The sequence below is a fragment of the Lutzomyia longipalpis genome, chromosome 1, assembly GCF_024334085.1.
Source record: "Lutzomyia longipalpis isolate SR_M1_2022 chromosome 1, ASM2433408v1".
Lineage (NCBI taxonomy): Eukaryota > Metazoa > Arthropoda > Insecta > Diptera > Psychodidae > Lutzomyia > Lutzomyia longipalpis.
The window spans coordinates 44,777,319-44,914,560 of NC_074707.1; the positions used below are offsets into that span (position 1 = coordinate 44,777,319).

The 137,242-nt window shown below is 37.7% G+C and overlaps 4 protein-coding genes and 2 long non-coding RNA genes across 7 annotated transcripts; 5 read left to right on the forward strand and 1 right to left on the reverse strand.

Annotated features, from left to right (window-relative positions):
* The first annotated feature begins 265 nt into the window (after positions 1 to 265).
* LOC129787685 (cadherin-related family member 5-like) lies at positions 266 to 2,065 on the forward strand. Its single transcript, XM_055823414.1, has 4 exons — positions 266 to 500; positions 564 to 754; positions 814 to 918; positions 998 to 2,065. The coding sequence occupies exons 1-4, from the start codon at positions 303 to 305 to the stop codon at positions 1,707 to 1,709; spliced, it is 1,206 nt and encodes a 401-aa protein (XP_055679389.1). The 5' UTR covers positions 266 to 302; the 3' UTR covers positions 1,710 to 2,065.
* A 23,127-nt stretch (positions 2,066 to 25,192) lies between these two features.
* On the reverse strand, positions 25,193 to 74,138 carry LOC129787686 (uncharacterized). The gene is made up of 7 exons (XM_055823415.1): positions 73,266 to 74,138; positions 55,432 to 55,981; positions 32,005 to 32,096; positions 31,814 to 31,924; positions 26,822 to 27,118; positions 26,370 to 26,521; positions 25,193 to 26,259 (listed from the first exon to the last, which is right to left on the reverse strand). Exons 2-7 carry the CDS (start codon positions 55,520 to 55,522, stop codon positions 26,034 to 26,036), a joined length of 969 nt encoding a protein of 322 aa, XP_055679390.1. The 5' UTR covers positions 55,523 to 55,981; positions 73,266 to 74,138; the 3' UTR covers positions 25,193 to 26,033.
* On the forward strand, positions 40,210 to 42,005 carry LOC129787687 (uncharacterized). Its single transcript, XM_055823416.1, has 2 exons — positions 40,210 to 40,511; positions 41,434 to 42,005. The coding sequence occupies exons 1-2, from the start codon at positions 40,491 to 40,493 to the stop codon at positions 41,833 to 41,835; spliced, it is 423 nt and encodes a 140-aa protein (XP_055679391.1). The 5' UTR covers positions 40,210 to 40,490; the 3' UTR covers positions 41,836 to 42,005.
* Positions 74,139 to 77,680: 3,542 nt separating the features above from the next.
* Positions 77,681 to 79,964, forward strand: LOC129787688 (tenascin-like). Of its 2 annotated transcripts, XM_055823419.1 has the most exons (6): positions 77,681 to 77,849; positions 77,904 to 78,052; positions 78,120 to 78,255; positions 78,323 to 78,742; positions 79,432 to 79,563; positions 79,662 to 79,964. In XM_055823419.1, the coding sequence occupies exons 1-6, from the start codon at positions 77,774 to 77,776 to the stop codon at positions 79,736 to 79,738; spliced, it is 990 nt and encodes a 329-aa protein (XP_055679394.1). In that variant the 5' UTR covers positions 77,681 to 77,773; the 3' UTR covers positions 79,739 to 79,964. The 2 variants fall into 2 exon arrangements, with proteins under 2 accessions (XP_055679394.1, XP_055679393.1); XM_055823418.1 differs by having other exon boundaries at positions 77,687 to 77,849; positions 79,432 to 79,964.
* Positions 79,965 to 96,849: 16,885 nt separating this feature from the next.
* On the forward strand, positions 96,850 to 98,628 carry LOC129787689 (uncharacterized). Its single transcript, XR_008750249.1, has 2 exons — positions 96,850 to 97,301; positions 97,393 to 98,628. It is a non-coding gene; the product is annotated as an uncharacterized LOC129787689 (long non-coding RNA).
* Positions 98,629 to 100,404: 1,776 nt separating this feature from the next.
* Positions 100,405 to 106,623, forward strand: LOC129787690 (uncharacterized). Its single transcript, XR_008750250.1, has 2 exons — positions 100,405 to 101,473; positions 106,446 to 106,623. It is a non-coding gene; the product is annotated as an uncharacterized LOC129787690 (long non-coding RNA).
* The last annotated feature ends 30,619 nt before the right edge of the window (positions 106,624 to 137,242 follow it).

The following is a 137,242-nucleotide window of genomic DNA, read 5'->3' on the forward strand; positions in this document are numbered from 1 at the left end:
AATGGAGAAAATATTAAGAAGAAAATCTACTATCATAGACTAGAGGAATTCCCCTTTTAACACAGCAATCTCATCCCATTTCTCCGTAAATATGTCTGTCTTAAAATTTAAGATTAAATAATGCAAATATTAACAACATTGACCTTATCAGTTTTATCGTGTTAATTATAAGAAAGTATCATAATGCAATAAAAGATTACATGATTGCATTTCCTGCTAATGACTGTGATAAGATTAGAAATTTATTATTTCTTTCGGTATAAAAGACACTTCGGGAGCTTGAAAATGCAGTTCTAACCGAGATGTCAGCCATGAAAGTTCTTATTGTTTGCTCCATCGTCGTTACTTTTGCGACTTTTGTCGTGAATTGTGAAGAAATTCTGCCAGGAATTCCCATCAATGGGCGTCTGAGAAAATCACGAGCTTCATGGTTGGGAAGAGCTGATCAAACCTGTGGGGGTACCTTTGGAACAAAATGCAAGGATTGTCGCACCCTTATGGTAAGTTTGATGATTGTGTGTATCAAGAAGTCAGTTATTATTTTCATTTAATTTATTTCCTAGAATTGCGTGGGAACTGATCCTCCAATCAGCACCTTAAGCTGTGCTGAGAAAGATCCCAAAAAACCCTATTGTGTGAACACCGCTTGTTCAGCTACGCCGAATGACAGGGATCCCACTTGCAAGGATTCAGCTCAATCGGATTTTCTATGCACTGGAATTGGGTACTTTCCTGATGCCAGCAAATGCAACAGGTATGATAAATCAAAGTCATAATTTCATAAAGTTAGTTAATAAAAATTCTCCGACGTAGGTTCTACATTTGTCCAGAAACTGGAGAAAATAAGGCAGTTACCTATGAATGCCCTAATAACTATGTTTACAAGTCCAAGGCTCGTGGCTGTGTAAAGAAACGCGCGTAAGTGTTTACAAAGATCTTTGAAAATATCCTTAAAATGTTAAATGAACATTTCCTAACTTACTTTTTTTTTCTTCAGTGCTGCTGATTGCTATGCTGTTGATTGTTCAAAGACTCCCAATGAGTTTGGAGTATACTTGAAGGATCCTGCTTACTACTACTTCTGCCAGAAGGATAAAACGACATCTAGGGCAATCGTTATGAAATGCCCCGATGAAGACAACATGCAGTTTGATCCTAAAGTTGGATACTGCACATTCCGCTGTCCCAAGGAGGGTTATTATGTGAATGTTCAGGATTGCACCAAGTACTACTACTGCTACATTGTTGGATCAGCTTTCGAAGTGGCTGATATCAAATGTCCTGATGGCTTTTCATTCGATCCTCGTACACTAAAGTGTATCAAAACACCTGTACCTTGCACACCGCAGGTAGCTCCTCCGACAACTACTACCCCAAGTCCTCCTTCTACTACTCCATCATCCAGTACTGCTCAACCTCCATCCAGTACTGCTCAACCTCCATCCAGTACTGCTCAACCTCCATCCAGTACTGCTCAACCTCCATCCAGTACTGCTCAACCTCCATCCAGTACTGCTCAACCTCCATCCAGTACTGCTCAACCTCCATCCAGTACTGCTCAACCTCCATCCAGTACTGCTCAACCTCCATCCAGTACTGCTCAACCTCCATCCAGTACTGCTCAACCTCCATCCAGTACTGCTCAACCTCCATCCAGTACTGCTCAATCTCCATCCAGTACTGCTCAACCTCCATCCAGTACTGCTTAACCTCCATCCAGTACTGCTCAACCTCCATCTAGCAGTGCTCAGCCTCCGTCTAGCAGTGCTCAGCCCCCGTGCAGTAGTGCTCCGCCATTTAGCAGTGCTCAACCACCGTCAAGCAGCGCTCCTGGAGGTTTCTAATTCTATACCAATAATTCAGTACGACGATCTTAGCAAGAGCTGGTTTATCTTTTCCTAACTTTCCTTCTAAGGACAGCATATAGTAGTTTGTGTATCAGGAGCGTGTTAAGAATGATAAAATCTGTGTATTGTTCTTAATAAATTTGTTCTTAATTTAGTAATTAGCAAAAATATATTGCATTAATCTATAAAAAAAGTTTTTTTTTTGATTATTATAAAACATTTTAAATGGCTTTCTCCTGATGCTCACCATTTCATCCAGAGCTTTCAATTTAAATTCTAGAGTATATAATAGCTAGCTGCTTCTGAAACATCCCTCTAAGCCCTAAAAAAATATCATTTGTTCGCCATCTGAAGGACCGTGAATAAAACCCACGAGGTGATGAACGCGTTTTCGGGGGTGCAAAAAAAAGCTCACCTGAAAGGGATAATTAAAAACGAAGATGAAAGTCGACTACCGTTTCTTTGTTATCTCTGTAACACTCTGGGTGAGGGAGTCAAATTCACATCCTCCCCAGAGTGCCGTTCAATCGGCACTCCGGCAGCCAGTTAATTCTCACAGGTGAATGCAGATAGATTATTTTATGCGGATGTTAGTCCGATTTTCTCTCTCTCACACAGTTCAACAAAGCCCACCCAGCGGGGGTGCTTTTCAGGCGTCCCCCATCGATAGGAGCAATTGAGAATTGGAAGTGGCGAGATACCGGGCACATTTGCAAGTTGGGAGCTTTATCGCACATTTCCAATAGTTAAATTTTATCTCTTTTGTCAATTTTTACCCACACCCCCCACACCTCTCTCTCCATGCACGGGGGAGGTTTTTTTATGTGTGTTTGTGCCTCTTTGCACCCCCGCTTTTCATAGTGTCCAAGCTATGAGCGATGCACGTTTAGTGGAGCAAACACCGTGGAATAACAAGAGAATATAAATTGAATTACTCATGTTGTCTTTTGGAGCAGAGAAAGATGCGGATAAAGTTTTCTCTTTTTCCGGGAATGAAGGATTTTGCAGGTTTCATTTGGAAATTTTCTCGGTCAATAGGACTTAACAAAACTATCGTGAAATTGTGTTTGAAAAGCTTTTAGAACTTTTATGCTGCAAAATGATATATATTGGATTGTGTGAGAAAAAAAATGTTCAATGCAATTCATATGAGAGTATTTTTTTGTCGTTTAGAATCCTTCAAAATATTTTTAAAATTATTAACAAAAATGTTTTTATATCACTTTTAAATAAATCTGACTAAAAATTGAAACACATTTTACCCTCATAATTATTCCCCATTTACTACTTTATCCTATATGTAGGTATATACGCAACACATACATAAATCCACTACTTTGCAATATATGTATGTTGAGTGAATTAACGTTTCAATTAATCCACCCCATAGTAAAATATTATTCATTCGATGCTTTATGAATGATTTATGGGAATGTGACATTTTTATGCAGAATTCGTTTCACAATTTCAATTTATTGTACCAGGTTGGGAATGCAAATTACCACCGTATTTCATCGCCCAAAAGAGCTTTTTCTCCCTGTCGATTGAGGAAATGCATCCCGCTCTATGAATCTATATGTATGTGAGGAGGAAAAGCTCTCCATTCACTTCTATGCGGGAAAGTTGAAAAGGTCGTGTTTTGTGACATAAAATAATGGATATTGAAAGGGACATTGAAGATTGAATGCACTTTTTTAAGGCTTTTTTTGCAGCTCTATCCACCTCGATCATGCAGTTTCCATTTTTTTTTCAGGTGCTTTGAGTTGGTTATTTGGGGGTTATTATCAAATAATAAATTGAATGCCATGAAATGTCAGTTGGTGGTTATATTGCTGGGAAAAATGTTCCAGGTATGCTACCTTTATACCTACAGTATGATATCCATCTTGCTGACTAAACCATTTTTATGCTATACCCTTTCCCCATCGCATATGGAGAGCATTTTATTCCTTCCTCTCTGTTCACTTCCTCCTATACCATGTATATGGCAACATTTTGATTATCTGTCCCTGAACATGAAAAGTGAAATGAATTTGGACAATTTGTCTCTCATGTGCCTGTCGGTTTTTTTTTCTGTGTATTCTTTTTGTGAAATGCCATCTCTGCGATGCTGCCTGGAAAATTGCTTTTTCTGCGAATGATGCAATCGTTTGAGGGCAGGGAAATTACATGCACACATATAAATTGTCCACCATCGCGCATATATACCTGTTGATTGAAATCTCATTCGCAGCAAACTTTCATGTATTTTTCAATTTCACCATTTTGCTTTTCAAATTTTTACCTTGATGCCACACAACACAAAGAAAATGGGAAAACCGCATCAAAGGACACAGAAGAGTCTCTACTCTAATGATGAGAACCATATACCTCCGCAAATGACGATAATTTTGTACAAAATGAAAATGCAAGAGCGTGCACGAGAAATTTAATTATTTTCACTTAATAGCGGAAACCCCGGCAATGCAACTCAATTAATGAGTAGCACAGGAAGGAATCAGTTTTTTTTCGAAAGAGAGGAGAAAACTTTCCCAAGTTGGAAAAATTAAAAGGTGGTAAATAGTTACCTAAAGAAAAAAAAGTTCTTTTTAAGTTGGTTTTTATTCTTGCCACAATTGTTTTTTGTAATTCTTCTTTTTGCTTTGTTAGCAACAATTAAAAAAGAACAAAAATAAATTTTTACAAAATCATTTTAATCTTTAACAAAAATATAAACTTTTCCTTAAATTTTCTTTGTAGATGATTTTAATTGAGAAAAAGCTCAAAAAGCTCCAGAGAAGAAAAAATCAATCGTCTCGTTAAGCTTGAGAAGAGGTGGCTGCAGTGTGGATAATTTAGTGCCATATTCTGCCGAAGAAGCTCTTCAAATCAGCGAATCATTCAATCACGTCTCACATGAATTATTCACACATCGATGGAGAATTCCTTTGAATTGAGGGTGCAATGAGGAATCATGCATCGCGCCTTCTGGAACACCTTCGCCATACATATGCGGGATGTGATTTCCCATGGAATAGTTCTGCCATCAACACATTCCGCAAGGTGAGTATGCAATTCTGCGTCATATAGTATATATTGAAAGCCACGTGAGACAAAGGAATTATTCTGACGAGGTGAAAATGCCTCCTTCTCCCAGGAGGATCACCGGTGGGACTTCATAAAGAAAAAGGAGGTGGTACCAAATTGAGAGCATCCACCTTGTGAATCACGTTCTAAGGCGGGTGCACGGGCGAAGGGGGGGGTTGAGATGGAGAACACAGAAAAAAGAGCCAACAGCAAATACGGGTGGAATTTGTATAAAAGACTTTTCTCTATTTGCTCAAGTAATTTGATGGCCTCCGGCATGATTTTGCCGGAGCGAAAGAAGTCTCTCGAGCGGCAAAACAATCACAGAGGCGGGGGCTTGCTTTTTTCCTCTCTTTTCTATGGTCCCTCTCCTTGTGAGGAACAATTCCTCGATTATTGGCATTCATTTCGCGAGCGACAAAAGACCGAGGCGCGGTGTAATTTCGCATTTTCACTGTGTGGCGACGACAAGAGGCGCGACGAAAAGAAAAGAAGATCACATTCGTCGGCAATCAATCTTGATGCTGCCATGGGTTTGGGGTAAAGTGGGAAGAACCCTCCGCCACGAGACAAGATGAGTGTGGTGCTGGGGGAAAAGGCTGTGAGATAAAAATCCTTTCATGGTGTCGCTCATGAGACATAAGAAATGCAAATTCCATGCACCATGAGCAAAAATGGTTTTTTTTTTCGGGGAGGATTTCCGCGATTCTCAAGCGTCGTATATCTATCATCCACTCCCTTGGCACGAAGCTTGCTGAAAATTTAATAAGGGACTCTATATTGTATTCATTGCAATTTATCCTCAAGCAGAGTTGAGAATTTTAGATGAAATGTAAGGTTTCTTTTAAATAAAATTGCTTTTTAATCTTATTTTTTTTTATTGCTTCTTTATAAATTTCGTTTTGCGGATTCCTAAAAGTTTGATGATTTTTTTTAAACGTTAGAATAAAGATCAAACATTTCATTAAATGCCAAATGTTAGAAAATAAAAATTAAGTGATAGAAAACATGCAAAACGTTAGAATAAACGTCAAATAAAAACGACAAACCTTGAAAAATAAATGTCAAACGTTAGAAAATAAATGTTAGAATGGCAGAAAAACGTTAAATCTAGGAAAAGAAATGAAAGAAATCTAGAAAACAAATTGCACCACTTTTATCAACTCTTATCGTGAAGATTACGCAAGAAGATAAATAAAATTTTTCATCGTCCCTCTTGGGACGCATAAAAAGCGCCCCAAAGAACATTTTGGGTTCAAAAAAGGGGTCTATTAGAGAATTTTCATTCTTGCTGCCAATAAATGAGGGCTTAAATTAATGCTTCGCCATTTCAAATAATCAAGCACCGCGTGAGACAAGGGGATCAACTCCACAGAGATTTAAGCCGCCCTCGGATTAGCAATTGAGTTCCTCTGCGTGCATTTTGCGGGAAATATTTTTTTTATCCTTTTTGCCTTCTTGGGATGATGAAAATATTTTTTTTACAGTTGCGACTGAAATGCCTTTCGGCATGGGGATTGTTTCATGAGGGGTGGTTGGGGTGGCTGGAAAACTTCCAATCCAATCACTGTGTAATAAAGTGGTGCGACAAAAAAGGAACAACACCACCAAAAGTTAGACGCCGGGAAATTGTGAATTTTTCGGAGGAGGATGGTACGCGGTACCACCACACACGAGCTCCATTGACTGCATTCTCATCGTGTCTGTGTGTTTTTCATTTTCCACCGGAGAGGGAAAAAGGGCTGCAAAATAGGGCGGTATTTTTGAATTTTTGAGGAGTACGAGGATTTGGGTGGGATTTCTCCAAGTCGACGATGCTCGAGGCGTTCATGTATGAAATATTTCGCAAAATCTCCTGCCGAGTACTGTGCCTGTGTCATGTTAGGAATCACCATGAAAAGTGGCATCCAAAATCGCATTTTCAGGAAGTTGATCCCATGCTCGAGCTTTCCTTTTTTTGCTTTCTCTCTCTCCACAAACATATCCTCCCCCAAAAAAAGGACTTTTATCTCCATTCGCTCTCTCACTCTCACACGGAGTTTTTTTTATCTCTCCTTTGGCTGTGCTTTCTTTTCATTTTGTGCGCTTCCGACGCCCGTTTTCGGTGGTTTATGATTTCACTAAACGATTTATGAAGCGAATTATGACTAATAAGTTCTACTTTGGTGCTCTATTCCCATTCATTTCTCTCGCTTATTGTCTCATGTAATTACGCAACTCACAATTTCAGTGTAATTTCCTCGACTATCGCCACCCCCTCAACGCGCCAACATACATACAATATATAGGGTGAGATGCAGCCATTGCTATGGGGGCTCTTTTAGGGTTGACGCCACACGATTCCCCCATAAAATGTGACAAAACCAATAAAGTTTGATTGAATGTGTTCTTTTCCCATTGAATATTTTTGCCTGCAGTCGTCCAATGGTGAGTGACTTATTGGGATCATGGCGTGTGTTTGTCCAATGCCTCTGCAACATACTAGCTTGGCTGTATTTCCACACAAACCATATATAGCGGAGAGACCCACAGAGACAATTTTACCATAAAAGAGTCACTCTTTATTGTACCTTATCAATTTTATGGAAACAACGTAGTTATAAAACATTGATATAACTTTAACAATAAAAAATAAATTAAGCCAATATTGCTCCCCCATGGGCAACCACCCCTCCTAAAGCATCAACCCACCCATAGCACCTCCACACCGCACAAAAACTAACATTGAGTATGGGTGCGGATAAAAGTGGCCAAAAATACATGTGAGCCGCTGAAACTCTTACTTAATGGTGAACTCGTTGTTTGTTCTGGCATTTTAATGTGTGAATTTCACCCAACTTTTCCGGAAGTGCCACACCATTTGCGAGTGGGTGGGAAATTATCGCGCAAATTGATCATTTTTACGGCAAAGAGATAAAATTGCGGGGTTTTGTGGTGAATCTCAAACTTACCCAAACCACCTGCATTTTGGCACTTTATCCCTTCAAGCGTACAAAACCACACCCCATCCAGCCACCCCTATAGTGCCAGCAGTCGTCCGATTTTATTGACTTTCCACACGAAATTCCTCTGGTGGAGAGATCAAATAAAATTTGATATTTTTGGAGAATGAGAAAACTGTGCGGAAATTCAGGAAATATTTTATCACAACACTCGGCGAGGGGGTGAATGCACAGACAGCTCTTGCAGGCTATTTTGCTTTAAAAAATTTTCTTAGTTATTGAAAAGTCGTCGGAAAAAACATCCAGCAGAATAATTCAATATAAATTAAAAGAAAAATCATTTTTAGGACAGAAAAAAATTCTTTTAGTTTAAAATTTTATTTGGTTGGCATTTTCTTGACGATATAAAAACATCTTTTAATACATTTTCTTAAAATTTAATTTTACAACCCCAAAAATGCGATGGTCATTCATTTTATTTGTCTTCATTTCAACAATAAACTAACAGCATAAGTTTTACGATCTTCCTCCCCGATTCTTAACCATCTTTCCCACACACACACACACAAACTTTCATTGTTCCCCTCAATAAGTAAAAGCATATATATTTCGATTTAAGTTCTTTTACATTTCATCAAATTGTTCATTTTTGCAAAAGGGGCGGGGGAAGGAAAATGCGAGAATAGCAATAAATGCAAGAAACAACGAAGAATGCAATTTATTCGAAGATTTATCACCTCAAGATGCGAATTGTGAGAAAGTTTATGGAGTTTAATGAAAAAGCTCCACACTGCTCCTCACGATGCTGAATAGCAAAAGTACGTCGATCACGTGAATCTTCCTTATTGAAACTGGGTGGTGGTGGTGGCGAAGATAAATATCAAGTTGAGAAACTTCAATACTCATTAACGTCTCGGTGGGTTTTGTTGGCATAAATAACCATTCGTGCGGGAGGAAGTAGAGATATAAAAATTTTTACAGCTCTCACGAATCGTAGCTTTTGCACCAAAAATGCAAAAAATCGAATATTCCGAAAGCACATAACAGTGGGTTGAGAATTTTCACTGCCAACTCCTGCGCGAGGGGAGAACAATACGATGGTGTGGAATCTTTCTGCAGAACAAGGATGTTCCCGTAAGTTTACTAATAAAAGTTTTCTGTGAAAAATATTGGATTTTAATTTGTTTTTACGACTCCACTGAGTGTCGGGAGGAATGTGCGCCCTTTTCGATGAAATATTTGTTTTTTCCCACACCCTGATGGGGATGAAAAAAGAGAGGGAGAGAGAGAGAGAGGAAAAAAATCATAGAAACAATTTCGATACATTTTTCATAAGTATGTGTTGTTTGCAGTTCTTGCGCAAATAAAGTTTCTCACACAGAAGAGGTTTGAAAATTGAAGAACTGTGTGGATTTAATTGGGGAAATCTGTTATCACATATACATTCCATCCACAACGGGCACGGTACATTTGCCTTCCGCAACTGAGCTTTCCATTTCTCTCTCTTGGGGTTGTGCAGAGAATAACCCACTTCTTGAGCGAAAGTTCAACAATGAGCCATCCACCACCCAACCAATCAAGCACATCATCTTTCAATTTCAATTGCAAACTCTTCACTCTCATTCCCCCTCTTATGTGCTATATACCCTGTATCCCATCCACCCCCAGATGATGGCATTCATTGAGTGAGCTCATCTCTCACGATTCACTCCCATTCATTGAAACATTCATGTATAAGGAAGGTAAAGGGGATCCAGGAACTCCATGTAAGGGGGTGAGCCCCGGTTTAATTTTAATTGGAGTAGTTCCATCCAATTCGCAACCCTTTTGTTTTCCATCTTCACCCTCCCCATTGGGGGGATGTTCCCCAAAGCCATAAGTTTGGATTTCGGCACAAGAATTTATCGACCCTTAAGTGCTGCCTAATCTTTCCTTTCGTCGGCGATACAGGCAGACATTTTCAAATAAATAGAGACTTTTAGATAAATGAGTTTCACCTCCAGCTTGTGGAAGCACATTAAGGGATAAATGTTTTCTTTTTCTCACCGTAATCTTTCAATAATGAAATTGTTTCTAAGGAATTTTGAGGAAATTCCTCGGAAAATTAATCAGAATAATAAAAAAGGCGTTCTGAAAATCGTTGGGTCTTTCTTTTTTTCAAGGGTAGGATCCGTAATTTTCAGGCCTTAAGATTTTGATCAATTTTTGATCCTAAAGTTTAATCTTTGATTTTTTACGTATCTTCATCAGGTAATAATAATGTTGAAATATACGTTTTAATGAATTACTTGAAAAATTCTGCAATGTTGATTTTATGATGATCATGGATAGTTTAAGGATAGTTTTAGTATTCTGAAATTATTCAATCGGCTAATCTTATGCAAACTTCTCCACTACGTCTTAAGCTTTTATATGTCTTATGGGAAGTATGGTATGTTTTTATATATAGGTACCTTACAGTCCTCTATAATCCCCATGAACTTTGATCTCTATTTTGGGGTTATTGGGGTGCAAAAACTAGGTCGAAAATTTCCCCAAAACTTCCTCAGCAATTTGCACATGTTTCATGGAAAAGTTCCCCGTGGTACGTGCCCTTAGGTGAGACACCACACACGGAACTTTCTGCAAATGAAGATGATGTTTCTGATGACGATAACACAGGGGATGCGACTCCACACATGGGACGTGAAAATTTGGAATGTCGATTGAGTCAACATTGCGGAAAATTCCACCATCTAAAGCTCTTTGGATTACTCTATATACGAATTTGGATTTCCTTTTTGTGTGTATTGAAATTGTCTCAATGAAAGCTCCTGTGGAAGCTCCTTTTTTTCATTGGTCGCCATGCGTTCTGTAGAGTTGTGAAAAATGAAAGGATTATCAGAGCTCTAGATTGCATTTTCAATAACTCTCCGTTCAACTCTATCTCTCTGCACTACGTCCACCCAACCAACTAACGACTAGAGAAGTTTCGTCATCAGTTTAAGAAAGAGATTAGCACAAGTGGAGAATTATGGTGAATTTGTGGGCAATCGATAAACTCAAGGGGGTGGTGTATGCATTGCTATATAGAATTGAGAGCAACATGGCAATTTTGTAGCAAATCTATAGCTATTCTAGGAAAGTTTAATTTAAATTTCCATTAAGAAAAGCTTTCAAAACAGCTCAAGGACTTTAACATTTGAGATTTTCTTCGGTGTTATGTCTGTTAGAAACAAACCACTTGGCAGATTTTTAATTATTTAAGGTGGATTTTGGAGCTTTTGCACAAGTTTTAGAATACTCTCAGTTCAAATGATTCTTTTGGTGTACTCTCATCAAATGATGTTTAATTAAAATAATATGTCGTATGTGAAAAATCTTTTATTTCAGTATCAAATTTCAAATTGGACTGAATGTCATTATTCTCTAAAAACTTATTATACAATTTTTTTGCGCGTATGCTTCAACCCTCTGGTGGTGCTCTGTGAATCACCTAATGTGAAATTACAGGTGAAAAATATATATAGAAATGAATGAATGCAGATGTACGTGTACACGGTATGTCGCACACGATGCACCCTCTCTAGGGCAAAAGCGCGCCAATTTATGTCATCTCATCGTGCCTCCCGCTCTATGGGCCCCCATTGTCTCTTCCCTCCCGGAACAAGCGCATATAGTATTACAGCTCCGCCCCATTCTGGAGCTCCTTTGATCCCAAAAGGCTTACGTAAGCCGCACACCGTGTATTACACGTACAATAATAATAATTCAAGTCGTATTCTTGGGGAAACTTTATGTATGGAGCCACCCATTCGGGCAGGGTGCATATGTGACATGCGGAGGATATCTTTCCATAACGATATTGCATTTAATTGCACACCACCTCTATTTCACCCACTGTGACAGATATAAACACATGGTTTGAGATAAATTCACATAATAACCGTATTTTCATATCTTACCCTGTCTCCTCCATATCTTCTCTCCTGTACACCCTGTACAGGAGTGAGATTGGAGTTAATTTCATTTTATGATTCGACAATAAGTTTTCTTTTTAACATATTTTATTTTATTTTAAATTTTGAATTGAGGCACATAATAAACTTTTATGCATAAATGAGAAAATCAAATATTAATGCAATTTATGGTATTTTAAAAACTATGAAAGAAAAAAAAATAAAATTTGATTAAAAATAATTGTAGAAGAGTTTATAAAAGTTCTGTTTGAATTAAGATAGATTTTAGTCACAAATTTACTGGCTTTTTTGAAAGGACCTCAAGCGCTTGATATGGGCGAAGTACCTAATTGAAGGAAACGCAGAAAACAATTTTAACCTACCCAGTCTCGTAGGGAATCAAAAAAGGATAAAGAATCGCCAAAAATATTCACCATTTTCCACTGGGGTCACAATGAAAAAAGACAATAAAGTTTTGTAAAAATTCAAAAAAATTGGCCGCCATTCGCCATTTTGTTCATTTCAATGCATGAAGCATATGTTTCAATGCTTCGTCAATATGAGCTTGTCGATGAGAGTTTGACATTTCATTTTTTTTGGGAGAAAATAAAAAAAATTGCGTATTTTTTAATTTAATTATCGTGGTAAATGTGTTTTACGTGTTGTTCAAGAGTGATTTTTATATCTTAATACCTGAAGGATGAATTCCCTCACAGCTTGTGACCGTCTCAGCGAGCACATCATTGGTCGTGGAAAAGGTCTTGGGAAAGGTGGTGCCAAGAAACATCGTAAGGTTTTGCGTTACAACATCCAGGGAATCACAAAACCATCAATCCATCGTCTTGTCCGTCGTGGTGGTGTGAAACGCAAAGGATTCCAGCGCAGAGGATCTCTCATTTCGTGAAAAAGTCATCTTCAAGACGATCCACGACCAATGTTTTTGGATTGCTTTGTTTTGTAACGAGAGATGTGCTCGCTGAGACGGTCACAAGCTGTGCGGGAATTCATCCTTCAGGTATTCAGATATAAAAATCACTCTCGAACAACACGTAAAACACATTTACCACGATAATTAAATTAAAAAATACGCAATTTTTTTTTATTTTCTCCAAAAAAAAAATGAAATGTCAAACTGTCATCGACAAGCTCATGGCGAAGCATTGAAACATATGATTCATGCATTGAAATGAACAAAATGGCGAATGGCGGCCAATTTTTTTGAATTTTTACAAAACTTTATTGTCTTTTTTCTCTGTGACCCCAGTGGAAAATGGTGAATATTTTTGGCGATTCTTTATTCTTTTTTGATTCCCTACAAGACTGGGTAGGTTAAAATTGTTTTCTGCGTTTCCTTCAATTAGGTACTTCGCCCATATCAAGCGCTTGAGGTCCTTTAAATAGAAGGTTTATTTTCTAAGTTTTAGTGATTTATTCACGGATTTAATTTATCGTGAAAACTTAGCAAATCCACATAAATCCAAAGTTTTAAAATAAATGGAAGTTTTTATTTGAAATTTAAGTGTGAATGTTTCTGGTTAGAGCATTAAAAGCTCTACTTTTTTCACACAAAAAAATTTAAACTTTTAAATGACTAGCCTTCAGCAGTAAGTGGAATACTTACTGAAACTTCATTCTTTTCACTGTAAATTCCATAAGTTTACTTTTTGACGCTCCTATCTGTTGGGAACCAACATAAAACATCTTCACTTCATCAATTTTAATAAACATATAACTAGACAACTTGGCAATGTATCATGGAAAATTATGCTAAGAAATATAATTCAATTCCATCAATATTCTTTAAAAACTTTCCATACACAACTTCTTCTTCTGCCACAGCACAATATTTCAAGTGAATTGTTGAATAAGTGCCGGTGACTATTTCTTCTTTCCTCCCAAAAAAGAAGAAGAAAGGAATCACTGGTGGAATTGCATTCTCATTCAATAACCACATCTTGGTAAAAGTTGGGGCACGCAAAGTTGGGAGCTTGAAGTGGAGTTATGAAAAATTTGGGATGTACAATGAACATGAAACTAACAAGCTTTCGCATAGAACATTGTTTGCATGGAAAACCGCACACTTTCGCGGAAACTTTTTGCATTTATATTCCAATTATAAGCGAAGAATGAGAAACTTTCACATGATGGGAAGGGGGGATGGGCAAGGAAAAACTTGTCGATGAAAAACTTTCAAGAAGTGAAAATACTTAAAATTCCCAACGCATATCGCTTCTTATTAAAAGACCTTCTGCCAGGGTAGATACTCAAACATAATGGGAAGTGCATTATATCAAAAGGAAGTTCTACAGATTAGATACTGTGTCGATCTTGCTCGTTTAATGTTTATTATTATTTTGCAAAATAGACTAGAGAATTTTTCTAGCACATGATCCGAAAAGTATCTCTAATAAGGAATTTTGAAGGACAGATTGGACGTGAATTGATTGAGCTTAAAGTGAGACGTTCACAGTTTTTTAAAATTTTAGTGAAATAAAATAAAAATATAAAACCTTTATAAGACATTGAAAGTTCTTTTGAAGCTTTTGCAGTCAGCATGTGGTAATTAACACACATATTTTGCACTATGTGCCATGAAAATTGCATTAAAATCATATTAAAAGTAGTAAAAAGAAGTGAAAGCAGAGGAATATAATCATTCACATCGCATTTAAATATAATCTAAAATGGGAGGGATTTTACTTGGAACTTTAGCACCTGTTTCTCTATTTAATTTCCCTACATCCTACAGGGTGAATGTTTTTAATTGCAAGCAATTTACCTAAAAGCTATTATCTTTGAGTAAAATTTCAATTTAGTATCGAAGGGTGGATGGTGATGTTTGAACGCTGTTGATTTGACACCCCCTGCCGCCATCCTTGAAAAACTTGTGCGGCAAAAAGGATTCCAAATGTGAAAACGGGAAAATAAATTAATGGTTCAGGAGAGTGCTGTAGTTAGTTGAAGCTATTAAATTAATTGTTTCGCATTGGCGGCGTATTTTATGGGACGTTTCACCTTCCTTGTGGAGTCAAAAGCGGACGTTCAATTTGTTCCCTCAAAAAAGGAGGGAAACCTGCAATTGATTTAGAAAGCAACATTATTTGGGTCTTTTTGGACAATTTAATGTTCTTTGTTAACGTCTTGTCGGGAATTATTTAGCATAAATTTTCATGGCATCTTGAGGAGAGCTTTCTTGAGAGCTTTTAAAACAAGCTTTATGTTTTCCTCTTTGGGAATTTTTTTTTAGTTATGATAGTTCCTTTTAAGTTTGTAAAAAATGTCTTCATTTAAATGGATTTTTTCTTGTTAAAGATTTCCAAGTTCTTTGCAATTTTTCAAAGGTCTTTTAGAGAAAATATCACATGTTGTTGGATTCTCATTCCTCCCATTTCTATTGTTCAATTGAGAAGAAGGAGAAGAACGAGGAGGGAGAAAAAAAGAAGAAGAGTCAATTGGAACAAAGTCCTTTTTTTGCTTATTCACGTTTTCGCTCTTGGTCCGTGTGACGGTTGAATGATGAAAATTCTTATGTAGTGCTCGCACCAAGGGAACTGTATGCAGCAGTGTTTGGCGTGGGTGCTTTATACTACATAGCAATGTAAGCAAAAAACAATTTCAATTAGAATGAAATGCCCTGGAGCAATTACCGGACATTTAAATGCAAACAATAGTACCATTTTCAATCGAAAGTCCTCATGGCGAAGCGTACGAGGTATATATGGAGAGCATGTCTGCGAATTTGTCCCTTTTACCATCAAATGTACCACCCCCCATCTCCCAATTCCGTCGCCTTTCTCCACACTCCCATTGAATGGGGAGGTGGGTGGAAAGAAGAACACGACTGTCTCGTACAAAATGAACATCCCGGACTTATATTTGTTTAAAGCTCCCTTTTGCCCGGTGGTGGCGTGCGAATTGGTTGGCGGAAGTCCGGGTGGTGTGCTTGCTCTGCAAGAAGCGGGAAATGGAGTTTTAATGGCATTTTCGAATAACAGTTTGTTAATTGGACTTCGTTTTTTAATTATTTGATGCCCTTCTCTGCGGTGTTTTATGCTTCCTCTTTTTTTTCCTTTGCTTTTATTGTTGGTTTTTTTCCCTGACTGAGTGATGCAATTTCCAAATTGGCACGGCATGGATTAAAAAACCTGCCTCAAGTTATTTTTATTTATATTAAAAAAAATTATTTACAATAATGAAGCTTTTATTATTTTTTTCAGAGAGATTGGGGAAAACTCCTGAGAAGAATAAATATAAAATTTATTTGGAAAATTTATTTTAAGGAATTCAAATTAGAATTTTGCTTTATTTATTGCCAATTTAACGTTATAAAGTTTTCTTATTAAAATTGATTATTTAGGATGTTTAAAATTGAGCAAAATTTAGGTCACTCGTGCAAATTAAAATCCATAAAATTATAAATTAGCTTAAGATAGTTTTATAAATTTGCTACAGTACTTAATCAAGAAAGAATTAATTCTCAAAAACAAATTTCAGCTGCACAATAACAGAGCTTTTCCTGTAAAACACAGAGTTGTAAGAAAATTAAAATGTAAAGATTTTTCTCAGGACTCTTTTTAATCATCTGTTTTAATTATGTTGGGCTTTGGGTGTCTTACTTGAAAAAAAAAAAAGATTCTTTTGAAATAATTTCCACGTTTATTTATGAAATTTATGTAAATCTCGTTCCAATTTCTTCGGCAGATAAAAAACCCTGAGAAGAGAAAGCTCCAATAAAATCTCAACCTCTATAGAAACATGTTTTCAGTTTATTTTTGCAAATAAATTGCAAATTAAAAAAAATCCTTTGGATCGCATAATTTCCTCTTCAATCAATCATTTAAAACTCAGACGGATGGACGAGAAAAAAATCCTGCATTTCCAATGCTTCTCCTGTCTATACTATAAAACTTCTCCCCAACTCCCTGTGAGACATTTTCTTGTGTACACATTTAAAATGCAATTTCGTGCAAAAGGGAACGATGATGTGGAATAAAAAGCTCTGCATGGGCAGGAAGAGTTGGGATAAAAAGCGATTCAGTACACAATTCCGGGGGAGCTTTGTGACTGGCACGAAAAAAGAAAACGAAGGATGGAGGCACCAATTTGAGGACTGGTGCGGTGCGACATTTCTAAGCCTCTGGCTTCGTTTGCATTAAAATTCGATTCAGGTCATTTAGCATAAAGTGCCCGTGGCGTACAGTTGCAATTCTTAAATTTCATTGGCATGTCTCCAAGGAGAAATTACTTACACTCAAAATATATGTATGTTACCCCCTTCCTCCAACCATTGCCATGTATGTGAGACTTTTCACAATATACTCCTCCCTCCTTCCCTTCCCAATCTACTACTGCGGCAAGAAATCTCTCCGTCTTTGCAATTTCACTCGTTTTTGGCTGCTTTGTGAAATTTCTTTTTCTTCCTTTCAACTGCAACGTGTGAAGTGATTTTTTTTCTTAATCCCAACAATGAATTATTTATTTATTTGTTTTTTTTTTCCTACAGATTCACCCACAAATCCTTTCGTCTTTAAGTTTTACAATCACCGAAGAAAACACAATCCTCACTTTACTTTTTTTTTCTCTTTTTTTCTCCACACTCCCACAATGAAATTCCCGACATTTAGAGATGCAGAGAAAATGAGTTGAATATTTATTTCAGGCAGAGTGAGTATTTTCTTGGTAAAAAGTATGTTGTGAGATGAAATGAATAGAGCCAGGAATGGAAAGTCTCAGCTCCGTGGATAAATAAGTGAAAGCTTCGTGAAGCTTTTAGCATAAACGAAAATGAGAAATTTCTCTCATTTTACATCCACACGTCAGGGGTGGGTTGAATAAAAAGTCCGTTGAAATGAAGGTCTGTGATGTGTTGTACCTGTCTGAGAAAATATTAAAGAGAGTTAAACTAAATCGCCTTTTTATGCCCTCGTCAGTATTCTGAAATGCAAGTTGCATTCGGTCGGGTAAATTGCACCGTGGAAGCGACAAACCACATATCGAGGGTTGGAAAATATTCAACGGTCATTTACTTCCCGCCTATGTACATTGCATATAAAGTACACCAATCGGAAGCCACATGAGCCATCATTTGAGTCTTTTACTGTAATCCATGTCCCTTGGGTTAAGTGAGTTCACTCTTCCGTTTAAAGGGTATGGAAAAGCTCATTTGAGTTGTGAATTTTTGAATTTAATTTTAAAGCAGATTATAATGAGGTAATTTAATGCATAAAGCAAACATAAAAATAATTTTAAAAGCTTTCACAATCGCAAAAATTTTTATAAACCAAAAAAAATGTATAAAAACTATTTTTTCATGAATCTATAGAATTTTCTTTTTAATTCCTATAATTCCTGAATCACAAGCGCGTGTGAAATTTTTTCCCAACACTATCCCTTTTAACTCAATAAACGCAAAGCTTGATGGTCGTCGTAGCAAAAATTTTTACATGCGTTTCATTTTTTCCCTATATACTTGCAAATTTCAATTGAAGGTTTGTGTACAGCCGTGAGGATGCAGTGAATTATTCCCGGCATTCATGTGGGAATAAAAGGAAAGAGCGGAAATACTCAATTTGACGGAGGGAAAAAAGTGTGTGTACCCACCCACTTTGCAAAAGGAGACAGCGACATGCACCCCTATTCATTGAGATTTATGTGGAATCGAAAGCGTGTGGGTGGGAACAATTTGCAGGAAGGGGAGATGCAATTTTTGGACACACGGAGGCATGCCAGCAATTCTCTCCAATGTCATTGTAAGCGGATTGTGTCTTTCGCTGCAGGCAAATGTAACCTGGAAAATATACGGGAGTTTTTGGGCGGGAAAAAAGGGACTGATGTGGAAAAGCTCCTCCAGGAATATATCTACATACACTCTGGAGGTTCAATAGTGGAAGCTCAGGGAGGGGTAGGGGGAGGCTGAAGCTCCGAAAAGTACCCCCAAACAAAGGAGAATACGGATGCAAGGGAAAATTTGCTGTATGTGCACCATTCAAAATAACATCCGAGAGAATCGAATTCATTGATGTGATTTGATGAGAATAGCGGAGTGATGTAAAAGCTCCCGCATAGAGGAAGCAATTTTGGGCATGAGAATTTTCCCACAAATTTTCCAACATGCAAAGATTTTTGCGGTATAGGACAAATTAAATTCAATAGAATTCCCCGCATGTATAGAGGAAAAAGAAATTTCAGGTAAAAGCAATTATATTGCGAAACAATATGCTGGCCCCATTGGAAGTTCCCATGTAAGCATATTTCGTCAATGATTTATATGGACAAAGAGCCCCCAACCCGGAAGTTGAGGGTTCTCCGGAAGGAGCATATTGTCCCTTTTCCCTTATACTGTTAATGTTGCCTATGTGGAAATGGAAATGGCAGAAGGAACGTGATTTTTTGAGTCGTTTTTTTTAATGGCGTCCCATGCTTTTATTATTGTTGGTTTTCTCGCGTGAATAAAATCTTTGGCCAAAGAGGGTTTTCGCATTTTATGTTTAATGTGGAGAGGGGATGATCGTTCACTTCTCTCAATGATTTTTATTCATATCGAGGGGCTGATCAGTTTGAAATAAAATTGTACTGTTGTCAATAATTAAAATTTGTTTGAGATGAGAAAATAATTAATTTCTAAAAATTAATTTATCAAAAAAAGTATTTTTATTGCTAATATTTATTGAAAATTAATTCCAAAAAAGACACACCTTTTAAAAAAAACCTAAATGTCTTTAAGATTGATTGAAGATGACTTACCTTTCAATTTTTCCCCTAAAATTGTTGAAGAAAAATGCAGAAGTTTTTCTTTGCTATTTTGATTGTCGAATATAATTTACTTTTCCTCTGAATTTCATTACATTTCGCATCCCTCTCTTTTTTGGCTATGAGGGGGTATAAAAATAAAATTTTAGCGCTTCGAATAAAGGCGGCAAAAAAGGGGGTTGTAGGGAAACTCATATTCTTAAGGGCGGGTGTCACACCACAATAGTCCTCCACCACTCTGGGTGCTGGGGGAATATCCCTAAGAAAAAATTCAATTTAATCCATTTCAGAAACAGAGAAAAAACCCTCCAAAAAAGGAAAGCAACATTCCGCAGGTGAATCTTTTCTATTGTCACCATCTCTTTGACACCATCTGAATGTGACATTCCTGCCCAACATGTGCAAAATGTGCCACTCTGTGAGTTTGAGGGAAAATAGGTGTAAATTTATGCGATTGTTTTACTAGAAAAGTGCCAAGAACTCCTGTGGCACTATGTGGAATTTCTTTTTTTCGTAATTTCATCTCATACACAATCTGTCACCCTGAGAATAAGAAAAGAAATCGTGGAAATTCTACAGGGTATTCACACGCAAAATGAATATTTCCTTCAAAAGCATTCAACAAAGGAGGGAGAGGGGAGGTGGTGGCTACACATAAGGTTAGATTGAAACTACATAGTACATGGCATATTGCTTGTGCGGTGTGTTTGTGTGAGTAAATGTGAATTATGTAATAATAGTATTTATATAGTTTAAGAATGGAAAGCTCTTTAGGAATTTCCATGAATCAATATAGGAATTATGCTTCAATCACTTCTCAATTTGATTCACAACAATTCCTCCTCCTAATTGGGATTAATGACAGAACACTGCAGACAAGAATAAGCACCACTTTTCAACCGATCAACTCCATGTCAATAATCTTAGAAACAATTCACAGCTAATTAATGCGATATTCAGAATGATAAATTGACGCAACTCCATGAGCCTTCAAGTCAATAATTAACTCAAAGAACATGCATTATAAGCTCCAAATCTACACCATAAATCCAAAATCTGTGTGTGGGCGGGGTGCTCTGTACAAATTTCATGCAGCACCCAGAAGATGACACTAATTATTGCAATTTGTATGTGATGAGATTGTAATGTTGTGCGGAGACTCCATTAGCATATAAAGAGTAATTTGCTAATTAAGATAAATCATAAAATCTGCGGCAATATGCCAATTGAGTGTGTCTCATGTCGTATTTCTATGTTGAGGGTTTTTTATGACTTGAAATGCACAAACAACTCCTTCTCTGTGCGATGTTTCGGATGAATTGTAAAGATGTGCGGTAGCTAAGCTACTAAAGAATTTTTCCTGCTATTGAGGAGGAGGAGGATCCATTTTACTTTTATGAGATAATAAACCTAAAGCATATAGACATGCATGAGGGTAAATATGTTGGAGGAGAGTTGCTTGTTGTGAGAAATGGTTTTGTGTTCATTCTGAATATTATGTATGTCTCTCATTCTCCGTATGAACTCTCATTACTTAACACTTTGTAATTACAAGGAAAAAATTTCTTGGTATGCCACATTTATGGCATACCAACTAATAGGTATGTAAGAAAAGCAATTAGTTTAAATTGATCTGTTCTTTAACAGTTTTAACAACAAATTCAAAAGCAGAAGTTGCATTTTTAGAATTAAAAAATCTCTTTTAAATTGTTATGATTCTTTAAAGAAGTCTTCTAATGATAAGTAAATTACTTATCTGCTAAAAATTCTACTGAAATTGTAGAAAAAGTAACCAGTAGCCAACGGATTCGCCTAAAGGAACCTATTTTAGAAAATAATGTTGTTCTTAAACTCTTTCTCATTTTCCTACAGAGCTTTTGTATATACATACATATATAGATCACGTTGGTTAAGTAGTTAAAAAAAAATCTAATGGGCTTGCGGCGTAAGACTGAAAAAAAATCCCACCAAAAAGTATAGTTCATCGGGGGTTTGAGTAAAATTATAATTAATTAAGCAATATTCTGTCCCATTGGTGGTTAAACTTTTTTTTTTCTTTCCCTCGCACTGCGTCCATACCCTTATCAAGATGCTAATTTCCCTTTGAATATTAATTTTTGCTAATTCCACATTTCTTCGACGCAACCTCCCCAAAAGCCACAGAGATACCAAGAAGAAGAAAAAAAAAAGTTTCGCGAGAATGGAATAATTTGCTCGAAGAACAACTGGAGATAATATTAGCGGATCCTAATTAAATTTGGGGGTTTGCTAATTTGTTAATGATTCGCTTGGAGAGAAAAGTTCCATGCCAGGGGGTGGTGGACGAGTGAAGACATTGAAATTCATTATAGAAGGGATAAACTTCTGGGCGCAGCTAAAATCATCGCATAGACCAAGCCACATTTTCTGCAAGTTAGTAAAAAAAAAAATTGTACAGAAGAAATGGATGTTCTGTGAGGGATTCTCCGATAAATTTATCTTTTGTGTAAGTGTGTGTGGGAGTAAAGGACATCATGGGTGTGGGGATTTTTTTTTCAGCACCGGCAGATGTAATCCCGAAAAACAGTTGGCAAATATTTGCAGCACATAAGAACATGATGTGGTTACTTCCCAAACCAACCAAGCTCAACATACAAATTTTCGATAAAATAAATTGTTTGTGGGGGGGGGGGCGCGGGGGTGGATATAATTCGCCAAGAGGAAGGTTGAAGCGAAGCAAATTTTTATGGACAAGCCCAAAGTTAGTCTGACATATATTTTATGCTATCATGTGGGTGGATGGGCAGGGTGAACACACACGCTCCCCAAATATCCTTCGATCTTCACTGAATAAACAAGAAATTCATATCACACGAATTTCGGCGTATTCACCCATCCTCCCAGCAAATCAAACCACCCTCAAATGTGCCTCAAAGTAAGGTCCCCCCCTTGACACAGGCGGTGCTGGAGAGATGCGGTGAAATTCGAGAACTTCAAGTGGATGCTGGAATACCGTTTGGTACCATTTGACAAAGATGTTTTGAGTGAAAATCAATGAGGAAAATTTATATAAAAGCATTTGATGCCACAACATTTTCACCACAAAGTGCACACAGGAGATTTTTCTTTCCACCCTCGTGGGATCATTTGACAGGGAAAATTTTGAAGTTTCACCTCAATCTCTGTGGAAATGGTAGACATACAAGGCATTTACTTTAGGATTTTCTTCAAATTCTTCCGCATTTATGTAGGTCATCATTTCCTGTGAAATTGTAGAGCTTTTGCGAGAGCTTTGAAATCTTCTGCCTCTACTTCTTGACTCTCTTCAGCATCTTAACGTATTTGAACAAGAAAAAATTCTTTTAAATAAATAACGACAAATTAAGAAATAATATTTCCTGTGTTTGATTCTTCGATTACCTCCAAATTGCCAATTTTGGTATAAATTCATTGTCTCTACTACACAATTGCCACTTGTCGCTGAGATATCTTTATGTGTGAGTAGAGCATAGATTCTTTCACATTTGGGGTGAACAAATCGTCTTTCACTGTGTCGGGTATGAGTGGGGGTGCGCTGAAAATGATACAAAGAGTTCCTGTTTCCCATCATGCAAGTAAGGATCCATTGTTGATGTGGAGAAACGGCACCAGAGGGGAAGTTGAACGAGTTGTTTGCTCTTCCTTCTGCCTCACTGTCACTTCCGGTTCCGTTTGTTCGTTCTGACGTTCAAATTACTGCGCAATCACCGCAACAACGGCATGGGGGTAAACAAAAGACGAGCAATTGGCAGCATTTTTGATCCTTCTTCACCCATCTTTTGGATTTCTCAATTTGCCTTTTTTCCCCTCCTCCCGATTCCCATCCTGGTGTGCATTACATTGCAATTGTATGCGAAAAGGATAACCTCCCTCTCAGTTATATTCTGCCCTCACACACTCTGAGGATGGATAACGCCGGGGAGGAAGTGATTTTGCAAAAAGACTCCAAAGCGGAAGCTCACTTTTCAAACAGTTTGATTCACCCACTTCTTCTTAGCCATGTACATATATATGGTTCCATTGACAATTGCACGAAGTCCCGTGTTCGCAATAATTCTTCAACTTTCTCAACTGCTGTGTGACTTCCAGTGCAAACCCAAGACGATTTTAGCGCAACAACGGCACCATGAATAACACGCTGTGTGCCAAAGATACTGCAGAGAGCTTTTGCCGACCGGGAGTGGGTGGGGTGGGTGAAGCTTTCGAGGAAAATTTATCGAAGGGGATTTGGCTCAGCATGTTAATTGAATATATCAGATGAAAAAGAATAACTCCTTCCATTGTTGCTTCATTTTGCAGCTTATGTGTTGGAAGATGGAAGGATTCTTCCAAGCGCGAAGCTTTTATAGTAATTAAAGCTTTTCCTTCCCTCTGGGTTTTCAATATGGATTCACCAAGTTTATCCATCTTTTCTTTATTTCATTCTTATAGCCAAGCGCTCTGTATTATGTATATCTAAAAATGTACAGAATTATTCATTTTCTCTTTATCACAATGAAAAAGTTCGCTAAAGCGGAAGTTCTGATTTTCTTTTTCCTCAAACTAATACATAGAAATATGTTGTATGTACGTATATAATTTAAGATTGCTGAATGCGTTACCGAAGTACGTTTCAGCAAAATTTCCACTCTGCAAAAAACACCTTATTTTTTTCCAAGAATTCTTAAAGCATCATTAATTTATGTTGGAAAATAGGGAGTGGATACGTTGAAAGAAATTTCAAAAACCCATACATGAGAAGGTTGAGAAGTTCAAGCAAGTTGAAATGAAACTTATTGTTGTGTAAAATTCCAGGTATCTTAAACCAGTGAATTTCTGAGTTTCTCTGAGTCATTTTAGAAGCAATGTTGTTCTTTTTTCTTGAGAAATGTTTGTTAGTTTAAGATTAATTACAATCCCAATAAAAGAAAATAGTCAGGTATGTGTACAAACAAGATAGAAAAAACTTCTCCTCACGAGGAATTCTTGAGAACTGTACGTCACCACGAAAAATTCTTTTAAAAATATTATGATTGTCACCAGTTTATCAAAAAGTATTTTTAACTTCTCCCTTCCACATAAAGTCATGAGAATTCATTGAGTCATGTTCTCGTGAAAGACACTCAATTGACGAAATGAGACACGTGGAGGTGAAGGAAAAAAAACTCCTCTAAATCATCGTGTGACGTTGAAAAAGCTCAATAATATTTACTCCATAAAGCTCTTCTGTGAGTGAGGCAACGCGAAGCTTAGCGCAAGATGATATGGCAGGTATGAGAGAGGGAAGTAATGAGCATTTTCACTCTGTTAACTCGCAATAATGCGGCCCTTTTGCACCACACCTGCACACATTGAGGGTGGATGGTGGGTGCGAATTGTGAGGATAAAAGGCTGCACGGTGGCACATTGAGAGTCTTGGCGGCAAAAGACGCAGAAAATACATGTTTTCTCCTTCTATTATGCTGCCGAGGATGAGGCCCCGAAGTGAATCATCAAATGAAGCACTCTCGTAAATGAGATGCATACATTTTTTTCATTCATTTATGCTACATCATTATAGGCAGAGCAGTGCGCTGTTGCATTGACACAGGATGAGCTTTTATGGAAATGTGTTTATTGCACAAAATAATCTATAAAGACCAAAACAGCTTCATTTAATTTTTCAAAATTTATTGTTTCACAATTTTTTTCATCTACATTTTTCCCTTCACATGTTTCCACCCAATATGTTTTCCCTATACACACTTAATAAGTCTTTTTTCATTAATTCTCTTATATATCTTACATCCTCTATTTACAGTAAAAGTGTTGTTTTTTTCAATGTCGGGGCTTTTATAGTTAATCTTACGTGAGTCACTACTGTACATTTTCTTTTAAATGGAATATTATTCACTAAATAATGCTTTAAAGCAGCTTAATTGTTTTACATATTTTTTCATTTACCTTTCACTGCATAACAAATTTTTCTATCTTTGAGAGCTTTTTCCCTATTAACCTTCTCGTTCCACAACATATTACCTGAGCCTCTATTAAATATCAGTACAGCGCTCTTCATTTACAGTACCTACAGAGAAAGTTTGCCACGCTAATGAATTTTAAAAGAAAGGAAAATATATTTTTTTAAATTAAATTAAATTTTTTTTGTTATTTTTAAAGCAAATAAAATTCATTTAATAATGAGATCGAAATAAAAAATATTTCCCACCTTCACTGCAACAATTTCTCTTTGTAGGAACTGTAACATTACTTTACTTTACTTTCTGTTCTTTCTGGTGTAAAAAAAAGCTCTCTGTCTATCTATAAAATTTAAAATAAATTTCCCTGGATTTTTTTTTGCAAGGAGTACCCCATCTGTGGGCACATTTCTCCTTTATATACCTATACAATAAATATGAGGTGAAAAATGAAATTTCCATGGAAAATGCTTCTATGGGGGGAGAATGATGTTGGATGAGAATGGAGGAATGACTAAGGGGATGGGATTGAAGTTAAATTTATGAAAGCATTAACACAACCACCAGAAAACAAACAACTGTCCGGAATATAAAACACTTGTAACATCCACCTAGGAGGATGGCACTTCCGGTGAGTGCTGAATTGTCCGGATCACCGCCCTTGCCACTTCCGCTCCGTTGATCCATCGTGGGGCTAACTTTTTCACCAAAAGACCACGGATTATCCTCCATCAAGTCCAACTCCACGGCAGCTGCACCGCGATATCTGCGGAAAAGCGGAAAAGGGGGTTGGTTTGGAAGTTTTGCATCGAGTAAAAGGGAATATTTGACGGATATGGATGTACTATTTTATGTACTATATAAATAAATCCTCACAGTGTGTAGATGTTGGTTTCGCAGCGTACGATGAGGCGGCGGGTATACGGCGATACGAGGTTGTAGTTTATTTGAATGACTAACTCAGACCATGCTTCGCGTGTCTCCCACGATTGACCACCATTGGTGTTGTGGAAACCCGTGTGAGTTGACTACAAAGATAAAAATAATAGTCTTAAAAACAATTTACAATTATAGAAATTAAATTAGGATTCAAAGGAACTTTTAAATTCTTTTCTTTCAGTTTTTTTTTGTAAAAGAATTCAATATCTTCTTAAGATTTCTTGTAGAATAATATTAATAAATTAATTAAATCTTTTTTTTTTCTATAATTGGAAGCATTAACAACTCTGTTTGTGCGAAACTTCTCTCTTTTTTTTGCCAACAATGATTGTCGACAGGAGTCAATCAATGGAAAGAATTGTGTATGGATGAAAAGAATGTTGTCTCACCGAATGGCCTATTCCATTGATGCTCCATGTGAAATTGACAGGCGGATATGATGGACTGGACGTGCAAATCATCTTCAGGCTTTCATCCATTCGCACAAGGATTTTGTTGTTGATCACACGCAAACCATTTACCGTCATTGAGGGTTGAACTTCCGGTAGTACGGCCACTAGCATCCTAGCTTGAGCTTCCTCCGTGTGAAAAGATGGTGCATCCGCAGACACTTCGCATTGGTACGTGCCCGTTTGGTTCCTCGTTACGGACCTCAGTGTCACGAGATTGGCATTTGATTTGTTAATCTGCGGACGAGGAATACATTTGGAGTGAAATTTGGAAAGCCGGAAAAGATTGGGGTTTTGCCTTTTGAGACGAATTTCAGATATATACGTTCGGAAACGTAGTCTGTGTGTGTGGGAGTAATTTGGGTTGCACAAGAGAAGGATAGCTTTTCTCCACATCCAGTGTTGGTTAGACAAATTTCTCTCATATACAATGAAAATTGTGAGCTCTTGTGATGGTATTCTATATAGTTTTGTGTCGACATCAACATCAAAGGCCACCTTTCAATCAATCACCATTTTGCAGGGAATTCATGCCAGGATTCCTGAGCATCCTCAGCAATATACACACTTAATTAATAAGATAAATTCTCAATTACCTGGAGATCAATACATAGGCTCTCTGTATGACTATTCTCTCAAAGGATACCATTCAAACTATTCTACACATTAAATCATAATTATATGAAGTGAAAGTGGAGAATGAGAAAAGATTACTATTGTATTGAACTTTGAAAGCTTTTGGTAAGTTATTTTGTCATGATTATATATGACATTTTATTCAGTTTTTTATGGTTTGAATGTTTACTTAACTAATGGAAAATACTTAAAAGTTAAATATGAAATCAAAAGAGAATAAAATCAATTTTTCCCTTTTGATTGTTTGGAAGAAATCAGCCCCCAGGGGTAGTTTTCAACCCTCAATTTCTTCCCCTATTTTCATCTAAACAACACACGTACATTATTTTCCCTTCCGGGCATTTTTTTATCCTAAACAAGTCAGAAAAAAACACCGCCCTCTTAGTAATAAATTGTGAGTAATTTTTGGAGCCTAATTTGCATAATTAAAATGGAATATTTGGAGTTTGGGGCGAAACAGCACTGTGTTCCGTGAAATAATCTCCAATGTGCTCCAGAAGAAATTGTCACATAAAAATTATTATTTTAATTTTGAATATGTATGACGCACACAATTGTAAGCGAAGTACTTTTTCACCCTGTCACAGTGGGGCAACTTTTCGCTGCAAGGGGTGAAAAACTGGTGCAATTGAGACATTTAGCAATTTCCCTCCAGCGGGGGGTGCTTTTGGCTATGCTTAAAAAAAAGGGGGAATGAAAAAGGAGCCAGAGAGATGGCTTGAGATAAAATTAATGGGGAGAATTACTGAGAAATGTTGTAGCAATGCTTTTTCTCTCAGTGAGTATTACATTTAAGCGGGATGATTTTGGTGTCAGTTTGGGTAATATTGTGCTATGTACATTTGATATCTACATAGTTGAGATTATAATTAACTCAAGAAATGTTCTTTGAATTTTTTATATACTTTAAATCAAGAAATTAAAAAGTTTTATTGATAAAAAATATCGATAACGTTTTGATAGCATTTTCCAGATTTTTAAAAATATATTTTTCCCTGCAATATTTTTGTGTATACAATGTAATGAAAATATGGGATATACGAAAAATTGAAATACCTAAATGGTGTTTTCATAAAAGCAATAAATTGAATTTTTGTTTGATTTTATTACACGTCATCTATGTTAACTTTTTTTCCCCTCAACACAACATAAACACAATTTGAAATTCAGTTCTCTCATACCCTGCGGTGTTTCAAGGCTTCATATTAAGTACAAAATATGCATTTTGATTGTATGTTATTGATAAAAAAAAATGTATCCAGGGATGGTGGTGTTTGTAATTCAATGTGGAACATGTGAATCCCCTCTTGACCCGCACCACCCACTCACTGAGTTGAATTTTTATGTTTTTTCTTATAATACTCTCATGTGAAGCAGAGGATTGCACATCGGGGACTTCTAAATATGAATATTCATTGAAATAGATTGCACACACAAGCTCCCAGTGAGCTTTCAGCATACCTCACTTTACTTCCACTCTCCTGCGAGTGACCAACACTGCGACCACTACCCATGCAAAGCTGCTAAAAACTTTTTCAACATCGCATCCACTCAAAGTTGAGTGTCTGGTATTCCCATTCAGCTACAACGTGCAGTGTTAGTGCTTTTGCTGGTCAGGATCTCCCTCCACCCCCTTGAACCCAGCCCCTTAATCCGCTGCTGGTGGTGGTTTGGACATTCCGGATGCAACAGCATTTTATTAATTTCTGCATTTTGCTATTCTTACCCACTTCTTTATAGCATTTTGTATGGTGTTGAGTATGATTATGGGTGAAGTGCAGAATTGTCATTTTGCCACAAAACGACAACTCTTGTGAACAATATGATGGAAGTAATGGGTTGAGGGGCATGTAATTTCTTCAATTTTCTTTTATAGATTTTCTTTGTAGAAAGATAAATAGCAAAAGAATTTAATTTATTCTTTAAATGGATATTATGCGAATTACGTTTCAAGGTAGTCTATAGAATCTCTGAGAATTCTCTTTCGCACTACGTCTGTCAAAATAAATTGTATTGTACAGAATTAATTTGAAGCTTTTCCTTTGCCAAAAATGCATCCAAGCACAAAAGCTCTGGTGTCCAAAATTGCATCACTTGTGCTCCTCTTGTTCTCGCACTGGGTGTGTGGTGCAAAATGGAAAATTCTGTTTGGTGTTCATTTACATTTTTATGGGTGAAAATTGTAGAGACATCCAAACTTGGATTTAGCTTTGGGTCTTCTTGCAAATTTACTCGCCAAGAAATTTAAAGTAAATTCCACGAGAGCATAGAAAAAAATGTACTGGTAAGCTGACCAAGCTTACGGGAGCTGTGTTTCTTTCAGTGTACCAATTTTGTGAGAGCAAACTAGAACGCGAATTAATTTAAATACGCGCAAAGTCGGGAAAAGTAGAAAATTCATACCATAAGAAATGTTTGGAAAGCCATATCTCGAGAACGGATCCATAGATTTTCATAAATTTTTTTTTGTTTGAAAGGTCTTGAAGTCAGCTATAACATATCGAAAAATGAAAAAAATTTATGTCGCCATTTTCGAAAAATTCGAGTTCGAAATTTTCGAAAACTTTGTTTTTGACTTTAGCGCCTCTTGCGGTCATTTCTCGAAGTTGCAATGTTCTAGACATTTGTAGGGTTTCTCGAAACCTTTCATTTGCGCTTGAGTTGATCAAGATCGGACTTGTAGAACCCGAGATATGACATGCCAACTTTGGAAGGCTATATCTCGAGAACGGATCCATAGATTTTCTTCATTTTTGGCATGAAGCTAGATAATATGGTCAGCTACAACATATCAAAAAATGAAAAAAATTTATGTCGTCGTTTTCGAGATATTTATCGAAAACTCATCGAAAATTTTGTTTTTGATTTTTGGCCCCCTAGCGGTCATTTTTGAAACTTCGGACGTTCTAGAGAGTTGTAGGGTTTGTTGAGATCTTTCATTTGACCCCGGGTTGATCAAAATCGGTCAAGCCGTTTTCGAGTTATGGTCGATTTTCGATGAAAAATTGTGGCGGCCATATTGACTAAACGGCTTGACCGATTTTCGAAAATGAGGTATCGTTGGAAAGCTCTTGATGGCCCCTACAACATATCAAAATTTCAGAGCTCTAGCTATAATAGGGGCTGAGATATAACGAAAACAAAATTTTGAGGTTATCCAAAATGGCGGACGGAGGGGTGGTGGGGTGGATTTGACTTCATAATCGGATTTCTTCAGGTCGATATTTAAACTTTGCCGTTTACCGCAAGTCTCTATCTATCACCGTTCTCTCGCAATTTAAGTTTATGATCCGGCCGGCCGGCCGGCCGGCCGGACGGACGGACGGCCGGCCGGAAAAAAAAATTTTTTGGCGCATACGTTTTTTGGAATGTGGGGACCCTAATTCGTGCTCATCCCAAGTTTGAGCCCGATCTGACGACTTTCGATTTTGCTCGGTACACAAAAGCTGTGTCTGAAAGAAACACAGCTAAAATAGCGGAGATTTAATCGAATGAATGGAATTATAGACACACAGTGCATGGTGAAAAGTCTCTGCCATAAACACTTTTATTTGTGCCCTCCCATACTTGTCCCTCTTTTCTTTTTTACTTCATCCAAATTTATGAAAATATAAAACGCACGAGCATCCTACCCAAAAAAGCAGACGTCTTGTGCTAAATTCAACTCTCACCACGTCTCGAGGAATTCCGTGATAAAATCCCGCCGAGAAAAAAAGCTCATAAATGAGAACCTCATCATAGAGCTGGGTGGATTTAGTCGGTCGTTCTCAAACCACAAAGATTGAGGTGTCAGCCAAAGTGGCGGCTTCTGGTTTGCACCCTCACGCAGCATTCCTCTTCTCAAATAAAATCTCAAGATTTTATGCTTTTTTTTTTCACTTTTTAACGCGCAAGATGAGAAGGAGGAACCCCTAAAAAATTATTCGGCTCCTAATCTCAAGTTTGCGTGCATTTTTACGAGCCCCTCGAGGGAGCATAATTTAGCTGAAGAGATCCACCACTGTTTTGTTTCTAAATTGCAAATACACCCTCCACATCTTGCCGCACCACCATCCCCGGGAATCCATTTAATCATCGTTCGGGTGCAGGGAAAAAGGAAAGTATACACATATAGTACCCTCAGTGGGGGCATGTTTTACTATATATGTATATATGAGAAAGCCATGAATATTCCAGCCATATGACAAGCGCCAAACACCGCGTGCCAGAGGGGGTGTGAACATTTTCCGCAGCTTGTGCGTGAATTTATGCTCATACATTCTACGTATACCCAAAAGCATATGGGGGCGTACTCACATTCACAGAGATGCCGGAAATCTCAAAGACACGCGCCGGGGGCTCCTCTTTTGGGACATACCGGTAGAATTCCTCCGAGTCGAGATACCATCGAATTAAGTAGAGTGCATCCTGCGGAGACAATTTAGCGGATTAGTTAAAGCTTACTGCGCCACTCTACTTTATATATGTTATGTACGTTGTATACTTACAGCCTCGAGGTCATAGTGACAGGATAGGGTCACGGTATCCCCCACTGCGACAGCTTCGGGTACGGTGATTTTCACATTTTTGAGGCAAACAGCTGCAAAAGAAAATGCCATCATCACTATGTCTTCACGTTTACCATTTATCTTGTGTTTTCCCAGGGATAACATGCGGGTGGACAATGAGCTTATAAGTTGTCTTGAGGATTTGCAAACTTCATCCCATGGAATGTTAAAGTAAATTAAACATTTTGACCTATATTTTAGTTTAAATAAGTGAAACCTTCCAACAAAAAAGATGTGGGTTGCATTTCCTTTTTGAAGGCTGGATAGTTTTTTAAGGAACATAAAGAAATGTCTTGAAGTCTTTCCCTGCATTCAAATAGTTTAAAAAAAAATGTAGGAATAAATTCAAAAAGAAAATGTTTAAGATTTATTCCTTAAGATAAGACAGACACGACATGATACTTTTAGATTTAACGTCATGAAAATAAAAGAGAAAATTATTTCGTATTTTCATCGCATTTATCCATCTCATTTAGTGACATCGTTAGGGTTCACAGAGTGAGAGGGGTCCTGTTGGAGAAAAAAAGGAAGGGTGGAAAATCCTCTCTATGTGGTTGGTAATTAGTGTAATGCTGGTTAATTGCTTTTGGCGCACATTGTTGCTCTCCCATGGTCTTCATCTTCTTCTTATACGACCCACATATACTTCTTGCAAAAACCTCAGCGGCCAATTCAATAAATCCTTCCGTTTCCCTCGGAAAATTTATCTGCAGGACATCATCTCGATTTTTCACCGCGCCAAGATCCCTTCGAAAGTGATTAAAGGGGATAACGCGCTGGTGGGATGGATGAGAAAATGGGGGTGACTGACGTGCTGTCAAAACTTTTGCACAAGACCACCCCGCACCTCCCACCCCAATAAATCTCTATATTATGTACATTGTTCGCAAAAGAGGAAGTGTTGAAAATTTCTCAAGAGATTAATGGTTTTCCTATTTTTGCGGCCACACCTCAACTTATTGTGGGCTAAAGTTGACGTCAGGAAGACGACGTGGATTTTTACCGTCTTCATCCCTCTCCTCTTAGACCTCGTTGCGACCTAATTCCCTTTTGCACCCTCTTCCCCATCCTAATTCGCATCTCTTCCCGGAAAAAATTCCTCATATCGCAATTTTCTCTGCACAAAAGCGACATATTTTCGCAGAAACTTCTCAGGCATGCAATTAAATCATGTACAAATGAAAGTGATACACGTGTTTCAGTGTTGAGACACAATTCCTGGGGTATATATCCTGCTGGTATGGACCAAAAAGTTTTCCCTCCTAGCTCCGGGGGAAAAGTGGTGGTGTGTATGGGGAACGAAGTGTGGGAAATTGTGGGCGGAAAGTGAATTTCCTCGTGTGCGATGGTGGCTGACATGAGTGGAATGTAATCTGAGACGGATTAGTTTAAAACCATCTCGCTAGATATACATGGATAATTTATTATATAATTTTACGAGCTGAATTTATGCCATCGCGATATGGGGGTTTGCTCGTGAATTTTATAATACCATCTCCAACCCCTAGAAATGTGGTGCTCAAAACTGCCACAAAGACACCAAATTCCCCGGGAATAGTGTTAAATGCTAATGAGGCTGGGGTACTAACTAAATATACGAAATAATCGAATGATCTACAATTTGGTCTTTTTAATATCATTTGTCACAATTTTCCCGCATAATGAGAGAAAGTTTACACATAAAATTTGTACCCCGTAATAGCACATGAAAATATTGCACAAATATTGAGGGGATGATTAAACACGAAAAACCTTGGCTCTATTAACTTTCCATATTCTGTGCTCATTTAGAGAAAATTTCATTTGGCAAAATGCAAAATTAATAAGGGATTTTGAGTGCAATGGTGCGTTGCAGAGTATACGCAAACATCGCATGGAGCTTATATTGTTTGAAATTTCAATTAGAAACATAAGGATCTTTGCGTAACCGGCAAAATTCCACGTTCTACGTGCAATTTAATTACTAGTTAAACATTTTAATCGTATTTAATTGAAATTTTGAATTTAAAGCCCTGTATTCTAGGTGAGATGATTAATTTTGCATGATGTTAGAAATAGAATTTAGTTATGAAGAAATTTAATTTATTTGGCGATAAAGAAATCCATAATTGAGCATTAATTTTTATTTTTTATAATAACTAAGAAGAGCTCTAGAAACTTAATAAAATTCTGAATTTTTCACATTGAATGGATACTTGTAAATTTCACGAAATATTGAAGCTTATGCAAAAAGACAAGAAGAAAATATATGGTTCTTATGATGTCACATCCATATTAATACGCAGAGAATTGTAGCATTGGGAGACGAAGAAAAAGAGTATAAGAAGGAGCCACATTGGGTGTGGGGATGTGAGTGAAAAACAAGAGGAATCTTTCTTTTATGTGTCAAAGGAAATTTTCATTATGGCATTAGGATGTATGAGGGGTGGTAGAATTGTATGTATGGGAATGGATGGCGCCTATCGCAATGAGACGTGTGTGGTACAAAACCACTAGGGGTGCCCCAACATGAGCAGAATGGAAAGTAATTACGCAAGAGCATCGTCCAAGGTACGAGGGAAAGAGGTCTTCTCTTACACACGGAATTGTAATCGCATAACCATTTCACCCGTCATCCCGGGGCCAGCCACCGCCCCACCACATGTGTGTGACTCACTCGAGGATCCTCCAAGAAATGTTTGTTTCGTTGAATTTTCCCGGAGAGCACACGGGTGAGGATTTATGTTCTCAAGAATGTGTCACGGGCACTTTGTTTGCCGGACAATGAGGCAATTATTAATGGATTTTGCACGGGTCAACGGTTCAGTGAATTGTGTGGGAAAGTATGGGGCAGAAAAGAAGATGAGATGAAGCCCAAAATATACTATACTACGCCAGCACACTTGAATACAAACGTCAGAATAAATTTGCTCCCCATCCGGATGAGAGGCACTTAATTCTCTTGTGTTTTATAATTAATTATAATTTCTATGTATATAAACAAGAAACTTATTCATTTTTCATCATGCGTTGTTTGTTAAATATATATTAAAATGTCTTATCTCAATAGGGAAGTATACTACCTCTAATGTTCTTTATACGAATGTAAATTAAAGAATTGGAGGAAGACCTTCAAAAATCATCCAGTTTTTTTTCGTAATATAATTACAATTTTAGCTAGACCAATTTAAACATTGTTTATGGGAAAAAGACATAAATTCTGCATGATATTTCAAATTTTTCTTCAAAATAAAAATCTTATGTTCCTTAAATTGAGCTTCATTAATAAATCATCAATAAATAAATTTTCCATCAACATTTTAATTAATTTTCTTTTTAATTTTTCACCGAAAAACTAATCATTAGGATTTGCATTCAATTATATGGGAAACTGTTTTTTTTTGCACCACACTGTTGATCAATTTTCCAGCATGTTTTCAACTCTGTTTTATTGCAACATTTTTTAAATAGACATATTCAAATAAAATGGGAAAAACACGGACTTTTGCATGGATGTAAATCATTCGCATGGGGCAATGTGGGAACACAAAATATCGGAATTTCAGCAAATACCCCCCGTGCGCGGTCTGATGAGATAATCAATACAAATTCAATTTGCATCAGGATTTGCATGCATGAAATTTATAATGCCAGATCAATTAATAAATTTTATATGCGAACATTATCAGATGTGGATAAATAATACCAACAGAATATATGTGCGTATAGCCGTGTTTGGCATATAGACGAAACATTTCACATGGAATGGGCATAATATCCTATACAAATTAATTTTGATATCCATATAAATTTCCATATAATAATAAAGTCAATTAAAGCAATGAAAATCAACATTTTGACGGGGAAAAGTGGGAAAATTCATGTTTGATTGCCAATTGGCAACCTCTTAATGCTTCAAAAAATAAATGGAATGCACGACGATTTTATGTCTTGGCTTTTTTTTCGTGTGCCATAGACAGAAATATCCGCTATTTAATGTATATCTCCCCGTAATTATCTCAAGTATAAAATTACGCATGAGTGAGGAGGTATATAGAAGCTTTTAGCGGCAATTCCAACCTCCAAGTTACGAGCTGGTATGCCTTTTTGGGCATTCACCGAGAGGAGCGGTTCCCCAAAAAGCACATTATCGATCATAGTCTTCGGCACCTCATCATTGACTGCGTCTTCCGGGAGCATCGTTGTGTGTAGCTAATATTTAATTTAGGTGTAATTAACTCCCTGACCCGAGCACAGCAGTAAATTCCGTATCTTTTACCCAATGTTTCCCTCCACCCATAGAATTCCACTCTCGATGCTCGAAAGAAGAAGAAGTAAAAAAAAAAAAACACTGCGCCTAAGTCGATCATAAAAACACGCAATCATTGGGTATAAAAACATTTAGCTCCTTCATCAAATATTCATGCAGACACTCTTGAGCTTTTTTTATGTTTTCACATCGATTTTGCAAGAAAATCCATCATAGGAACATTTGGAAAGGGAGCTTTTTTGTGCAGCAAATGCTGTAAAATTCAGTACTCTCTCCTCCACATTTCTTGGCTCGTTGGTTTTACCTTCTTGTCATCTTGTGATGTTCGTTGTTGAGGGAAAAATATGAATTCGGTTTGATATTTTGATGGATTCAAGAGCCAAAATTGAGAAGCTTTCAAGAAAGCTTTGGGAGCTTAAGTGGTGGGAAAATTAGGATTTACTGGGATTTTTTTAAAGGGACTATAATGTTACTTTAAGCCGGTGAATTCTTGAAAATTCTACGGAAGAACTTTGCCAAACGGTTTAATTAAAATCTATTAAATTATTTAAAAAAAATAAAGCATTTAACATGAATTACCTTTCATCGTATACTTTCTTGGAGAAGTTATATAGCAGTAAATTGAAAAATTATGCTTTTATGTAGGAAATTAATTCTGCTTTAATTTCCTTCATAAACATTTCTCGTGATTCTCAATTTTTTTTAAACCTCTATTCAAACGATATAAGCACAAAACATGTTGATAGAACCCCGCGAGTGCCACGCTTAAAAGTCCATGAAAGAAGAAGACACCATGAATTTTCAATACACACCACAGTGAAAGTAAACATGCTTTTTAAGTGGATTGAGGCTTTAGGTGGTACTTAAGTCCGCACCATGGCATAGTATAAATAGAATAATCATCATGCAAGGTATAAAAGAGCCAACATGCCGCTATTTGATGCTTTTGCACCTTTTAGCGGGATTTTTTGCTATGTGATTTTTTTTTATCTCGCGAGGCATGGGGAAGACCTCGCAATTATGTTGATTTTGTGAGCATCGCACACCGATAGACTGGTGAATTGAAGCAATTTCAAGCTGAGAGCTTTTTCTCTTCAATCTTCTTCCCGGGCGTTTCTTCGTGGATGGACAGAAAAAATTAATTGTTCGCTTTTGAAATTAATCTTATTTTCTTTTGTTGTAGCTCAGGCACTTTTGCCTTGACGATGGCTCTTCGACGTGGAGAATCTCAATGGCACGAGAGGCTGTAAAAAAGTATCAGTTTGCCATCGATTTTTTTGTGTGGTGGGCGCTCAATCACCTCCCGCAAAAATTGCAGAAAACGAGACGATCGTAAAAAAAAAGGCTTTGGGGTGTGTGGTGTCATGTCGAGGAATCTCCCAATAAATCAGGCGAGAAATGTGCATCGAGCGTGTCATGTGGAAGGAATGTCTCTTGTGCATTTCGGAGTGTCTGGCACGATGAGATAAACTCGAGATTGTGCGATGATGTCAACATTATTTATTCATATTTGCGAGTCTCCCGAACAGATAATCTCCTCCCTCTCATGCCCTCTTCGCACAGCATGTGATGCCGCGCGATTACTACATTATTTATTCATCACAATCGATACTTGTCGACAAATCTCTGCGCGCGCGAGAAGATATCAAGGGAAGCGTGTGAGTCACCCAGTATTCAGTGAGGCAAGTGGTTAGTTCATCGCCAGTGGCTGTGCGTCTCTTCGTAGAATCTCAGGTGTTGCTTATGACGTCCCGGGTCAAGAGATGCAAGGTCGAGGTGTTTATGTTTTGCTCGCTGAAGCACATTCCCTTGCACGCTCGTTAGGCAAAATCATCGATGAGTTAACATTCAACAGCTCACAATGTGATCTTCGTGTGAGTTTATTTTTCAAAGACGAGTGAAAATTTCATATCCAATTTGAAAATATTTATTGCTAATAAAATTAATATTTTAAAGAAAAATTTTAGAGAATCTTTAAAAAAAAATAATCCATTGAAAATTTTGGAATTTAGTATTTTAGATCTTTTATTAAATAGGGGCATACTCGGGTAAAATGGTGAATTTTTGGAAGATAATTTTTTCTGAGTTCTATGAAAATATTATTTGAGTTTTCCCATCAGAACTATCTTTTAGGAAATTTTCCGGGCTACAACTTTGTCTCAGACAATTTCTTTCTATCTCAACGGGAAAATGCATTTTCAGTCCATTTTCTAAACCTTTGTACTTTCACCTCTTTGCTCCAACCTTGAGGTAAAATGGTGAATTGCGTTTTTTGTTCACTAATCTTAATTTAATGAAATTATTTTAGCTAGGCACTATAATATCTATTTAGAATGAAAGATTTGTTTACCAGTTAAAACTTTTTTAATTAAAAAAATAAAAAGAAAACCTTTCCTTTTTTTTATTTTTTTACTTTAAAAAATTGGTAATAGTGAGTGGTCAAATATTTATAACAGTTATACTGATTAGGGAAATTTTTTTTTCAAAAATTTAAAAAGTTATTTAAACAAAACACCAAATTCACCATTTTGCCCCAAGGGGTACTTTTTACTATCAGTGTTCTACGGGAAAAATCGGAAATTTTTTTTGGAAAATTCAGATTAGATTCGTGTTTAGCAATAGTTAGGTATTCTATCAAAAAATGCATTTGAATCAAAAAAATTGCAGAGAATTTCGCCAAAACTTAATTTGTAGTTGAGAGGTCAGAGTAACTTCGATGTTCGAAAAATTTGTTTTTCAAATAAAAGCCAAAATATTGGATGAATTATCATAATACTTTTTAGGCTAAGGCAGGGGTATGAAGTGCAACTATACTGACAAAGTTAGATTAGTACACGGAAAAAAAAAAGTTGTACGGTACAGAAATTGACATATATCCAAGCCAGAAATTCTTATATGTCTCTGCCACGCATAATTTGTACTCGAGCCACTTATAGTTCCAGTCTCGGCTACAAAAAATTTTAACTGCCTCACAAATTTTGTCATTTTTTTCCCAATACACACATAAACATGGTCATTTTCATAAGTCACCGAGAAAACTGTGAGATTTTCCGACAAATCATGAGATGTTATTGTAAATGGGTCCACAGGAAAATTGCACTTCTTCAGAGAAAGTCAACAACACCATCACATAACCTAATTTTTGAATGTTTTGATTTTTCTCTAAAATTTCTGAGCTAGAAATTTCAAATGCCTGGGAGAGACATAATTCATTTCTACCCTGGACATTATTATATTCTAACGCCAAATAGCTGGGAGACATATTTTTTGTGTCTACCTTGGCTATTCATTTTTTTCCGTGTAGCCACTACATTTTGAGATATTAATTTTATTTATTTTTTTCACATTCACCATTTTACCCCAGTTACCCTTAGAGATTTATTTTAATTAAGCTCTCTAAATTCCTTTGCATTTGCTTGAAAAAACTATCATGAGGTTGTATTTTAAAATTAGGTGAAGATAAACTAAACACATTAAATGCTCATGACGAGACTTGCCGGTTAGTTGTGAACTTTAGAAAAGAATCTGTGGCACTTAAAATGCACCATATGTATGGCTGATAATTCTAAAAAAACAAAAACTTGCTTCTGAAAACTTGCAAAGCTTTTTTGTTGGAATCTTATGAAAAATTCCATTATGCCTGCAACCTTATAGAGCACTCAATCAACTCACTAAAACACAAACTCTTCTGCCAGAGTCTGTAAATGATGATTTTTTGCTATACAGGGGGACTCTTTTGATATTAACATCGCGGTGTGTTTACGAGCAATTCGCCGAGGTGATGTGATAAAAAAAGCCCGAGAATTTTTCATTGTGTTTATACCCAGAGTACGCCACAAATGGCATGAGGGAGGGAGAGATCGTGGAGCCATGTCTACGGATGGAGCTTGAGATGGTGAAAAAAAGCCGCCAATTGATTAAATTGATTCGTACTCCACACAAGTTGAGCAGTCTTGCTGTGAGTGCACACCTTGATGGACCTCCAAAGTATTAATTGCTAAAGAGATTCTGTAAAGAGTATTTAAAAAAAAAGTGAATGTCACCGAGAGTACCTGTGCTGAAGAGGAAATTCAACACGCGATATCTACCAAGCAGCTGCATTTGAGGAGTGTCCTGTGACTTGTGAGGTGTTCCGCCCTCGTGGAAAATTTATCACACTGTGGTGGCCCAGTGAAAAATGCAGACTATCGGAAAAGTGGTAAATTGCTGAGGGAGAACTTTTTCTCTCGGTGCTACAGAAAATAATTTATGGAAATTGAATTTCTCACCGCATTCCCATTTTTTTTGCCTGCTCTAACCCCCAAACTGGCACAAAAAAGTACAGAGAAAACTCTTTTACAGTCGCCGAGTGACCATGAAAGCTCTTCCCTCGAAAGTTTCTTCCCTATAAGGTTTTTTTTCTGTTGGTTTGAAAGTGGAATTGCTGAAAACTTAAAATGTTTTTAGCTGTGAAACGATTTGTGGCACAACTTTACCTCATGAAAAAACATGCATTTTAAATTGTGAAGAAATAAACAAATATTTGAGAATGAGATAATTGTGCATGAGATTTCAGAGAAGTCCTCAATTTTTCAATTGATTGCAAAGCTAATTGCTTAGATGGACTTTACCGCGTGTGTTTGTGAGATGCTCAAGAAAACTGGGTGAAGGTTTAAAAATTTTTGTGCTAATAAAATTAGCTCTAAAATGTGGAATAATTGCTTGTTTTTGTAATTGGTTTAACATTTGAAAACTCACCTGACATAACTGCTTATTTATTTATGGTTTATGTATGTTTTTACTAACGTTTTAACTATACATTCCTGAGTACATCGGAGCTTATGGAAAAATAATTTATAAAAAAAAAAACTTTTTTCTAATTAATTTGTATTCTAAATTAATGAGAAAAAGTTTTTAATCTACAACTCGCTAAATTGAAGTGTTTATTCAACAGTGAAAAGTTTTAATTAGCTTATACGTTTTTCAAGTAGGAGCTTTTGAAATATTTTTAACGATTCGACTTTTTTTTTAGTTTTTTTAATGTGGAATTTTAAGCATTAAAAGTATCAATTAAAATTTAATTATTTCAGAAAAATATTTCTTTCCTTTAATAACGAAAAAAAAAATTTAATATATTGCAGATAATCCCCCTGATTCTCTTTGTCTTCTCGCGGGAAGCATTCGCAGCCCCAGTTGCCGGTGTCGATGGAGATTCTCCACTTCAAGTCATCACAATTCTCTCCCCTGAAGGAGCCATAAATGTCAACCACCGGAATGATCGCAAATTTCGCGAAGAGGACCTCCCAGTTGAGAAGGATTCCTCAGAAATTGTCATAATTCAACCCCTTCACCCGCACTACCACCAAGATCGACATCTCCGAATGCTGGGAGTCTCTCAACGTCCACTGGGTCATGAAGTTGATGTGAATTTTGCCGCTGGAGCATATCCCGTCTATTACGCCATTGCCAGAGCCAATGGGAGCTTTGGCAGAAATATCCGAGCCTTGCCAAAGGATGAACTCGACAATCACCTCTCCTCGTAGAATGCTGCTGTTAAAAATGCCCCGCAACACTATTTATTTATTTCCGCCAAATTCTTGGACAAGAAAAAAATCCATTTCCGTGTGAATCTCAAAAGAGAAGCTGTGCAAGCCGTGAAAATAATTCACAAGTGAAACCAATGAAGCAATAAACGAGAATTTTGATTAGATAATTCGCAATATTTCTTTCAATCTCCCACATCCCCAATGGCTGAAAAGCAAGATGAAAGTAAGGGCAGAGGGGGTAAATTTCTCGCAACATAAATTGCTATATACCCGCACTAGTTGATTATATATTCAGCATCAACTGCTTTGTCCCATTTCCCTCGATTCCATTTATCTCAATTCATCCCCATCTTTTTCAACTACCGCGTCTTTGGTGTCCTGTATAAGGGATGGAAGATTCGTGAAAAATTAAAGAAATTTGAAAGTTTCATGAAGGGAAAAATTTCATCTTTGATTTATAGCTTGAAAACAGATTGAAGAGATAGAAAATATAAGGCTAGGAGAAATTCCTAGAAGAACCCATTGTTTCTCTGCAAATTATTGTCTTTTTTGTTTAAAAAAGTTTTTTCTATTCTTCTAAAGCCACTAACTCATAATTTATGGGATTTATTAAAGAAAAATATAGCACAACTCGTAATTTAAAAGTCAATCATAACGCGTCCAGTTATTAAAGTTGGTATACCACAACGCGGATGGGTCAGTCTATGCGTTGTAATTTAATTTGTGAGCAGAATTAGTAGGCAAAGTTGATTTTTTTTATTAAAATTCATCAATATGAAAGATAAAAATGCTCATATCTGAAGTTCTATAAGACCTACAGAAATTTCTTGACTAGTTATGGAAAGGTATTAAAATAAGCTATAATATGACATATATTTCGATACATTTCAAGGTCACCTCCAGAATACAAAATGGCGGATTTTTGTTCTACCAAAACAGTTTTTTGTACTTTTTGTCCTAAAGGAATGGTTCTAGAGGTTTCTGATGTTCTAGAAAGTTGTAGAGTTTTGTTTTTTTTTTTTTTTTTTTTTTTATTTCCCCCCCAAGCACCCATAGGTCTGCGGAAAATGATTCCATTCGTGACCAACAGTCCAAAATCTTACAAATAGAACATTTAAATACAATTATTTACAAAAAAAACATGGGGAAGTGCTTGATCAAAAGGCCCTCTATCCACGGAAGAAGAATCCCTTTGACGAAACTCATCATTCCTTCGCTGCACTCCATGGTGGCAAAAAATCCAAGAAACACGTCCTTCCATCCAAGACTACTGCTTCCCGCATTGCTATTCACAGGATCACTGCGACGAATCACAGGACGCTGCTGAGCTTGAGGTGCCTCTGGTGGGCTGATGGTCCTTGCGTTTTTCTGTGTCCTCTCATCGTGGTCTTTGGCCCAGCGAAAATACCTTTCTTCTAGTTCCTCTTGGCATTCTACATGTTTCCTCTTTTCTCTAAGACCCTTTAGCAAGGGCGATCCTCGAACTTTCTCGTCCATCACATCAACTTCCCCAGAGAGATCCGAAAAATTCTCAATTGTTGCCTCATCATCTCTCGATGCAAGAGCATCAAATCGATTTCTATTCAGTGTATCAGGAAATTCAGTGTCATAGTTTGTCCTTACTTGAACTTTCCTCCTGGCTCCTCCATGTCCCTGATTGCGCTCAGGATTCTGATTGTTACGTGTGTCTGCAGATTGCACATTAGGGGGCTCCACTCGAGCAGGTTGGGCTGGTCGAGCAGCTCTTCTGCGGGCCAAGGAACGATCCACAGCAAGGTCCTTAATTTCTCCCAACTTTGTACAAACGTGGTTTTTCTGTGGCAGCAAAAGTTTACAGTTAGGGCAATTGTATGCTCTATCTGTACACGGAAATGAGCCAGATTCTTCCGTATGAAAAAGTCCACACTGTAGAGTTTTGTAAAACCTTTAATTTGATACTAAGTTGAGCCAAATCGGACAAGGCGTTCAAGTGATATGGCTCTTAGAACTTTTCCAATTCAAGAATTTTTCAAATGGCCATATCTTCTAAACGGCGACATAGATTTTCTTCATTTTCGGGCTGGTGAAAGATATTAAGTCAGGCTACAACATATCAAAAATTCAAGGAAATCTAAGATGGGGATTCGGAGATATTGCCCCTTAAAGTTAGGCAATTTTTGTTTTTGATTTTAGCGCCTTTTGTGGCCATTTTTGGAACTTGGAATGTTCTAGACAGTTGTAGGGCTTCTTGAAACCTTTCATTTGATACCAAGATGGTCAAAATCGGTCAAGCCGTTCTTGAGTTATATCGAAAAAACACTTTTTGCTTTAGGCCGCCATATTTGCTAAACCGCTTGACCGATTTTCAAGTATGATTTGTTGATGAAAACATCTCATTGAGCTCTACAACATACTAAAATTTCAGACCTCTAGCTATAAGGGAACTGGTTGACGTTATTTCAAAATGGCCGACGGCGGCCATCTTGGATTTTGAAAATGCGAAAAAATGAAATTTTACACCCACATTTCTATAGAAAACTTCAAACCGGAAGTCTCTATCTGTTACCGTTTTCGAGATATAAGGCAAAGTTTGGACCACCGGCCGGAAGGCCGGCAGGCCGGCCGGATCAAAAATTTTCCACCACCATTTTCGTAATGTGGGATGTCTAAAACGTGCTCATACCAAGTTTGAGCCCGATGTGAGGTGGTCGGTTTTTCCGACGATTACAATACTTGGTATGCCACGATTGTGGTATACCAACTAATTGCCCTCCAATCATTCAATTTGAAAAGACAAATTTAATGAAAATTGTTGAAAAATATACCAATTTTTCACAAAATTCCAATGAAATCAATAAATGCCAAGGGGAAAAGAATCTCCCCATAGTAACAATGCAAGTTGTCTGGTTTTGTATAAGACGTACGGAAGAACGACGATGGATGTATTTTCATTTTGGGGTATTGTTAAAGTTTTTCTTTTTTCATGGTAAGAAATGCTGATGCTTTGTGGGTGAATGTCACTTGCGTACATTCTAGCTCTCTCCGCAAGAGAAATAGAGAAAGCAACTTGAGGAAGAAGGGAGGAAGGACCAAGAAACGTCCCATTATACAATTTCACTTTATGAAACAGTCTGTTGTGTCATTGGTGGTGGGAAGAGCATAAAAATAAAATGATTTATTTTATTAATGGGCATCACAGAAAAACTCCCCTATTATTTTTCCTCATCCATCCCATCTTCCATATGCTCTGCTATCGCTCGATGAATTTTTGTGCTATATACAAGACGGAATATTGAGGGAATTCTTTGATTCATCTTTGGTGGATCTTTGGTGATTTAATTGGAGAGATATTCCCATATACGGAATACTTTTCCTTTTGCTCCTAACTTCCACCATCTCTATGGGAGTGCTTGAAGATAGAAGCGGAGTCATCGTTGGCATTCAATGACATTAAATTATTTATTCATGGGAATGATTCTGGAAAGTATAAAGTTTCCCGGAAGGGTATCACATATCCCTCCGACGTCGCGTATGTTGTCGCCTCTTGCAGAATTTATTATTCATTCAATCTTCCATGTGACGAGTGGGAAAAGCTTCGTAGAGGCATGGGTTACAGACGACGGTGGTTGGATGGAGGAGAATGCACAGAAAAAGAGTTGTGGAAAACGATATTTTCAGCAAGGATGGCGTCTAATTGAAATATCGTCATTCAATGTATTCAATTGCAGAAGCAGCAACAGAGAGTTGAGATTTTGTATAATTGAGGGTTTTGCATTGAAGAGGAAAATACATCGATGGTTTACATAAAAGACATTTTATAATACGTGTCGGAGAGGAATATTCGATATTTTGAAATTTTTGCTGTAATTTGATGATTTTTTATCCGGCAAAGTTTATTTGGTATGTGAATCGTCATTGTGAGAATAATTTACTTAATCTAATCTAAAACAGAAGAAAACTTCCAACCAAAGGCAGAAAGAAGAAAAAGTTGAGTATATATCGAATACATTAAATCTAAGAGAGAAAAGTTTGTTGGAGGAGGAAAAAGTGGCCGTGAAAGTCTCCTCTCAATGTCTTGATATTTGATTTTGTGAATCGATTTTCCTTAAACGGAACATAAATCAACTCTTTTCCACCCAATATCCAGCATGAATTTTTCTTTACTCTCACTAAGCAAGTGGGTGAGGAAGAAAATAAGAATTTCATCCACATGAACTTTTTTTTTCGTACCACGATACCCATCCATTTTATTTCGGATGAGCTTCACGCTTGAGCCTCAAACCCTTTTGCTGTCAAAGAATCTTTTTTTCCTTCTTTTTTTTACGAAACACCCCCACTTGACTATTAGTGCGGAAAAGTGTGTGTGAGTGTGTGTGTGTGTGTGTGGTAAAGTTTCTTCACCCCAAAATTGTAAAGTTTATCGATATATTTCCTTCATGGACTCCCTCTTATATGGAATTGCGAGGGGCATCCTATATTCCGGTAGTGGAACAACCATGCAATTTGCTCCAGTGTGTACACACGTAAAATATGTGTTGGGCGGCAGTGAGAAATGGGGCACAAGGCGCCCCTCGAGCCCATGACAAATTCTACCTCATTGAGATGTGAAATGTGTGAAAGTGTATTACTCATTTGGAGGATAAATTGCCGTGTGATTGCCAAGGAGGGGATTTCTTTTCAGAGCCAATGATTTAGGCGACATGAAAGATTTCTTCGTCTTCCTCTCCCCATCCAAGGATTCCCCAAAAAGTTTCTCAGAAATTTTCTGAGTTGTATATCATAACGTTTTGGTAAGTAGAACTTTATGATTATTGGAAACTGGTTTTAGAATTGAGGCGCAATGGCTTTAAAGAAGTTACTTGACCTAGAAAAAAAAATTCAACTGTGCTCTTAAATAAAGAAAATTCACGAAAATTTAAAGCTCTACAAGCTCAATAGGAAGGAATATTTCTCAAATATTTAAGCAAAATTTTAAGCTTTCGAGACATTCAATATTGTAAAAGCTTTTCTCAAGTACTGTATCTGACTGTTTTTGATTTACATGCCCTTCAAAGGGACCCCACCGTAACACACGTGAAAGAAAAACGTGCAAAACGACTGACTTTCCACTCGACTTTATCGGTACTTTTGCAGGAGGATGAACCAAAAGCTATAAAATCTCAACCATCCTCCCATCTTCATATACAAATTCCCTTCCCATCCGTCCCCTTAGGACTTATTTGCTCCATGCAAATTTCAAATCAGTTAAACATAATACCTATGGTACGTTCAACCCCGAGAAATTTCCGTGCCACTTCCGCTGGGGCATGGAAAGGTAGTTTCTTTCGGTGGTTGGTGGTAAAATCGCATTGAGCCACAAAAAATACGACACTCATTATGGCACCTTTTCTTCCCCGCCCGGTGCCCCTCAACCGAAAAAGGGGGGATCCCAAAAACCCATATAAGCGATTTTCCCGGTGAAATGTCTCACCAGGAGGAAAAGCTCCGGCATTTGTGTTGTGAATGTCGCACACACTTTTCCATAAATATGTCAAAGAGATCCCCGTCACGGGTGGTGTTTTGGGTGGGTGGTGGGTAAAGGGGGATACCAACGAGAAAGCCCCATATTGTTCCATACATGCGAAGGGAGCTTTTCGTCTGCACAACAATGAGTGAAAAACTCAATTTGGTTTAACAAGCACCCCGAGGTTTTATAGGCGACCGAGAGTATTTGTTCGCTGATAGAGGTGTTTTTTTAATGAAATTTCAAATTGTGGCGAATTCAGAGGCCTCCCACAAAATGGGTGCGTGTGTGGTTTTCTTTAAAAAAAAAAAGCTCCCAAAGTCAACTCCACCACCACACATTTCCGAGACAATGCTTTTTAAGGAGGAGGGTTTGTTTGAATTCCATTCCGCCATATGGCAACTTCCACGCATTGTGGAATACCATGGGATCCACTGAGAAAAGCATTCTTGGAGTAGAAGGAAAATTGGTGATTTTCTGCCCGAAAAAACACTCATAATTCATAAAAGAGAAAGGTGAAGAATTAAGTTGTGAAAATTCCCACTTTTGGGTTTTAATGTTTTGTTGAAACTTGAAAGTTTTCGAAAGCTCCACCCCTCGCTATATATACATAAATAGCTCAAAAATTCATACACCTTTTGTGCCAAAAGGAAGTGAAAATACCGTGTTAAGTAGGAAAATGAGAAAACAATGCTTGTGCAAATGAGGATAATTTTGCAGCTCCATCTTTATTCCAGGAAATATTTAAGTATTTTAGAAGTATATTTGCTTAAAGTTCTCTTAAATATTTTTCTTTTACGTAGAGACAAAAAGTTTTAGAAAAGATTTTAAAAGTTTTGCAAAACGAATCATTCATTGTGATTTTTTTTCTTTAAGAGTCAGAACATTTTCCTTTCCCTCTTGATTTTTCTTTCAACCCCCATTCATAACTTTTCTTTTCCTTAAATTACATTATTGATAAACGTAAAAGTAATCAATTTTATGTGATTAAGGAATGAATATCATTGAAATGAATTTTTCTTATATGTTGGAAAAAAATCAAACCATTTTCAGCTTGTGGAGCAATAAATTGGGGCAATACTCATACCACAAATTTAATATCATATCAAAATTTATTATTTTATAGAGTGAATTTGGAAAAATCATAAATTCACGGATATATTTGCATATAAACCAAACCCTTCCCATTTTCTCACACACCGACGACACACCTCTTGCTATGGATTTTACTGATGTAGTGAAAAGGTGATTTTTATGAGGACAAAATGCAGACAATTCGGGATTTTCCCTCCTCTTTGATTTTTTTTATGACTACGAAAGATTTTCCCTCTTTTTTTTCATTTCGCACCTTTCGGGTGAGTTGCGATAAGGAAAGTCATGGAGCATGTGAGAGAAATGTTGTGGAATTTTCACACACAGAGACACTGATTCATCATAAATTTTATTGCATAAAAGTCGGTGAAGGTGTCTCTAAACTCGCTAGGAAAGCTCGGAAAAGTTCATGGGAAATATTCATAGAAATTCAAATAGAATATTGCATTTGAAAAGTGACCCAATTAAAGCTTCTCATTAGATGTGAATGCCACAGAGCGTTGATAGTCTCTTTAAATGGTGTGCAGAGGTCTCCAAAGCACCAGGTGTGTGCAGAATTTTCAATGTTTGTTTATTTATTGAACAAGTTCTCGCACTTTTACTATTCCCGCCTGTTCCCCACAGACGTGTAGAGACCACAAAATTCATTCCTCACAACATAAGTGTGTCTGCATTTGACTTTGGTGGCTCTGCTATATAGACATTTTGCAAATTCAAAATGTGTGTGTGGACAGAATTCGGCACAAAACGATAGAAAGTGTTAATTTTGGTGCTTTTGCACAAAGTTGTCATCATTGGAGTATGTTTGTGTTTCCTGAACTTTTGCCGCACTCTCTCTGTGAAAACTTTCTCCGGCGATGACGCATAAAGCTTCTATTAAATTATCCCACCATCCAGTAGAAAGTACATGTATATCAGAGCTGTGTGCGGGGTATATTAATATTCAAGTGGGTGGAAAACACTTCCTCATTGGGAACTTCTACACCACATCCGGGTAACAATACTGATATGAGATCAAGAGTGACGCCTGAGAATTTTACACCACGAACTGTGGCTTTAATATCCAATGAACTTTTGGTGAAGAAAGCAACACTATGTAGACCGTCTTTACGGGAGATTAGTGAAATTACTTGAGCATCGTTATGCCTTTGAGCAAACTACATTATATAGCTTTAGGGGTGCGATCTCTCCACTCAGATGTTGAATTTTATTCAAAAACAACCAACAAGCTTGCAATCTCTGGGTTGGTGTTGGCTCGAAAATTTAATGAAAATTGCTTGTAGCCACTGCGAATAGTCCCATCACACTGCTGGAAAATCTATTGCAATGTTCTCTGACCACATCCGTTCGCAGCATGAAAGCTCCTTCAAATGAAAATCCATTTAGAACCTTCAGAACCATTTTCTTCGAAATTTCTGCCATAGTTTGAATATTCTTCTCGTTGGAGTATCAAAGTTCTTTATGTGAGGTGGAATTAGTTTCTTGGAAGAAAGTTATAGCTTGGGTGCTTAACAAGATATTAAAAGACAAAGCTCCCCACATACATACTTCAGACAGAAATCTTTATACCGAGAATATATAATGCTCCATTCAGAAAGTGTCTTTCCTTTACCTCTTGATTAGACACCCCACAGTGCTGATGGTGTGACGAGTAAATTTATGGTTTAATGGTGATGCGGGATGCACCTTTTGCCGCTGCAACAATTTATAAAATCTGCATGCAATTGCAGGAAAATGGCTTTCCATGCGTCCCATCTGCACTTCATGGCATCTTCATCCCCGAGACCGCGGCATCAGGCATGAGTAACATCCCGTGACTGCCATGAGATGCTCGCCTGCATCTGATGACTGTGTCTTGGTACTATGCATGCAGCTCTCCCCACAGAATCCCCTAAACTGCAATGATGATGAAGATAAACGGCTGCACATGTCAGATGCGGAGCCCCGTATGTGCAATAATATTATTCGGTGTGGAAAACTTTATGGGGAAAAAGGAGCTTCATGTGTGAACATCTCTCTTTTCGGTGTGGCTCTCTCCAGATTTCAAATTACCCTGTATTAGGGTCAGGGATTGCTGCATAAATATTCAACAGGAACTCCACCACAGGTACACAGTGAGTGCACACCTTTGCGGTGAGATTCGTCCACATACTCGAGTGGAATTATCCAAATTTTCAGGAGTACTTGTGGGTGAAGAATATGTATCTCATCTCATACACCTTGAGAGCTAATTTAGGGTTTCTTGTTGTTGATATGATACGCATTATGGTATGACCATTGCAGTCAATTAATACAGCAGACCACCTATTTCATAAATCTCCATGATCAATACACACTCAACGAGTTGGAATTGTGGGATCTTGAGACTATAATAATATATTGGATAAACCATTGACAATGCGTGCCAGACGTAGTCAGACTTCCTTTCATCAATATTATCGAGGAATATTACTGAATTTATTAGTTGATAGTAATGATTAATTGTTTCAGCCTTTTATTATGTATGCACAGCACACACCATGGACATTAGCAAGAGAGAGAGCATCTAATGATAAATTTGACTTTCATTTTATGTACAATTTTGTATCCAATTTAATAATTAATTTAGTGCTATATATATTATAGTTTGATCTGCAACATTTGGAATTCAATTTAATTTATTTGATAAATATTCTCAATTTTTGAATTAGTTAAATGCAGAAAAAATTCTTGAAAAAATTATACAAATCTTACAATATTCTTTATTGAAAATATTTTATAGTCAGTATGACGTATGATTATGGTCATGGTGGTAGATTGTAAATGTGTGTGTGTGGAAGAGATTCAGAAGGAATTTCAAAATGTAAATCTCTGATATAAGTTAGCAAAAAGTAATTTCCGGGAAATTCTCCATAAAATTTCCATATCCTCTCAGTCAGTACTTATACTCTTAAATACTCCGCGATTCATATTTCAACATTATACCACAGTGAAATTTTACTTTCTATGTGAAATATGTTTTCACAAAATTCCAAATGATTTTTCCATATTAAAATGTAGTTGAATTTTATACACAGAGATATGTACGGGGAGACAAGAATGTATACACATAAAACTTAAATTTTCTCTCCCCAGTTTATGCATCACAAAGTTATGTAATGGGTGAATATCTTTAATATTCTAAAGTGGTTTGGGGTCAATTTTCTTACGCCACAGGAGTGTTTTGGAGTGCAGGAAAGCATATTATTTCTGCGTTCAAATAACAATTTATCCATTTTCTCAAGCATCTGTAAGATATGGAAACTTCCTTGAATATTTTGCATATTTGAGCAATGCACTTCAAACCCCTTTATAAGTGAGCTCGTCTCTTTGTATAAGGCACACACACGCTCTAACATGCTCAACAGCCAGGGAAAATTGTATTTTGCACATTGACTCATCTACCCACCTATGTACTCCGCAGACAATCCACCGGAAGTGGTTGAATGTGGGGGCGGCTTTATTCTAATTTAATCACAGTATCTTACTCCCCAGCCACGGTTGAGATGGAGAAATTTATGGAATTTTCCATTGAATTACAATTGCATTATTTACAGGGAGAAAATATTAACCACAGAATTTCATATTTCACAAAACCCCCTTTAGCGCAATTTCTCCACTGTATGTGGTGATGGTGGGAAACCCCAAGTGGAGTTCCTCAAATTGGGTAAAGCGTGTTGGGGATATTGATTCGCATAAACAAGGAGGATGGGATGAGGAGGAGGTATTTTTTTCTTGCTCCCAAAAATCAGCAATCTCCATGATTTATAAACTTTCTCGTCACTTTTTTCCCCCAAACTCCCATGCGTCTTTTCCGCATCCACCCCTTACCATTTTCCCAACTGCCCCAAATAGCTCCGGGGGTGTTTTCTTGTGTTTCCCGCACTCACGATGATGTGTTTATTAAAAATTAAACCATCAAATTGACGAGAAACTTTTCTCATAATTTCATTACACGAACCAACATCGCGCTATGGGAATTTTTCGCAAAACTCCCCCAGCCACCCCACTCCCCCGTCAAAAAAGCAAAACCCTCGAAAAACTTCACTCAGCCACTTTTCCTATATACATACTGTGCCTCCCATTGTGTCTGCCTCGTTCGTTGTTGGGCAACAAACATTATTGAATTTGTAATCCGTATTTGTAAATTTTCCCATCCACACAACTTTCGCCAAGGGACTTTGCGATGCCCTAATAAGTTTCCCAAAAGCAACTTTCATCGCTCGTGCCTATGGTAGCTGTGGTATATATGATAGCTATATATGTATGTATGTAGAGGGGGATTCCTATCGAATTTCCTTCTAAAATGGGGCTGTTAAGTATCCTGGAGAGAGAGAGAGAGAGAGGATTGAAGGTCATGGAGGGAAGCGTTAAGAGTGTATATAGACAAGAAATCGTAGTCTTTCAGAACTTTTTTTCTTTTGCTTGTGTTGAAAGGAAAATAAAGAAGTTACCTAAATAATTGACTAATGATCATTGCGATACTAAGCGTAATCAGAAAGTCAAGAAGCTTTAATTAATTCGAGTTACCTACATAATAATAGTCGAGAACCTGAGTTACAAGTAATTCACCCCTTGGCAGAAAAATCACAGCCACGAGCAAAAGGCCCTGCGTGGATGAATTGAAAAAGCTCTCTTGGTTGTGCAATTTAACTTGCAAGATAAAAATATATTATGTAAAAAAAATGATACAAAAGCACCCCATAACAGAGGGGAATGTTTCAAAAGCTGTGTGTAGATATTTTCATATTTTCCAAACGTGGTCTTTTAAAGAGATGCACCCCATGAGTTAAAGTGGCAGAGAGAGAGCTTTTTGTACAGAACATGAGCTTTCTAAAAAGGGTGGAGTATTTTTTTGTTGTTGTGGAAAAGCGTGTAGAGCCAAAAAAAAGCTTGAAAAGCAGAGGAATGGAAAGTTAAAAAGTATTTCTGTATTATTTTCTCATTCATGGTGTACACAAAGATGAATGACACAGGCACCAGGCCGGTGGAGGGGTGGGAAAACACATTTCAATCTGCCTTTTTCCGCACTGAGCCATATCGAGAAATCTCCCCCATTCACTCCCACTTTTGTTGCTGTTATACACACATTTTCATTTTTTGGTGCCTTTTTTCTTCCTTCTCGCGTCCTTCTTTTCTTGCATATTTTAGACATTTAACCTTTCTTCCCTGCCAAAGGGAATATATATATATATATATACTCCATTCCCACCCAAAAAGACTCCCTCGCTATGTGTGGGAAGAGTATATTTTTTTTAAAAGGCAGAAAGCGAAAAAAAGCCACGAGCTTTGTGCCAAAGTTCAACATTTCAATTCTTTTGAGTAGACGGAAAAGTTACACACACACTCGTGAAGGACAAAAAAAAACAATGACGTAACTCAAAGTTTAGGTACATTTGGGGGACCCTCTGAATTTGATTCTTTACCCTTTGGCGCACGATTGCTCCCTAAACATTAATCTCTCACCCCTCACATTGCATTTCACGTGTAAACTCAGAGGAAATATGTTTGCTGCAATAAAAGCTCCCACTTTTACCGCGCGGTGAGCTTAATGCCATGTACTTTGTCACCTCATTTTCCCAGAACGTCCCTCTTAACCCACACTGGGTTTAGGGCAAATAATGTTCATGTTGGAGTACATTATAATCCATATAATTAAATTTTTCGCGGGAATCTCTCCCATGTTTCTCTGCCATGCCACCCCAGAGCTGTCTCTTTTGGCAATGAATAAAAAAAGCGAGGTGAAAGACTTTTTTTTTCGCGAAAGCGCTACAAAAAAGCACAAAACACAATAATACAAAGTGACACAACAGTTTCCCATTAAATTTTCTGACAGTGAAAATATTGCGACAAATGATATATGCGTAGTGTTGAATATGGATAAAAAATGGGGAGATCTAATAAATTTTCGTTACAGCTCTTTTTTTGACAATGTTGCCTCACAGAAGAAATAAATTCAATACAGTGTGCCGGGGGCCCGGGACTGTGTCCCTGACGATTAAGTCGCATTCCTCCTTCACTCCCTCAAGAGCTTTTAAAGCTCTCCCAAAATGTACATAGCTACACATATTTATTAAAGTATTCACAACATTTTAGAATAAAATTTTTTCGGGATACCTTACGGGCAAACAGAAAATTATTTAATCAATTTTAATCAAATAACCCCAAATGAATTTGAAATAATTTTGCTTTTGAATTATTTACCGCATTGTTTTTAATTTGTGATGCATGACAGTTTAAATGAAACAAAATCCAAAATTCCAACCAAAGAGCGCGGTCTAAAAAAATAAATAAACTGTGTGGGTGGAATTCGACTGTGTGCTAATTGAAACAAAATGTTGCGGAAATATTGTACCTCAATGTATCCCACAATATATTTTAATTTCTCTGTCTGTCAGTAATACAATTTTCGATTGAACTCCCCTCGTGGATGGTATCACGATTTATTTTATTTCACCTCTCTTGTTTTTTCCAAAAAACTCCCACAGGGCATCCAAAGCCATGGGAGGTACGTTCTCTCTCTAAAATTGATTATATATCCCCCCACAACATTCATGTTTTTTTTTTATTCCACCAACCCATTCAACTCTCTAAAATGTTGGGAGTATAGGTGTATTGGGCACTGTGTCAAAGCTATGTAGAAAATAAATTTTATAATTAATACAAATTGTGATTAATTGAGTTCAATTCCGAATGAATTTGGCACAATTTGTAATTTTGAATCATGCCTGGGGTGCTGGAAATCATTTCAACAAAATGCAATTAATTATTCCACAGGATGTTGGAAGTTCGCACCGCTCTTTTGACAAGAGAGGTTAATAAATTGAATGGAATTTTAGTGCCCTACCCTCCCGCCGCCATCGCACCCTCACTTATCCTTTCAAAGCGTTGTTAAAAAAAATTGGAACATTTCTTCATGAAGAAATGAAAGGGAATTCTCGTCTAGAGCCAAAATGGGGTGTGAAATAAATCAGAATGTTGGCGTTTTTGGGCAAACATACCTCTGTTTATGTCCCGTAGAAGGAGAAGGAGTGTGGCAAACCAGAAGAATGTCTTTGGCCAGAGTTTCGCTGAGATTATCCACTCCATCATGATAAATTTGGCAATTGTGTCCGAAATTGCTGTCGTCTCCGAAATGCAACCACTCTGATTGTGTCTCTCAATAGCCAGAGGGATAATTTATTGGGCGCCTCACACACTTTTGTATCGACACAATTGTCCCACTCTAGTGTGACCCATAAATAACACGGATTATGACTGTGAGCTCGTCCCTCCTGTGCCTGATCCTCAACACAAAATCAAGACACATTTCTTCACTGGAGCACTCGGGATATTTCTTCCACTCACCATTTTCTTAGTAAGACAGTTGCTGTATATATAGTTGTTGCAGAGAGTAATGCTCACCACAAAATCACCCAAATCACAGACATTTCCACGACTTTTCCCAAGCCACTTTCACCACATACACACACTGTCCATGCGGGACTTTCTTCTTCAACGATCGAGGTCAATGCGATGGGGATGTTTACTCGTCCCGAAGATGGTGCTCCTCTGTGTGGAAGAGAAAGAAAGAGGAAAATGTGAGGAAAATTGCTGCAAATTGTATGTGATTTGTTTGAGGGTAATTCAATGTGTGCACCATTGGAAAATATTCAATGTAATTTTCTCAACGGGTCTTGGCCATCTCTCTGCATTTTACCGCCACATTGGCAAGTTTTACACATCACAAAATATTTTCAAGAATGTGGAAATTTAGTATTTGCACGTGAGACTTTCCTCAAATGTGTTTTCTTGTTTTAAAAAATTGCACAAAAAATTATCTTAGAGACAACGAAATGGATGAGAAGGGTGAGACTTATCTTTGTTTTATGCAGACATTTTTGGAATTTTCCTGTAAATTTTTATTTTCCTCTATTTCAAAAAAAATTTCAATATTTATGTATTTTCCTATTTTTTTATTCAGAGCAGGAAATAAACGCTTAGGTGTCCTTTGAACTACTCCATCTAAGAAAAAACAACCTTGACAACGTTCCTAATTACAATCATTCATTAACTTAAATGTTAGAGTAGGTATACTTAAATAAAATATCCACGTCTTTTAATCAATATTCCTCACCTTGACTGAATTCTATAACTTTGGCAATATGTGTGTGGGTAAGAGTCAAAAATTTGATTAATTAAGGCCTAAAGCGAATTCCCGCCTTGTCGAAGAGTATACCTACATATAAAATGCAAAGCGAGGGTTACGCGCCTCAACGTAATATAATTTAGTCTTGCTGTCTTTTCTCTTTTCCGCACGAGAAGACTTTTAAATAAATTATTAAAATTGTATGCTTGGCCGAAATCACTGAAGCACGCATTTTCACGTTTTAGTCGGGCAGTCGAGTCACGTTCTTTGAGAATCTGTGTGAAAGGCAAGGACCCCCGAAAAAGCAACATTTTTCTCACACCCGCGCGCGCGGAATCATGACGAGGCTCATATTTTGAGTGGGCTCATATATCCACACACAAGGGTTGATTTTTTTTGTGCTCAACATATGGTGGGCAAAAGAAAATATTCACATATGAATAAAGTGGAGGGAAAACATGACCAAAGAGATGCACATTATGAATTTCTTCATAGTCCTACAACATGTAAAAATATTGCCCTGGAACAAAAACATAGAGATTGCGGGAGGTTTTTTTTTACCCCAAACACACAAAAAGCAAAACCAAGAAAATGCTGAGGAATGTTTGCTTATGTTGAGTGTTTATGTTGGGATTTTTTGTTGATGAGTTATGTTCATTCATACATACTTCTAGAAGGAAAAACCATGAAACTCTTCATGTTATTAAAAATTCAAAATACCTTTCTTAAATAAAAAAGAAGTCAATCATAACGCGTCCAGTTATAAGAGTTGGTATACCACAACGCGGATGGGTCAGTCTATGCGTTGTAATTTAATTTGTGAGTACTATTAGAGTAGGCAAAGTCAATTTTTTGTAAAATTTAGCAATTTGACACATTAAAATGCTTATATCTTAAGTTCTATTAGACCTACAGATATTTCTTGACTAGTTCTGGAAAGGTATTGAAATAAGCTATAATCTGACATATATTTCGAAACATTTCAAGGTCACCTCCAGAACACAAAATGGCGGATTTTTGTTCAACAAAAACAGTTTTTTGCACTTTTCGTCCTGAAGGAATGGTCCTAGAGGTTTCTGATGTTCTAGAAAGTTGTAGAGTTTTACAAAACCTTTAATTTGATACTAAATTGAGCAAAATCGGACAATCCGTTCAAGAGATATGGCTCTTAGAACTTTTCAAATTTAAGAATTTTTCAAATGGCTATATCTTCTAAACGGCGACATAGATTTTCTTCATTTTTGGACTGATGAAATATATTAAGTCAGGCTACAACATATCAAAATTTAAAAGATTTGCCTAATGGGGATTCGGAGATATTGCCCCTTAAAGTTAGGCAATTTTTGTTTTTGTTTTTAGCGCCTCTTGCGGATGTTTTAGAAACTTGAAATGTTCTAAACAGTTGTAGGGCTTCTCAATACCTTTCATTTGATACTAAGATGGTCAAAATCGGTCAAGCCGTTCTCGAGATATATCGAAAAAACACTTTTTGCTTTAGGCCGCCATATTTGCTAAACCGCTTGACCGATTTTGAAGTATGAATTGTTGATGAAAACGTCTCACTGAGCTCTACAACATACTAAAATTTCAGACCTCTAGCTATAAGGGAACTGGTTGATGGTGTTTCAAAATGGCGGACGGCGGCCATCTTGGATTTCGAAAATGCGAAAAAATGAAATTTTACACCCACATTTCTATAGAAAACTTCAAACCGGAAGTCTCTATCTGTTACCGTTCTCAAGCTATAAGGCAAAGTTTAGAGTCCCGGACGGCAGGCCGGCAGGCCGGCCGGATCAAAAATTTTCCACCACCATTTTCGTAATGTGGGATGTCTAAAACGTGCTCATACCAAGTTTGAGCCCGATCTGAGGTGGTCGGTTTTTCCGACGATTACAATACTTGGTATGCCACGATTGTGGTATACCAACTAATATATGGCAGTAATTATTAAACTACTTCGGATGATAAAAACTGAACTCATAGTTTTTCAGCCAAAACACTTCGGCCAATTCAATTCTAATTGAATTTTTTTTAAAGTATAGGTATCGCAATAAAATAAAGAACAAAAAATGTAAATAAATTCGAGCAGCAATTTATTTCTCTTTCCCCTGAAATATTTCATTACCCAATGGGAAACTTTTAATCCCTCCCCAGACGAATTGAAATTGAATGTTTAAAAAACCCACACACACAGTTCTTTGTTTCAACGGGCAAAGGGAAAGCTTGTTATGTATAATTTTTTTTGCAATATTTATTTCTCATTGAAGCAGATCCTGTCTGACTTTTATGGGTTCAATGGATGTTTTGGAGCTTTTTGAGAGCTTTTCAATTACACGGGTGAGGTTGTTTCAATGAAAATTTCATGCAATTAATGGCATCTCAATGGATGTAAAAAAAACCTGGGGGGGGGGTTGATGAAAAGCTTAATTGAATTGAGAATTTTTGTTTACTTTTATAAAAGAATTTGTGGTGGAATAAAGGTGAGTGTATTATGAATGTTTTTGATTTTTGCAATGAATTTTAATCAGTTTAACTTGAATTTACTTTCTTACCACAAAAATATTTAAAAGCTTTTCATTATGCAGCTCTACTTCGTATGGATGTTTGAGCTTTTTTAAGAAAAAGTTTCCTGGGAAAATTCCCCTAGACTTGTGACCAATTTTCAACAAGCTATATTTGGGTGACCAATTGAATTCTATATATGCGGATATTTTTGTCCACCCACCTCTTAAACAAACTTCAATCCCATGACATTTTCACTTTTGTATTGTACATTCATTTTCCGGGAATTTTTTCCTTGTATAAAGGAACTTCCCGACAAAGTTGAAAGCTCATCATGTGAAACGGCGTAAAATATGCAAAAGATGTTGATTGATTTTAAATAATTTAGCAAGGAGTCACATATTCGGACTCTGTGTAGCGAAAAAAAAAAAGATCCTTTCAGGAGGGATTTGCATGGGAAATCGGGTGAGCGGCTTTCATCCGGGATGGAGGATAAAAAGAGGCACACAAAAAAGCGAGGGCATGCGTGGGAGAAATTGAATACAATCCATATACACACACCGTGAATGCTACTTAATGAAATGCCCAAAAAGGTATCCTGATTGGCAGGTATTCAGTATCGGAAGTCCTTCATCTTCTTTCCGGTGTGTGAAGGAAGTTTATGTGCAACAATAAATTCAAGATAGAATAGGATATCCACATGGGAATTGAGTTTGGGGATGTTATTTTGGGGAAAACTTTCACATTAGGCGATTTATTGAAATACATAGGAAACACCCCAGGGAGGAACTTTTTTTCACATTCAAATTATTTTTAGAATAGTTTCCTTTTTTTATTATTTTCACTTGTTTTCAAATTTTGCATTGCAATTGCAATCTAAATTGAAATGAATTCACAGCTGGGTCGCACACATGTTGGAGTTCCTTTCCGAGTAATTTCTCAAATATAATTTCCCAACACAAGTGCGTAAAATTCAAACTCAAAGCCACACTAGAATTCACATTAGTAAGTTTGGAGATTATAAATCTTTCTAATGGAGAAATTTACGGGCATTTCTTCTGTAAAACAATTTACTGAACATTCGCATTTGTGCACCATAAGTTACTCACCCCTTGATTTATTGCACGAGATGCAACAAATGTTGCAATTTATCGTAATTCCTGCCGAGATGGTCACTGTGTCAATAGCACTGGGAGGTAAATTATTAATGTATATAGACAATTTTTAGGAGGAAAGTTGGTGCTCTATTTAAAAGCATAGATTTGCTAATAAGTATGTTTGTTAAGTGATGATTTACTTAAATGCAAAGAGTTGGAAATTTTTTATTGAAGATTAAAAACATTAAATATTTTGCAGAGAAAATAAAACAAACTCAGAGCTTTCAGAAAAAAAAATTACATTAAATTCAATAAAAAACCTGAAAGGATAATTAGAACAAAATTTATAGTTAATAGAACTAAAAAAACATAAATAAACATTTCGACAGATTTATTTTGGAGCATATTTCATACACCTACAAAATTAGCAGACCAACAGCTGCCATAAATGGCTCAATTGACGCTGTGTTTATGCAATTCCTTGCATTTATGCACATATCCCCCAGTGCCCACATTTAGCACACTAAATTGTATGGTTTGTATCGGTGACCAGAAATGTGCGCTTTAATTTGTAAAATCGGGCATACCAACGTACGGGAGGAGCGTGAGCTGTTGTTATCAGTGTCGAACAATATTTAAATGACTCCATGCAATTGACTAAAAGTGTACGGTCAGTTACATAATGCGCCAATTAGAGCAACATGCTCAACATCCCATCAATTTTCCACCTTCCCCCATGTGGGGGTTGGTATTTGTACGAAATTTCCAAACTTTGTACAAATACCTACCCCTCACACCCTTTGTCTCCCTCATTCAGGATGCATTTTTGTCACAGAAAATGTTCTTTTATGATTTTTCTAAAAATTCTATCTTCATATAGACATCCTACGAGTGCCAAAAATGTCTCCATAACTCGAAAAAATCTTCTCCTTAAGCCAAAACGGATGAACAAAGGCGGAAGCGGAAATTTAGTAAAATTGAAAACAAATTCACTTGGAGTATAATCAAATTGAGATTTTGAATCCGCCACATAGAAGAACTAAAACTTCGCAATCTCTTTTCAATCGTTCCCCCAAAACGTTTTCTTCTCTATCCCAGATTTTTGGTGGATTTTTGGGTGGATGCCTAAATGGGCAATTCTAGTGGTGCTTCTTTACTGTCTACAAGATTCCCTCCCAATGCCATCGACTTCCGTGGAACATTGATTTTTTCTCGGAAGTCTGATATTTTCGCAAAGTTATGGTTTTGACTGAATGTTGAAAATTTCTGGGAAAATCTTTTTTGATTTTGCGTTATTTTTCAAGGAGAAAATTGCTCCTTAAGCTGACCGAAAGTAGCATAGAAATTTAAGCTAAAAAGGCTTAGAATATAAGGTTGTTAATTAATATTTACAGACATATTAAATTACATCTCAACGCCCTTTTTCCAATAAGCTTTCAAATTATTTAAAATATAATTAAGCAAATAAATAAACATTAACATAACATGAAAATTATGTTGTTCCTTTCCCATCCCTTCAGCATTCCTTTACAAAAGGAGACCATTAAATTTTCAAATCCTAATATGTGACTTTCCTCGAGGCTTTTCCTTCTGTGCTGTGTCGAGGAAAACACGAACCCACTGGTAATGGTATTTTGCATCTCTCCTCTGTCAAGTTTACAAGGATTATATCGTGGCACTCATCTACACTCCTTCGTCGTCATATTGGTTTACACAGCAAAACCAAATGATACACCCACGAAGTTCATTATCACCCATATCGATCGTTGTCATATCCCAGAGATCTCCGTGGGTGGCAATGTGGCAACATGAGTTCCCAACAGTCGCTGACTCTGACATATCACAGTGCTTTCAAAGTGCATACATCAACTTAAATGATGCATTTATCTGCGTGGGAAATTGAAAAGTTTAAACTCAAATTAATTTTCAGCTGCTTCCTCCATTTCGTAAATTAGATAACTTTTCAACCTAAAATGCCACAATGCGTGTTTATCCCAGGATTATGTAGCTACATTGTACAAGCACTACCTTTTGATGACATTACCCGACAATCAAATGGGATTTTTTGTTATGTTGTTACATTTTTGCAAATGCAGGATTTGTGTTTTGCATTTAATAACAGAAAATATGATTTTGAACGCATAATATTCTGTCAATCACGTAATATCCATTTTTTTTGCTAATTTTTTTTTCCATTTTAATCTCACTGATGAATGATTTTTTGCATTTTTCAAATGCTTATTTACGTAAAAAAAAAATAATTAGTAATTATCCCGGATTACGAAAGTATTCCAAAAAAAATTTTCCGAAAGGAAAATTTTGTTTAAATTTTATTTTAAATAATTTGAGAATACAACAGTGAAAGCAATCACATATAATGGAGATTTGGTACTTTGATCCTCCAAAATATAGGTTTAATCCCAGAGATTGATTAAATTGCGGCATGTCGTCATCAAAATTTCACAACATATGTAGACCTTAATGAATTATTTCCATTTATAGCTCTCCACATATACATATATATAGCGAAATTGGAACTGAAAATCAAATTAAATATTTACATTTAAATCCGTATTAATATTTTACGTCAATCCTTTTCAATGAATATTTTTAATTAAGCCGCGTAAGGTTTTCTAATTACTTTTTCATCAAATTCGCTTTAGTTTTTAATTATTGCCTCTTTGAGCAAATAGCGAAAATATTTTAAAAGCAATTTTTCGTCAATTTCATTTTTTGTATGATACTTTCATAATACATATTTTTGGAGGGGTTAGATGGTTCATTTGAGACAAGAAGAAGGTACAAATCGAGATGAGAATCCCCACAGAGAAAGAAAGAAAGCTTCACCATCTCCCCTGCTTTTCCGTATCTTTTCTTTGAAAATTTCCTCCAGTTTGTTTCGCGATGAGAAAACACCACCAACCAGCTTAATATTATTTATAAGAAATTTTATATATCACTCCGGAAAATGCTTATCTCGTCTGTGGCTGTGGCTTCCTCCTCTCTGGTGAATTACAGCTTTTGACGGTCCGCAGGAGCTTTTTGCTTTGGGTTTTTTCGGAACGGAGTGTGGGTGTGATATACCCCGGACAAACCATGGGAATAATTTTGTATCAACCTGAAATGAGATTTGCTGTTTTCTTGCTGGTTGGAATAGGGGTTAAAGAGAAAGCTAAGTGGTGCTTAATTATGAAGAATGTGCAATCGGGATGTCTTATCTGCTCCCCAAGACTTTTATTCCGCAGCCACTCTGCCATTTCTTCTCTGGCGCTACATTGTTCTTCATCTTTGCGTTTATCATGACTTGTTTCTTTCCCAGTTTCACCCATATAAATACCAAGACAAAAACCTTGGCGTTTGGAAGAAAAATGTTTTTTTTTTCTTCTCTCTTTTAAAGTGGGAGTCAAGAAGACTCACCATAGAGTCACAAATTCATTCATTTTTTTCGCATTGACTCTCCCGAAAAAAAATTAAACGAAATTTCCACTGTGAGGATGAAAATTCGTTGGAGAGTGCAAAAAAAATTCGACAAGTTCAGTTTGTATTCCACCAGAGAGCTTTTTTTTGTCCTCCTCCATCATCTCAAACTGTGATGAATTCTATTGATTTTCCACCCCCGAATATATGTTTTCTTATATAGTTTTAAAATGTGTCGTGTTTGCTGAAGAATTTTTCAGGCCACCCCCCATGTGGGTGCCAGGGGTGGGGTTTGGGATTGTGGGAAAAGCACGCGTTGTCAATCTTTCACTTTTTGACAGTTTTATTCCATTGACAAAAGAGGTGGAGAAGACTGGTAATCTTTCACATATTTTCTTGTCGATGAAATTGAAGGATTTTTCCTCCTCACAGTTCTTTTCCCACCCACAAACCACCCCCTGTGTGTGTAGCACATTCGATGGTATATAGCAAAATTTATTTATGATATATGAGGACACATTCGTGGCTTGAGAACTTCTTCATGTGTTGGAGGTGATGAAAAATATCCGGATTTGCTGAGTATTTTTCTGCCTCCACCACCCATCTCGAGCATTACATATATGAAGAATACCGAGAAACATGAAATCTCTCCCGTGAAAGTCAACATGCAAGTCCGACACTTCATAAAATGCAACTCCTTCGTGACTTGGGGAATACCTACCACCACCACCAACCTACCTACCGCTCCATATACCTTTACTCCTGGGAATACACGTGAAAGTCAGAGGTATATACATATGTTTTAGTGACTCGCAGGCGCTGGAGAATTGACAACTTTATGAGAATTTTTATTTAGGTTGTGAAAACACCCAGAGAAATCTCATTTTATTCACATCTAACTAACAACGCTATAAAGTTTCATACCAGCGACATGTTACTCTGTGTAATACATATATAATTTATCCTGTATCTGCATTATTAAATGTCTATTATCATAAATCATTTCATGTTTAAATTTATGTCTTATGATAATCAAGTATGGCACATAGATTACACTAAAGCGTTAAATTCAATAAGGATATTGCATTTTACAATATCTTTGATTAATGTAGATTCATTTATTTTTATTAATTACCATTAAAAAGCTCCAAACAATTTTTTTTCTTTTTCAGAATTTAATAAAAAAAGCTTCTTTTTTATCTCTTTGCATTCTAAATGAAAGCCCCGGAAAGCTGATTTTCAGCACAATGGCACGCTCAATGGGTATTGCAGGAAGTGCAGAAATTTTTGCAACATTGTATCCAAAAGAGTTGCAGACAAAATGTCTCCTGGATTAACTTTCTACATCCAATAAGAGTTTAATGAGCGGGAAAAAAGGGCAAAAACTTTGGGATTAGTAAGTGTCTTTTTGACAAAAGCATCCAAAAAAGACAGACACACGAGCGTGAGTTAATTGGATAAATTAACATCGTTTACAGAAATCATCAGGAGAACGTGAATGGGAAAAGTTGGTGGAGAAGGAAACTTTTACACCGAACGACAATTAAATTAAAACTAATTAAATGCACCAATTTGAATTAAGCGTAGTGAAAGAAAGAAAGCTCTTCCCTTTTCGTCTGCAAATTTCCATTTGCATCGTCTTCTGCCACAATTGTCTGCTCACATTCTCAAAAGTGACTGAGGGAACACTGTGGTGCGGGGGTGGGTTATCTGGGTAAGGAATAAAAAAGGAAGAAGGGGAATGTATGTTCCCGTTCCGCACCAAGCACTTCCATCGTCTTGTAGAAAATAGGATAATCTGTAGCTATTCTCACAGCAACAATTCTATCATTGTCATCCAAACAACACAGGATATATAGGTGAATGTTGTATATAATACATTTCCCATTTGAAGTGGATTTTCCTCGTGCGCATACTTTGGCAATGCGATACACTTCACGAAGAAAGAAGAAAAAAAAGCTGGATTTTTTGTACTTCACACAGTAAAATTTGATTTACTGTGCTGTATTTCTCAAAAATCCTCCCCAAATTCAGCTTTCACTTCATCCCCCAATGGTATCCCCATTCCCAACATCTCCGCAAGGCATTCCGTGTGTATCCCAAAGCTGTGTGAAGTGTTTCGTACGAAAAGTGAAAGAACTTGCTACACATTGGTATTTCATATGCCAACCATAAAGCTCCGCCACCAGCATTGTCTCACAATACACTCCAGCGATCACTGGAAAATACAACACATTCTTCCTCCCCATAAGTGACTAGAACACTACTTGTGAACTTACTCTACACACAGCAAAATCACGCGGGAATTTGAATCGCTAATGCTTCTCAAGTTTCCTCAAATTAAAACGATATATTTTGTGTTAATTTTCTAATCAAAGAAAATTTTCTTTAAAAGATTTTTTTTTTAAATAATATAACGGCCTTGTTATGCTGCAGTTTTAAGCAATTGATGCTGAACATTTTATGTGAGGAAGAATTAGAGGAAACAGCATGTTAGTTCTCTCGTGATCGGAAATGTTAGAAAGTTTTAAGCTATTGAAGCTTAAATTCTCAAAAATTCTCTAAAGATTGAATAAAAGCTTCTCAATTAAAATTATTCATTTGAATATGAAGCATTTTTAAAATGTTAAAATTATTTGAAATTAATCTTTGTAATTTTTTATTAAACAAGATTTATAACAAATTTATCTATTCTATTTGACGACTATTATATTTTATTGTTCGTAAAATAAAATAAATTTATTTTGCAATTTGACGAAAATTTTTGTGAAAACGATAGCATTTGTTCTATGTAATATTTACAATTCAAATCCTAGGTTAGCGAAATCAAAAAGTATTTATACAATTTCGTATATATACTGCCATATATTCTCCGCATGCATAAACGAACTGTGCATGCCGAAATACTCTTTAGTTTAGTTTTCACACATGGGAAATTGCATATAAATTGCAACGTAATTCGTGAGTGTATATTTTGTTAAATAAAACATCAAACTGAATATAGAATTTGCTTTTTGGTGGGATGATCAAAATTTTGTGCGGATTTAGGGAGGGAGGGGGCGGCCCTGTTGGCTGTTGAATTCAATGTTGAAAAGCTATTCCAGCCACTGTATTGACAACTTTGGATAAACATCATTGGGTGGCAAATAAAGTTGGATATGCGGCGTCCGGGAAATTTATGAGAAATTACGTATCGGGCGGTGCATTAATGCAAATTCAACCCCATTCGTATATCGTGCGAATTTCGAAGTATAGCCTATACGTTGGGTGCGTTGCAAAATTTAGGGCGATCGTGTGTGACCCAGTGTGTAAATTAATTGGCGTATTGAGCTGATTTCATCTGCGGAAGCTGCATGTGCTGAATTTATTGTGCTGAAAATTATTTGCCCACGCGTGCAAGCTGCAAAAGCTCAAAGTTCAATTTTCTCCGTGGTGGTGTGTTAGCTTTCGAAGCCATACATTTCACTATGCAGGCACCTACCCGACCTACCCTAATTAAACTTTCCTCTGCACACCCTTTGAGTGAAAAGGCATTTTTTTTTCTCTTTGCGAAAGTGATTTAGTGTTTCATTGAAAAAGTTATTCGAAATAATTCTTCTTTCTTTTAAGCTTCTCCCGCATGCAAAATCAGTTGGTTCTCTGTGGTGGAGATGTGTGAATAAATTTTCGTGGGGGTTGACGACACACTGTGTGTGATGGAAATTGTTGGGGAACAAAGTTGGTCAGAGTTCATCCACATTGTCGTGGTGAGAGCATCAAGTGTTGAGGGGTGCCTTTCAGCGGCACACAGAATTCCATTTAATTTTCTCATACTATACCCCTCTCAGCGAAACCCTGGACTTTCTCACCACCCAGGCACACCCCCATCCCATCCAGAATTTAATAAACAACCATTTTCTCACAATGAATCGAAATAATTTCATGTAGAGCTGTGTTGTTGCAATATTTATAAGTTTTGGATTCGACTCATGGCCATATCTTCTGTCCCTGGAAATTGAACTTTCTCACAAGGGAGGCCGCCCTTCCCATTCATCACATAGGGTGTGTGTGAGTATCTTATTTAGACACAACCCTCCCTTTGAATTCTTATACAGTCTGATGCCTTTACAAAAGAGGGAAAGCTGGAAAAGTTGCTTTTAGAGAATATTGCATGAGGAATACACGATAAATTAAATCCTTCTAGGAAAGGTCACGGGTTCAACTTCAGAGGGATCCTCCTACGCGTGTAACATTTTTAAATTGATGACTATGGTTTATCTAGAGGCATCTACATTTTGTAATACTCTTCACATACATTATTTAATAGTTTTTTAATCTGTATATATTGTTAACCCTTTTAACCCTTCTACTCTATGTACATCAGTTCTATAAATAAAGTATCAGGGGTTCTAGAAAGAATTCTCAAAGGATGGAAAGTCTTTTAAAGAATTTTCTTATACCCCTCTCAATTTTTAATTAAATTAAATTCAATAAAAAAGTCAAACAGGAGCATTATGTGTTAAGCCACCAGTTTGAATCCAACGAACTTTTAATGAGGGACATCCCCAAAAATTCTATAAAAATATTATTCAATTTGCCCACATGTAATTGCTACCCTTGTATGTTTTCCTACAAACAGATTGTAGGCATTTGAAAATGTTTTTTTTCCACTGCTAAATAGAAAATCACGACAACGCATAATAGTAGGTAATACACCAAAAGCATTAACCAGCATTAAATTCACCAATATGTGGGCAATGTCCTATGAAGGACTCCTATAGTAAACTCTTTGGTGCGTGTTTGCTTTTAATTAATATGACCACCATGTTACATTGAGCTCTCTCGGTGCAATTATCATTACATAAAGCGAATAATTATAGCAATGAGTGCAATTTGTCGAAAATACCCCATGTTGATTTATTCAACTTGATCCCCCACACTATTTTTATCAACCCCATTTCCACATTATTTATCCAACTTAACACGCTGCGATGCATTATTAATTCTCTTTCACTTCTTTTTTTTTGTAAATTCTACTTCGAAATGCTGATTTTCTCTTTTGGACGACATGTGTATACAAATTAAATGAAATCCTTTTGACATGTATGTAACCGCAGTGTTGGAATTTTAGTAATTTGAAATCAGCAAACATGCCAATCTGTTTAGGCTTTTGATCACATTTAATCATCCAAAATTGCAATATAATTTGGATTTTGATTAAATTCAATTCATTTTTGTGAATCCCTCCATCAAAAGCCTTATTTGCTGTAATTTTGAAATTTGGAACAAAATTAATTGGGAGTCATTGGAAACCGCACCACTTGAAATGCCATAGAGAGATCTCTAAGCTAGATCAATAAAATTCATTTTATTGGTTACAGTCCGATAGGTCAAATGACACAATTCTGCCTCCAGCATAGAGCACCCCCATCAATGGCAGCCGCACTACAATTTCCGCGCACTTGTTGAGAATTAAAATCATGATATTGCTATACTTCTGTGGTAATGACAGTAATGATTTTTTCCCGTGTATTCTATTATATATATTTTCATTAATTTGTAAGCCATGTTTAGAACATTATAATGTTTTTGATTAGATAGCACATTATTATTTGATATAACGTTATTATAAGCAAAATGATAATCATGGAAAAGTCCTCTGGGGGACCTAATATAGTTAAGCAATGTATACATATATGATATCTCTCAATCAAAGTTAATTTATCAATTAGCCTGGAGGGTATGTAAAATATTGATACATTTCAGTTGAGGAGAATATGAGAGAATTTCCAATGTAATTGGTGTTAATGTATCAAAGGGCAAAAATGTTGGTACTATGTAGTATGAATTATTTGCAATACTATCATAATATTCAATATATTATACGATTATTTTACAATATTACAAATATTTGCCAAATATTCATAGTATTTGCCGTATAATATCAAAATGCTCGCAATATTAGCTCCTCCCTAAAATAAAAAAAAATATTATAAATATCCTCCATATTTTTGCTCTTTGAATAAAATTCAAATTAAACTTTATTAGTGTCTAAAATGGGATAAAATTTACTATCAATTGAATTTTGAATTGTTAAGCGGATAATCATTTTATTTAATTCACAACAATAATTTACTAATTCACACCAAATTATTATTTTCTATTTAATAGCTTTGTGGGCATTAATAAATATCACTGCAAATTATTTTAAAATGTCAATTAAAGCCTAATTTAATGTTTAAGGTTTTTTTGTGAATTTTCCAAGGATGCTATTCATACTAAAACATTAAAAGCTCGTCCTATGTTGTCCATACAGTAAATAGTTAGTCGATATAGTTTCCGTCGCTTTTCAAGTCATGAAAGCACCTGAAGATTCAGTTTTAAATAAATCATTCACAATCATTCCTAACGAAGCTCTTGATTTAATAAATTGAATTAAGAATTAAATTTTAAACAAACCAAAGCGAGGAAAATTGAAGAAAATTTTTCCAGAAGAAAAAGAAATAACAAAAAAGCTCCAAATTTAGATATTGCGTAGGTTTTTCTATTATTATTCCATCTCTGAGAGTTGTTTTCCTGCAAATTATTTTGATGGCTGACGAATTCTTGATTAAATCAGGTTATATACGCGAAGCAGGAAGGAAATGATGAGAAAAACAAGTCAGGTTAAGGTAGGAGAAAAAAAATGGCCAAGTGTCTCTTCTTGACGAAGAAAGTTGCTCAACAAACAGAGAATAATCTTCTTCATTGCTCCTTTGTTTGAATTTTCTAATCGACTTATTTTTGTTTGTCCCACAAAATGTGCGACAGTGTCTCAAAGGTGAATGAAAATTTTCTCTCAGATACATGTACACATACATTTGGGGTGGGATAAAAGCATCGTCCCAAATGGTGTGGAGAAAGGACGCAAACATAGCAATAAATCGGACAGGGGTAGGAAGGAGAAAAAGGAAATTATGGTAGGGAATATCGCTAAGTTGAGTAAACGGAATATTAAGACAATCCCATGAGCTTTTCATACCCAATCATATTTCAAATGCGTCTCCCATGTTGAGCTTTTGGTATGCTTATTGCTCAAGAGAAATACGATTAGATTCGCCAAGGGGATGGCGGAATGGAGCACAAATGTGGGAGAAGAAAAAATATTTTAACATCTCAAATACGAAGAGCTTAGCTCCCCTGAGTGGCTTATACTTCCACACACACACACACTGACTGGATCTCATCCCTTTTTGCTTTTTGGGGGTACTTTTCCCGTGGCGCAGTGTGGATTCCAAAGCCTTGCGGAAGAAGGGTGTGGGATGGGGAATAGTACAAGGCTATATGGAAAGAAGCCCCAAAGAATTGATATGGAGGAGATTCACATAAATATTCAACCGGTCGTATCGACTTGAGGATGATTGGTCTCCAGGATCAGAAGAACTTTCCAATGCTCCTTGAGGAATTCTTCGTAACGATTAATGGTCTAGCTTCGCCTTTACTTTACATATTTTCTCTCCTTTCTTCTCTCTCTCTCTCAATCTTTGGAGCTTTTCGACAATGCTACTCTTGAAACTGTCGCCAAGTGGATCAATTTCTTTCTTCCTGCAAAGACAGGATAAAAGCTCCCGTCTATTTCACTTCAACCGTCCACCCAAAAGGGTAGTTCCAGGGGTAGTACATGTGGACGGAAAAAAACTTCGAATACGAGAGCCATGGGAAAAATATGTTGCGATGAACTGACATATGATGAAGGCATGAGAATATTGTAATATGATGAAAAGTCATAAATTTTCTCCTTCCTCAAAATTGGAAAAATTTATTGAGAGCGAGAGAAGAAAAGGCATTTTCATGCCTGTAACACCCATCGTCGCAACCCCCAAAATTTACGCATCATCTTTCTCTATAATCGCTTTTTCAATAAATTTAATATCGCCTGTCGGATGTTCCCGAACGCATCGTTTATATTTATTGCGATTTCGGGATTCATTCTTAAACACATGGAGGAGTTCCCATTTTTGAAAGAGGGGGGTTGGATCCAATGGATGGGGAGTGAAGCTGCTTGAGGAAGGGAAAGTATCATCAAGTGAGTGAATTTTTTATCATACAGAATAAATTCATATTATTGAGAATTATTTATATATACATAGTACACACAGAAAAATTATTCGTATTAGTCGAATGCGAGTGAGATATTCGCACATAACCTCAGTTTGATTCGCACTCTCCAATGTAAACAATATAGGAAATACTCGTCATTAACGAATGCGAGTGGCACACTCGCAAAAATTGGCAGTTTCACTGCCACTTTTGATCAAAATTTCTCTGTGTGTAGAATCCCATCCCTTTGTTTCACGCCAATATTTCTTTTTTGTTGCGTTTGAATATTTCCCATAAGAGGAAATCTCTTGAGGAAATCATTTGTTTATTCTCTCACAACACTCTTTCCAATATATACAGAGGGGTGAATAATTTCGTTCAGTTGAGAAGGAATTTTGGCAAACAAATTGAGGAATGAAGAAGATGTTGCGGAATATTCACAATGTTTCTTTGAATTTTTTCCATTCTTGAGCAATCAGAATGGCACGATTGCACACAGACTTGCATGATTGAAAATTCACAATTTTCTACATTTTATACAATATGTCTCTGTAATCTGAGACAGACTAGAAAGCAATGTAGGATTGTGCTGGAAGAGGTATGGCTAGACGAATTTATTTAATTACTGGACTAATTTGTAATTGGAAATGTGTTGGAAATCGAGAATTTTTGCATTACTATTGGATTTTTTTAAAATTGGTTTTAATTTAAAATCTTTTTCAGAATTTAAATTTTAAATGAGATATTGTAATTTTTTTTTTAAATTTCTATGATAACATAAAAAGCCAGTGCACTGTAATTCAAATATTCGTTATCATTAGTAAAAACTAAAAAAATTTGTTATCTTCGCTAAATAATTCACAGCTAAATGGAATTTTAGTAAAGATAATAAAAGTTTTTAGTGATTCCATCATAACTAAAATATTCTGTAATAATTATGTACTAAAATTTTTAGTTAATGTTCCATTACTACAGACTTTAGTAGCAGTTTACTAAAATTTTGAATGACAGTGTGGATTCCCGACACAACGAAAATTTTCTCATAGTTTAAATAATTTTAGTTGTTTTTTTAGGACCTTAAATGTTATTTTTTTAATCAAAAATTCTTAGTTCTTTTTGTTTTCTTTCAAACTGTAATAGTTGTTTGACTTTTGTTCTTGAGCAATGTTCTTGATATTTCAGAATTCTCTCGTTTTTTTTTTTGCATGAAGACTGTCTTAACAATAAACTTTCAGATTTATGCTTAAAAGATGAAACAATAGAGAGTACACAATCAAAATCCATATAACGAAAGAACATGTTCGTTGTGTAAGACAGCCACTGTAATGACTTAATAAAAAAAAACTGATTGGGTTATATTTTAAATTAATTGATTTTTTAAATTAAATCGTAATTTAGAACCTCATAAGTCCAAATTACCCAAAAAAAATTCTAAATCAACTCCACGGTCATAATTAAATTTGATTTTAATAATAACATCGAAACGAAGCTTAAAAAAACTTCTATACAACTCCATCAATTAGATGGAATCACGTTTTTACTTTTTTATTGGATTCAAAAAGTGTTAAACTTTCATTGCTATTTCCCGCAGCTGTTTCAGCTGTATGTATCGCTATGTTCCATTCCAACTCACCTCCAACGTATATTTCCGCGTGCTGCAGCGTTTCCGAATTGTATGTGAGAAGTATAATTTTGTGTATATTGCCACTTCAGTATTTTACCATACGAATGGCAACTAATTGATCCGCGCTGAACAAATCAGTACAATTCTCACTCGCGGCAATTTCTGGTCACTCTTCACCGCACTAATGAAATTTATCTGAGGGCCACTGTGCGAACAATGTGGGGGGAAAGATCATGGACTCTATGGGGCACAAAATTCAATATATTTTTCCGCTTTTACACTGATGTTTTTATTTCACACGACTATCATGGGGTTTTTATTGTTGATTTTTTATTATTATATAAAAACTCGTGGTTGGAATGAAGGGGTGGTGGGTGTGGGGTTAGTGTGAAACGTGTTGTGCATACGCGGAAGAAGAATGCAATAAAATTAATTTGGGGGGAGGGACTTGATTACGGACTTGTTAATTGAATTTTCAGTTTATTGAAAATTATCCACGGCTATTTCAATGAACACAATTACTATATAGTAAATTAAATTTGTAAACTCGCTTTATTTTTTTCTCACTCTTTGAACACATTTTGTTTTCAGCTATGCAAAATACAGATATCTCATGTCGTGGCAGGTGGCAGAAAAAAAGCGCACAAATGTTTTAAATTTTCCTATTAATTTATGCTCAGTGCAGCTGTCAGAGATCCCAGACAGATGTTTAAAAAAAAATCAGATGATTTCCAGGGATTTTTAGGATTGTCTGCGAGACAACATTTCGGAGAAATCCGCCAAAGGGAAGGCTGTGAATTCTACGTTTGCGGAGGACGATAAGCGGAATGTACGAGCGAGATTCCACAAAGTGCAATCCTCTTACGCTGCCGATTTAGTACTAAAAGTCTTCAAAGGATTCCACCAGAGATGTAACAAAATCATCCTCCGGCAGTGATTCGGTGGTCGCTCTCGCTCTCTTGTGAGTTTTCCCTCCACGTGGAAAATATTTATCCTCTCTCGGGCTCTTCCATGGAAATGTGTCGTGCGACTGCTGCCCCTTTTCACACCCACTTTCCCATTGAGAAATATCCTCAGGCGCAGACGTCACTCCATGCGGAGGGGTGATGAAAATGAGCACTTTCCACGGGAAATCCGCTGGGAATTCAAGAATTACCCTTACACAGAAACATCCCTCCAAAAGTACAAATTCAACATACAAATGCATCCCAAAAATTTCCTACTAAAATTTTTTTAATACGCCCCTCGTTCCATTTTTCAATTGAAACTTCATCCCACAACGCATAAATCTCAAAGAAGAAGCATAATTTTCTTTTTGAAATGAAAGTTAAAACAAATTATTTCTTTCATTTCTCTTCCAATCAATGCTAAATAAAACTATATGCTCTACTTGATTTTTTCAAAGAAGAAGAAAAAAAATCTCTAGAGTGTGGCGGTAGAGGAAAAATCCGTGGCAGATGGTGTGTGCAAATTGTGGGTTGTTATTGCTCCAAAATTTGCCCATTTACGATTATCATCTGCCAATTTACAGGCCATTTCACGTTTTATTTGGTAATTTTGATCGAATCTCCACCCGCGTCGATTCCCTCCTGGCGACATTGCGGTTGCACAGTAGGGGATGGGGTACCCGTTTTGCATGTGCCTTTACCATCTAATGGTCCCACAAACACCCTCGTCTTCTTCCACAAGAACGGCACTTTCCATTGTGGGCAGTTGAACCGTGAAAATTGAGACATTAAACTTGGCTTCATTGAAGAGTGAAAAGTAGTTTTAGGGGCTGCTTTGGTATGCGGAAATCTGACTTATATATATTTGGAAAATATAAGTTGCTTCCCACAAGAAGTTTCTTCTTAGGGGATGCTGAATGGCAATCTTGAGAGAATTTTGTTAAATTTTGGATTTTTTTTCTTGTGTTGAGGCGTTTAATATGTAGGTATCAATCAGCATAAAAAAGAGCTTATAAACTCTGAAAATTTTGCTGTTGCTTTCATAATTTTCCTAATAAAGCTAAGCTATCTATACAAAATAATAATCAATATATAGATAAAAGCTCTGGAAAATCCTCTCTTAATTCAACGAGTTTCGGTTTTAATTTGCAGTATAATGAAAAGTGGTTAAAATATTTTGATAACGACTATGTAATTTAGCTATATAAGTACTTGTTTGCAAAATGAAGAGAGGGCTAAAATATTGACCGGCATTTATTTTCAACAGTGCAAATTTATCACACACACTTTATGGATATCATAATTTAAATGATGGTGGATTTTTCACTCAAAAGTGCTCAAATATTATGCGGCTTATGCACTGAAATGCCTCATTAAATTTTTTTCACCAACCAGATTGGGTGTGACAAAAGCGAAAATAGCAGAAATTTCCTTTTTATGTTCGACCATAAAAAATATTTTCATAATCTTTCTCTTGTTTTAAAGAAAAAACTCAAATGTTTGCCAAAAATTCCTGGCTGGTATTTTCTTTGTGATTTTCTTGAAGAAGAAAAAAATTTTAAATTATTCATTGTCCTTTCTCAGATTAAGAATGTTTTTCTATAAAGAATTCAAGAGTTGAAAAATATAGTCTGAATGTGAATGTTTTCAGAGATTAAATTGAGCTATTAGCTCAAGTTCTATGATGTCTCGTCTGACTAAATATCATTCACAAAGTCTCTATGAAAATGTACATAGCTGGTATTTTTAATTAAATTTTCTTTTCAAGAAATATCCAACAAATACTTTACATGGAGGAATCTTCGCTGTGTTCTTTCGTCTCATCGCCATCACCTTTAAGACAGAATTAAAATTTCATTAATTTTTTTATAGCCCTCCAAGCATTTTTTGCCTACGCGTCCATTCTCCATCGTCCGTCTTCATCCACTCTGCTACGCGTAATCGAGATTATTAAATTCTATTTACTTTTTATATTCATAAAATTAAATGAAGATTAATTCTTAAATTATGTTGCTTTGACGAAAAAAATCTCCTTCAAACATTGGTCAACATTACGTGGGAATTATTAATTTATATTGTATGCTGAGGTGTTCTTACTATTTCAAGCATAAAAAGCATCAAATTTTTTAAAAATAAAAATTATCAACTTTTCCGTAATAATGGAAATGTAACGTATGTTTGATATACCACAAACTATGAGGCAAATTAGTGAGCATATAGCAATGTATTTGATGCAACTATTTGTTTAGTCTCTGCAAAATGTGCAGAAATATTTTCACCAGAGAAAAGTCCATGAATATTCAATGCGAAGCAAAATTTGCATAGCGTATTTGTGAAGAATATTTTCCAATTATATAGGAATTTATTTACAAATTAATGTGAAATTTAGTTTATAGCAGCATATTGCAGTAAAACAAAAACGTAATTGAGATCTATACAAAATTAACAAGGGTGGCACTTAGGGGATAGTTTTGCATATAATGATTCTTGATTATTTCTTAGCTAGCACCTTCTTCTGAATTCCAGATTATCCTTTTCTTTTAAATAATTATCTGGAAAAGAATGCGGAGGTAAATTATTGAACCAAACCGCATAAAGTGGAGCAAAAAATAATAATTTTACGAATAATTATGAATTTTTTAATTTTTTATTTTTTAATAAAACTGAAACATCAATTACAGAAAAAATCGAATGTAAAGGAAAATTGTCCCTTTTTTTTACAAAAGTTATGAAAATAATTTTCCTGAACCCTTGAGTTTTGCTGGAATTTCCATTTTGGTGACAAAGTACTTGAAAAATTCAAATAGTTTACAATTTGCGTTCGCTAATTAAAACTTCTCTGTGTATAGAGACAAAAATATTTTATCGCTAACTAGGAAAAATTTCCACAAATAAATTATCAAAGGAATTTTCCATTTGTAATTTCCTTTGTAGATTGGAGAGTTATATTATACGAAACAAGTATAGGAAAATTTATTTATCTGCATCCCAAAACCATAGAGAATTTATAATGATTGCAATAATTGAGGATAAACAATTAACTTTTAATTGGATGGCAACAGCAATATAAGTTGGATCTATTCTATATGTTTCATTATTTGCTGATTGTTTGGTACAGACTTTATAATTTATATTTGGCAGATTTGGTAAATTAAATATTCACAAATATTAATAAAGTTTTAATATGAAAGGGGGGGGATGTGGGAGTGGAATAGCAAAACTAATCATCTTTTAAGCTTTTCCAAATATTGCATTAACTTCAGCAGAAAAAGAGTAAAAAGTTTTGGTTAAATTCTCTTTGAATGCTCTACAATTAATAATTTCATTTTGTATCAAAAAACATTCAGCGATAATTTTCTGCGATTCCGTTGCGATAATCCATCCCGATTGTTGACGGTCAAACCAAATTTTAACATTTCAAAGAGAATTTGAAAAGATATCCGCTATGCACCGTAATTTGCTTCTTTTTGCCACAAAATTCGGTCAGTTTGCTCAAATCTCTTGGTGAGTTCACAGCAGAAATAATTTGCAGAGTATTTTTTCCCTAAAGAATTTTCCTGGCACGTTAAAATGAAGTTTTACCAAATTTTTCCCTTATTTTTCCTCTGCTGGACAATTACTTTAATCAATGCCGATATGGCGAATGGTAAGTTCTTGAAGAGAATTAAGAAAAGAATTTTTAACTAATTTTCTGCGGAAGTTATAACGTATCACAGGGATTTGGTGGACATTCCATGTGAACACGAGGCTGATTGCCACAAACAAGTGACCGATGAATTCACTATATGTCACAAAAAGCAGTGCACGTGCTATGATAAATCCGGCCAGGAGAGTCTCTGCAAACCCAAGGTGAGCTTTCTTATAAAAGCTTTTACAATAAAGTTTAAAAATTGATGATTTTTTGCATTTTTTTCAGATATTCACATCGGCAAACTTTGTCGGTGGAAGCTGTCCGTGTCCCATCAATGATACCGTTTGTGATCAAACCCGAGGGGTGTGCATCTGCACTGAGAAATTCACCGAAAGTTTGGACAAGAAGAGTTGCATTCCTAGTTAGTAGCCCCCTGAAGAGATTTATAAAATTTTTTTAATATTCTATTTTTTTTTTTACCTTTACAGAAGTTGTTCGTTTGAATGAGAAGTGCGAGAACAACGGCCAATGCTTGAAGTTCGAGCTGAACTCAGAATGTGATCTCAATGCCAAAGTCTGCGTTTGTCAGCAGAATTTCACGCAAATTGATGATTCCTGCCAGAAAGGTGCAACACTCGGTACCCGATGCCGCGCAAGTGCTGAATGCCTCGAGAGAACACCAAATTCCGTCTGCCTGGAACACAAATGTATCTGTGAGATAGGATTCGTCGCCAGGAAGAACCAGACTGAGTGCCTTCCAGAAACACAGTATGGGATGTCTTGCTCAGAATCAGGGCAGTGCCATAGATTGGGTTCAGGTGCTATTTGTGACAACGGTTTATGCGTCTGTGACGCAGCACATCAGAACATCACCCTCGGCGGGAGTACAATCTGCGAGAAGCGAATTTGTGAGTAAATTTTTGAAGTTAATTGAAGACTCAAATTGTATTAAGCGCGCATTTTTCGTGAAAAATTGATCGAGACTGATTTATAAGGAGCAACAACATCCTGCGGGACTTTTTGTCGCTCCTTCAACTTTCACTTTCTCTTGAAAAAACCACGCAAATTTCACATTCAGATTGCGTATGACGCGGTACCCCACTGAGAATTTCAATTTGTCTCCACAAACCCTTCGAAGCGCGGGGGTGGCACCTGCTAGCACTTTTCAGAGCTTTTGTTATGTATATAGGAAAGAGCGACTTTTGTAATTCAAAGGATTTTTTTTGCTTCTTTCTTATGCCTTTGTGTGTCTTTTTCCTTGAATTTTTAGATGACAAAAAAATAACTAAAAAATATTTTTTTATCTTGATCAAAAATCTTACATTCTTTCAGCTGATTTTGTAGAATAATTAATTTTTTTCCTTAATTTTTGAACACAGAAGATCCTTTTAATCGTTAAAATAGTGATTTTTGCAAAATAATTTACTTTAATATTCAATGCACAAAATCCTTAAATAAAATCTAAAACCACACAAGGAAGAAAAGCTTACCTCATTGTGAGGATTTTCAAAGAAAAGCGTGCTTCGTAGGGGGAAGAGCGCGTGTGTGTGTGGGTGAGTTTTGAAAAAGAATTGTGTATAGTATTTTATTCTTTCAGCTGTTGGTGACACGTGCAAGGAGCACCAACAATGCTTCCATTCTCACCCACTCGAGCAGACAATGGAATGCATTGGTGGGCATTGCCAGTGCATTGAGGGCTTTTCCGACAAGAATGGCCAGTGTGAGAAAAGTAATTGTCCATGCCAGATTGAAGTTTATTTCTATGGAAAAGAAAGGTCATTTACACTTTATTCTTTCTCTCTCTCTTTTTTTTCATAATTTTCACAGACTATGCGAACATTGGAAAAATAGCATCACCCATTTTGCTTCTCATCTGCATGATTGTCCATAAAATCCTCAATTAGTGCTGGGCCTATGGAAAAAAAGAACCACCAACTTTTAAGCGGGTGAGCATCCCGCTAAATGGCCAAACATTTAGCAACCAAAAAAAAATTGCCATATAGAACAATTGTGCAGAAAGTGAGTCATATTGCTGGCCATTTAGCAAATATTTTCTTTTTACAACAATGTAAAAATCCATTGATAAATTATTGAAATAAATGCGGTTTGGGTGCAATTTTTCATACAAAATTTATATTCATTTTTTTGTTATTTAACACCCCCACACTCCAGCCCTTCCGGTCCTATGAATAATAATCCTGCTGCTATTTCTCTTGCTTTTTTTCTGCAATCTGTCCGCTGGATCCAAATAAATTGTCGCAATTTTATAATCGATGGAAAAATATATTTGTTCAATCGACGTGCTTTTTATTTAGCTTTCGGAATAGCAATGGGGGGATCATACGAATTCTTCCAATTAAAATTGTGCTTGATGTTACATACATATGTACGTACCTATGTAACGTGCGGGTTTTCATAAATTTCCCAAAAATGGAATGATAACGAACTTATTTAAAAAGTCTCCAAAAGGGGAGGGGAATGCCGTCACTGTGAATGTATATGTGTTTGTGTTTCGTCATTTTGTGTCAGTCTGGCTTGAACACTTGTGGCGAGAACCACGAAAATTAATTTAGTGTTCTTTTCTCTTCCCAAGTAATTCTCTGGGAGTCCAAGAGCCCGAGAAGTGCCATCATCCCCGCCACGACATCTCCAGTGAAGTTCCTTGGCGTCCCTAGAGGACTGGCGCCCGAAAACAAGCCGAGAAGACATCCTGCGAGAGAATTCAGGTGGGTGGCGAATTCTGTATCAGCCATAGAAGGAGGAAATCTCTGGGAAGAGGCCACCAGGAGTTGTGAGAATCTGCAGCTGGAAGGGTTGTGACCGAGTGGAGGTTCCGGAATTGTGAGAGGAGGAAAAGGGCTGAGAGAATCTCCGGGGAACGCTCAAATCCCCGTCGAGGCACAAGGACAACATCTCCGGGGAACGTCTAAATCCCCGTGGAGACCATCACTCTCATTCTCCAGGGAATACCCAACTCCCTGTGGAGAGCATCACCCTCATCAGGTGGAAGCCCACAACAGTATTCTCCCGGGAGCGCCTAATTCCCGGTGGAGACCCGCATTACCCTTCTCCAGGGCCCCATTAAATCCCTGTGGAGACCATCTTCAATCTCCAGGGAACGCCCAAATCTCTGTGGAGACCAGCAGTACCATCTCCAGGGAACGCCTAAATCCCTGTGGAGACCATCAACATCCCTCTCCAGAGAACGTCTAAATCTCTGTGGAGACCATCACTACCCATCTCCAGGGAACGCCCAAATCCCTGTGGAGATCGGCAGTCTACCTCCGGGAAGCCAACCCGTGGAGGCCATCAGTACATCCTCCGGGAGACAGAATCCCGTGGAGAACAGCAGCAGCGTAGCTCCCAGAACCAGAGCGACCTGAAACATCTCGTGAAGCGACGCAGCGTAGTTTGGCGGGAAAACAGCGTGAGCGTCAGCGAAGGTCAACGCAGCTGAGGCAAAACGACACGAGATTCCTCTGTAAGGCAGCAAAATAAACTCCCCTGAGTGAAGACAACTGAGGCGTTTCATTGGGGAGGAAAATCCATATTGTTTCATTGGCGCCCAACCCGTGGCGAACCAGGTAAGTACCCTGTTGGTAAAATCTCATGCCCCTGAAGGGATACCCATAATTAGAAAATTGATCCCTTTAGTGATTCCTGTAGAGAGCCGGCAAAATTTCACCTCCAGAGAGGAATAAGTATTTTCTGTGGGGGTCAAATTGTGAATTTTTTTTTGTATGAAGATCTTTTGAACTTGCGATTCCCGGAATACCGCAACCCCCAAACAAAGCCCCTTTCAGCGAACATTTTGGGGGACCTTTGTGCGAAATTTATTTCCCCATCACCGTTTGGAGCCCCTTTAGAAATCCCCATACGGGACCCCCAAAGAATTGTGGCCTGAAAGCGAAAGTGAATCTATTTTAATATTGCAATTATTTTAATATTTCAATTAATTTTGCCAATGGGTCAAAGTTTCATTTAGGGGGCACTTTGAAAATCACCCGTTGTGGAGACATCCGGGAGCAAAAGATTTTTTTTTCTTTTTTGCTGTTTTTCTTTTTTGTAAAGTAGAAGAATCCCCTTGCAGGATTTTAATTTGCAAATTAAATTTAAAGTTAATTTTTTATTAAATTATTTTTCCTGAACAATTTATTGCTTCAATTTGAATTAGATTTGGATTGATTTTACATTGAGGCCAATTCTCCGCCTGATTTCCTCGATTAATTCTTTGAAAAATTTTTCCCTGATAAAGAATTTAATTCGAGATTTTGTGGGAATTTTAGGCGAGATTCTTCGCATGTTTTCTTGCATGTTTATGATTTATATGTTGTTGAATTAAGAATTTCGTGGGTTTAAGCATTTATCCACGGAGATTCTGGTCATTTTGAAGCGAATTTTCGCAAACTTTGGTCACTTGGAGCGAATTTATTCGCTGATATTGAGATTTATTCCTGAATTTTCCTTGTTTGTTTGTCACAATGGTCGGTACTCGGAAAAATCCCTCCCTGAACCAACCACCACCTACCACCACCGAACAACCACCCACTAATACGGTGCAGCAACCACCCACCACCTCGGTTGCTAACACCCCTCAATCGTCCATCCCTGTGCGATCTCCTACGCGATTCGGGAGTGGACGAGGCACCCCAATAATTAGATGGGAAGAAAGATTTCAGAACCTAGAAAGGGAAGTAAGGGCTAATCGTGAGATGGTAGAATCGTTTGGGACAGCCACAAGTGAATATTTGGCAACCCTGGAATCCAGGAACAGTGATATTTACCGGGAAATGCAAAGGAATTCCAATGCGATGCATTCACAGATGAATACTTTGGCATCTACGATGAGCACCCTGGTAGATAAAGTCGCTCAACTTCAGTTCCAAAACGCCCCTCAAGCGACGTCCAGATCCCAATACGAGCAGACGCCACTGCAGTCACGCATCCCACGCATGGCATCGACAGGGAGATTTAATACGAATTTAAATGCCACTACATACCACTCCCTTGAGAGCATCCCTGAAGAACTTGGGGCTGTTGGTGGACAAGAAGCCCCTCAAGGCTCAAGCAATCCCCAATATGAGGCACAATCTCAGCCAGGAAGCCTCAATTCTTCCGCCGTTGACTCCGCTTCTGCTCCGTTGAGAAGTCTCAGCACCTTTAAGCCCATTCCACTGAAGGATTGGGGCATTACATTTTCTGGAGATCTCCGGGGACCACGAGTGGGAACTTTCCTCCGTGAAATGGAGCGGATGGCCAATGCGCAGAGAGTGGCCACGGAATCAGTGCTTTCCAGTGTGCATTTATGTTTGAGTGGCGATGCTTTGAAGTGGTACCGTTCGTGTGAATTGTTTACAAGGTGGGAAGATTTCGCGAGTGCCATTAGAGTTACCTTTGATCGTAGTGATTGCGATTTATCCGTGCGTAGGAGGCTTGAGGAGAGGAAGCAACGTGATGGTGAGCGTGTGGGAGTATTTATTGCGGATATCCGTGCTTTGTTCCGTGAATTGGAGGCACCCCTTGATGAAGGGACCCAGATTCAAATGATCCGTAGGAATCTGCATCCCAGGATCCGGGAATCAATCCTTCTCAGGGAATTTTCTTCTGTCTCTGAAATGGAAAAAGCACTCCGCATTATTGAGAACAATATGTTGATCGCTAGCGAAGATTCCTCACGCCCAAAACCATCTCGTGGTTTATCAGCTGTGGATGCAGTGAATACCACAGCAGCTCCTCGAAGGAATTTCCCGCGGAATAACAGAAGAAATTCTGAATCATCCACACCGCCACGTCCTCGCAATACTTCGTCCATGTGCGTCAATTGCTACCTGGGAGATCACCCACTGGAACAGTGCACTCAGCCTCGCCGTGCTAGAGTATTATGCTACGGATGTGGTGCTGAGAATGTGGTCAGGAGGAATTGTCCCACGTGTTCGGGGGAAGCAGCTCCGGGACACTAGGAGGGATGGTGGATACCGGGAGATCTCCTGCAATCCCTCAAGTCACGAAAAATAAACGCAAACGTCAAAGGAAAAATAAAAACAATCCCAGAGTTGTCAACAGCATAGATAAAGATTTTGAAATTAACGATGAATATTTTTGCGATGAAATAGATGCTTTTGAATTGAGTGTTGAGGAATCAGATGATGAATTAGAGCGCATTTTACAGAAAATCCCATTGTATGAAGATCCTAAAGAGGATACCGTAAAGATACAACATCTTTGAGTTCAGAAGTTCCTCAAACAATAGCGGCTGGTGGATTAGTGAAGGAAATTACTTTAATTGACTTCACTGAGGATGTGTTTGGTTGCACAGATTTGATTGATTTTAGTGATCCTCTCCCCATCTTGCACCCAAATATAACCCAAGCATCCCAAGGATCTGCAATTACTATTGGGGAAGTAAATGATGTCCCATTGGGAACCCCCAGCGATGATGATTGTAGACCTTATGCGAAGGTGAAAATTTTTGAGCATGAAATTGTGGGATTATTGGACAGTGGAGCTACCCACACATGCTTGGGCAAAGGATCAGAGGAGTTGTTGAAGGATATCCATCTGATGGGAAGAAATCCTAAAAATGCCACATACATCCGTACCGCCGATGGAAGCATGCACGAATGTGTTGAACTTGTAGATGTTCCCTTTTCTTTTAACGGCGAAACCCACTTGTTACCTGTCTTGGTTGTCCCTGATTTGACCTCCCCATTGATTTTAGGTGTGGATTTTTGGTTCAAATTTGGCATCACGATAATCAAGCCTAAGCCTCCAAACTGCGCAGCGTTAAGCAAGAATCCTGTGGTTCTTAGCAGTGAGGAGAGGGCTCGTCTTGACGATGTTATTCCCCAATTTCCCATCACTACGGAGGACAATTTTGGTCGCACCCCCTTGATTACCCACAAGATCGAAACCCTTGACAATGCCCCTGTCCATCAGCGTTGTTACCCAGTCCCTACTCATCTGATGAAGGCTGTGGATGTGGAACTAGATCGACTCTTAAAGCGTGGAGTCATTCGGGAGTGCGAACCGACTCCTTGGTTAAACCCCGTAACAATCAGAGACAAAAAGGACGGGCGGATCAGATTTTGTCTGGATGCGCGGGGACTCAACAGTGTCACGGTGAGAGACACCTACCCCCTTCCTCATATCGAAGCAATTTTATCACAATTGTCCGGTACTCAGTACCTATCCAGCGTCGATTTATCCGAGGCCTTTTTCCAAATTCCACTAAACCCTGCGGATCAACAGAAAACTGCTTTCGCTCTTCCAGGGCGAAAGCTCTACTGTTTTCAAAGAACCCCTTTTGGTTTGGTGAATTCCCCTATGAGCATGGCCCGGTTGATGTCCCTTGTCCTTGGTCATGATCTCGAACCCTTTGTCTACTATTACCTTGATGACATCCTTGTTGTTACCCCTGATTTTGAAACCCATTTGCGCATGCTAAAGGAGGTGGCACATCGGCTCAAGAAGGCAAATTTGACCATCAATCTGGCCAAGTCCAAATTTTGTGTGCCAGAGTTGAGTTTCCTTGGATTGACAGTTTCTCCGGAAGGAATCTCAACGAACACCGAGAAAGTGGATGCCATATTGACCCTCACCCCTCCAAGAACCGTAAAGGGTTTGCGACAGGTCATCGGGATGATGTCTTGGTATAGGAAGTTTATCCCCAACTTTTCTACCACAATCCTACCGCTCACAAATCTCCTGAAGGGAAAGCCTAAGACCATCGAATGGACTGCTGAAGCAGATGAGGCTTTCGAGAAGCTCAAGCAGGCTTTAGTTTCCGCGCCCATATTAGCCACCGCCGACTACTCCAAACCTTTCCGCGTTAAAACCGATAGCAGCGACTTCGGATGCGGAGGTGTCCTAGTACAAGGAGAGGAGGATGAAGAGCGGGTTATCGCTTATATGTCCCGGAAATTTACGGCAGCTGAGCGAAATTATACCACAACGGAGCAGGAGCTTTTGGGAGTGTTGTATAGCATCGAGAAGTTCCGGCAATATCTTGTGGGAGCACGGTTTGTAGTGGAAACCGATCATTCTGCGCTACAGTGGCTTTTGCGTCTTAAGGAGGCTCGTGGCCGTCTTGCTCGTTGGATCCTGAGGCTGCAGGAATTTGATTTTGATGTGCGCCATCGTCCGGGAAGGGAAAATATTGTCCCTGATGCCCTATCGAGATGCCTCAATGTAGATTCCCTCGCCGAAGTCCGCGATGCCTGGTATGGCTCACTCCTGGACAAAGTCAAGAATAGCCCAGAAAAACATCCCGAATACAAGATGGAGCAAGGACGTCTGTTTAAGCTCTGTAGAGCACAAAATGATCTCGGTGTGGTGGAACATAGGTGGAAAATGGTGGTTCCGAAGGAGGATCGCGCGGAAGTGATTCGAAAGTACCACGATGAGCCGACTGCAGGGCATTTTGGTTATTTTAAAACCCTCAGTCGTGTGTCCTACTACTATTATTGGCCAAAAATGAGAAAAGAAATTAGTAAATGGATCAAGGACTGTCAAATTTGTAAAGCCTCAAAGGCACCTATCTCCACCAAATTCAGTGCGCTATTAATTCTGCGGTTCATGAGGGTACAAAAATGACGCCTTATTTTATTAATTTTGGGCAGGAAATGATTATGAATGCTGACCAGTACACTATTAATTCAATGCAGCCTCCTTTGGGTTTACAGGAGAGACTGAAAATGCTTGAGAATGCCCGAAAGAAAGTAATTCCTAAATTGCGAGATGCACATGATAAAAATTCAAAGGGTTACAATCTTCGAAAACGCGTTGTTGCTTTTAAAGTGGGAGATCTGGTATGGCGACGTAACTTTGGCCAATCAGATCAGGCTAAGGGCATTCAGCATAAATTTCTTCGGTGGCTCAAAGCGAGAGTTGTGTCAGTTCAAGGAGATACCTACGAGCTCGAAGACATTAATACAGGGAGAATTGCACGATATCACAAGAAAGATATAAAATCAGATTAACGTCAATAATTCTTTATAAAATCCCAAGATTTTGGATTTTATTCAATATTTTTCCTTTTCAAATTTTTATACAGATGGGTATGTCTCAATTTAAATTTCTTAAAAATTAACTTGGATTTTGAAATGAAAGAAAATCACAAGATTGAGCGATTTTATTCGCAACAAAAGGGATCTGAGGTTGTTCAGAGATTGATTAATCACCCTTTTGTAAATTATTGCAAGGAGCTAAGGAGATTAAAGCAAGTTCCGCTGGAACTAGGTTCTTACTGCCTTTTCTAACTCCCTCCTTATTTATTTTGTTAATCCGAAGGAAGGTATCGGATTGCCAATTTAATGTTTAACTATTGTTGGATCCTCAATAGTCATAAAATGAGGAAAGATTTTGCATGAGCACCTGAAGGGTCGCTCCCTAAAAGTTGTCGCTCTGCCTTGGAACATCCTTGGTGAGAGTCCCGTTTGAAGTTTGTCTGAGTCATATTCTGTCCTAGGTGGCAGGAGCTCTTTCGGATGGCATTCGGTTGATTCGCAATCGAAGATGTTTGTTCCTTGAATCTTTTCCCCTGCACTTGGCAGAATCCAAATAAATCCATCCTTCCAAATCCTAATGAAATTTCATGCACAAGATGCATAGGACCCATCCCACCTAATATGTAGAGTCAATATTCTTTTCGCATCCTTGTCTAATCCGCGAAAAAAATAATAATTCATGAAAAGTAGAAGGACTCCTGACGTTCGTTACCTGGCGACCACATTGCCGGGTAGGCAGAAAAGTGTCTACGTAGCCGGTATTTATTCTCATGCGTATGCGGATGGACCCCAGGGAAGTAGGTTTTGCCGAACCCCAATTTAGACTCACCCCTTCCTCGTTCTTTTGGTGTCTTCGACTTATGGGCCGCAAGACGTGACCTATGCGAGAATCCCCGGAAGCTCGGACGACCGATAATAGTGGAAGACTGAGTGAGCAGGGGAGGACCGTGTCGTGTCGAGTGGGTGTGACGGAGTATGCCTCAGGGGGAGTGTGTCTGAGTTGGGGGTCTAAAAGACTTGCGGAAGTGGGAAAAATCCAAATCGTATGTGAGACCTATACGTGCGGCGAAGCTCGCGCAATGTGCCAGTCAGGATCACGAAGCCATGATCTTTCGACCCCACATCCGTGTCAAAGGCTCACGTTATGCGAATTACGCGTGGGTCAAATCTTACGAGTTTGCGAAGAGATCATAGAAGATAAGAAGAAGGAGAAGAAATGGAAGAAAAGTTCCATTCATCCCATCATACCTTTCCCCATACAAGCAGCTCCGTGTTGCTAATAGCGAATGCTGGTAAGGAAGGAGAGACGATTGAGGTGGAGAAGATGGTGGAGAGAGTCCACGGAAGGAGAAAAGACGAGAGGTCTTTGAAAGAAAGAAGTCATTCTGGAAAATTGAAGAGAGCACAAGAAGCTCTATGATTGAAAATCAAATATAAATGAAGCAAGCTCAAGAAGCTTTGTGAAAGAAAATTTATTATTGTCTTAATCTGCTTAAGAAAAGCTTTGTCTTTCAGCAGAAAATAAAATTTCAATTTTGAATACCTTCAATGAGACCCCCCCCCATTCTGCAAAAGATCATCCTAAAAATTTTCCTTACATAAAAAATAACGAAATGTTTCTTGAAATGTCCCTTTCACCTTTATTCTTGTCCGAAAGCTCGGGTGATCATGATGATTCCCAAATCATGATGGAAGAAAGATGTGGGAGGTTGAACTGAGGAGTGATGATTTCTTTTGTTAAATTATAAATATTATTTAAGCCTCTTAATAATAAGAGATCTCTAAGATGATCTCAAATCTATATATTGATTATGTCTGGTTAATTTTAATTTAAGCCCTTAGCCTATAAATTGTTCTCTTACTTTTAATCAAATTGGTCTTAAGGCATTCAGCGGAATTGGCAGCGCGAGACATGGATAAAAGATTGTTCTCAAAGCTCGATTCTGAATAATATGATATTTCTCTTTTATAAAAAATTCTTGTGTTGCTAGCCCTAAGATTCATTATTTTAATTAAGTTAAGGTGCTGGGTTAAAATTAAGCTATTATACAGTGTCTTTCCAAAACCCTTCTGGTTGGAGCAAAAAGGGATTCCCACGTTCATCCCCTTTTCTTTTTTTTTATTGTTTTTTTCTTTTCACAACTTATGGGTGATGTAACGTGCGGGTTTTCATAAATTTCCCAAAAATGGAATGATAACGAACTTATTTAAAAAGTCTCCAAAAGGGGAGGGGAATGCCGTCACTGTGAATGTATATGTGTTTGTGTTTCGTCATTTTGTGTCAGTCTGGCTTGAACACTTGTGGCGAGAACCACGAAAATTAATTTAGTGTTCTTTTCTCTTCCCAAGTAATTCTCTGGGAGTCCAAGAGCCCGAGAAGTGCCATCATCCCCGCCACGACATCTCCAGTGAAGTTCCTTGGCGTCCCTAGAGGACTGGCGCCCGAAAACAAGCCGAGAAGACATCCTGCGAGAGAATTCAGGTGGGTGGCGAATTCTGTATCAGCCATAGAAGGAGGAAATCTCTGGGAAGAGGCCACCAGGAGTTGTGAGAATCTGCAGCTGGAAGGGTTGTGACCGAGTGGAGGTTCCGGAATTGTGAGAGGAGGAAAAGGGCTGAGAGAATCTCCGGGGAACGCTCAAATCCCCGTCGAGGCACAAGGACAACATCTCCGGGGAACGTCTAAATCCCCGTGGAGACCATCACTCTCATTCTCCAGGGAATACCCAACTCCCTGTGGAGAGCATCACCCTCATCAGGTGGAAGCCCACAACAGTATTCTCCCGGGAGCGCCTAATTCCCGGTGGAGACCCGCATTACCCTTCTCCAGGGCCCCATTAAATCCCTGTGGAGACCATCTTCAATCTCCAGGGAACGCCCAAATCTCTGTGGAGACCAGCAGTACCATCTCCAGGGAACGCCTAAATCCCTGTGGAGACCATCAACATCCCTCTCCAGAGAACGTCTAAATCTCTGTGGAGACCATCACTACCCATCTCCAGGGAACGCCCAAATCCCTGTGGAGATCGGCAGTCTACCTCCGGGAAGCCAACCCGTGGAGGCCATCAGTACATCCTCCGGGAGACAGAATCCCGTGGAGAACAGCAGCAGCGTAGCTCCCAGAACCAGAGCGACCTGAAACATCTCGTGAAGCGACGCAGCGTAGTTTGGCGGGAAAACAGCGTGAGCGTCAGCGAAGGTCAACGCAGCTGAGGCAAAACGACACGAGATTCCTCTGTAAGGCAGCAAAATAAACTCCCCTGAGTGAAGACAACTGAGGCGTTTCATTGGGGAGGAAAATCCATATTGTTTCACCTATATTTATTATATTAAAAAAATGTATGAAGATTTTTTTGATGCAATTTTTAGCAATTAAATGATATATTTGTAATAAAAAATATATTAAAATTCAAAAATTCGGAAAAAAAATTTGCCTGAGAAACTATATATCCAATTTCCGGTGTAGTTGTGCAGAAAGGCAACCCCTGAGAGATTATCTCTCTGTCTTGGAGTAAAATGTACGAATTAATTTAATTGTCTGAATTTCTAGTGCACATTAAATTACTGTAAATTATAATTACATTCACATTGTTTATGCTTCACCGAAACCATAAAGTTTAACCCACACAACATTCGCATATACCCCTCTATGTGGGTTTTGGTGATTCTTAAGGCAAAAAGCTCCGGCTGTGTGTGGGGGTGGAAAAGACGAGCGCTCTGCGGTTCACCCAACTTTTGTCTACACAGAGCCCCCAACCATACAGCTACATAGAGAACACCCGAGCTATTCCCATTGTGGCTGTGGAAGACAGACAAGCGAAATTTACAATAATGATAATTTCAATATGATTACATCATAATTCCATTTCTCTGTCTCTGCTCTATGTTTCCACTCTACCCCACCCCCACACACCCTTGCTCCAGTACACCGCATACTTCCGGACTACCAACTATGCCACGCAAATGCACATTTTAATTAAGGTTGAACAATGTTCTCTCTTGTATCAAAGCAATATCGGGCAATCAGATTGGATTTTTGCTCCACAAATCTCTCTCGCCATTTATTGATGCATGTGACCAAAGCAAGGGTGAGGGCACTTAGTGGAAAAAGCTTCCACAATATAAAACACACCTTCCTCATAGCCTCAAGGAAAACCGCGGTGAAATTACCATTGAGGCAATGTTTAAATTCCGGGCAGATTGCGGTAGAATTGACTTCCTTCTCATTGTTCATTTTGTACCAATTCCTATATAGTTGCCAGAATGTACCGGCGGGGGATGGTGTATGGGGCAATGAAGAGGCGCATTAAGGTGGAGAGAAGGGACGATGGAGGGTAATTTCCCATTTTGCCTGCAGCATGTCCAGAAATTGGCAGGAAATTGATCAAACCACCTCGATATCTATTAAATGGTCGCATTAATGAGTCTTGTAAATACAACTGGCACTGTTCCAAGACAACGTCGTAAGGTAACATTGTGCAGCTTTAAGGGGTCATTGTCTTAATTTCTATGCCCGGGGGAGAGGGGTGGGGGGGAATTGACTAAATTCAATTATATTCTTTAGTTTATGTTGACGTAGATTTATTGGCTTATTTTATGTGGACTTTTATGTTGTTTTAAGTTAAATAAAATTTTATTTTATTTTTAACATTAATGAATAAAGTTTAATTGAAAATTACTCCAATTCTTTAATATTTTGTTGATGTTTAAAAAGAACAAAGGATTCCTTCTTGGGAAAAATGTTCATAAAATCTTAAATAAATTTCTAAAAGCTCCTCTTTATTCCTAAGATATTGAATGAGGGGGTATTTTATGTAAGCCCGTTAGCATAGTATTTCTTATGTACATAGGAATTATTCACATACCATGCCATTCTCCCCTTCTTTCTGGGGCGGACATTGATGGAAATCGAGGGCAATCTCAAGAAGTTGGACAACATGTTGGGGATGAAATATTGTGGGGTGTATCTAAATTATCTCTAATTGACACTGTTCTTGTCAGCATTACACGCACTTCGACTTGATTAACACACCACAAACGATATGCGGAGGAAAGTCGTCGTCTCTTGGCTCAATCGATATATCCCTTTGCATGTTTTTGGGAGAACTCTTATCGCGTTCTCATTATTTATTAATTATATACATACATTGCTAATGAAATTTTAAAGAATGGTCATGTAGATTGCTGCAGAGGTTGCACACAGGAGTGGCATAAAATCAATGTGAAATGTGGGTGTTATGGAAGTGAGAATGCAATGTTGAATATGAAAGCTCTCTTCCACCCAGAGTTCTGTCTGTGAGTCAATAAAAAATTCAGTTGGAAGTACAAACTTCTCCCTTTGGAGGTTGATTGATTAGAATTGCAAATGTTCACTCCATCAGTGGTGGGTGGATGTATATAATGTGCAAATATTCGTTTTCTGCGGTGACACCACAAGGAAAATTACAAAGTCAAATTCCCAAAGCCGCCGCAGTGCAAAGGTGGTTTTCATCTGTGTGCGGCTCTTATTTAAATATTACTTACCAAATTGAATAAATCTCCCTCGCAATTCAATAAACATACACTTAATACAGCTGAATTTTGTGTTTCTCACTTTGCTTTTTTTTTAGGGGTGCTTTTTCCCCATCTCAACGTGCTTTCCTGACATATACGGTGCGAGAGAGAAAAGCTCATCGCAATGCCTCGTCGTCGTATGATTGATCAAGAGCCATTCCACCAGCAATGTTTGGGGGGATGGTGATGGAAGAAATATTCACCCTTGTGGTTATTTATCGCTTAGACATTCTCTGATGACCTGCGATAATATTTAATGGCATCCTGTTGCTGTTTTTTTCCATGTTGTGCTCTCCTTTGGGAATGGTAGCAAACACCGCAAAGATTTACAACCCCGTCGCTTGATCTCTCCACTCGTGTACTTAATGGGGGCTCATTTAATTCACTCGAACACTTTATATCAATCCTCCCATGTGCCCAGCAGCATACACATTACACACACACACACACACAGACATACCGCATAAACACCCCTTCCCATTCCCTAATGAATTTGTCTCATTCGGACGATTACCCATCCACCAAAACGCACCCTCATCCCTTCTAAACATCAAGCTGTCCAGCATGTCCATCATTGACTCTCACTTGCACCCCATTCATCACTGTTGAACTTCATGCAAGACAGCTTTGGGGAGTTTCTTTGATTTATTCTGGATGCTGTTAAAAATTAAATACTTTCAAATAATTTAGAAATGATTTTAAATTGATTAAAAGAATAATTGAGGGAGAGCTGAAAAAATTAATTTATGGAAAATGACTCACCTTCTGAGTCCCGAAATGTATCTTAATTAATTTATATTGAATGAGGGACAGAGAATATTTGAAGTATTTATAATAAATATAATTTTGAATTTAGGCTTTAAGCTTAAATCGTTAAAACATATTGAAAATTTAGCATTTTCAAGTAAAATTTCAATTGCTTTCAAACTATAGGACGTAACATAAAAAATATTATTTATTTTCAATAAGAAAAATGTCCTTAAGCTAAATATGTTCCCCTTTACCTAAAACCTCAAACATCAAAACATTTTTTGATTGAATTTTCCCTGTGAAAATAGATCCCGTGTTAGTGGAATAGCGCGGGAAACCTAATCCATTGTTATGCAAACGCGAAAATCCGCAGCTTGGAAAAAAGTCCATGGATTGCGTGTTTGTGTTAATATTTGAAGGGAAAACTAAAGAGTGGTGTGAAAGACAAACAGAATAGAGGGGGGGGGGTGTTGATGTTTTCCCTGCATTGACTTGACATGAAGAAAACACTCACGGAAAAGCCGAGTGGCATCAGGTGGATTTTCCACGTCGATTCCTCCATAGTCAACATATTTGGTCGCTCTTGGGGTTTCAAAAAGTCACTCGCGCTGCCACACGAGTCGCCGCGCCCTTGCTAGATTTCTATGTACACGTACCCACTCCACCCCTCTACCCACCCCCTTAACGTAGTGATATTAGATGGAGAAAGATACCATAATAAATTACCTAATTAGGCACGCTGCTTCATACTTTCAAATTGGTGAGGTGAAATGCTGTTGACACTGAATTTAATTTATATCGCTTAATAATGTGAAATGTGCCACATGTCTTTCAGGCGGGAGGTTAGCATGGATGTTCGTGTATTTGAGAGCTATGTATGTATGCTATACCAGTGAGGATTTGGTGGTTGGGCCGTGTGGGTGGTGTCATGACAAGCACACAGAATAGAACGTGAATATCATTAATATTTTAATCACCCAACACAGGAACATGATCACGGCTGAGATTTCGGGAAAAATTCGCATAACTATGAGAATATTTAAGCAAAGAAAATTTCTGTATGTGAAGTTTATCGCAAAATTATAATCTTTATCGTTTAAATTGATTTATTTAATTTACCTAAAAATATTTAAGAATAAGATATTCGGTAAGAAAGCTTCTCAAGAGATGAGGGAAAAATTTAAATAATTCTAACGCGGAAGTATAATAAAATGAAAACTTTTTCACCCAAATTCCTCCTTAACTCTGTAATTCTATTTGATTTTTTTTCCAGTATCTCTTTCGTGATTATTCTACTTTTGTGACATTCCTTATTATTGCGTGAAGGAGCATCACCAGGAGGATTCTTTCAATACAAGACCCCAAATTGAGTATCAATCTCTCACTGGGAATTCAGTCTTTCGGAAGTGGGTCGCTTGGGTGTGCGATAATTCCCAATGGAGGAGGATTTGTGGGGAGTGGCAGCTAAAATTTCCAATACGACATGGCAGAGAAAAAAAATATACAGAGAGAAAGTCAATTATTTGCTTCATTCCGATGATGACTCTGAGACGAGGAGTCATGAAATTAATGGTTTCTCCTTACGTAATTGACGACGAGATTGGATTTCTATATATACTGTGTGGGGTACAAAAGATTAAATCAACTGATCAATGTCTATTTCTTTCTCCACCATTCAATCACCAAGGGTAAGAAAAGTCAATGCTTTCGTGCTAAATTTCATTAAACATAAACTCTTGGAGACACTGCAAAGTAAATCCAGTTTACTCTCTCCTCTCACAGATTCTCGTGTTCCTCTTCAAAGCCTCAAGTGTGAGGTTTGGTGTGAGGTCATCAATCAAAGATCATGGTGATTTATGTAAGGGTGTGGGGGTTATAAATTGATATTTCTCCCAGAGAACCTGATCATTCTTACGTGAAATAAATGGATAAAGTTAATGTCAAATAGTTCTGTCAAAATGTTAAATTAGAATAATTAAAAATCGTCCTTTTTCAATCAAATCCTTTCTTAAATTCTCACAAATAAATAAATACTTCAATGCTCTCACTCAAAGTTTAATTTAATGCTTGAGATTCTGAAATTGATTGTATTTTGACTGTGATACATCACTCTAAATGTGGGAGGTGGTAAGTAGAGCACTACTGTACTGACCTCATCGTACATCTAATTGAAACATCCCCTGGGCAATCAATACAAAGTGATCCACATACACTTCTTGCTGCATATTCCTTTAATTTAAGCAATTTAAACTGCTCCCTTTGTAGATTTTATGTGTATGCTCATGCGAAAATTGAGACGTTACAAGTGTTTCATGTGTCGGCAGTATATAATGTTAACAATATTCATTTACACACATGCGAATAGTCATAAAAGGGACGAAATACAGAGCGTATGTGGATATAATCTTGATAAATTATGTGGCAAGAGTGGGCCTGATGGAAAATCTTGTGCAAAGGATGTTCCGGAGGAGGAAGCTGTAGTGAGAGAGAAGACCTCTATGGGGGTAACATATGTTTCAACACAAATGCAATAAAGAACAAATATAGTGGACACATTAATCGCCGCAATTCTGATTTGATTAGATTTCTGGAGACGAGACCCCTTTCTCTATATGGTCTCTCTCTGTGAGAGAAAATTGATGGTCTTACCCCATTAAATGGCTGACCTAAGCAGAAATCACAATTTCACATTCCCCATCACACAGAGAGCAAATTCTTCAGGCACTTTTGGTACAATGAACAGTGAAATTAACTTGTCTACGTCCTAATTAATTCCACACCATCCACCACACTCCAACCCCCTTTGAACATGAACCCATCCACATCCTTCCAATACCCACCGATCGTTTCTGATTTTCTCAAAATTCCCGCCATCGAGGAATCTACATACATAAGTAGTCAAACCCATCACCCAACTTTCTACGTTCTACTTCAAAATTAGGCATATAATGTATGATGAAGGTATACATCGTACAAACATATAGGGAGGAAGGGGATGAGTGGGAAAAATATGATACAAAACAGTATCCTAAATTTCATGAATGTTCTCTTCTTGTATCAGCAAGACATCCTCTCGAGGAAATCCTGCCACCCCATTATGTATCAATTGAGAGGCAAACAGGAAACCAAAGTGTAATAAATTTATGAATTCGCTTACAACATGTGTCACAAAAATATTTCATTCGTTCAACCGTACCTAAATATCTCATAAACAAAACGATCGCTTTGACACAAATGCGAAAAGTTTCGAGAGCACTGCGGTGGGAGGATTCTTGAGTTTCTTCTGTTGTTGAGTGGACTTCAAGCGTGAGTTGGCACTTTCTTCCTATTGGGGGTGGTATAGTGAGGATAATAGAATACTTTAAATATCATTGTAGAACAATGCTATGTGCCCCGGTAGAGAAACCCTTCTACCGTATTATATGTTGAGCTGTGGCACTATGTGTGTCTAGGGTTGGACAGCTCTGGGTGAAAGAGTGAGATGAGTCGTTAGCTCTATGCCGCTCATCAGGCACTCATAGGTTCAGTAGCCCACTGTTGCTCGTCCGATTCAGTTCGGGACCCGTTAGCTCTTCAAATAAGGGTAGTTATTAGCCCATGTAGGAATATCGTCCTACATATCAGAAGTGGGATAGGGTCCGCGTGTGCCACTGCGTGTGGAAAACCGTGAAAATCACGGCGCGAGTGAAAAAAAAGTGAATTCCAAGAAATTTTTGGCGATTCCAGAAATTTCTATGTGTTAACCCTTTATGTATGCTATGTGTGAATGGTGGCCACCCGCACAAAATAATTGTCTTGTCTTGTCTTGCAATAACATGTCGTAACAGGAATTCCTTTTCAGGCTATTCATGATATTTTTTTGAACATATTTCATGCGAAATCATAGGAAAAAATGCAAAATGTTTTAGAAGTGTTTCATACGAAAGTGAAATTAGCCGTGTTTCATGAAACAAGTTTTGACAAGATTGATGAAACACGAAATGTTTTTGCTGGAATTTGACCACATCGTGACATTTCGGTCGTGCCGATTGAATACTCGGGTATTGCGTCATATTAAATGTCATTTTATATGCGTGTTTGATTGTTTTGAATATTCAAGGTATTTTGTGAGGAAATGCAAGAAAAATTCCATTAAATATCATAAAGAAATTGCTGCAGAGTAAGTAAGAAGATAAAGAAGTGAGACAGGAGAAGCTTATGAAGATAAAAAGTTAAAAATGCTATGTGTAATTTAACTCTTTTAACTGCAGGAAACACAAGTCGAGAAGGCAAAACAACACGGTTGCCATGCCCATGGGAACAAAGAAGCTAAGCGCAATAATACAGCGATTTGATTCAGATTGACCGACTGCATTGACACTGAAGATTGGCTTGTAGAAGTTGAAAAGGCGCGTTGATGTATCATTGGGAAGAGAGAGTGATAATTCTTTAGGCATCTATGTGATTGAGGAGACCAGCAAAAAAAATGGTTCATTGAGCCAAAGCGAGGCTGGATTCGTGGCAAAAATTTCGCGATGAATTGTTGCAATTCTTTCCTACCGTTGTGGATTTAAGGGCATCATTGTTGACACAAACTTTGAATCTCTCACGCAACTTCTCCGCGTGCTAATTGATGCGGAACAAAACACTGAAACATAGACGATTCCAAGCAAGACAGGCGCTATTCCAAGCGCAAATCTGGGTAAAATTCAGGGCGATACCATCCGTACCGCCATGGCAAGAAGAATGACATTGGGAAGCACACAAGGAAGCCAAAAAGGAGAATGAGTAGAAAAGCACCGAAGATCGACGAAGCTCTGAGAACTTTGTTACAGATGCAAGAAGACCGGACATTTGATTGCTCAGTGCCCACAATAATTCCGATGAATTCCAATGTAGGGATAATTAAATTGAATTTCGAGAAATAAAGAAACTTAAGCCTACTGAGTGTAGTCAAGTGTGAAGTCAAATAAAAAGAAATTACAGAAATGCATTGTTATTTATTCGAGATTTTAATTAGTTGTTTTTCAGGACAGAAAAGTGAAATTAAGATCTCAAGGTAAGCCTACTAAATATAAATGGAGAATAATTTCTTTGTCATTTTAGAGAATGGACATACAACGAGGAAGCAACAAAGAAATGTGAAGGATTTAAAATATCAAATATTATATGCCCCACTCAGACACAATCTAGAGGAAATGAAGGAAGAGAATCTTAAGCCTACGACCGGAATTGAGGACTGGATTGATGTTAAGGAAGGCTATGTGCCAAAGTCAAGCAATGGCTATGTGCCGCTTGAAAGCTGAGTGCGCTAAACCAAGATACAAAGAAGGAAAGGAACCCGAAGCGTATAATAGGAATTAAGAATTGGATAGAAGGAAGATAAATCGCTAATCAAGACGAGAGCCGAAGCAAGAAGACTTCGTCTTCACTAGCTGAGCCCCAGGCTTAGTTGCTTCACAGAGCTCATAGTACTATGTGTACTCCATCATGGAAAAAGAAAGAAACAAGAGATTAAAGAAACAGGATGACAACAATGAATTATAGCGGAAGAAATCAGTACACTGGATTGACCATTCACTTCATCAATGAGGACATTGATCATATCAGGAAGGCCGAGATGTAGAACAATGCTATGTGCCCCGGTAGAGAAACCCTTCTACCGTATTATATGTTGAGCTGTGGCACTATGTGTGTCTAGGGTTGGACAGCTCTGGGTGAAAGAGTGAGATGAGTCGTTAGCTCTATGCCGCTCATCAGGCACTCATAGGTTCAGTAGCCCACTGTTGCTCGTCCGATTCAGTTCGGGACCCGTTAGCTCTTCAAATAAGGGTAGTTATTAGCCCATGTAGGAATATCGTCCTACATCATATTTAAAATTATTTGTAAAAAATCGGAAAATTTAAATGAAAAATTAGAAATTGAAAAGATAAGAGTTTTTGTAAATAAAAGAGCAAAAAAATTATTTTTTTGTACTCAACTTTAAATTGATGAATTATTCTTTTCATTCACTAGAATTATCTAGAGACGGAAACAAAACAAAGAAGAACTAAAGAGATTAATTTAGTCTAATTTTTCGTGATTTATTTTTACAAAAAATCTTTGAATATTTGTTCAATTAATGTTTTAATTATTTAATTAAAGAAAATTTAAAAATATTTTTAATGAAAGATTTTTTTCTTTTTAGTACCTAACAATAATAATAATTTATTTCACCCTTTTACAGACTAGTGTTTTAGGGTAGTACCTAACAATCTTTTTCTATTTTTAATCCAATAACAAAAAAATATCTAGACCAAAGTATGATTTTCTTCTTAAAAATGATTAGCCCCTTTGATTTCCTTGTCGCAAAAGGGAGATACCCCAAAAATGGTGCGGGATATGCTCTCTCCAATGTCTTTCAACGCGGAAGGGAGGAGGTGGCCAATGGGAAAAAATTCCAACCGATGAAATGAATGACGAGATAAATTTTGGCATTATTTCATGGGTATTTTCCCCGAAAACTGTTGGTGGAAAATACTATGAGAGTCATTGTGCATAAAATCTCTTCTCGCAGCAATCCCCTCCGCCCGCATGAGTATGAGATCTTCGTCCGAGATGGCATCAAGACGCTGAAAATCGTATCTTTGATAGGTGGGGCGTTTAGAAATGCAAATTTTACCACTTTAAAGTTTCGAAACGAACTCTTGTGGCGCGCCGGCTTTATTGAAAATGTTCGTCAGAATTTAAATTTCTCATCCCCATCCGTAGCTTCGTATGCGAGAAAAGTTACCCTCTTATGGGACGAAATGTCTCCGAGATGGGATGCTGAGCGGTGGACAAGGAATATTTTGTGCTTCATCCGTGGGGTCACATGAATTGCTGTTCCACGAATTGCTTCAGCAACTTTGCTTATGGTTTTTCTGCTGCTGAAATCAACTTTGAATATTTTTATGTTTCTCCTCCCCCATCCACCCCCCTCGTCATCCCCAACCCCAATTTCTCTTCTAGAGTTTTTAATATCTCATGCAAATTATATGGATGCTATGCAGAAAGCTGAATAAATTTCTGTATTTTAAGTGGATTGCAATTTTCTTGCAATTTTTACTCTTTGATCTTCACCCAAGGGAGGCAAATGAATGAAATTTCTCAATTAAAAATACATTAGAAAAATTCTTGCAATGTAAAATTCTTTTAGTCTCTACAATTTTTTTTTTCGAATTATAAAACTTTCAAGTTGAGATAATGTCTCGGAGCTGTTGGAATATTTTCTTCTCAGAGACTGTCGATGGTATTTGTAACGTGCACAAATTTTGAAAATTTGCCATTATGGGAGAAATAACGATCAATTTAAATAAGTCTCCAAAACCCAACTTACGCCGATGATCTTTTATATGTGTATGTGTTGTGTGGGTTTTGGGGTGGGGCAAGTTAATATGCCTTCTTCTTCTTGACAGAGAAAAGTTTAGTACACCGTGGAAGACCGGCAGGAAAAGACCTATTTTTCCGTGCGAGTCGGACGTACCAGTTGGGGCGAAATCCCCCTGGGGCCCAGTGGCCATCTTGTGAAGTGTGCCACCCGTGCAGTGGAAGAGATACGCCGCCTGCCGCGGTGAGAAATTAGAAGGACGGAAGGATTTGCTGCAATTGGCGTCCAGTGGCAGCTACCGTGCCACTGCACACTCCCCGTCAAATTTGGGAGTTCCGCCGAGGCGAGGGATTTCATCCGGAGCCTCTCGTAATCCACCACTTGTGACACGACTCACTCCCTGACAATTCGGGAGTTCTGCGGAGTTAGAAGCGCAGCAGAAGCAGCAGTGACTCACCATCGGTGACGACATCCTCCCCGTCAATTTAGGGAGTTCCGCCAAGGCGAGGGATTTTATCCGGAGCCTTCCGTGACCCACAACTTGTGGCACGACTCACTCTCAGGCAATTCAGAGAGTGCGGCGGAGTTGAAGAGCATCAGAGGCAGTGGTGATTCACCAACCATCAAGGCACCCTCCCAGTCACTATAGGGAGCGCTGCCAAGGCGAGGGATTTCATCCGGAGCCTTTCGTGACCTGCAATTCGTGTCACGACATTCTCCCTGAGAATTCGGGAGTTCAGCAGAGGTGGAAGAGCGTCTGGGACGACAGTGATTCATCACCCAGAGGGCTCACTCCCCGTGGAATTGGAGAGTCTCACCGAGCCGAAGAAGTTCTACTCGGGCATCTCATGGTACAGCAGAGCATCTTGACTACAAGAGACGTCGCCCAGATGATGTGAAGAAGGACCCGATTTTGTAGTGAGTGGCTGAATAAATCGTCCCCGTTTGAGGACTAAGAGGAAAAAGGATTTCTATAAATGGCGCCCAACCATCGGTGGAACCAGGTAAGTACCCAATTTGAGTCTCATGCCCCTGGTAGCTACCGAAAAATTAGAATTTTAGAGAAAAACTTTTGTGTTTCGATGCAATTTTGCATTCTGTTTAATTTAATGACAAAGTTCCCCTTTAAATGAGATGAAATTTCCAGCAATTTTGGGCTCTTCTAGCCGCCTTGTTGGAAAGAAAACTCGCGTTAAAGAATTTTTTTTTTTTTTCCGTTTTTTCTTTTCTCTTGAGAAGAAATGGTTTTGGATTTTAAATCCAAAATTTTTGCTTAAAGTAAATTGGCCATGCGAGTTGGCATTTAAAATTAATTTAAAAATTTATACAGAGCCCTTCTGGGGACGAAAGAGGGATATTCTGTGGCAAATATTCCTCCCCCAGAATCTCTGATTGATTTGCACGAACAGGACGAATGAAGAGATTGAATCATTATCCTTTTGAAAGGTCTCTTCCCTGTAACGGCAACAAATTGAATAATATTTTTTGAAGTTTCTTAAGTTTTAAAATTTTTGCTTTCTATAAATTTTGTCAACTTTTAGTTGATTTTCGTCGCAAAGTAGGGACTTATTTGTTCTGTGTGTTTGTGAATCTTGACACTTTATGAATTGATAAGATCATCAGCGTTTTCCTTCAGACAATATTTACAAGGAAAACGGCGGGAAATTTAAGTTCTCGCAATTATGGGTAAAATTCTGAAATGGAGAAATCTTTGACTTTCTTTTAACCTTGTGGTGGAGCCATGACATTGCTTCACGGTCAAAGTGCGTTCGCTTATCACATAGCGGTGATCTCTCTTGCGATAATAGTTGAGAGATAAAGTAAAGCTTTATCCCCCTAAAAATTTGGGGATTCTTTTGTAGCAATTCTCTTTAGAAAATTTTTTTTTGCTACAAACTTTTAAAAATTTTACCGGTGCTTAAATTTAAATCTTTTTTTTTCCAATTGTGCACCGTTGGGGACAATTTTAAATCTCTTTATTTTCTATTGATCCCCTGAACTTTGATTTATTAAATTTTATTTCCAATTAATTTGGTTGAGCGATTTCTCATCTCGCCATTGAACGTGGGGCATGCGCTGTGGGCTTATCGGACGCAGGTGCCCTTTGATTTTCTGATCCTCGTATCTTGCTTAGGCAATCGATTAAGCGGGTTGAGCAGAATTTGCTGGAACATGGGTGTCCGCTTTTCTCGCGTGCTGCGTCCTGCGGGCAATGATGAGATGAGGAAAATTATTTTGCTCTTTTTGGATTTAATTATTTCCGTGTTCAGTTTTGCATTGCTGACACGTTCATTGTGTTAAATATTTGCTGATAATGATATAAAGCTTTTTGAATTTTGAAATATTTACAGTCATTTATTACAATAGTTTTGCTCTTTTGCGGATTTTATTGAACCTTATAATTCGCACTTGAAAAGTTTGCACTTTGGATGCAATCAAATTATTAATTCTTTTGCTAAATGATTCACCCTTTTCTTTAAAACTATATGGCATGGCAGATGGTACACGGTTCGGTGTATGGCGCCCAAATTTGATTCTTTTTATTGAGATTTTCCTGATGGAGTTCTCTGTTGAAGTTTGTGATTGAAGTTTTCCCGATCACAACTTCCTGATTTAAAATTTTCTTTATTAAATTTTCAATTAAAATTTTATTGATTCTTGCGTTTTCCTGATCCCTGCATCGGGCGTTGAGCATGCGATGTGAGCTGACTCAGGATGGGCGCCCGTTTATTTTCCGATCCTCGTATCTTGCCTAGCAATTGATTAAGCGGGTTGAGCGGAATTTAGCGGGTCGCTTATCGTAAACTCTGTCCTTGCGTTAGCGTTTGACGAACGGTGATGGGTTTATGGAAAATTAGCGCTTTCCACTTGATAAGGATGTTTTTGGAACAGCTTGCATTGCTGTTTGAATTTAAGGGAGAGAATTGCTTTAATTTAATTTAAACCTACTGAATAGGTAGTACAAACATCCTTGGAAAGCTTTCTTGTTAAAGCGTTAGATTTTCTATCCGGGGATGGAGGTCTCCTCAGTGGTTTTTCGGCATATGTTTTTCACGAGACCTCCTGTTTTAATTTCCCCGTTGTGAAGTGGCGCCCTCCTTCCACGGGATTCCCAGCTTTAGTCTGGTTTATCCAGTTCGGATGTGAGTCCTTCCCTTTTGAAGAACTCGCCGGAAAAATTTTGGGATTCGTCCCGAAGTTTCGCCGTGGATTCTGGTTTGAGGAGATGTGTACCTTCTCCCAGATCCATCCGACTCCATTGAGATGTGAGACCGTTGGTGGTTTCTTTCCTCGCACCTTCTGTGTGAGGATCTCAATGAATCTTGATTAGCTTTGCCTCGATGCCTCTTATGAGAACAATTAATACTCTAGATGGGTGATTCTCTTTTGATAATTCGTTGGGAACGTCTGGTCGGTTCGAGATCCTCCACTTTCTTTTCTTTTTATTTATCTCGTTTGAAATTCATCGCCAACCTTAGGGTTTAACTTTGTTGACCCTTGCATTCTCTTTCCTTTCCTTAATATTTCCAATCATCCAATATCACCATAAAACAGGATCTGAATTTATTCAGAGATTGGTTAATGCCCATTGGTACAGATTTTGCATGGAGAGAAGTAAATTAAAGCATGTTCCGCTGGAAGTAGGTTTTAACTGTCTTTTCTTACTCTCTCCGTATTTATTCAATTTGTTTAAACCGGAAGGAAGGTATTATATTGCTAATTCAAAATTTATTATTGTTGAATCCTCAATAGTTGCAGTATGAGGAGAGATTTTGCATGAGTATCAGCATCCATGATGAGAGTCACGTTTTAAAATTTGTCAGAGTCGTATCATGCCTTATTTGGCAAGAGCTCTTTCGGATGGCATTCGGTTGATTCGTAATCGGAGATGTTTGTTCCTCGAATTCTTTCCCCTGCACTTGGCAGAATCCAATTAATTCCATCCTTCCCAATCCTATGAAAGTACATGCACAAGATGCATAGGACCCATCCCACCTAACTATTGGAGTCAATACTCCTTTCGCATTCTCGTCTAGTCCGCGAAAAAAAATATCACATGAAATAATAGAAAGATTCCTTCCTCTTGTTGCCATGCGACCACCTCCAATGGTAGGGCAGAAAAGTGCCATCTGGACCCATACTTATTCTTGTGGGCTCGTGGATGAATCACAGGAAAGCGAGGACGGCGTACCTCCAAGGTTGTCTCCTTCTTTTCATAGGTGCTCTCTGACGGTGACCTCGAGGCAAGGAATCGTCGAAAATTGAAGAGTGGTGGAGGAGTTGAGCGGCGAAAGAGAAGAGAGAAAGGCAAAACAGGAGTCAGATTGACAAAGAGCCCAATGAAAGGGGTGGTCCTTTACACCAACCTGGGATAACTCTGCTTATGAGCCTTTTGCTCAAATGGTGGCGGCGACTGAGTTCACATCCACCCAGTACGCAATCTCACGGATGGAGCCGAGGCCCTGAAAAGCCAAATCTTCATCGAAGGTTCACCCCGTTCGTGCCCATGTCTAAATTCCACCCCATCTACGTTTTTTGAAAGAGAATGAGGAGAAAGAAAGTTACTTCGGGGCCTCCGGGTGAGCTGGAGATTGGTGGAATAAAAAAAAGGGTAGGGGGGCCGGTGAAATGCCGAGGGGAGGTGAACTCAGTAAAAGAAGAGAAGGAGGAGAGAAAAAAAAAAAAAAAAAAAAAAAAAAAAAAAGAGAAGGAAAAAAGAGAGAGAGAGAGAGAGAAAAGAGAGAGAGAAGGAGGAGGAGAGAGAGAAGGAGAAGCGGCGTCGAGGATTCTTTGCCTAGAGACCATCTGATGAGATGCTCCTGTGGGGAGTTGGTGTCGGCTAAGAAGGGACAATGGACGAGTGGACTTGTGTGAAGTCTTAAGGTTCTCGGGAGACTTATGGAGCGAGGAGCCAACGAGAGATGCCAGCAGTGGTTAACGCAGTTAGGATCTTTCGCCCCCAAATCCGTTGTCCAAGGCCCACGTTATGCAAAGCGCGTGAGTCACTGTCTTACGAGTTTGCGGAAGGATCAGAGAGAGAAGTGGAGATAAATTTAAAGTCCATCTCACCTTTCCCCACACAAACACTTCCGCGTTGCTAATAGCAAATGCTGGTAAGGAGAGAGAGACAATCAGTTTGAAGAAAGCTCAAGAAGCTTTATTAAGAATCACACCGCCTTCCTTCCAATCTTATTTTTCTTAAGTAAAACCATTTTTCCCTCCTTCACTTTCGTGACTCTCGAAATAAATTGGGATCTTTGAGTAGATTTAGATCCACAAGTTGAAGGAGATGTTAATCAGTAATTTTTATTTTCATTTCATGGTAAATTTTGAGTCTGATAAACCTGAAGAAACTCAATCTACATGATTGAGGAGAAGAAGACTGTGGGTTTTGAAGAAGAAGGGCAATTAGAACAAAGATATCCTTTGTCATTCCTTTAGTTTCCCTTCCAATTCCTTTCCTTGCCTTTTTCCACCTCGAAACCTTTTCTAAAGGGCGTGAAGTTCACTCGAGGGTTTGGAGGAGCGGGATACATAATCCCCATAGTTTTCGCCTCTTCTAGGTGCGATCAGCTCGAATTCCCTTTATTTTATTATGTTAAATGCCGAGGTATTCTAATGGATAATTAATTATTAAAGTTCTGTTCTTCTTATAAATTTATGCCGAACGTGGAAGGTACCCAAAACCAACCATTCTGTCCATCGCCAATGTTTTCTTTTCTTAAGTAGTTGCATCACTTCCTTTCATAGAGTAACTTAAAACTCTTTTCTTTTTTTTTTCTCCTTTTTGTTTTCTTTTGCAACAAAGGGGTGATGTAACGTGCACAAATTTTGAAAATTTGCCATTATGGGAGAAATAACGATCAATTTAAATAAGTCTCCAAAACCCAACTTACGCCGATGATCTTTTATATGTGTATGTGTTGTGTGGGTTTTGGGGTGGGGCAAGTTAATATGCCTTCTTCTTCTTGACAGAGAAAAGTTTAGTACACCGTGGAAGACCGGCAGGAAAAGACCTATTTTTCCGTGCGAGTCGGACGTACCAGTTGGGGCGAAATCCCCCTGGGGCCCAGTGGCCATCTTGTGAAGTGTGCCACCCGTGCAGTGGAAGAGATACGCCGCCTGCCGCGGTGAGAAATTAGAAGGACGGAAGGATTTGCTGCAATTGGCGTCCAGTGGCAGCTACCGTGCCACTGCACACTCCCCGTCAAATTTGGGAGTTCCGCCGAGGCGAGGGATTTCATCCGGAGCCTCTCGTAATCCACCACTTGTGACACGACTCACTCCCTGACAATTCGGGAGTTCTGCGGAGTTAGAAGCGCAGCAGAAGCAGCAGTGACTCACCATCGGTGACGACATCCTCCCCGTCAATTTAGGGAGTTCCGCCAAGGCGAGGGATTTTATCCGGAGCCTTCCGTGACCCACAACTTGTGGCACGACTCACTCTCAGGCAATTCAGAGAGTGCGGCGGAGTTGAAGAGCATCAGAGGCAGTGGTGATTCACCAACCATCAAGGCACCCTCCCAGTCACTATAGGGAGCGCTGCCAAGGCGAGGGATTTCATCCGGAGCCTTTCGTGACCTGCAAGGGAGGCAAATGAATGAAATTTCTCAATTAAAAATACATTAGAAAAATTCTTGCAATGTAAAATTCTTTTAGTCTCTACAATTTTTTTTTTCGAATTATAAAACTTTCAAGTTGAGATAATGTCTCGGAGCTGTTGGAATATTTTCTTCTCAGAGACTGTCGATGGTATTCTTGCGCGTGGAATTTCTAGCCTCCATCCCTGTGTGATGAAATTTGTGCGCCATCGTGTGCAAAAGCGACTCTCAGCTTTTCCTAGGCAAATGGAAAAATAGAAAAATCTTCACCCTTTGCGATAACGCTCTGGAGACATCATCATTACGTTGTTTGTGCCTTCGTGTGTTACGATGCCTTTACCATGCTCGTCAGGGCGTGCAACAACTCCCTTGCAAGACTTCTTTTGCTCGCCCCCACGCCCCGTGCAGGGGGCTCCACCAACTCCGTTTTAGTGAGAATGGCGACAGATTTTACGGATAGACGAAGGACTTTCTCTATATATAAAATGACTTACTCTTCAGTTTTTTTTCTCCTTTTGCTTTCACGACCCCCTCCCGCGCTATATCTCTCTTCTCGACTTTGATGATTCGTTCAGCTATTCGGTATTTACACTCATAAAAATAAATCTCGCACACGATGGGAAAAGTTTTTTTCCCTGAGCTAGAACCGATCTCAAATGGAAAATTTATGCCATTTTGGTCTGAATGCAGAAGCATCTGTTACATCATGGTGATATTTTCATACGAATTGCGAAGATTCTTTTGAAAGAAATCAATATTGCTCCCACATTTAGAGTGGAGGGGGGGTGGTGGTCTCAGTGGGTTCTTCAGTTACCATAAAATGAAGAAGGGAAAAAAAGTTTCCTCGAAAGTTTTCATTTTTTACGTAAATTTTTATGATTTTTGTGAATTATCAATATCTTTTCCGATGTCAGATTCAATTTGTATCGTTTAAGAAGAAATATATATATTAAATTTTTAGATAAAAAATTAGGAAAAATCAAAGATTCTTGTCAAATTAAAAAAAAATCAGGAGCAAAATGTCTGGATAATGGCCCAAAAACGACATGTTGGTATCAGTTTAAATGTGCTTCACGGTAAAAGCTCACAAGTGGACTTTGGACAAAAGTCATTAATCAAGCACTTGAAAGGCCATTGAGGGGTGATTTCTGAAATATCATGCCATACATACCCCTCGTTCACCTCAATTACCAACATGGAAGGGATTTGTGCCACGATATGGATGTTTTAATCACCTGCAACAGGAGGAGAAATTCAACGTGTGAGCAAAAGCAAATGGATTATTGATTGATTGCCCACATGGAAATTTTGATAATTGCGTGCACCCGAGTAATTGAACAAAGTGAGATTCTTTCCCACGCTGTGCTCAAGTGTTTTCGCAATCGATGGTGGCATTAATGGGAAGTAATTGAAATACATACCCAGAAGGGATTTTCGACTCGGGCCCCCCCGGTATTAAACTCACTCCCACCACCCCCTATTTAAAGCTCAAACGAGCACTTTTTTCTCTCTCTCTCCCTCTCTCATTCTCAAGAATAAATCCCGCATGTAGGAGATACATATACGAAGAGAGCACCGTACATATTCCGCGTTATCCGTATCAGTGAAATGTTGATCTTCCTTTACGTCATACAAAGAAATTCGATTTGGATGAAGAGAACACGATAATCTTCTTACACTCCTCAACGAAAGCTTCAACGGATGATTGGTTTTATTTCTTCGTATTTAGATCCCATAAGGACTTGAACGCTTTCTTTCTTGAGAAATTTTCACCTCTTGACACATTGCTGTTAAAGTTTATTGACATAATGTTGGGAAATTAATACAAAAATAATTAAAATAAATATGTTCTTTACGCAATAAATTGGAATGAAATTAAAGCTTGCAAGCTCACCTGTATGATTATATATTTTACAAAATCTCAAAAGGTTGTATTGAAAATTTCTTCAACATTTTCTTTCACAGAGTTCCCTCAAGCATTTTCCCTTTTGTTGTCTCAATTATCGTTGCTGAGAGTTTCTTTTCTTTATTTTATTTTTTTTTTTCTTATTCTAACAAAATTCCCAGAAATGGTTTTAGTAGATTTCTTGGGATCCCATTCTCCTTCCATACACACACTCAATGGAACCTAAAGAAATTGAGAGCTTTGATGTTTCAGGAAACAATTAGAAATCCCTCTCACGAGCCAAAGAAATCCATGAGGCTTTTGAGTAAAAAGAAAGACTCATGGCAATTGTGTGCTCGGTTAATTATTTTCGCAGATTCGGAGATGGAAAAGCGGCCCTTCCGACTGTGCTACAAATCATACTGATCTATTTGTCTGGGTAAAATGACGAAAATTCATCAAGGGAAAAGACTCCAATTCGTCAAAATCATCCACAAAAGGGAACTGCCAATTAGGCGCCCAACCCCAGCAGAAGGCTCCACACTGCTATGTGATTTTCATCACACACATATACGAGAAATCGTCTACCCCAAAATGTTCTCGCACATTGTTTGGTGTCATCTTTTCACCATTTGATGGGTGTCTTTTTGGTAAAACTTCCCCTCCCCCTCATCCCATACACAGAGTCTGTTTATTTCGTATTGTTGGTGCGGGATTTTATGTAGTCCCACAGGGGATTGAAACTCACTGCCATGCACTACATCTTCCACCATGGGAAGTATCACTCAAGAATGGTATATGAACTTCACGTACCAAAAGTACGATGAGCACCGGAGAGAGACGCTTTATGAGTAAACTTTCTCCTTTGCTGTGTCATTATATAATGTACGAGGTAAATTGTCGCTTCGCTCCAATTTACCTCGCCCCGCTTCGCGGGGATTTGTTGCGCTTCGCGCAAATTTTAGAGGAAAAAAAATTGTGATGGTTTGATTGAGGCCACTTATAAATCCCGGAGAAAAATTTTGGAAAGAGAAGAAATATCAATTTCATACAACACTTTAGGCGCCAAATTCAAAAATTTGCAAAAACTACATGAAATCTCTATGGGGGCTACCTGAAGGGGGGCTTTGGGGGGAAAATGAATACGGCCATCTGAAACCGCCTGTTATAAGGGGCCTCTGTACCAAATTTCATCGCGATCGGATAAACGGTGTGGATTTGTATAGAAAAGTCGGAACGACGATTACCAACAAACAGGCCTTTCTTTATTATATAGATGGGAAGCTCTCATCGAACGAAAAAGAAGAAAAATTGCAAAGAGAAGAAATCATTTTCATACAACACTTTAGGCGCCAAATTCAAAAATTTGCAAAAACTGCATGAAATCTCTATGGGGGCTACCTGAAGGGGGGCTTTGAGGGGAAAATGAATACGGCCATCTGAAACGGCCTGTTATAAGGAGCCTCTGTACCAAATTTCATCGCGATCGGACAAACGGTGTGGATTTGTATAGAAAAGTCGGAACGACGATTACCAACAAACAGGCCTTTCTTTATTATATAGATGGGAAGCTCTCATCGAACGAAAAAGAAGAAAAATTGCAAAGAGAAGAAATCATTTTCATACAACACTTTAGGCGCCAAATTCAAAAATTTGCAAAAACTGCATGAAATCTCTATGGGGGCTACCTGAAGGGGGGCTTTGGGGGGAAAATGAATACGGCCATCTGAAACCGCCTGTTATAAGGAGCCTCTGTACCAAATTTCATCGCGATCAGTCAAACGGTGTGGATTTGTATAGAAAAGTCGGAACGACGATTACCAACAAACAGGCCTTTCTTTATTATATAGATGAATGCTGGATAAATTCGCATATATGTATGTACGTACATATATGACTTTCATTGAATGTCTCTCACATCTGCAATAGTGTCATCTTCTAATCATTCATCCAAGTTGGGAAATTTGCAAAGATTCCCCACACCCGCCCACACCTCAAAGTCGTCTGGTGTGGTACCACACAGCAGGAATTTCAGTAATTTTCACTCAACCACCCACAATTACATTCCCACCCTGTTTGTCGGGGGTGGGTGGGGAAGTTTGTCGCCTCGAGGAGTTGACTTAAAAGGAATAGCACCCATTTGCACATGGTTTTACACATTCTTACGTGAAGGACATGCAATGCACATATGTGGTGCGGTGAACGAATGACGGGCATTGACAATTTAATCTCACTCAAAACGGTGGAAGTCTTCTGCATATAATCACCCATGACCTGAGTGGGATCAAAATTGAATTTTTCTTTACTTTTTGTGAAGAGTTTTCACCTTTTCTGTGAGCTTTTGGAGCAAGGATTCGTGTTTGCTCAAAAATCCTTTTTTTTACATTTTCTCTAAATTGCTTTGTGCAGGTCATCCAGGTCATCTAGTTTAAATCCACCAGTTTGTTGTGGCAAAATGAGCTATCAAAGCTCCCCCAAAAAGCATTCTCAATTTACCAAATTAAACAAGTTTCCAAATGGAACTTTATTTACTAAAACAGAATTCATCTTGAAGTAAATTCAATGAATTAAATATCTCATCTCTGTTGTTTCATCTCCTCTTTCAAAATTGTTTTCAAAATAATTTTCAAAATAATTCTAACTAACATTGCATTTATAGAATAAACCTTGTATTCATTTAATTGCAAGTGCAAAAGGAAATTCTCATATGTAGTGATTTTCCCAGTCAAATCAAAACTTACATCACGCAAACGAGAACTTTCAGCTTTGATTTGCCATTCAAACATAAAACATCACATCAGCAATGTTTGTTGGAATTTAATTTAAATTCTATTAATTACTGTGAATTCGTAGTGAAAACAAACTTCAAATAGGTTAGTAAACATCGTAGTCATGTCTAATATATTATATAATTTGACTTTAAACGTTTCACATAGAATACCGTTTACATGCCCCCTTAAGCTTCAATGAATAGAAATTCTAAATAAAGTTTTGAATAAAGATGGAAATCCATTTCTCAAAATTTATTCCTCAAACCTTCTCTTTTGTATGCGATATTGCACAAACTTCACAGAAGACATCTTCCCTCCCATCACCCAACCTCCGGCCGCTTCAATTGATGCGCACCCCGTGATAAAATATTTAATGCAAAAGCGATCTTCCGCGTCATCTCGGAAAATTGCATCACAACAACCAGGTATTTTCCCATAAATTTCTCATGTTGCGAAATTCGAAACTTTCCATAAGAGACACACATCACAATATTTGGTTGGAGGGTGGTGAGTTGGTGGAATGCATTATTAAGCACTTCCATTGTGTTGAATCTGAAAATGTTGTAAACAATACCATAAAGTGGGTAATGTTTAAGCAAATAAATAAGTGGGGGTGTAATATTTGTTGCCTGTTAACTTGACAAACATCTGTCTTATCTTGTGTCGATTTCAAACTTCTCTACAGCTTCTTAAGATACCTATACTATACATTTTATACTATATGTTTTTATAATTACAACCTGAAAACTTCCCATAGCATTGAAAGCACTAAAATCTCACAAAGTAACGACCGAACGGTAAAAGAATTTTTGAGAGAAGAAAAAGTACCCTCAGAATTCATTAAGTTTCACCGCGGCGATGTCTGGGTGGGTATGAAGAAACTTTGTGGAGTAAATAAAAGTGAACTATATGGCAGAATTTAATTCAAGGGCTAAAATTCACCAAGGGGATGAAATCAAAAACAAGTTGATTGGAGAAGAGAAACTCTAATGGAAAGCTTTCCCAGAATATATACTCAAACTTGCCCAAGAATTTGCCAAAAGCTCTCTTGAAAATCAAGTGAGAAGATAACTTAGACAAGATAAAAGGAACTACAGTTCCTAAGTAATAGGGGCTGGAGTTCAGGATTTGTTAATTCTAAAACGATTTTTTTTAAAGATTTTTTTTGTAAGAAAATTCAGTAAAAAAAATGTACGAAAAGCATTAAAAAGCTCATGAAAAAAGTTCGAGAAAACATTCATTTGAGCACTTGTTATCCCTTTTACCTGATTAATTAATTACACTGACAAATGGATCGATGTTTTGCTGTGAACGTCGAAAAAACTTCTTCAACTGTGGAAAAGCTTCCGTCCACTTGGCTGATTAATTGCAATCACACAGTGATGACTTCCTGATAAACACACCACCTGATTGATTTTTATTCAATTAAGCTCTATCCCCAGTTGTCCATTGCAATTGTCTCAAAAAACATTTTTAGAGGTGGAAGAGAGAGAGTAATTTCCTTTGCTATGTGAGAATTCCTGGGAGTAGTTGTTTTTGAATTCTTGTGAAGTCACACGAAAAATGAGAAAATGAATCAACTCTCCAGCGAGCCAGGGAGGTGGGAGGTTTTCACAGATAGAAAGTGTTGGTGTTACTGCATTTCCCCATCAATTAATTTCATTTAAAAAGTAAATTCTTCAAAATTGGGATTTTTGTAGTCTCTTTGAGGGTTTCCTTTTGACTGAGATTTTTTTTCTCTACTCCTACTCCTTAATTGGTGTTTTTCCTGTCGATGGCAAATCCTCCCGGCGGGGTGTTGGGAGAGAAATTGGTGTTTTGGGCGTTTTGACAGTGCGAAAACCTCCCACGCAGACACGGGATGATTTAGAGAGGTAACAATAAATCCTCGGCAATACTTCATATTTTTCCGATATTTTGCCAACCCCTCCTTTTCCGCGCGATAAATAAAATGCCTTCTCTCGGGTGATTATCATGGGGATATCCGCAAAAAATATTTCACACACAGGAATTCAACGCAAATAATTCCTTCAAATGCGAATTTGATAATGCGAAAAGTGCGTTCATCTTGAGGAATGGGCTCGTTTTTTTCTTGTGCTGAAAGGGGGCGGGTGGCACCCTCTTCACACATTATGTATATGTGGTCCCTATTCGTGCCTGTAATACGAGAGTGCACACACAATAAAATAACTAACGACCTAGCAGGAAAACATTTTTCTCGACAAATTTCCCCCCACGGCGCGCGATTTCGTCATGTATTGAAAATTCTTTGCCATCAACACAGGAAAATTGAATTCCCAGTTTATAAATTTTCCGTTCATGACACAAATGGTGTCGTTTATTTTCAAAATACTTCTTCCCATTTACCCCATGGCTGGGTTGCTCCACTAAAGGGGGAGGGGTCTGTGTGGAAACAACCCCAGTCTTGTCGCGTCTTATGCGGTACTCCAAAAGGCCCACACACCCAGTGTGGTGCTGTGAGAGAGGGAAGCCCAAAAATGGGATGAGAGCTCGGGGGGGTTTACAGAGAGATTTTCCTCTCGACAATTTATGTGACTAAAAATATTTATTTGCTTCACATTTGTGCATATGAAGGTTCAGTTTCATCCCACCCCGGAGAACCCATTTACACCCATTCAATTCCCATTCTCCCAAGCATTTGCAGACGACACTCTCTGGCCACTGAGCAATTGCATTTCGCCACCATTTCAGGGGAATACGACGACGAAAAAAAAGGCAGGAGACTGCATCCTCTTTTCGTTTGGAGAGAAGATGGAAAAATTCAATGGCGAATTTCATTTTACATCCTCGCCCCTTCGTAGAGGTCTTTCTCCAACATCCAGCCTTTCAGTGGCCGACGATGTGGGAAAAGTAATGGTCAAAGTGTGAGAAAAATTGCGCAAAGGAAGGGAAATTGAAAATATGATGCAATTTGCATTTTCGATTGAAATATACACACTCTTTGTGAAATTTATGGCTTGTTCCGTGTCAACAAGCGCGTTGAAAATAAAATTACCGAGGGGTGAAGTTTTTGAATTTCTTTTCTATTCGAGAACATTGCAGAGATTTTATTTATCTTACCAGATTTTCTATTATTTTCTTTTAATCAATAAACTTTTGAAAATTATTGATTAAAAATTAGGATAAAGAAGCATTGATTAAACATTTTATTTTTTACTTTCAATACCTGAGAAATCAAAATTTTCTTCATGTTTATTTAAAAATTTAAAATAACATTCTATTCATTCATTTTTTTCCTCAAAAAAAACATTCATTAAAAAAAAGAAGAATATTTTCAAACAAAATTTAAATAACCCCCTAATTTTTTTTCTTTTGTCACTGAACTTTCTCCATCTCTTTAATCCACACACACACTGTTTGCCAACTTTTACCAAAGAATAAATCAACAAAAAAAAGAAAGCATAGTAAAAGCTCCATGGATATGTAACGAAAAGCTTGCATAAACTTCAATGTAAGTGAATTGAATAAATATGTAGGTATATAAATTGTATGATGAGATATAAATTCCCAAATGTTATGGGAATGTTTTGTGGATGATGGTTCAGCATTGCGGAAATCAAACACACATATACTGTGTTCCTAAAACATTTGCAAATGATGGAGAAATTTCGGACGAATTTGCATATTTAGTCACAATGTAATGGGCCAATTAATAGTGGATCAAAATATGCTTCAGTAACTCGGGGGAAGCTCTCCACAACCCAATTATATTATTATATTACACAATATAATAATCAAGTGGAGGCAAATTTATCCAAAAGAGCTCCCCCCGCATACACAACTAGGTTTGTGCAAAAACACGCAATTGTGGGGATTTCGGGGGTAATATATAGATATTTGGTGAGAGTTTGGGGTATTTGGCCACTGTTTTGGGGGATCCATATGTTATTGGGTGGACGATGTTTAATGCTGTGAAGACAGAGAGCGAATGGGAAGTTGATGAAAGCACCCAAATTTGATTAAGTCAATCCTTTTCTGGGCTATAATCACCAACATAATTGAGTTTGTGCCAAGATTAAACGAAGGAGCACACATTGTTGTCTGGCAAAAGGGATATGCCACTTGGGTATGTGGGTGTAAAACACCCAACCCCACAACATCCCACCTACAGCACTCACATGAGATCCACTCTTCACCAAAAACCCACTTCACATGAGATCGTCGAGAGATGACGACACTTTTTGAGACATCCCAATTCGTCGATTCACTGAACCTGACAGTTCAAGATGAGATAGAACCGATAAAATACGTCTTAAGGATATATCAGACTATAAAACTTATAGACTTTACTTAAAAAACAAATCAAGTCATTTAAATACAATTATTTTCCAATTTAGCAAGTCATAATAATTTTTAATTATCACTCTACGACATAATTTGATATTAAAATAATAAGATTGTTTATAGAAACAATTAAGGCGAAATAGTTTGCACAAGGTAATAGGGTAATAAATTTAAAATTTAATTCAAGATTAGCTTTAGGAAAATTATTTTGCTACGGGAAAGGATATACTATGTCATCAAATTTTCAAATGAATTAAATTTTATTTGAAATTTATGAAAATTTTCTTAGAAAATTACTTCTTTACTCAATTAGAATTTGTTGTTGTTTTTTGGTCGTATTTTAAGATTTTTTTAAAGATCTTTATGCATTATGCTCTTTTGCAAAGTTCTTTAACAAAATAAGCTTTTGTTATGAGCTTTGGTGCAGTTTATAGGCTTTTTTGTTCAAGATAAAAAAAAATAATTTATAAGAAAAAGATCTTCAGATAGACATTCAAGAGAAAGCTCAATCTTTTATCTAAACTTCTTAATTCTTATCCTCTCTGTGAATATGCTATCAATTCTCTCGGGGGCGGACTGGTGTAGATGAGTGAGGGAACCTGGTGAGTAAATGGGGTGATTAGTTGCTCAATGGCTTTTTCAGGAGTGGGTGGTTACCAGAGAGGGAAAAGGGTGAAGGAATGGGGGCAGATCGAAGGGATGGGGATTGAGATTGATTTTATTGCTCGACTGGTGGCACTATAATGAAATCGATACACGCAATTGAGTGACAAGGAAAATTCTCCGTGCTGAACAACTCCATTCTCATTCGAACATGTGTCGGGAGACTTAATCTCTCGGAGTCATCTTGCCGCAAGAACTCACCCCCATGGGAATAAGAATCGTTCAATGATCTCTCAGATGTGGGAAACTTTGGCATGAGAGAGCCCCCTTCTCTCTCAGGCCATGAGGGGATGATACTGAGTTCTGTGCAATTGAGGATGCTCAAATGTTGTGATTCGGTCAAAAATACATTCTCATGAAAATTGATATGAACCTAGTTCGGCGCCTATATATGTATGTAAACACATTGCTCTGTTCAATAAATGGGACCTGGAGGAGTTGAGTGTGCCAGTAGGAAAATTGTGCAAATATTGGACGATGGAAGTGACCATAGATATTTGATTCTCACCCTCCAACCCAACTCACTCTTCCACCCCCACTCATCCCCGTAGTTGGTAGTGGAAAATATATCCCGAAAGCGTGTGACCACTCTTAAGTACACACTTTCACAAGGACACGGAATCAATTTCACTTCGGATTGATTGAATTTGTTCAATGAAATTGATATTGAGCTGTGGGCGAAAATGGGGGGTGTTTTAATATTAAGATGGACGAGTGAGGTGTGTATCTTTCCACATCATTTGCACTATAAATTTCCTTCCTTTTTCCTTCCACCCCTCCCGAAATAAACAAGAATGCTTTCACCTCTTTCATTGTGGCGACATAATTAATTTTGTTCCAACATTTTCTTTCACTCTTCATTTACAAGGGAGAATTTTCCCAAAGCCCTAGCGATGCGGAGGGTTTGCCTGATACGATGTCGCTCAGATGCGAGCTTCTTGTTCTTCCTCTTTAACTTCCCCACATTCCCGTTTGCCGTTTTTCTTCGTCGAAATGAATTTCAAGGTTTTCATGGGAAAAAACAAAATTGCAATTTCAGCAGAATCCCTCAAATAGAGCGAAGCTTCTGCCCAGCTTCCAATTAAAGATTGTTAATTGATTCCAAGAACTTTTCTTTTTCCACGTTCCCCTTGAAAAGTTTTCCAAAAGCATAGCATTTCCCGCAAAGAAATTGAGTGCAAATTGAAATGAATACCCAAAGAAAGTGAATTATATACCTTCACAGAAGCAGGATATATGTATATAGTAGATGGTGAGAGGGGGTGTCTCGCAAGAAGGAAAATTTTACACGCAAAAGAGATGAAACTGAAATGCCAATCTTGAGATAATTGGGCACGAGGACAATCAAAATAATCACATTGAATATTTCATCAATCATCTTCATGCAAGTTGAATTTAATTATTCCATCTATAAATGATATTAATTCCAATTTACGACGGGGTGGTTTTGCCATGGGTAAGATGAAATATATATAAAATGACGCTTTCGCAACAATTTATTACAGCAAAGCCTTGTCTGTCATTCAAATGGACTTAGGGCGTGTTGTATACCCAAAACCCCCTCCGCCTATCCCGCAAAACGTGGCGTTTGTTGCCATGAAGACAATATATATAACGCACAAGAGAGTAATGGGAGAAAATCAACCCCCAAACTATGCGGGGATAACCATCCCGTGAACACATGAAAAACCATCTCTCAGCAGTATATTTTGGGTGAATGAATAAAATTAAGACTAATTTTATTTTTCTTCTCTTTTCCTTTACCACCACCCAGGCAGTGTTAATGCTATTTAGTATTCAAGAGCAAATAAAATGAATAAATGGGTAAAGTGATATAAATTCCGTACACGGTTTCGATATATTTGTATTGCTGCGTGCCAAAAGGGATGGGGTTGCTATAAAAAAAATTGTTGAAGGGTAAATTAGGAAAATTCTTCCCTAAAAATTAAAATTGCTTAATTGTTTAACTTTAGAATCATCATAATTTTTTCTCAATAAAATAATTCATTCTGTAAGTGTTGAAAATCAATTGAATATATTTTCAGAGTGCATCGCTGCTGAAAGTTTTCTCAGGAAGTAAGGAAGACTCAATCCGGAAGGATGCAACCGGAAGTTGAAATGGGCTCGAATCCAATATATGTGAGTAAGTGTGTGTGCCTGCAGTGAGTTCTATCCATGCGAAACACCATAAAAGAAGATTAAGTTATACTTAAATCTCATCCAAATTGAAATTTATTGCGAGAAATACGTGTTTGGAATATTGCGTTTGTTTGCAAACGATTCGTTTCACGTGTCTTCAAATGGAGACAAAACTCTCATGGTGGTAAGAGGGGGGTGGGAAAGTGATAGGAAGATACCCTAAGAAAATATACCCTCCCCCGTATACATTTACCTATACTTCTCCTCGTGTATCTAAATGTATTACCATATAAGTTTTATTCTAACATAAATAAATTTGTGTCTAACATTGTGTTTAGCCCAGTGACGTTGTTATTCAATTTCTTTAGCCCATGGCAGAGATTTGTCTCACATTTGGGGGTGTTTTTTTTCTTCTTCTTCTTGGTATACCCACCCGTCCTATATCACACTGAATTTTACTAAATCTATCAAATCCACCCTGTGACAGGCGTCCCTGTGTGTCCACTCACGTCTGAATTGATTACAACTGACCACGAAGGCAAAAAAAACAAGGTGAACTGTATGGGGCGGAAGAAACCCCCCAGGAGAAATAAAGAATAATGAGGGTAATAGAATTTCTCCAAAAAGTATCCCCCGCCCGCACATATGTGGCATACGGTGGAACTTCCGGGATGGCCTCTATCCCCTTTTTCCGAATCCACTCAAGTTTATGCAAATCACATCCCACTGAAAAAAAAAATGAAATCCACCCCTCGGAAGAGAAAATGTAAATAACTTCCAAGAGATTAAACAAGTAAGTGGCGCAAGAAGGCTCAAAACTCTCAAAGTTGTGTCACCCCCGAAAAATCACAGAATCAAAGAGAATGAAAAAAGAAAACGACGGAGAAAATTGTTAACGGAATATCCCTCAAAGTCATGGCTATATACAAGGCTACCCACTTCATCTATCCTCAGCACAGAGAGAAATCTCCTTCCCCCAGAAGTACTCAAATCTCCATTTAACTTCGCAGTATTTCAACTGCGCGCCCCTCTTCGCATCTTCTTTGCTATTATTGTCTCATGGCTGCCAAGAAAACTTTTGTCCACCAACGTCAAAATTGCATGGAAGAATCAAAGGTCTGCGCTGTAGAAATAAATTATGCAAATTTTGATTTAATACTCTCGCTGGTCTATCTTGCAAAGAAAAAGACATAATTGTGCCCGAGACAGAAAAAAAGAATACTACAACACTGAAATCCTTCAGATTCTATTTACAGAACAACCCCTCGTGTGCGCCCGTGACAGAGAATAGGAATTGCAGAAGAGAGTCCTGCGAAAGCAATTGAAAATAAGATAAATTAGAAATTCATGAACCCTTTTCTTCTCATTTGAATTTTAATACTCACCTTGACAAAGAAAAAAAAACGAATTTGCAGAGTGTGGAAATTTGTTCCAACACCCCATGTCTATGGGGATGAAACCCAAACAGAGAGATTTTATACAACATGGAAAAAAGGGAATCGATCGATTTATCTCAAGCGTCCAGACATTTTTACCCCCGGAAAATTGGTGTAGTGAAAAAATATTTAGGAAATATTGAAAACAGAGTTGAAATTGAATGATTTGGCAAAGAGAAATCAAGCAAATAATAAGGAAAATATATGAGAATTAAAGGAAAACTTAAGGAAATGAAAAGTTAGATTAATTGTTGTAAAAGTTAAATTTAATAAAGTGAATATTTAAATTATTTTTTGATGAAAAATAAAACTTGAAAAATGCTTCGATGGACACATTTCAAAAGCTTTCAAGAAGTAAGTTCTTTTCATGATAAGAAAATTCAATGAAGTTCTCACGAAAATCACCTCTTCCACTCAATACCTTTCAAAGAATAAATCTCTCAAATCTGAGAATTTTATTTATGTTTAAAAATTCATAAATGCTTTTAGAATCAAACTGCAACTCTTTAATCTATACGCAAAGCATTATCCAACTCTATTATTCTCCCCGAATTTCCCAATGGATATTCAGAGAGAAGAAGAAAAAATGGAAATTGTACCATTGTAGCTATTGAGGGATGTTTTATATCAGCATTAATATAATTTATAGAAACGATCCTGAATTAATTTCTCCTCAAATGATGTGCACTCAGGCGCTTTTCTCCTGCAGTAATCATAAATCTAGCTCCTCCGGGAAAGCACCTCTTCTGTGTGGGAATTTCCTTGATAAATTTCCCACACTTCCTTCGTGGTAAAAAGGTGTGTAATACATTGAACAACCTGAAATATGTACTCTCTGAGTGTTCTCGACTTGTTTTGTGATTTAAGTGCTCCCTTTCTGATGGAGACAGAGTTTCTGCCTCTCATCCAGAGCCTTAACGCTCCTCCATCTTTACGCAAAGATGGTGAAGAAAGCTCTTTCGTGTGGGTTTGAGCTTTATTGGATAAAAGTGTTTTTCCTTAAGGGGGGGAGGAGGCGTAATGAATCTGTTATCTCGCCATTTGGATGAAAATTGAATATTCCATGATTTTACACACAGTACATAGGCAAAAATAATCATTTTTGGAATGGCAAAATAGAATAAACTTTTCCATTCAGCAATAGAAACTCATTTCGGTTCGGACGGTGAAGGTATAAATGGTACCAATTTTCCCCCATTGCTTTGCTATTTTTTTTTCTCTCTTGGAAAACTTGGAAATGTTATGCAAAATATTGGATACTACAATGGATTATAAAGTGAGAGGAAGGGGAGGGGGACGTTTAAAGTGAATATAAGTTTGTGAGAAGTCTGCACTTATTGAAACTACAAAAAACACTAGCTCTTTACACTTGAAATGGGAAAAATTGAATGGAGAGAAGTCGGTGAATGCTGAAAATGGTTGGAAAAGTTCTCAATTGTTTAAAAAAGAAGTGTTTTTTCGTGGAAAAAGAGCTTCCACTTGCTGTACTTTTGCCTTGTTGCCTCTTTTATTCCCTTTTCAAGTGATAAAGTGAGTGGAAAAATATCAACAACTACCCTTCATGCCTTTCCTGACGGATAAAACACTCCCATTTAATCCTTCATGCAAATTGAATCAATTCTATTAAGTCACTTTTCTGTGTTCTTCCCTCCGTGAGGAACATGTGGAAGTTACCACCCGCTGAACACACTCGAAAAACTCACTCAGAGTCTCTCTCTAAATACTCAAAATAGTTCTGGGTAAAGTTCGTCTGGTATAACAGAAGAAAACTCCAACATTGGGGATATATATGGTATGGGGAGAGTATACTGACTGAAAGTTCTTTGATTGGTCACGTGCATTGCATTGCTCGAAATTTTTAACCAATTCGCTCGAGCTTTTGTTAAATTAAAACAATTCTCTGAATTCTCTGCATAGTGCTGTCACCCCATTTCAATATTCACCTCTCATATAATGTAAGTTTTATGCGACAAATAAATAGTCCAATTGTCCCGAGCTGAATTGATTGTATTTGTAAAATTGACACAAATTCATTTTATATATATTTCACTACAAAATCCTTCACAATGGATATGTTATGTTGTGTCACTAACCCCATTTTATAGGGATAAATCAACCAAATGAGATTGCTAATATGATTTCCAGTGAAAATGCAATTATAAATCTGAATTGATTTACATTTTACACACCGGAGATGAGCTTTAGTGAGCTTTTAGATTTGCTATGTGTGCAACAAACAAAAATAATTTGAAGCTTTTGCAATATATTGGATAATTTGGATATAAACATTTCCATAATGTAATATGGACCATTGTATTTCCTGAAAAATATTCACTCCACGACATCTCGCTCCGTGTGATCCCCTCGTTTATTGTTTTATTTCACCTCTATCCGCCATAAAAGTACACGACGGCGAAAAAGCTCCCTCACGGCCAAGACTTTGAGCCAACAGGGAGGAATCCGTCGACGAGGATATAGTGAGGTAAAAGAAGGAAAGAAAAAAATCCCGGGGTGGCATAAGTAATAGGATTTTGGTGTTTTGAATACGAAATAAGTTCCATCTAAGCTTTTTCCTCGTTCCCCACACCCAGAAAAAAATGAGAAAAGCGTTGGTGTTTTCGCCCAAATGGTAAGGGTGTGCACAATAAAAGGATTTGAGTTGCATATAGCGCGACATTGGTGGGTCAGAGAGGATTAGGATGCCTTTTCTTCCCGACCACTGCTGCTGCAGCACATACATTTGAATAATTGCATGAATAGTAGGGGTTAGCGTCACCACACTTGTACTTCTGGGAGCAATTCCTTTGCGGGCACCATTGGGACAATCAGTTGATGGATTACAACCCATCGGTACACTCTCTGGAGCTGGGATGGATTTGTCTTCACCAAGTGATTTTCACACAATCGACCGAGACAGTTTACCATTAGTTGTAAATCTCCGCACGGGAATTTCCTTAACACACAGAAGGAAGATTGATATGAAGTTCTTTATCTCAATTTGCATGTTGAAAGCTTTCGTCACGGAGCTTTTTTTTCCTTGAGATGGTTTTTTTTTCCTCGCAGGAGTTCTAAGCATTTGCATTTTCTCAAATGTGGTTTCATATATTCGTCTAAGTTATTTGATGATTTATGAACGTTTAATTCTTTGAGAATAATTGAGAGTTTATAGAATTAATTTAAGCATAAAGTGTGTTCAAAATGGAACAGAATTAAAGAGAAAATTCTAATTTTTAACAAAGATCTGTTCTTACTGCAATAATTGGTGCAGTACAGGTTGGTAAACCTTACTACAATTGCAATCATTTAAGTTCGTTAAGCAATTCACTTTCCCAAAATTTCCGACACTTTATCATAGTACTGCAATTTGTAATTGGAATCAGATCAATTAAGCAACTAAAGTGTAAGTACAGGATTGCAGATTGTACATAGTGACTATATAGAGCCCAAGAAGTGCATTAGATTGAGCAGAAAATCTATCTTTTGAAACTATGCATCCACCCCTGAAGTGCCCCAATCAGAAAATGAGTATTAGCAATTGTCGCAGCCATTGCAGTGAACTAAAGTGTGGCCAAGAGGTTCAACATTGTTGCAATTGCAACATTTCCATTGAATTGATTGCCCATATTGAGACACAATCATGTACCAGCAATTGTGGATACCCCATTCAACTTACTACTACACACTATGCTGTAGTATAAGTCTATGAAGGAAAGCCATGAGCCATCCTTCACTCACACCAATATGTATGGCTTCTATAGGGAATAAAGCTCAAGCAGCAAACACCCCTTGGCGGTTTTCTACGTAAAACCCATTTCACTTGCCGGATGCTCAAGTCCATTCATTACGTGGTTGCTCGTGCAAATGAGAATATTCTCAAGGATCCTCTACTCAAATATTTTGATACACAACAAATCTTCTCTAACATTTGAATAATTTCTAATTGAGTTTGTTTCTCTTAACTACATACGGATTAGTGAACTTAGTTAATTTGAACTTTTTGGGATGATAAGGAGATAAGCTAGAATTTGGGGTCTTTTCATTATTATTTTTAATAAAAGGTTGGAAGTAAAATTACAAATAAATGACCTTGTGAGCTATTTTCATAAAGTAGTCTTAAGAATTATTGGAAAACTTAAAATTTGATCTACATTTGCATACAGCGAGTGCACTGGAAAGACCTTAAAATGGCTTACATCAAAGGAATTTCTTACAGAGAATTTTTGGGTAAAAGAGATGCTTATTATGGGAGGAGGGGGGATTAGTTGGAATTTCACTTTGTCAATGGCTTTGTGAGAGCTTTCAATCTCGTAAGAATTGAATTTTTGTCCCCAGCGGCTAAGGGAATTACATACGGAGCATTCTATATACTAGAATCTCTGCAACTGTGCGGGCATTCTGGTGATACTTCTCGTGGAATCAGCAATTGAGACACCCACTCATGTCAACTGATTACTGTCCGTCCACACAGGATATGTGTGCTGGCAACGTACTAGCAATTTTCACACCGACGATCTTGACAGATTTATCTGCGAGATTCCTCATTGCAATTGCCATCAAGTTCACGCGCGGAGAGTTCTGCAGTAGTGAAGTGGTGGAATTGCATTTTTGGTGCATTCTGTAAAACGAGAAATACTTCCCAAGAGTTATGTGGAGCATTCTCAGCAGTGAGTATCTTAGAGGAAATAAAGAGTTGAGCATGTAATTAATTCTTTTCCCCTTATCGCGTATTCACTTCATTTTCCTCCCATGCCGCAAAGAAATTCCATAATTCATTCAATTGTGCCCATCCAGAGTGGAACTTTTCGGCTGCAATCCCAGAAACTTTGTGACATCCCTTGAACTTTCTTCAGTTTTTCTCACACTACTCTCTATTTTTTTAAGCTTCGCTTTTTCTCAAGCACCCTGCGCAACCCTGCGTGACACGTTCGTAATTCTGTGTCTATGTTCTCTATATAACAAATGATTTACTTATCTCTATTTACTTCAATTACGTGTTCGAATTCTTTTTCTGCCACCACTGTGAACAACAAACGAAATAAATTGCTTGTGGGTGGGATGCACAGAAAAAGCTCACCGATTCCGAGTCATTTTTCATGTGAAAAGCCAAAGTTTTTTTTTATTTTTACTTCACACCGTTCTCAATAAATTCACGATGTATACTATACACCCACGCAAAAGTATAGAAATCTTCCCATAGTATTACTTTATTTGCATTTAGCACTTTTGGTTGTAAATTTTTACGCGAAAAAGCTCATCGAGGGATTTTTCTCATATGTATAACTCGAATATGATTTCTGAGGTCACTTTCTGAGATTAGAGAATTTTTAAGGTCCTCTGGTTGAATCTAATCAAAATTAAGCTTTGATGAAAATTGCATCGTGATTTTTCAAAAAAATGCTCTTCACTAATTTTTGTAAAATGTTCCAAATAAATTAATGAGTTTTTAATCTCCTCAACCAATCCTCACAGTATTTTTTCTAATTAAGATTTTTTCCCAATTAAGATTAGTTTCTGTGCCAAAGCAAAAAAACTCACGCTCAATATCAAATGAAAATTCTTTGGAGTTTGCAATTAAACTTTCATAAAAGCTCTTGGAGAAAAGTTGTGATTTTAAGTGTGGACTACCACACAGAGGTTTCTCTCTCCATTTGAGCTTTTCATCCAAACTACGGGCGGGAAAAACCAACGTGCACGTGGAAGGTGGATACGCTGGGCGTGGGGGGTGGAGAGGAGGAACGTACGAAATGAAAGTTCGATAACAAAGTCCATTAGTCACTGTGTAAGCAACTATGACATGCAGAATACATTGGGTTGCACCCAGGTAGAAACATGGTGGAACATGAGGGTGCAAACAAAGCTCTTTTCACTATAAACGAATCAACTTTATTAACTAATATTGAAACTCGCAATACCTCAATAAATTTCAATTTTGTGTACAAAGTTTGCGGACACAATCGCTCTTTGGTTGCTGCACGACGCCTCTAATATGTTGCCTGCAACGCTCATGGTGGTGCACTATGTATGAGAACGACAGACATACAGGTTGTTTTGTTCTTCCCATTTGTTACTGCGGCCACCCACTTGGGTGGTTCTCTTGTGGCGCAGAGTGTCTCCCACCCGCATTGGATTCTCTCCACAATGCATTCAGCAACTTTTGTTAATTATTTTAAGTGACTTTTCTCCATTATACACTCAATACTGGTGGAGTGTATCGTTTCCTTTTCTGCATCTCACCCAACTAACCCCCCTCATTCACAGGCACATCCTTTTCACCCTACACAACACCCCCCAATCCCACCCCGGAGGCCACGGCAAATCCTATGGTGTGGATTGAAAAAGATGACCGAGAGGGTAGGTTTTCCCTATTTGTATGCATATTGTGGTGGAGAGAAAGCACAATATTGAACTTTTGCCACATCGAGTGGGAAGATGCTTCCATACCCCCCATGATGGTACACAGAGTTGAGAGGGTGGATTACATCAAGATTTTACCATGATTTTACATGAACCTCCACTCACAAGACACTGCTTTTCGATTTGGCACTACCATACGGAGGAAATGCCATACAGAGGGTCGCACTCTGAGGAAATTGACCAGAAAGAATTACAACAACTTTAATGGGCTATTGAGAGCATTGCAACTTACCCCAAAAGTGCTCTAAATTCAATTCAATATGGGATTTTTTTTGCTACGAAGTCGCTCTTGGTTTGCAATGTATTTTTCAAATTACTTTTTCAATATTGTTGAGAAGACTTTAAGTGGGGAAAACATATTATGATACTTAAACTATTTCATAAGAATAGTGAATGAAATCCAAAAAGCTCATATTATGCAAATGTAAGTTGCTTAAGTTGTTTTGATTATATGGAAAATGTAGAAGAGGTAATAGGGATGAAAAATCCCTCCCAAGATGCTAAAAGAAATTTTTAAATAAATCAAAACATAGCTGGAAGAGAAGCTCCATTTCATCTCTCTTTAATTGCTTTCCCATAGATTTTCAATTTAACACCCTCATGTTCATTAAACGAACATAGGTAGATAGTCTAACAATTATTGTTAGCAATTAAATAATTCTACAATCTATACAAAATTAACTACACCCAATCTATGAGAATACATTGTACATTAAACAATTCCCGTATACTGTGTGCATTATCAATAAATGTTGCCAAATGATAATAATGAGCATCTCTCTCTCTCTCTATGTTTTATGAAGCGCTCTATGAACTTCGGACCACCATGAGAAATGGCTGACGTGTGGGATTTGGAAGAATGATTTTCGATGATGATTGCACTTTCTGTGAGGTTGAGCAACCAGCAGCATTTTGCGTGTGCTAATTTAGTTGCAAAGCACAGAGATTTTGTACATATATAGTGAAAATTGGGGTTTATATTGGAGAGGAGTGTGGCGGGAGATGGAGCAAATTCTACCGCACCAGCCAGAATAAATAAAATATAATAGAAATGAGAAACATCCGCACTCGAGAGTGCAACCTCAATTATAAATATAACACTTAGCGCAAAACTTTCGTGTTGAATTATATCACAGAGGCACAGCGGGTGTTTATTGCCACTGTGGGAGCTTTTCTCTATCCCTCCCCTGCCCCTGTATGCGAATGCAACTGCCGCGGAACTTTTCATGGAGAATATACAAAAAGCTTCAGCAGCAACAGTGCATGACATTTTCCCATCGTGGTGCAAAGCGAATTATTCTCCTATGCAGCGACAATTGCATAAAAACGGATAAAGAATTTTTTGGAGATTTTCTCTACACCAAATAAATTTGCTTATTTTTCTCCTTTCCTTGGTGTTTTTGTGGGTGTAAAACAAAAATCCTCAACACTAACGGACAACGTTCTTTTCTCGCGAGATATTTCTGTTTTATTTTCCTGCACGTTGTAATATTAATCTGTGAGAGATTTCTTATTTTTTTCATAAATCCTTTTCCATTTCAATCTGTTTTTAAATATTTCTTAAACATATTTCGCAGAGTGTTAACTATTTCTATTTGTAAGCATAATTTCCTGATAAATTCCTTTAAAATTCATTCAGCTAGAAAAGGGCGAGCTGAAAGGTATTTAAAAATTTAAATTAACATTAAACAGACATAATTAAAATTTTCCGTATATTTCATATAAAAGCACAAAATCCACGGAATGTCTTTGAGTCATTACTGCATGCCCACTTTACAGCCAATGTGTACTATCAACGTTTACGAATATTTTCAACTAAAATGAGCAAAGCATTCACTGTGCAAGAGTTTTATTACATTCCGTAGTAATTTTTAATGGACTATCTTTTGCATGAGATGCAAAATGTGGTGTTCGGCAAAAGCGCGGATTTCGAGCGAGGAATTTTGTATTCATAGACTAAAGTATGTATATAAATTAATCCAAGCAAAAATACTCACATGTTCCACACTAAATACTTAATCCCTTTACTATATGGATTTGCTCTCTATGCGAATTAAAAGTCTGCCGTACAAGTGGATCGCATAGAACTCTGTGATTCCTTGCTCTGCAATTTTCCTGGGAATTTTGTTGAATTTTTTTGTGGCTATCTTGTGGGTGCTGGCATGGAGTGGCGTGGAGCTTTAGCAGCCACAAACCACATACATACATACATAGTAGGTATGCGTGAGGATGTAAAGAGATTTTATTAATCTCAAAATGTTAATCTAAATGCACTCCGGAAATTAGTTGAATAAATTTCAAGTGGCAAAGTGTGATGCTTCCGAGGAAATTGACGGACCCTTTGAATGTGAAGCCAACAGAAAGCTTTTTTCCTCTTTCATCCCGCCTAATGCCAGCATGGGTGCAAAAAAAGTGGCACAAAATTAAAAGTATATGGCTATGTGAGGATAGCACGAAGAAAGTGCTGTATCAATTAAAATAGATAAGGCAGAGATAAAACTTGGTAATTTATAAAATTGCCATTCTATACATCGTACCAGGAGAGAGCGAAAGAGTGACCCAACAGCGTCAGTTTGATAAGAGATCTCTGCGTCTTTTTCAACCCTTAATATTCATTAAGAGCACTATAAATAATATACCAACGTATTCATAGATATACAAGGCACTCTGAGTGAGCTTTTACACAACCACCCTCCGCCCCCTGCAAGAAGACGGAAGTGCTGATGACGGTTTGTGCGAGAGTAATTATTTGATCTAAATGCAAATGAAAGTTGAATGTCAATTAAGAGATAAAATTTTTCTCAACACCCCCCATCCCCCAACTCCAACTTGGGTGCTCATCAAGGACGCTTTTTGGCGGAAAATCATTTTCACCGCACTAATGAGTTTCAGTTTCCGTGTTGATGGAGAAACAAAAGGTGCGCAATGGTTGGGAAGAAGACGATGAGAAATCATCGTAATGGAAAAAAAAGAGAGAAAGCCCCAGGCGAGGTCTTCGAACTGAAAAGCCTCTTGAAGGTTTTGGGGGAAAATTTTCACTTTTAAAAGGAACAAAAAAAATGGTGAGAAGATGATTGAAATATTGTGAAAGCCCCAATGGCGAGTGGCTGTCAGAAGTTTTGTATTATATTGCTTAATTTGCCCTGATTTCGCACGAAAACACACCCACCAGCTGTAATTTCCTGTTTATCGCCTTCAATTCGATCGATCACGTGCAATTTCCACAACCACAACCCCCCACCCACCCTCATCCCTACATGGCAAGCACACACCCCCTTGAGAAATCTCATTTGCAATTTCTCCAATAAATTAATCGATTGCACAAGAAATGAGCTTTTCTTGGCAAGTAAAGACCCCACCGTATAGAAGTTCATTTTCCACCTGCGTTGCTACCTTATACAAAATGAAGCTTGATATATCCCAACAGCATCGCGTAACATAATTGAAGCAATCACGTGGAATAAATTATGAAGGGAGCTTGAAGAGCAATGACATACAATAATTGAAATACGACGCGTAATTTCCGCCTCTATTTGCGCAGTCAATCTATCGCCCTTTTCCATCCGGTAATTGCTTCTCATGCAGCCCAACTTTAATGATACTATAAATATTATGCAAGAAACCCCATCGTCTCCGTCAAACACTCCACTCCTCTTGTGAGATTTCACCACATCACTCAATAGAACCACCCCCGAAACTGCGGGTGGCGGAGGATGAAAGCGATTTTCACTAAATTTCCCATACGAGCGTCTTCAAGAGGAAATTTTAGTGGAAATCGCTCAGGATTGGAGGAGAAAGGGTGGGTGGTGGGACCAAAGAATTTCCAAGAATTCTTCTTATGATTGAAAATTCGAAAGGAAAATTATTGCGAAATTGAATTAAGATCGATATGTGGTTCCTAAAATTCTTAAGAGAAAATTTTCAAGAGGAGAATCCTTGGAAAAGAAAATTAGGTCAGTTCCCAGACTATGCATTAGAGGTGTCGAGGAATAATTAAAAATTTAATTGAATAAATAAATAAAATATATTGATCTTGTTTACCTGGGTAAGATATTCTGAGGTTAATTGAGAAATATGGGGAGAATTATCCAACTTGGAAATAACTTCAAGTGGCAATATAAAAGCAAGTTCTTTCATGATTTAATCAATAAGCTCTTCTTTAACTATCTCTACCGAAATTTCCCCTAAGTTTGAATGTAGATTCAGGCGAATCAAATGTCCCACACCTTCTGCAACTAATCTGTTATTTTTAGTATATTACTATTTAGGTCACAAACGTTAACGCACCATGATCTTTCACGAGAGCTATCACATGAGAAAATTATTGATTTGAAAAATCTATATTGTGAGACGCAAAATCCCTCTGTGTCATCACAAATTACCTTCATGGAATTTACCTTGAAAACACCTTCGTGGAAAAACTAATATCATCTACAAATAGGATTTTTCCATTTCATTTCATACCATCGGAGTCAGTGATGCGTTAGAAACACTAATGTGACATCTTAATTAATCCACAATCTCATTACTACTCATGGAGCAACGGCAAGTGGGAATTATTAACAAATTTTCCCACTCTCAGGTGCATCTGAGTGTGGGGCGGGGAAGATATTGTCTCTGCACGCGGACGGAAATCCAGCACGAGTTGAGCATTATTAAAAGTGTTAAGAAGCGCAGTGTGGGTTGAAGGTTGAAAGTTCAAAATGAGCAAATAAATTTGAAAAGTTGCAACAACTAAATAAAACCCGAAAAGCACGTCTTCAACATTTTAAGAAAATAATGTTGAAATAAATTTATGAAAATGTTGTTTCAGAACTTTTCTCCGACAGATCTTTCGCATTTTACTTCTTTTTTTTTTCATTTGAACTTTTCAAACTTTTGTGCTCTCAATTGTGCTTCACATGCATTTCCATCATATATCCACCGCTCATGGTGAATTTCTTTTGCAACCCTCACCTCTCAATTATTGTATTTTCATCTCAGTATTCGTGGGGCTATTTGCTATGGCTATACACACTATTGATGAGATAGGTTCAACAAATCCTTTATTTTCCATTGTATTTAACCTATGTGTGTGGGCTGCAATCGAGTTGGGGATTACTATTCAATATGGACGTATAAATAGAGATAATTAATTATCTTCAAAGTGCTTCTCATTACTATTAAATATTATTGGCCACATGAGTTTGTGTGTGGGGGGTGGAGAGGATGACTATATGTAGGTTGTCTATTTAGGTGCATAACATAACGTATTAGAAGCGGGGAGAGAGGTTAATGCGTTGGGAAATTCCAAAGAGCAATAACCCGCCCCCAAAATGTGCGATTCCAACTAATATAGAATCAATAATTCGTGCCATCAATACGGAAAGCTCCGCCGCATATAGAGAATGTTTGATTGTTTGCCGCCACTGTTGCCCATTCACATTGGCGAGAAGAGGTGCCCGCCACCATTCGTTTGTGATTTACGAGGTGCTAATATTGGGGCGAAAATTGAATGAAACCTGTGTGGAATTTCTGATTATATCCCTACGAGTCCATTCACTTGCCCTTTTCGCCCTTCCGCAGTCCACACTTGTGAGATCGATAAACATCAATGCATTTTGTCCATTTTGTCTGTGTTTTTCCCACTCAGCAGAACAGGAAGCTTTCTTATTGAAATTTCCCTCTACCCCCCAAATGAAAACACGTGCTCTTCTCTACACTACTATATATAGTCCATTCGGCGCTTTGATCACTAAAATGAGCCCCGGAAATCACAGCTGAATTCTGACGCTTCTTTTATCACCCATATCTTTGATTTTCTGCCATTCATTGAAACATATTTTGTTCCACAAAAAAAACCTCCCCCTCATTGAAAATAAAACATCAAATCAAAAGATGAGCTTTTGTGTGTCCCCAAAAATCACATTTTTTAAAATATCCGCACATAAAGCGAGCAAAAGTATATTTATGCTGCTAGTGAAAGCATTGAAAGTTCACAGAAAAATGTAAAAATAAAAAAAAATGTGCAAAAAAGCACGCACATATCAAAGGGGTAATATTGTTAATGAATCTACTGATATAAAGTCCAGAGGCGCTATATGGGGGGATGATGGTACAATCACAGCATGGAATTCTCATTCAGTGCACAAACAACATATAGAGAGTGCTCGCATTTGAATTGAAATGTAATTGGAAAGTGCCATCAAGCTCCGAATGATCTAACCCATCAGCTTATGCTCACCACAGGTGGTGTCTTTTCTTCAGCTACCCGATCGAATTGTGAAGGAGTGCCTTCCGAGCGGAACAGTGCTTTCAGACTATTTCACAATGCAGATTCCACCCCTTTCTCGGAACACCAAGGTAACCCCGCGGGGAGTTTGTGGCGACAATCCAGAGGGGTAGAGCGGATGGTTCTAAATCCCAGCCTTTCAGACAATGTGGAGTCGCACGACGACGTGAAATATCTCTTTTCGAATTTTTGCCCATGTGCATCCACCCACACTCCTGCGGAAAAACCTTCGACACAAACATAAACACTCCCATAGGGAGGTCACTAAACTCCATAAACCTTCGACACGTACATAAATGCAGGTAACTAAAGAAAATTGCAAAGAGTGCAAAAGACTAGAATTTCCCCGGTTGTCCCTATCAAAATTCTCGCGCAGGTAAATTGACACAAAACACTACAACATTAATCTTATTTTTTTCAATTTATTATTCAGTTAAATGAAAGAAGAACGTGTTAAAATAATTCATAAAACTATTCGTAAGACATAAAGCCTGATGACAGAATGTCTTCTTAATTTAAACATGACGTGATTGAAGAAAAGATTTTCTTCGCTTGTATCAAAGTTGAGAGAAGGAAGTTAAAAGTCCCATAAATATTCTTTTACCTCATTTACTCCTTTTTAATTTCTTTATGCCAGTCTCATCGTCTTCTTTTATACTTCACCGTCATCCCTCGTGGATAAGAAAGCACCATTCTTTGGAACAATGAAAAGACCTCAAGTGAAAATTCTCCTGTTCCGTTTTAACTCTGATGCTGACTAAATTAAATAAGAAAGTGACTTCTGGGGCTTATAATTGGAACTTTTTTTGTGGCTTAAGCGAGAGATGAACAAAAAAAATCACCAGAAGCAGGGAAACTGCGGGATTTTTGTCCAGCCAGGTGAGAGAAGCTTTAAAAGGTTAAAAGTTTTAAAGCTTTGGGTGGTAAAAAAGTTTTCTAAGTAACTATCTTGCTAACACCTACCATGATGCTTTCTTTTATCACTGTGGACATCTTAGCTAGATTTTTCACTTCACCTTCAGATTTTTCCGCTTCCTCAGCTTCCAAGCTTTTCGTTTTCTTTTTTTTTTATAAGCGGTCGCCCTCCGGAAGCTTTATAGTATGTGAAGATGGCAAAGTTTTCTCTGCCTGCCGTTCGTGTATATAGTTTTTTTTTCCTAAGCTCTCATCCGTTTTCCCCACACAAAAGCTGAAATTGCATTTTAAATTTAATATAAAAGTTGAGAGGACCAAGTTTTTCATTTTCTCTCTGTCTTTCCCTAGTTTGACCCGCTTTGGTTTGTTTTTAATTTCAAACTATAGTATGGATGCCTCACCAGATTGCCCTTTACTCGCGCGCTTTTGGGGTTCAATGGCAATTTTGCGAAATTTAATAAATATTTAAATGATGAAATATTGATTCACAATACCTCCCATTTGTGAGCTTTTCACAAAGAGGCTTTCAATTTACCAACTAACAGCCTATTCAATGAATCATAGTATTAATTGGAATTTATTTTTCGAATATATTCTCTCCGTGAAAGGGATCCATTGCTATTCAAATAAGCGTATTAAGTTTAAAATTTTAAACGTTCCACAGAGAGAGAGAGGAGATTGATTGGTCTGCTCTGAAGTCACATTCCGTAATGCGGGGGTGAATGTGAATGGGTGACGGAAATGAAAATGTCAGAAGCTAAATTGTGAGGGTGGGAAAAATTAAATGCAATGAATTTCTTAACAGGGTCTCCTCAACATTTCCTTCCTTATACCCGAGACATTTAGCGGAAGCTCTAAAAATATTTATTGTGCCATATTTTTGCTAATGGCACACCAACAATCCAGATGAACGCCAACATTCGGAAATTTATTGACAAATTCCCCGACATGCCATTGTTGGCGTTGTGGTGCAAAAAAAACCACCTCAAGAACTTTGCAACAACTAAATTGAGTTTCAAGAATAGCAAGTAAATTGGGGGAATTTTTGTGGTGTATACCTAGTCATAAGAAAAATTCTTTTTCATGATTTTTTATTATTATTTGTATTTTTAACTAACATTCTAAAACAGAGAGGCTATAGATAAATTCATTTATCTACTCTGATTAATAATTTCTTTTATTCATTGATCTTTACGTACTTAGATTAACCAATTTGGTTATCCAGCAATGTTACAACTTGTGTAAACAAATCAGTAAGTTATCTTGTCCCGTCCTTATGGGAAATCACAGAAATATAAGGAATAGTATTAAAAAAAATAGCTTAGGAATCCCGGTAGGAAATACAGAGAAAAAAAAAGCATAATATGCTAATTTATGATCCCCAACAATTGTGCAGCAAGCAGTAAAATTTAGGAAATTGCCAGTAAAGATGGGAAGAAAGTGGCGTGTATGTGAGTGGCATAAGATTGAAAGTCTGTATCCAATTTTATCACATTATGAAATGTGTTTAACAAACTCCATCTATAACTATCACATAAAGCACTATAAAAGTTTATGACCCAGAAAAACTGCGCCACTGTGGAAGGCACATAGAATCTCATCCCTAGTCATTTGGTGGGTAAATGGCATTTCCCTCGAGGGTGGGATGGAAGAGGGAAACGAGTGAGAGCGAGAGAGCGGAGTGAGTCAGGCCAATAATATTGAATTAGCAGAAGAATCAGCAAACATTTGCAAAACAACAATTGTGGGTAGATGTGTACACCATTCTATGTACAGCATTTTGTCGGCCAAATAAATCGGTAGCCTAGGGGTTAGGGAAGCCACTGATATTGCGCTCGTGGGGAAAACACACACAGAATTGGGCAGCTCTGGGCTAGCCAAAACACCAAAAAGCAGAGGCATCATTTCACCATTGAGGGTCTCGTCCACACGTCACCAGGCGCACGAGGAAGTCCCCAGGAAAGAAAATCCATCACTGCAATGTGCGTTTTCCTTGTGGACTTTATTGGTTTTTTTTCTGGCTCTCATTCCCTAAGTGCTTCATCCCCTATTCGGACCAAGAACCACTCACTTTTCCCTCACGCACCATTCATCATTTTCCGAGGCGACGCATTCGGTGCTACAGAATTGACTTCTCTTTGAGTTTTGGGCTAAGCAAAAAGTATAGTTGTGGGTGGAGTAGGAAATGAGGGTGGTTTTTGCTCGTATTATATTGGGGAAAATGTGTGTGTGTGTGGCCAGAAAAGGATATTTACCAGAACACCATTAAAAACAGCATATTGGGCATTTGGATGAATCAAACGAATTTTTTTCCTCCTGCTTCAATATTCTGATCTTTGTTTTTTTTCTAATTTGAGCAAATGTAGCTTTATGTATATTACGTAATTATAGGATGTGAGCTTTAAATTAAGACTGCAGAACGTAGACTGTAGATCCATAGTTCGCTGGTTTGAATCCGGCTCGAAGGACCATAAATGTTCGCAAAATTTCCATATTTAACGCGATAAAATTTAATTTTATTACAGACCAAGCACGTTTGCATCCGTACACTTTGCGTTCCAAATCCGATCTGACATTTTTTTTCACCACTCGAATTCACCACTTCGAGTGCGCGCAAAATTCAAATATTAATCTATTTCATAATTTTTCCGAACAATAATTATTTTAATTATAAAATTCAGTGCTCTCTTTTAAGGATTCAGAACTTACATCTTGAGCTCTTCATGTATTTTTGCTCTTTATTCCACTCTATGCACAAAATTATTTATTAATATCACGCAATTTTGACCTTATATCCCATCTAGTACTTAAACTTTCAGTTAGAAAATGAGAATTTCAGGCATTTTAATTGGATTCCCATGTATGTATGTGTTGAAAGCTGCAGGGTATTCCTGTGATGTACATATAAATTTTACATTTGGTCAGTGATGTGAGCTCTTTGGATGCAAATGTATTTTTAACTTGTCCGCATAGCTTGTAGATTTGGGTATGGACACAAAATTGCATGGTGTGCCTATGATAGTCAAAACACCGAGGATTTGTTTTGCAATACAAGCCTGGTGGACCTTTATACTAGTTATGGAAATGCAATGAAAACCACATACCGTGTGTAATCCTGAAAACTCATCAAGACCATCAAAACATCATGCTGCTCGTAGCTATTTGCAATCAACTGTCCAAATAAGGGTTTCTCAATCGCATTTTCATCCCTTCGCATTATCCACCCTCTGCGTGGATCCTCTTTTGGAATGTGGACAAAATCGCGGTGTGCTTCATCATTAACTTCCATTTGGTGCATCCATTTTTGCGTTGTGTGCAAAAATGCTTTTTTTTTCTCGTATGGAATTTTACTCCGCATGCAAACCTCAACTT

Bases quoted from the DNA above. Each gene is read 5' to 3' on its own strand.
- LOC129787685 (XM_055823414.1), top strand. From the start codon at position 303: ATGTCAGCCATGAAAGTTCTTATTGTTTGCTCCATCGTCGTTACTTTT. The intron at 501-563 runs GTAAGTTTGATG...TTTATTTCCTAG, and splicing joins AGGATTGTCGCACCCTTATG to AATTGCGTGGGAACTGATCC. The intron at 919-997 runs GTAAGTGTTTAC...TTTTTTCTTCAG, and splicing joins GGCTGTGTAAAGAAACGCGC to TGCTGCTGATTGCTATGCTG.
- LOC129787687 (XM_055823416.1), top strand. From the start codon at position 40,491: ATGCAGACTATCGGAAAAGTG. The intron at 40,512-41,433 runs GTAAATTGCTGA...AATATATTGCAG, and splicing joins TGCAGACTATCGGAAAAGTG to ATAATCCCCCTGATTCTCTT.
- LOC129787686 (XM_055823415.1), bottom strand. From the start codon at position 55,522: ATGATGGAGTGGATAATCTCAGCGAAACTCTGGCCAAAGACATTCTTC. The intron at 32,097-55,431 runs GTATGTTTGCCC...TTTCTTTTGCAG, and splicing joins TCTACGGGACATAAACAGAG to CTGTTTGCCTCAAAAATGTG. The intron at 31,925-32,004 runs GTAAGTATACAA...TTGTCTCCGCAG, and splicing joins GTCACTATGACCTCGAGGCT to GATGCACTCTACTTAATTCG.
- LOC129787688 (XM_055823418.1), top strand. From the start codon at position 77,774: ATGAAGTTTTACCAAATTTTTCCCTTATTTTTCCTCTGCTGGACAATT. The intron at 77,850-77,903 runs GTAAGTTCTTGA...TTTCTGCGGAAG, and splicing joins CAATGCCGATATGGCGAATG to TTATAACGTATCACAGGGAT. The intron at 78,743-79,431 runs GTGAGTAAATTT...TTATTCTTTCAG, and splicing joins AATCTGCGAGAAGCGAATTT to CTGTTGGTGACACGTGCAAG.